This window comes from Salvelinus fontinalis, chromosome 1, assembly GCF_029448725.1.
Source record: "Salvelinus fontinalis isolate EN_2023a chromosome 1, ASM2944872v1, whole genome shotgun sequence".
NCBI lineage: Eukaryota > Metazoa > Chordata > Actinopteri > Salmoniformes > Salmonidae > Salvelinus > Salvelinus fontinalis.
The window spans coordinates 86,320,219-86,464,397 of record NC_074665.1 but is presented as its reverse complement, the minus strand read 5'-3'; positions in this window follow the sequence as shown (position 1 = coordinate 86,464,397).

Sequence of the window (144,179 nt, the reverse complement as noted above, 5' to 3'; positions counted from 1 at the left end):
TCTCTACCTTTGTCCCCACCTTCATAAGCTTCACCCTCTACCTCTGTCCCCACCTTCTTAAGTTTCATCCTCTACCTCTGTCCCCACCTTCTTAAGATTCATTCTCTACCTCTGTCCCCACCTTCATAAGTTTCATCCTCTCTACCTCTGTCCCCACCTTCATAAGTTTCATCCTCTACCTCTGTCCCCACCTTCATAACTTTCATCCTCTCTACCCCTGTCCCCACCTTCATAAGTTTCATCCTCTACCTCTGTCCCCACCTTCATAAGTTTCATCCTCTACCTCTGTCCCCACCTTCATAAGTTTCATCCTCTCCACCTCTGTCCCCACCTTCATAAGTTTCATCCTCTACCTCTGTCCCCACCTTCATAAGTTTCATCCTCTCTACCTCTGTCCCCACCTTCATAAGTTTCATCCTCTACCTCTGTCCCCACCTTCATAACTTTCATCCTCTCTACCCCTGTCCCCACCTTCATAAGTTTCATCCTCTACCTCTGTCCCCACCTTCATAAGTTTCATCCTCTACCTCTGTCCCCACCTTCATAAGTTTCATCCTCTCCACCTCTGTCCCCACCTTCATAAGTTTCATCCTCTACCTCTGTCCCCACCTTCATAAGTTTCATCCTCTCTACCTCTGTCCCCACCTTCATAAGTTTCATCCTCTACCTCTGTCCCCACCTTCATAAGTTTCATCCTCTACCTCTGTCCCCACCTTCATAAGTTTCATCCTCTCTATCTCTGTCCCCACCTTCATAAGTTTCATCCTCTACCTCTGTCCCCACCTTCATAAGTTTCATCCTCTCTACCTCTGTCCCCACCTTTATAAGTTTCATCCTCTACCCCTGTCCCCACCTTCATAAGTTTCATCCTCTACCTCTGTCCCCACCTTCATAAGTTTCATCCTCTCTGCCTCTGTCCCCACCTTCATAAGTTTCATCCTCTACCTCTGTCCCCACCTTCATAAGCTTCATCCTCTACCTCTATCCCCACCTTCATATGTTTCATCCTCTACCTCTGTCCCCACCTTCATAAGTTTCATCCTCTACCTCTGTCCCAACCTTCATATGTTTCATCCTCTACCTCTGTCCCCACCTTCATAAGTTTCATCCTCTACCTCTGTCCCCACCTTCATAAGTTTCATCCTCTACCTCTGTCCCCACCTTCATAAGTTTCATCCTCTACCTCTGTCCCCACCTTCAAAAGCTTCATCCTCTACCTCTGTCCCCACCTTCATAAGTTTCATCCTCTACCTCTGTCCCCACCTTCATAAGTTTCATCCTCTACCTCTGTCCCCACCTTCATAAGTTTCATCCTCTACCTCTGTCCCCACCTTCATAAATTTCATCCTCTACCTCTGTCCCCACCTTCTTAAGTTTCATCCTCTACCTCTGTCCCCACCTTCTTAAGTTTCATCCTCTAACTCTGTCCCCACCTTCTTAAGTTTCACCCTCTACCTCTGTCCCCACCTTCATACGTTTCATCCTCTACCTCTGTCCCCACCTTCAAAAGCTTCATCCTCTACCTCTGTCCCCACCTTCATAAGTTTCATCCTCTACCTCAGTCCCCACCTTCATAAGTTTCATCCTCTACCTCTGTCCCCACCTTCTTAAGTTTCATCCTCTACCTCTGTCCCCACCTTCTTAAGTTTCATCCTCTACCTCTGTCCCCACCTCATAAGCTTCATCCTCTACCTCTGTCCCCACCTTCTTAAGTTTCATCCTCTAACTCTGTCCCCACCTTCTTAAGTTTCATCCTCTACCTCTGTCCCCACCTTCATTAGCTTCACCCTCTACCTCTGTCCCCACCTTCTTAAGTTTCAACCTCTACCTCTGTCCCCACCTTCTTAAGATTCATTCTCTACCTTTGTCCCCACCTTCATAAGCTTCACCCTCTACCTCTGTCCCCACCTTCTTAAGTTTCATCCTCTACCTCTGTCCCCACTTTCTTAAGATTCATTCTCTACCTCTGTCCCCACCTTCATAAGTTTCATCCTCTACCTCTGTCCCCACCTTCATAACTTTCATCCTCTCTACCCCTGTCCCCACCTTCATAAGTTTCATCCTCTACCTCTGTCCCCACCTTCATAAGTTTCATCCTCTACCTCTGTCCCCACCTTCATAAGTTTCATCCTCTCCACCTCTGTCCCCACCTTCATAAGTTTCATCCTCTACCTCTGTCCCCACCTTCATAAGTTTCATCCTCTCTACCTCTGTCCCCACCTTCATAAGTTTCATCCTCTACCTCTGTCCCCACCTTCATAAGTTTCATCCTCTCTATCTCTGTCCCCACCTTCATAAGTTTCATCCTCTCTATCTCTGTCCCCACCTTCATAAGTTTCATCCTCTCTACCTCTGTCCCCACCTTCATAAGTTTCATCCTCTCTACCTCTGTCCCCACCTTCATAAGTTTCATCCTCTCTACCTCTGTCCCACCTTCATAAGTTTCATCCTCTCCACCTCTGTCCCCACCTTCATAAGTTTCATCCTCTACCTCTGTCCCCACCTTCATAAGTTTCATCCTCTCTACCTCTGTCCCCACCTTCATAAGTTTCATCCTCTACCTCTGTCCCCACCTTCATAAGTTTCATCCTCTACCTCTGTCCCCACCTTCATAAGTTTCATCCTCTCTATCTCTGTCCCCACCTTCATAAGTTTCATCCTCTACCTCTGTCCCCACCTTCATAAGTTTCATCCTCTCTACCTCTGTCCCCACCTTTATAAGTTTCATCCTCTACCCCTGTCCCCACCTTCATAAGTTTCATCCTCTACCTCTGTCCCCACCTTCATAAGTTTCATCCTCTCTACCTCAGTCCCCACCTTCATAAGTTTCATCCTCTACCTCTGTCCCCACCTTCTTAAGTTTCATCCTCTACCTCTGTCCCCACCTTCTTAAGTTTCATTCTCTACCTCTGTCCCCACCTCATAAGCTTCATCCTCTACCTCTGTCCCCACCTTCTTAATTTTCATCCTCTAACTCTGTCCCCACCTTCTTAAGTTTCATCCTCTACCTCTGTCCCCACCTTCATTAGCTTCACCCTCTACCTCTGTCCCCACCTTCTTAAGTTTCAACCTCTACCTCTGTCCCCACCTTCTTAAGATTCATTCTCTACCTTTGTCCCCACCTTCATAAGCTTCACCCTCTACCTCTGTACCCACCTTCTTAAGTTCCATCCTCTACCTCTGTCCCCACCTTCTTAAGATTCATTCTCTACCTCTGTCCCCACCTTCATAAGTTTCATCCTCTCTACCTCTGTCCCCACCTTCATAAGTTTCATCCTCTACCTCTGTCCCCACCTTCATAACTTTCATCCTCTCTACCCCTGTCCCCACCTTCATAAGTTTCATCCTCTACCTCTGTCCCCACCTTCATAAGTTTCATCCTCTACCTCTGTCCCCACCTTCATAAGTTTCATCCTCTCCACCTCTGTCCCCACCTTCATAAGTTTCATCCTCTACCTCTGTCCCCACCTTCATAAGTTTCATCCTCTCTACCTCTGTCCCCACCTTCATAAGTTTCATCCTCTACCTCTGTCCCCACCTTCATAAGTTTCATCCTCTACCTCTTTCCCCACCTTCATAAGTTTCATCCTCTCTATCTCTGTCCCCACCTTCATAAGTTTCATCCTCTCTACCTCTGTCCCCACCTTCATAAGTTTCATCCTCTCTACCTCTGTCCCCACCTTCATAAGTTTCATCCTCTCTACCTCTGTCCCCACCTTCATAAGTTTCATCCTCTCCACCTCTGTCCCCACCTTCATAAGTTTCATCCTCTACCTCTGTCCCCACCTTCATAAGTTTCATCCTCTCTACCTCTGTCCCCACCTTCATAAGTTTCATCCTCTACCTCTGTCCCCACCTTCATAAGTTTCATCCTCTACCTCTGTCCCCACCTTCATAAGTTTCATCCTCTCTATCTCTGTCCCCACCTTCATAAGTTTCATCCTCTACCTCTGTCCCCACCTTCATAAGTTTCATCCTCTCTACCTCTGTCCCCACCTTTATAAGTTTCATCCTCTACCCCTGTCCCCACCTTCATAAGTTTCATCCTCTACCTCTGTCCCCACCTTCATAAGTTTCATCCTCTCTACCTCAGTCCCCACCTTCATAAGTTTCATCCTCTACCTCTGTCCCCACCTTCTTAAGTTTCATTCTCTACCTCTGTCCCCACCTCATAAGCTTCATCCTCTACCTCTGTCCCCACCTTCTTAATTTTCATCCTCTAACTCTGTCCCCACCTTCTTAAGTTTCATCCTCTACCTCTGTCCCCACCTTCATTAGCTTCACCCTCTACCTCTGTCCCCACCTTCTTAAGTTTCAACCTCTACCTCTGTCCCCACCTTCTTAAGATTCATTCTCTACCTTTGTCCCCACCTTCATAAGCTTCACCCTCTACCTCTGTACCCACCTTCTTAAGTTCCATCCTCTACCTCTGTCCCCACCTTCTTAAGATTCATTCTCTACCTCTGTCCCCACCTTCATAAGTTTCATCCTCTCTACCTCTGTCCCCACCTTCATAAGTTTCATCCTCTACCTCTGTCCCCACCTTCATAACTTTCATCCTCTCTACCCCTGTCCCCACCTTCATAAGTTTCATCCTCTACCTCTGTCCCCACCTTCATAAGTTTCATCCTCTACCTCTGTCCCCACCTTCATAAGTTTCATCCTCTCCACCTCTGTCCCCACCTTCATAAGTTTCATCCTCTACCTCTGTCCCCACCTTCATAAGTTTCATCCTCTCTACCTCTGTCCCCACCTTCATAAGTTTCATCCTCTACCTCTGTCCCCACCTTCATAAGTTTCATCCTCTACCTCTTTCCCCACCTTCATAAGTTTCATCCTCTCTATCTCTGTCCCCACCTTCATAAGTTTCATCCTCTCTACCTCTGTCCCCACCTTCATAAGTTTCATCCTCTCTACCTCTGTCCCCACCTTCATAAGTTTCATCCTCTCTACCTCTGTCCCCACCTTCATAAGTTTCATCCTCTCCACCTCTGTCCCCACCTTCATAAGTTTCATCCTCTACCTCTGTCCCCACCTTCATAAGTTTCATCCTCTCTACCTCTGTCCCCACCTTCATAAGTTTCATCCTCTACCTCTGTCCCCACCTTCATAAGTTTCATCCTCTACCTCTGTCCCCACCTTCATAAGTTTCATTCTCTCTATCTCTGTCCCCACCTTCATAAGTTTCATCCTCTACCTCTGTCCCCACCTTCATAAGTTTCATCCTCTCTACCTCTGTCCCCACCTTTATAAGTTTCATCCTCTACCCCTGTCCCCACCTTCATAAGTTTCATCCTCTACCTCTGTCCCCACCTTCATAAGTTTCATCCTCTCTACCTCTGTCCCCACCTTCATAAGTTTCATCCTCTACCTCTGTCCCCACCTTCATAAGTTTCATCCTCTACCTCTGTCCCCACCTTCATAAGTTTCGTCCTCTCTACCTCTGTCCCCACCTTCATAAGTTTCATCCTCTACCTCTGTCCCCACCTTCATAAGTTTCATCCTCTCTACTTCTGTCCCCACCTTCATAAGTTTCATCCTCTACCTCTGTCCCCACCTTCATACGTTTCATCCTCTACCTCTGTCCCCACCTTCATAAGTTTCATCCTCTACCTCTGTCCCCACCTTCATACGTTTCATCCTCTACCTCTGTCCCCACCTTCATACGTTACATCCTCTACCTCTGTCCCCACCTTCATAAGTTTCATCCTCTCTACCTCTGTCCCCACCTTCATAAGTTTCATCCTCTCTACCTCTGTCCCCACCTTCATAAGTTTCATCCTCTCTACCTCTGTCCCCACCTTCATAAGTTTCATCCTCTCTACCTCTGTCCCCACCTTCATAAGTTTCATCCTCTACCTCTGTCCCCACCTTCATAACTTTCATCCTCTCTACCCCTGTCCCCACCTTCATAAGTTTCATCCTCTACCTCTGTCCCCACCTTCATAAGTTTCATCCTCTACCTCTGTCCCCACCTTCATAAGTTTCATCCTCTCCACCTCTGTCCCCACCTTCATAAGTTTCATCCTCTACCTCTGTCCCCACCTTCATAAGTTTCATCCTCTCTACCTCTGTCCCCACCTTCATAAGTTTCATCCTCTACCTCTGTCCCCACCTTCATAAGTTTCATCCTCTACCTCTGTCCCCACCTTCATAAGTTTCATCCTCTCTATCTCTGTCCCCAACTTCATAAGTTTCATCCTCTACCTCTGTCCCCACCTTCATAAGTTTCATCCTCTCTACCTCTGTCCCCACCTTTATAAGTTTCATCCTCTACCCCTGTCCCCACCTTCATAAGTTTCATCCTCTACCTCTGTCCCCACCTTCATAAGTTTCATCCTCTCTACCTCTGTCCCCACCTTCATAAGTTTCATCCTCTACCTCTGTCCCCACCTTCATAAGTTTCATCCTCTACCTCTGTCCCCACCTTCATAAGTTTCATCCTCTCCACCTCTGTCCCCACCTTCATAAGTTTCATCCTCTACCTCTGTCCCCACCTTCATAAGTTTCATCCTCTCTACCTCTGTCCCCACCTTCATAAGTTTCATCCTCTACCTCTGTCCCCACCTTCATAAGTTTCATCCTCTACCTCTGTCCCCACCTTCATAAGTTTCATCCTCTCTATCTCTGTCCCCACCTTCATAAGTTTCATCCTCTCTACCTCTGTCCCCACCTTCAAAAGCTTCATCCTCTACCTCTGTCCCCACCTTCATAAGTTTCATCCTCTCTACCTCTGTCCCCACCTTCATAAGTTTCATCCTCTACCTCTGTCCCCACCTTCATAAGTTTCATCCTCTACCTCTGTCCCCACCTTCATAAGTTTCATCCTCTCTATCTCTGTCCCCACCTTCATAAGTTTCATCCTCTACCTCTGTCCCCACCTTCATAAGTTTCATCCTCTCTACCTCTGTCCCCACCTTTATAAGTTTCATCCTCTACCCCTGTCCCCACCTTCATAAGTTTCATCCTCTACCTCTGTCCCCACCTTCATAAGTTTCATCCTCTCTACCTCTGTCCCCACCTTCATAAGTTTCATCCTCTACCTCTGTCCCCACCTTCATAAGTTTCATCCTCTACCTCTGTCCCCACCTTCATAAGTTTCATCCTCTCCACCTCTGTCCCCACCTTCATAAGTTTCATCCTCTACCTCTGTCCCCACCTTCATAAGTTTCATCCTCTCTACCTCTGTCCCCACCTTCATAAGTTTCATCCTCTACCTCTGTCCCCACCTTCATAAGTTTCATCCTCTACCTCTGTCCCCACCTTCATAAGTTTCATCCTCTCTATCTCTGTCCCCACCTTCATAAGTTTCATCCTCTCTACCTCTGTCCCCACCTTCATAAGTTTCATCCTCTCTACCTCTGTCCCCACCTTCATAAGTTTCATCCTCTCTACCTCTGTCCCCACCTTCATAAGTTTCATCCTCTCCACCTCTGTCCCCACCTTCATAAGTTTCATCCTCTACCTCTGTCCCCACCTTCATAAGTTTCATCCTCTCTACCTCTGTCCCCACCTTCATAAGTTTCATCCTCTACCTCTGTCTCCACCTTCATAAGTTTCATCCTCTACCTCTGTCCCCACCTTCATAAGTTTCATCCTCTCTATCTCTGTCCCCACCTTCATAAGTTTCATCCTCTACCTCTGTCCCCACCTTCATAAGTTTCATCCTCTCTACCTCTGTCCCCACCTTTATAAGTTTCATCCTCTACCCCTGTCCCCACCTTCATAAGTTTCATCCTCTACCTCTGTCCCCACCTTCATAAGTTTCATCCTCTCTACCTCAGTCCCCACCTTCATAAGTTTCATCCTCTACCTCTGTCCCCACCTTCTTAAGTTTCATCCTCTACCTCTGTCCCCACCTTCTTAAGTTTCATCCTCTACCTCTGTCCCCACCTTCTTAAGTTTCATTCTCTACCTCTGTCCCCACCTCATAAGCTTCATCCTCTACCTCTGTCCCCACCTTCTTAAGTTTCATCCTCTAACTCTGTCCCCACCTTCTTAAGTTTCATCCTCTACCTCTGTCCCCACCTTCATTAGCTTCACCCTCTACCTCTGTCCCCACCTTCTTAAGTTTCAACCTCTACCTCTGTCCCCACCTTCTTAAGATTCATTCTCTACCTTTGTCCCCACCTTCATAAGCTTCACCCTCTACCTCTGTACCCACCTTCTTAAGTTTCATCCTCTACCTCTGTCCCCACCTTCTTAAGATTCATTCTCTACCTCTGTCCCCACCTTCATAAGTTTCATCCTCTCTACCTCTGTCCCCACCTTCATAAGTTTCATCCTCTACCTCTGTCCCCACCTTCATAACTTTCATCCTCTCTACCCCTGTCCCCACCTTCATAAGTTTCATCCTCTACCTCTGTCCCCACCTTCATAAGTTTCATCCTCTACCTCTGTCCCCACCTTCATAAGTTTCATCCTCTCCACCTCTGTCCCCACCTTCATAAGTTTCATCCTCTACCTCTGTCCCCACCTTCATAAGTTTCATCCTCTCTACCTCTGTCCCCACCTTCATAAGTTTCATCCTCTACCTCTGTCCCCACCTTCATAAGTTTCATCCTCTACCTCTTTCCCCACCTTCATAAGTTTCATCCTCTCTATCTCTGTCCCCACCTTCATAAGTTTCATCCTCTCTACCTCTGTCCCCACCTTCATAAGTTTCATTCTCTCTACCTCTGTCCCCACCTTCATAAGTTTCATCCTCTCTACCTCTGTCCCCACCTTCATAAGTTTCATCCTCTCCACCTCTGTCCCCACCTTCATAAGTTTCATCCTCTACCTCTGTCCCCACCTTCATAAGTTTCATCCTCTCTACCTCTGTCCCCACCTTCATAAGTTTCATCCTCTACCTCTGTCCCCACCTTCATAAGTTTCATCCTCTCTACCTCTGTCCCCACCTTCATAAGTTTCATCCTCTACCTCTGTCCCCACCTTCATAAGTTTCATCCTCTACCTCTGTCCCCACCTTCATAAGTTTCATCCTCTCTATCTCTGTCCCCACCTTCATAAGTTTCATCCTCTACCTCTGTCCCCACCTTCATAAGTTTCATCCTCTACCTCTGTCCCCACCTTCTTAAGTTTCATTCTCTACCTCTGTCCCCACCTCATAAGCTTCATCCTCTACCTCTGTCCCCACCTTCTTAAGTTTCATCCTCTAACTCTGTCCCCACCTTCTTAAGTTTCATCCTCTACCTCTGTCCCCACCTTCATTAGCTTCACCCTCTACCTCTGTCCCCACCTTCTTAAGTTTCAACCTCTACCTCTGTCCCCACCTTCTTAAGATTCATTCTCTACCTTTGTCCCCACCTTCATAAGCTTCACCCTCTACCTCTGTACCCACCTTCTTAAGTTTCATCCTCTACCTCTGTCCCCACCTTCTTAAGATTCATTCTCTACCTCTGTCCCCACCTTCATAAGTTTCATCCTCTCTACCTCTGTCCCCACCTTCATAAGTTTCATCCTCTACCTCTGTCCCCACCTTCATAACTTTCATCCTCTCTACCCCTGTCCCCACCTTCATAAGTTTCATCCTCTACCTCTGTCCCCACCTTCATAAGTTTCATCCTCTACCTCTGTCCCCACCTTCATAAGTTTCATCCTCTCCACCTCTGTCCCCACCTTCATAAGTTTCATCCTCTACCTCTGTCCCCACCTTCATAAGTTTCATCCTCTCTACCTCTGTCCCCACCTTCATAAGTTTCATCCTCTACCTCTGTCCCCACCTTCATAAGTTTCATCCTCTACCTCTTTCCCCACCTTCATAAGTTTCATCCTCTCTATCTCTGTCCCCACCTTCATAAGTTTCATCCTCTCTACCTCTGTCCCCACCTTCATAAGTTTCATCCTCTACCTCTGTCCCCACCTTCATAAGTTTCATCCTCTCTATCTCTGTCCCCACCTTCATAAGTTTCATCCTCTACCTCTGTCCCCACCTTCATAAGTTTCATCCTCTACCTCTGTCCCCACCTTTATAAGTTTCATCCTCTACCCCTGTCCCCACCTTCATAAGTTTCATCCTCTACCTCTGTCCCCACCTTCATAAGTTTCATCCTCTCTACCTCAGTCCCCACCTTCATAAGTTTCATCCTCTCTACCTCAGTCCCCACCTTCATAAGTTTCATCCTCTACCTCTGTCCCCACCTTCTTAAGTTTCATCCTCTACCTCTGTCCCCACCTTCTTAAGTTTCATTCTCTACCTCTGTCCCCACCTCATAAGCTTCATCCTCTACCTCTGTCCCCACCTTCTTAAGTTTCATCCTCTAACTCTGTCCCCACCTTCTTAAGTTTCATCCTCTACCTCTGTCCCCACCTTCATTAGCTTCACCCTCTACCTCTGTCCCCACCTTCTTAAGTTTCAACCTCTACCTCTGTCCCCACCTTCTTAAGATTCATTCTCTACCTTTGTCCCCACCTTCATAAGCTTCACCCTCTACCTCTGTACCCACCTTCTTAAGTTTCATCCTCTACCTCTGTCCCCACCTTCTTAAGATTCATTCTCTACCTCTGTCCCCACCTTCATAAGTTTCATCCTCTCTACCTCTGTCCCCACCTTCATAAGTTTCATCCTCTACCTCTGTCCCCACCTTCATAACTTTCATCCTCTCTACCCCTGTCCCCACCTTCATAAGTTTCATCCTCTACCTCTGTCCCCACCTTCATAAGTTTCATCCTCTACCTCTGTCCCCACCTTCATAAGTTTCATCCTCTCCACCTCTGTCCCCACCTTCATAAGTTTCATCCTCTACCTCTGTCCCCACCTTCATAAGTTTCATCCTCTCTACCTCTGTCCCCACCTTCATAAGTTTCATCCTCTACCTCTGTCCCCACCTTCATAAGTTTCATCCTCTACCTCTTTCCCCACCTTCATAAGTTTCATCCTCTCTATCTCTGTCCCCACCTTCATAAGTTTCATCCTCTCTACCTCTGTCCCCACCTTCATAAGTTTCATCCTCTCTACCTCTGTCCCCACCTTCATAAGTTTCATCCTCTCTACCTCTGTCCCCACCTTCATAAGTTTCATCCTCTCCACCTCTGTCCCCACCTTCATAAGTTTCATCCTCTCTACCTCTGTCCCCACCTTCATAAGTTTCATCCTCTACCTCTGTCCCCACCTTCATAAGTTTCATCCTCTCTACCTCTGTCCCCACCTTCATAAGTTTCATCCTCTACCTCTGTCCCCACCTTCATAAGTTTCATCCTCTACCTCTGTCCCCACCTTCATAAGTTTCATCCTCTCTATCTCTGTCCCCACCTTCATAAGTTTCATCCTCTACCTCTGTCCCCACCTTCTTAAGTTTCATCCTCTACCTCTGTCCCCACCTTCTTAAGTTTCATTCTCTACCTCTGTCCCCACCTCATAAGCTTCATCCTCTACCTCTGTCCCCACCTTCTTAAGTTTCATCCTCTAATTCTGTCCCCACCTTCTTAAGTTTCATCCTCTACCTCTGTCCCCACCTTCATTAGCTTCACCCTCTACCTCTGTCCCCACCTTCTTAAGTTTCAACCTCTACCTCTGTCCCCACCTTCTTAAGATTCATTCTCTACCTTTGTCCCCACCTTCATAAGCTTCACCCTCTACCTCTGTACCCACCTTCTTAAGTTTCATCCTCTACCTCTGTCCCCACCTTCTTAAGATTCATTCTCTACCTCTGTCCCCACCTTCATAAGTTTCATCCTCTCTACCTCTGTCCCCACCTTCATAAGTTTCATCCTCTACCTCTGTCCCCACCTTCATAACTTTCATCCTCTCTACCCCTGTCCCCACCTTCATAAGTTTCATCCTCTACCTCTGTCCCCACCTTCATAAGTTTCATCCTCTACCTCTGTCCCCACCTTCATAAGTTTCATCCTCTCCACCTCTGTCCCCACCTTCATAAGTTTCATCCTCTACCTCTGTCCCCACCTTCATAAGTTTCATCCTCTCTACCTCTGTCCCCACCTTCATAAGTTTCATCCTCTACCTCTGTCCCCACCTTCATAAGTTTCATCCTCTACCTCTTTCCCCACCTTCATAAGTTTCATCCTCTCTATCTCTGTCCCCACCTTCATAAGTTTCATCCTCTCTACCTCTGTCCCCACCTTCATAAGTTTCATCCTCTCTACCTCTGTCCCCACCTTCATAAGTTTCATCCTCTCTACCTCTGTCCCCACCTTCATAAGTTTCATCCTCTCCACCTCTGTCCCCACCTTCATAAGTTTCATCCTCTACCTCTGTCCCCACCTTCATAAGTTTCATCCTCTCTACCTCTGTCCCCACCTTCATAAGTTTCATCCTCTACCTCTGTCCCCACCTTCATAAGTTTCATCCTCTACCTCTGTCCCCACCTTCATAAGTTTCATCCTCTCTATCTCTGTCCCCACCTTCATAAGTTTCATCCTCTACCTCTGTCCCCACCTTCATAAGTTTCATCCTCTCTACCTCTGTCCCCACCTTTATAAGTTTCATCCTCTACCCCTGTCCCCACCTTCATAAGTTTCATCCTCTACCTCTGTCCCCACCTTCATAAGTTTCATCCTCTCTACCTCTGTCCCCACCTTCATAAGTTTCATCCTCTACCTCTGTCCCCACCTTCATAAGTTTCATCCTCTCCACCTCTGTCCCCACCTTCATAAGTTTCATCCTCTACCTCTGTCCCCACCTTCATAAGTTTCATCCTCTCTACCTCTGTCCCCACCTTCATAAGTTTCATCCTCTACCTCTGTCCCCACCTTCATAAGTTTCATCCTCTACCTCTTTCCCCACCTTCATAAGTTTCATCCTCTCTATCTCTGTCCCCACCTTCATAAGTTTCATCCTCTCTACCTCTGTCCCCACCTTCATAAGTTTCATCCTCTCTACCTCTGTCCCCACCTTCATAAGTTTCATCCTCTCTACCTCTGTCCCCACCTTCATAAGTTTCATCCTCTCCACCTCTGTCCCCACCTTCATAAGTTTCATCCTCTCTACCTCTGTCCCCACCTTCATAAGTTTCATCCTCTACCTCTGTCCCCACCTTCATAAGTTTCATCCTCTCTACCTCTGTCCCCACCTTCATAAGTTTCATCCTCTACCTCTGTCCCCACCTTCATAAGTTTCATCCTCTACCTCTGTCCCCACCTTCATAAGTTTCATCCTCTCTATCTCTGTCCCCACCTTCATAAGTTTCATCCTCTACCTCTGTCCCCACCTTCTTAAGTTTCATCCTCTACCTCTGTCCCCACCTTCTTAAGTTTCATTCTCTACCTCTGTCCCCACCTCATAAGCTTCATCCTCTACCTCTGTCCCCACCTTCTTAAGTTTCATCCTCTAATTCTGTCCCCACCTTCTTAAGTTTCATCCTCTACCTCTGTCCCCACCTTCATTAGCTTCACCCTCTACCTCTGTCCCCACCTTCTTAAGTTTCAACAACTACCTCTGTCCCCACCTTCTTAAGATTCATTCTCTACCTTTGTCCCCACCTTCATAAGCTTCACCCTCTACCTCTGTACCCACCTTCTTAAGTTTCATCCTCTACCTCTGTCCCCACCTTCTTAAGATTCATTCTCTACCTCTGTCCCCACCTTCATAAGTTTCATCCTCTCTACCTCTGTCCCCACCTTCATAAGTTTCATCCTCTACCTCTGTCCCCACCTTCATAACTTTCATCCTCTCTACCCCTGTCCCCACCTTCATAAGTTTCATCCTCTACCTCTGTCCCCACCTTCATAAGTTTCATCCTCTACCTCTGTCCCCACCTTCATAAGTTTCATCCTCTCCACCTCTGTCCCCACCTTCATAAGTTTCATCCTCTACCTCTGTCCCCACCTTCATAAGTTTCATCCTCTCTACCTCTGTCCCCACCTTCATAAGTTTCATCCTCTACCTCTGTCCCCACCTTCATAAGTTTCATCCTCTACCTCTTTCCCCACCTTCATAAGTTTCATCCTCTCTATCTCTGTCCCCACCTTCATAAGTTTCATCCTCTCTACCTCTGTCCCCACCTTCATAAGTTTCATCCTCTCTACCTCTGTCCCCACCTTCATAAGTTTCATCCTCTCTACCTCTGTCCCCACCTTCATAAGTTTCATCCTCTCCACCTCTGTCCCCACCTTCATAAGTTTCATCCTCTACCTCTGTCCCCACCTTCATAAGTTTCATCCTCTCTACCTCTGTCCCCACCTTCATAAGTTTCATCCTCTACCTCTGTCCCCACCTTCATAAGTTTCATCCTCTACCTCTGTCCCCACCTTCATAAGTTTCATCCTCTCTACTTCTGTCCCCACCTTCATAAGTTTCATCCTCTACCTCTGTCCCCACCTTCATACGTTTCATCCTCTACCTCTGTCCCCACCTTCATAAGTTTCATCCTCTACCTCTGTCCCCACATTCATACGTTTCATCCTCTACCTCTGTCCCCACCTTCATACGTTTCATCCTCTACCTCTGTCCCCACCTTCATAAGTTTCATCCTCTCTACCTCTGTCCCCACCTTCATAAGTTTCATCCTCTCTACCTCTGTCCCCACCTTCATAAGTTTCATCCTCTCTACCTCTGTCCCCACCTTCATAAGTTTCATCCTCTCTACCTCTGTCCCCACCTTCATAAGTTTCATCCTCTACCTCTGTCCCCACCTTCATAACTTTCATCCTCTCTACCCCTGTCCCCACCTTCATAAGTTTCATCCTCTACCTCTGTCCCCACCTTCATAAGTTTCATCCTCTACCTCTGTCCCCACCTTCATAAGTTTCATCCTCTCCACCTCTGTCCCCACCTTCATAAGTTTCATCCTCTACCTCTGTCCCCACCTTCATAAGTTTCATCCTCTCTACCTCTGTCCCCACCTTCATAAGTTTCATCCTCTACCTCTGTCCCCACCTTCATAAGTTTCATCCTCTACCTCTGTCCCCACCTTCATAAGTTTCATCCTCTACCTCTGTCCCCACCTTCATAAGTTTCATCCTCTCTATCTCTGTCCCCACCTTCATAAGTTTCATCCTCTACCTCTGTCCCCACCTTCATAAGTTTCATCCTCTCTACCTCTGTCCCCACCTTTATAAGTTTCATCCTCTACCCCTGTCCCCACCTTCATAAGTTTCATCTTCTACCTCTGTCCCCACCTTCATAAGTTTCATCCTCTCTACCTCTGTCCCCACCTTCATAAGTTTCATCCTCTACCTCTGTCCCCACCTTCATAAGTTTCATCCTCTACCTCTGTCCCCACCTTCATAAGTTTCATCCTCTCTATCTCTGTCCCCACCTTCATAAGTTTCATCCTCTCTACCTCTGTCCCCACCTTCATAAGTTTCATCCTCTCTACCTCTGTCCCCACCTTTATAAGTTTCATCCTCTACCTCTGTCCCCACCTTCATAAGTTTCATCCTCTACCTCTGTCCCCGCCTTCATAACTTTCATCCTCTCTACCCCTGTCCCCACCTTCATAAGTTTCATCCTCTACCTCTGTCCCCACCTTCATAACTTTCATCCTCTCTACCCCTGTCCCCACCTTCATAAGTTTCATCCTCTACCTCTGTCCCCACCTTCATAAGTTTCATCCTCTACCTCAGTCCCCACCTTCATAAGTTTCATCCTCTACACCTCTGTCCCCACCTTCATAAGTTTCATCCTCTACCTCTGTCCCCACCTTCATAAGTTTCATCCTCTACCTCTGTCCCCACCTTCATAAGTTTCGTCCTCTCTACCTCTGTCCCCACCTTCATAAGTTTCATCCTCTACCTCTGTCCCCACCTTCATAAGTTTCATCCTCTCTACTTCTGTCCCCACCTTCATAAGTTTCATCCTCTACCTCTGTCCCCACCTTCATACGTTTCATGCTCTACCTCTGTCCCCACCTTCATAAGTTTCATCCTCTACCTCTGTCCCCACCTTCATACGTTTCATCCTCTACCTCTGTCCCCACCTTCATACGTTTCATCCTCTACCTCTGTCCCCACCTTCATAAGTTTCATCCTCTCTACCTCTGTCCCACCTTCATAAGTTTCATCCTCTCTACCTCTATCCCCACCTTCATAAGTTTCATCCTCTCTACCTCTGTCCCCACCTTCATAAGTTTCATCCTCTCTACCTCTGTCCCCACCTTCATAAGTTTCATCCTCTACCTCTGTCCCCACCTTCATAAGTTTCATCCTCTCTACCTCTGTCCCCACCTTCATAAGTTTCATCCTCTCTACCTCTGTCCCCACCTTCATAAGTTTCATCCTCTACCTCTGTCCCCACCTTCATAAGTTTCATCCTCTACCTCTGTCCCCACCTTCATACGTTTCATCCTCTACCTCTGTCCCCACCTTCATACGTTTCATCCTCTACCTCTGTCCCCACCTTCATAAGTTTCATCCTCACTACCTCTGTCCCCACCTTCATAAGTTTCATCCTCTCTACCTCTGTCCCCACCTTCATAAGTTTCATCCTCTCTACCTCTGTCCCCACCTTCATAAGTTTCATCCTCTCTACCTCTGTCCCCACCTTCATAAGTTTCATCCTCTCTACCTCCATATCAATGTCCACACGCTCCGCCGCCTCTTTCTTCTTCTTTTCAAACTCCTCCCTCTCTATCTCCTTCTCCCTGTCTTTCACTCTTTAATCTTCTCCTCCATTTCCTTCAACGCTTCTTTCATTTTCTTCATCTCCATTTTTGCCTTTTCTTCCACATGATTTTCTTTCTCTCATCTTTCTATTTAATCATCTCTCCTATTGTCATATTCTTCAGTCTCTCATCCACATCCAGTTTAAACCTTTCCACTATCTTATTCTTCTTCTACATGTCTTTCTTCCTTTCCAACTTTATTCAATATTTCCAGCTTCTTACTCTTATTCTCTAGTTTCCCTTTCTGTCAATGCACGTACTTCTTCTCCTTCATCACCCTCTGCTTCTCCTTCACCACATATCTCTGCTTGGTCACCACCGTCTCCTTCCTCTTTGCCTGACGACCTCCGTCTCCACCCTCTCTTCCTCCTCTCTCCTGTTATTCAGAGCCTCATTTGTGTACTACACTCTCTTCAACAGCTCCTCCCTCCTTCTGGATCTTCTACAGCAGTTTACAGAGAACCTTCACAGTGTCTTCCTTCATCTCCATACTCTCTATCGCTCTCTCTCTCCATTTCCCTCCCCCAGCCCTCTAGCTCCATCCGAGGAGCGGACTGGGAAAGCAAATGTGAAATAGAGTATGAAATTAAGGTTCAACTGTAGGGGTTAGTGGTAACTTTGAAGGTATATGGGGGCGGGGGGAGTGATGTGATGAGCTGATCTGGGGAATCCCGGGTCTGGGAGAAGAATATCTAGCAAAATGTGATCTGCTTAATCAGAGTGCTGCTGGCAGGAATATCTCCGGTGACATATTTCATTGTGCCTTGGAGCACTGAACCCCTAGACTGTTCCAGGAGCGCTGCTCTGGGGCTGACTCGCTCAGTATATGTTTAGCTGGGTTAGGTACTGGGAAAACAATAGTCATGGGTGTGAATAATACTCCTGGGTGTCTTTCAGGCCTATAGGTCACTGAGAGTTTTGCACTTTGTTCTGTTCCAAGTGTTTAGCAGAAATTACTGAGAAATGTAATTAATTTGCGCAACAATCTGAATTGTTGGGTATGTTGTCATGACAACCACATTTTGATGCTCCAGAATGATGGTGTCAGATGTCCAGTACTGTCATATTGGTGCCTAGGTTTATTGTGCTGACCTAGTGCCGATGTGACTGACTTGACTGGAGTGGACTGAATAGAATCATTTTACTAAGAAGTTCCCTCACAGGAAAAATTAATTCTACTTAGTCCAGTGTAATCTGGTTTAGTCGAGGCTAGTCTAGTCCAGTCTAGCCAGTTAAAATGAATCCCCATTCATCTTAACATGATTTACAGTAAAACAGACAAAGTCAGATTAAATGAGAAATGTCAACATTCAACATATGGGAAGTTGTATAACACAAATTACAGCTACATTGTTTATACAAATTGCCCAACAAAATACACACCAATTTGGCTACTTAATTATAAATTATTTATCAGGGCAAACTCATAGCATACTGTAGGATGTTGTCCGTTGTCTTCTGTCTGGTTTTGCAGGTCGTGAAGGTTTTTTAAAATTAAAATTAAATGAATAAATGAAATGTCTAGCAGTCGCCCCTCTCGCTTAGCACCTCCCTTCCCCAGGCCCGTAAGTATCTACACTTCTGGCTGCCATTCAGGCCAATAGGTTGATGATAGATTTGCTTGTGCTCTGCTCCCAGTGTTCAGCATATTTTACAATTTTTTGAAACAATACATTTTCTTCATTTCACTTCACCAATTTGGACTATTTTGTGTATGAACATTACAAAAAATCGAAATAAATATCCATTTAAATTACAGTTTGCAATGCAACAAAATAGAAAAAATGCCAAGGGGGGTGAATACGTTGCAAGGCACTGTAGCTAACTAACTATCTAATATGAAGTTAGCAAGCTGGAGATATTTATTTCACCAGTATTTTAAGTTAGCTAACTTGCGAACAATACGTTAGCAGCCCATTTGAGTTAGCCTGCTAATAATACATAGTTTTTGATCACTTTCAAAATGCTGTATATTTACTTACTTGAATGGGCTCCCGAGTGGCGTAGTGGTCTAAGGCACTGAATCTTTAGTGCAAGAAGCGTCACTACAGTCCCTGGTTGGAATCAAGGCTGTATCACATCTGGCCGTGATTGGGAGTCTCATATAGCGGTGCACATTTGACCAAGCTTCGTCCGGGTTTGGCCAGGGTAGGCCGTCAATGTAAGTAATAATTTGTTCTTAACTGACTTAAAATAAAGGTAAAGTAAATGGTGTCTCCAACTGCCTCCATTTTCTGGGTCCTTAGAAAAATGAAACAATGGCATTCTTCCTGGAAGGTTTCGGTGGTAGCAAAACACAGCCAGCCATGTGAACGATTGGAGGACTTTCAACATGATGCCTGGTGCGGTTGCTAGGTCATTTGTGACACAACTGCAAGGCCTCTAAACAGTAGGATATTTGTGGTCTAAGCCTACTGAGCTCTTAAAGTATACTACCCCATGTGGACTGCCATTTCATTCAAGTATACACCCTCATCAAATATGCTAATAAATAATTGTTTCTCTTCAGTTTGTGTCTACATGAATTGAATTCTCAGTTGATCAAAGACATGCTTGTCTGCTATTACACATCTGTTCAGTAGGTGTATGTCTCTCTCTTCAGAATGACAAGAGAGAGTTGTTGTACAGTGCAAAACAACCTAAATAAAAACCATCACTCCCTCTCTCTCATGCAGCATGATCATACCCTCCCGTTCTCTCTCCCTCCCTCTCTCTCTCCCTCCTCTCTCTAATGCAGATTGATCACACTCTCCCTCCCTCCCTCTCTCCCTCCTCTCTCTAATGCAGATTGATCACACTCTCCCTCCCTCCCACGCTCCATCCCTCCCTCCAAACCCTTGTATCTCATCCTGATTCTGTCAACACTGAGCTTCCCAGAAACAGCCAGTTGACAACCTGCCACTCCACACCTCCCCCTCTCCCCACAACCCCCCCCCCCCCCCCCGTGACCTGCCCTGGAGAGACAGAGGGCCTTACTATTAAAGAGCATTTCTCACATTCCTGCCCTGTTATCTTAAATCTGTTGGTTACCTTTTCTGTTTGTCTGTCTGGGGGCCGGACCCGAATGAGCATGCACTCTTCACAGCTTTTCTGAGTGAAGTTGTCAGGGCCGTGCAGAACAGGATTCCACGTCTTGGCTCCGAACCAGCGCCCGCCACTCTCACCCCACTCTCACCTGCACAAGTAGTCATTAGGGCTGACCCCCCTCCCAATTTCCCCACGCGCCCAACTGTTCTTCTCCGTCAACACTCCTAATCCAGCAGCCTAAAAGCACTTCACCACTCTAAGCCGACCTGCTTTCACAACCTCAAGTGCATGTCATGCCAAATGAAAGTTCTAAGGACAGATGCTGCTGTAATATGAGAGACCTCTTGTTTCTTCTTGTTGGTTAGTGTCAGGGGATTAAAAAAACTGGATGAGAACAGCATGTACAGTCAGGTTATTAACAGCAGCTTACCTGCATGTAGGTATACACACATAGACACACATGCAAGCAGACACACACACACACACACACACCCCAATCTATTAGTCTAGAGCAGGTAGACATCATGTCCCTCCATCCATCAGCCACCTGACAAACTGACTGACTGCTGCTTGAGGAGGTAACCTGTGAAGGGCACACTCTGACTGACTGCTGCTGGAGGAGGTAACCTGTGAAGGGCACAATCTGACTGACTGCTGCTGGAGGAGGTAACCTGTGAAGGGCACACTCTGACTGACTGCTGCTGGAAGAGGTAACCTGTGAAGGGCACACTCTGACTGACTGCTGCTGGAGGAGGTAACCTGTGAAGGGCACACTCTGACTAGCTGCTGTTGGAGGAGGTAACCTGTGAAGGGCACACTGACTGACTGCTGCTGGAGGAGGTAACCTGGGAAGGGGACACTCTGACTGACTGCTGCTGGAGGAGGTAACCTGTGAAGGGCATACTCTGACTGACTGCTGCTGGAGGAGGTAACCTGTGAAGGGTACACTCTGACTGACTGCTGCTGTAGGAGGTAACCTGTGAAGGGCACACTCTGACTAGCTGCTGTTGGAGGAGGTAACCTGTGAAGGGCACACACTGACTAGCTGCTGTTGGAGGAGGTAACCTGTGAAGGGCACACTCTGACTGACTGCTGCTGGAGGAGGTAATCTGAGAAGGACACACTGGATGAACACACACACACAAACACCCTTATCAACGCAATTCAAGAAATAGAGTTATTGTAAGAAAAAATTTGCTAAATAAACTAAAGTAAAAATGTTTTAAAAGTAACACAATAAGATGACATTAAAATAACGAGGTTATGTACAGCGGGTAACGGTACCGAGTCAATGTGCGGGGATACAGGTTAGTCAAGGTCATTTGTACATTTAGGTCGGGGTAAAGGCTACGACTAACCGGTATTATTTATTCATTTCACATTCAGTAAAGGCTACGACAAACCGGTATTATTTATTCATTTCACATTCAGTAAAGGCTACGACTAACCGGAAATATTAATTAATTTCACATTCAGTAAAGGCTACGACTAAAGATAATTATTTATTAATTTCACATTCAGTAAAGGCTACGACTAAAGATAATTATTTATTCATTTCACATTCAGTAAAGGCTACGACTAAAGATAATTATTTATTCATTTCACATTCAGTAAAGGCTTCGACTAACCTGTATTATTTATTCATTTCACATTCAGTAAAGGCTACAACTAACCGGTATTATTTATTCATTTCACATTCAGTAAAGGCTACAACTAACCGGTATTATTTATTAACATCACATTCAGTAAAGGCTACAACTAACCGGTATTATTTATTGATTTCACATTCAGTAAAGGCTACGACTAACCGGTATTATTTATTCATTTCACATTCAGTAAAGGCTACAACTAACCGGTATTATTTATTCATTTCACATTCAGTAAAGGCTACGACTAACCGGTATTATTTATTCATTTCACATTCAGTAAAGGCTACAACTAACCTGCATTATTTATTCATTTAACATTCAGTAAAGGCTACGACTAACCGGTATTATTTATTCATTTCAAATTCAGTAAAGACTACAACTAACCTGTATTATTTATTCATTTCACATTCAGTAAAGGCTACGACTAACCGGAAATATTAATTCATTTCACATTCAGTAAAGGCTACAACTAACCGGTATTATTTATTCATTTCACATTCAGTAAAGGCTACGACTAACCTGTATTATTTATTCATTTCACATTCAGTAAAGGCTACGACTAACCGGAAATATTAATTCATTTCACATTCAGTAAAGGCTACGACTAACCGGTATTATTTATTCATTTCACATTCAGTAAAGGCTACAATTAACCGGTATTATTTATTCATTTCACATTCAGTAAAGGCTACGACTAAAGATAATTATTTATTCATTTCACATTCAGTAAAGGCTACAACTAACCGGTATTATTTATTCATTTCACATTCAGTAAAGGCTACAACTAACCGGTATTATTTATTCATTTCACATTCAGTAAAGGCTACAACTAACCGGTATTATTTATTCATTTCACATTCAGTAAAGGCTACAACTAACCTGTATTATTTCTTAATTTCACATTCAGTAAAGTCTACAACTAAAGATAATTATTTAATAATTTCACATTCAGTAAAGGCTACAACTAACCGGTATTATTTATTAATTTCACATTCAGTAAAGGCTACAAATAACCGGTATTATTTATTCATTTCACACTCAGTAAAGGCTACGACTAACCTGTATTATTTATTAATTTCACATTCAGTAAAGTCTACGACTAAAGATAATTATTTATTCATTTCACATTCAGTAAAGGTGTCACGATCGTGTTGACATGAACGAGAGGACCAAGGCGCAACATGATTTGGATACATCTTCTTTTTAATAACGACGAAGATGAACACGACACACTATTACAACAATAACGAAAAAACAACAAACGATCGTGAAAACTTCAAACGTAAGTGCACACACAAACTACTTACGTTGAACTATACATATACACAAACAATGACCCACAAACAGCTAAAGCCTATGGCAGCCTTAAATATGGCTCCCAATTAGAGACAACCGAAATCAGCTGTCTCTAATTGAGAACCCATTCCGGCCACCATAGACTTTCCTAGAACTACACCCAACATAGACACAGCTAGACACATACACTCAACACCAAACCATAAACTACACCAAACACCCCCTCTACCATATAATACCCCAAAAAACACACATACCCCATGTCACACCCTGACCTAACTAAAATAATAAATAAAACAAATAATACTAAGGCCAGGGTGTGACAAAAGGCTACAACTAAAGATACTTATTTATTCATTTCACATTCAGTAAAGGCTGCGACTAACCGGTATTATTTATTAATTTCACATTCAGTAAAGGCTACGACTAACCTGTATTATTTATTCATTTCACATTCAGTAAAGGCTGCGACTAACCTGTATTATATATTCATTTCACATTCAGTAAAGGCTACGACTAACCTGTATTATTTATTCACTTCAAATTCAGTAAAGGCTGCAACTAACCTGTATTATTTATTCATTTCACATTCAGTAAAGGCTACAACTAAAGATAATTATTTATTCATATCACATTCAGTAAAGGCTACGACTAACCTGTATTATTTATTCATTTCACATTCAGTGAAGGCTACAACTAACCGGTATTATTTATTCATATCACATTCAGTAAAGGCTACGCCTAACCTGTATTATTTATTAACATCACATTCAGTAAAGGCTACGACTAACCAGAAATATTTATTCATTTCACATTCAGTAAAGGCTACAACTAACCGGTATTATTTATTCATTTCACATTCAGTAAAGGCTACAACTAACTGGTATTATTTATTCATTTCACATTCAGTAAAGGCTACGCCTAACCTGTATTATTTATTAACATCACATTCAGTAAAGGCTACGACTAACCAGAATAATTTATTCATTTCACATTCAGTAAAGGCTACAACTAACCGGTATTATTTATTAATTTCACATTCAGTAAAGGCTACAAATAACCGGTATTATTTATTCATTTCACATTCAGTAAAGGCTACGACTAACCTGTATTATTTATTAATTTCACATTCAGTAAAGTCTACGACTAAAGATAATTATTTATTCATTTCACATTCAGTAAAGGCTACGACTAACCTGTATTATTTATTAACATCACATTCAGTAAAGGCTACGACTAACCTGTATTATTTATTCATTTCACATTCAGTAAAGGCTACAGCTAACCGGTATTATTTATTAATTTCACATTCAGTAAAGGCTACAACTAACCTGTATTATTTATTAACATCACATTCAGTAAAGGCTACAACTAACCTGTATTATTTATTCATTTCACATTCAGTAAAGGCTACGACTAACCGGTATTATTTATTCATTTCACATTCAGTAAAGGCTACAACTAACCTGTATTATTTATTCATTTAACATTCAGTAAAGGCTACAGCTAACCGGTATTATTTATTAACATCACATTCAGTAAAGGCTACAACTAACCGATATTATTTATTAATTTCACATTCAGTAAAGGCTACAACTAACCGGTATTATTTATTAATTTCACATTCATTAAAGGCTACAACTAACCAGTATTATTTATTAATTTCACATTCAGGAAAGGCTACAACTAACCGGTATTATTTATTAACATCACATTCAGTAAAGGCTACAACTAACCGGTATTATTTATTGATTTCACATTCAGTAAAGGCTACGACTAACCGGTATTATTTATTCATTTCACATTCAGTAAAGGCTACAACTAACCTGCATTATTTATTCATTTCACATTCAGTAAAGGCTACAACTAACCGGTATTATTTATTCATTTCACATTCTGTAAAGGCTACGACTAACCGGTATTATTTATTCATTTCACATTCAGTAAAGGCTACAACTAACCTGTATTATTTATTCATTTAACATTCAGTAAAGGCTACGACTAACCGGTATTATTTATTCATTTCACATTCAGTAAAGACTACAACTAACCTGTATTATTTATTCATTTCACATTCAGTAAAGGCTACGACTAACCGGAAATATTAATTCATTTCACATTCAGTAAAGGCTACAACTAACCGGTATTATTTAATCATTTCACATTCAGTAAAGGCTACAACTAACCGGTATTATTTATTCATTTCACATTCAGTAAAGGCTACGACTAACCTGTATTATTTATTCATTTCACATTCAGTAAAGGCTACGACTAACCGGAAATATTAATTCATTTCACATTCAGTAAAGGCTACGACTAACCGGTATTATTTATTCATTTCACATTCAGTAAAGGCTACAATTAACCGGTATTATTTATTCATTTCACATTCAGTAAAGGCTACGACTAAAGATAATTATTTATTCATTTCACATTCAGTAAAGGCTACAACTAACCGGTATTATTTATTCATTTCACATTCAGTAAAGGCTACAACTAACCGGTATTATTTATTCATTTCACATTCAGTAAAGGCTACGACTAACCTGTATTATTTATTCATTTCACATTCAGTAAAGGCTACGACTAACCGGAAATATTTATTCATTTCACATTCAGTAAAGGCTACAACTAACCTGTATTATTTATTCATTTCACATTCAGTAAAGGCTACGACTAACCTGTATTATTTATTCATTTCACATTCAGTAAAGGCTACAACTAAAGATAATTATTTATTCATATCACATTCAGTAAAGGCTACAATTAACCGGTATTATTTATTCATTTCACATTCAGTAAAGGCTACGACTAAAGATAATTATTTATTCATTTCACATTCAGTAAAGGCTACAACTAACCGGTATTATTTATTAACATCACATTCAGTAAAGGCTACAACTAACCTGTATTATTTATTCATTTCACATTCAGTAAAGGCTACAACTAACCGGTATGATTTATTCATTTCACATTCAGTAAAGGCTACAACTAACCGGTATTATTTATTCATTTCACATTCAGTAAAGGCTACGACTAACCTGTATTATTTATTAACATCACATTCAGTAAAGGCTACGACTAACCAGAATTATTTATTCATTTCACATTCAGTAAAGGCTACAACTAACCTGTATTATTTCTTAATTTCACATTCAGTAAAGTCTACAACTAAAGATAATTATTTATTCATTTCACATTCAGTAAAGGCTACGACTAACCTGTATTATTTATTAATTTCACATTCAGTAAAGTCTACGACTAAAGATAATTATTTATTCATTTCACATTCAGTAAAGGCTACGACTTACCTGTATTATTTATTAACATCACATTCAGTAAAGGCTACAACTAACCTGTATTATTTATTAATTTCACATTCAGTAAAGGCTACAGCTAACCGGTATTATTTATTCATTTCACATTCAGTAAAGGCTACAACTAACCTGTATTATTAATTCATGTCACATTCAGTAAAGGCTACGACTAACCGGTATTATTTATTCATTTCACATTCAGTAAAGGCTACAATTAACCGGTATTATTTATTCATTTCACATTCAGTAAAGGCTACAGCTAACCGGTATTATTTATTAATTTCACATTCAGCAAAGGCTACAACTAACCTGTATTATTTATTAACATCACATTCAGTAAAGGCTACAACTAACCTGTATTATTTATTCATTTCACATTCAGTAAAGGCTACGACTAACCGGTATTATTTATTCATTTCACATTCAGTAAAGGCTACAACTAACCGGTATTATTTATTCATTTAACATTCAGTAAAGGCTACAACTAACCGGTATTATTTATTAACATCACATTCAGTAAAGGCTACAACTAACCGGTATTATTTATTAATTTCACATTCAGTAAAGGCTACAACTAACCGGTATTATTTATTAATTTCACATTCAGTAAAGGCTACAAATAACCGGTATTATTTATTCATTTCACATTCAGTAAAGGCTACAACTAAAGATAATTATTTATTCATATCACATTCAGTAAAGGCTACAATTAACCGGTATTATTTATTCATTTCACATTCAGTAAAGGCTACGACTAAAGATAATTATTTATTCATTTCACATTCAGTAAAGGCTACAACTAACCGGTATTATTTATTAACATCACATTCAGTAAAGGCTACAACTAACCTGTATTATTTATTCATTTCACATTCAGTAAAGGCTACAACTAACCGGTATGATTTATTCATTTCACATTCAGTAAAGGCTACAACTAACCGGTATTATTTATTCATTTCACATTCAGTAAAGGCTACGACTAACCTGTATTATTTATTAACATCACATTCAGTAAAGGCTACGACTAACCAGAATTATTTATTCATTTCACATTCAGTAAAGGCTACAACTAACCTGTATTATTTCTTAATTTCACATTCAGTAAAGTCTACAACTAAAGATAATTATTTATTCATTTCACATTCAGTAAAGGCTACGACTAACCTGTATTATTTATTAATTTCACATTCAGTAAAGTCTACGACTAAAGATAATTATTTATTCATTTCACATTCAGTAAAGGCTACGACTTACCTGTATTATTTATTAACATCACATTCAGTAAAGGCTACGACTAACCTGTATTATTTATTAATTTCACATTCAGTAAAGGCTACAGCTAACCGGTATTATTTATTCATTTCACATTCAGTAAAGGCTACAACTAACCTGTATTATTAATTCATGTCACATTCAGTAAAGGCTACGACTAACCGGTATTATTTATTCATTTCACATTCAGTAAAGGCTACAATTAACCGGTATTATTTATTCATTTCACATTCAGTAAAGGCTACAGCTAACCGGTATTATTTATTAATTTCACATTCAGTAAAGGCTACAACTAACCTGTATTATTTATTAACATCACATTCAGTAAAGGCCACAACTAACCTGTATTATTTATTCATTTCACATTCAGTAAAGGCTACGACTAACCGGTATTATTTATTCATTTCACATTCAGTAAAGGCTACAACTAACCGGTATTATTTATTCATTTAACATTCAGTAAAGGCTACAACTAACCGGTATTATTTATTAACATCACATTCAGTAAAGGCTACAACTAACCGGTATTATTTATTAATTTCACATTCAGTAAAGGCTACAACTAACCGGTATTATTTATTAATTTCACATTCAGTAAAGGCTACAAATAACCGGTATTATTTATTCATTTCACATTCAGTAAAGGCTACGACTAACCTGTATTATTTATTAATTTCACATTCAGTAAAGTCTACGACTAAAGATAATTATTTATTCATTTCACATTCAGTAAAGGCTACGACTAACCTGTATTATTTATTAACATCACATTCAGTAAAGGCTACGACTAACCTGTATTATTTATTCATTTCACATTCAGTAAAGGCTACAGCTAACCGGTATTATTTATTCATTTCACATTCAGTAAAGGCTACAACTAACCTGTATTATTTATTCATTTCACATTCAGTAAAGGCTACGACTAACCGGTATTATTTATTCATTTCACATTCAGTAAAGGCTACAACTAACCTGTATTATTTATTCATTTAACATTCAGTAAAGGCTACAGCTAACCGGTATTATTTATTAACATCACATTCAGTAAAGGCTACAACTAACCGATATTATTTATTAATTTCACATTCAGTAAAGGCTACAACTAACCGGTATTATTTATTAATTTCACATTCATTAAAGGCTACAACTAACCGGTATTATTTATTAATTTCACATTCAGGAAAGGCTACAACTAACCGGTATTATTTATTAACATCACATTCAGTAAAGGCTACAACTAACCGGTATTATTTATTGATTTCACATTCAGTAAAGGCTACGACTAACCGGTATTATTTATTCATTTCACATTCAGTAAAGGCTACAACTAACCTGCATTATTTATTCATTTCACATTCAGTAAAGGCTACAACTAACCGGTATTAGTTATTCATTTCACATTCTGTAAAGGCTACGACTAACCGGTATTATTTATTCATTTCACATTCAGTAAAGGCTACAACTAACCTGTATTATTTATTCATTTAACATTCAGTAAAGGCTACGACTAACCGGTATTATTTATTCATTTCACATTCAGTAAAGACTACAACTAACCTGTATTATTTATTCATTTCACATTCAGTAAAGGCTACGACTAACCGGAAATATTAATTCATTTCACATTCAGTAAAGGCTACAACTAACCGGTATTATTTAATCATTTCACATTCAGTAAAGGCTACAACTAACCGGTATTATTTATTCATTTCACATTCAGTAAAGGCTACGACTAACCTGTATTATTTATTCATTTCACATTCAGTAAAGGCTACGACTAACCGGAAATATTAATTCATTTCACATTCAGTAAAGGCTACGACTAACCGGTATTATTTATTCAATTCACATTCAGTAAAGGCTACAATTAACCGGTATTATTTATTCATTTCACATTCAGTAAAGGCTACGACTAAAGATAATTATTTATTCATTTCACATTCAGTAAAGGCTACAACTAACCGGTATTATTTATTCATTTCACATTCAGTAAAGGCTACAACTAACCGGTATTATTTATTCATTTCACATTCAGTAAAGGCTACGACTAACCTGTATTATTTATTCATTTCACATTCAGTAAAGGCTACGACTAACCGGAAATATTAATTCATGTCACATTCAGTAAAGGCTACGACTAACCGGTATTATTTATTCATTTCACATTCAGTAAAGGCTACAATTAACCGGTATTATTTATTCATTTCACATTCAGTAAAGGCTACGACTAAAGATAATTATTTATTCATTTCACATTCAGTAAAGGCTACAACTAACCGGTATTATTTATTCATTTCACATTCAGTAAAGGCTACAACTAACCGGTATTATTTATTCATTTCACATTCAGTAAAGGCTACGACTAACCTGTAATATTTTATAACATCACATTCAGTAAAGGCTACAACTAAACCTGTATTATTTATTGATTTCACATTCAGTAAAGGCTACAACTAACCGGTATTATTTATTCATTTCACATTCAGTAAAGTCTACAACTAACCTGTATTATTTATTAACATCACATTCAGTAAAGGCTACAACTAACCTGTATTATTTATTCATTTCACATTCAGTAAAGGCTACAACTAACCGGTATTATTTATTCATTTCACATTCAGTAAAGGCTACAACTAACCTGTATTATTTCTTAATTTCACATTCAGTAAAGTCTACAACTAAAGATAATTATTTATTAATTTCACATTCAGTAAAGGCTACAACTAACCGGTATTATTTATTAATTTCACATTCAGTAAAGGCTACAAATAACCGGTATAATTTATTCATTTCACACTCAGTAAAGGCTACGACTAACCTGTATTATTTATTAATTTCACATTCAGTAAAGTCTACGACTAAAGATAATTATTTATTCATTTCACATTCAGTAAAGGCTACAACTAAAGATACTTATTTATTCATTTCACATTCAGTAAAGGCTGCGACTAACCTGTATTATATATTCATTTCACATTCAGTAAAGGCTACGACTAACCTGTATTATTTATTCATTTCACATTCAGTAAAGGCTACGACTAACCTGTATTATTTATTCATTTCACATTCAGTAAAGGCTACAACTAAAGATAATTATTTATTCATATCACATTCAGTAAAGGCTACAATTAACCGGTATTATTTATTCATTTCACATTCAGTAAAGGCTACGACTAAAGATAATTATTTATTCATTTCACATTCAGTAAAGGCTACAACTAACCGGTATTATTTATTAACATCACATTCAGTAAAGGCTACAACTAACCTGTATTATTTATTCATTTCACATTCAGTAAAGGCTACAACTAACCGGTATGATTTATTCATTTCACATTCAGTAAAGGCTACAACTAACCGGTATTATTTATTCATTTCACATTCAGTAAAGGCTACGACTAATCTGTATTATTTATTAACATCACATTCAGTAAAGGCTACGACTAACCAGAATTATTTATTCATTTCACATTCAGTAAAGGTGTCACAATGGCGTGTATAAGTGGCAGAGGAAGTCAGGCGCAGGAGAGTCAAAATAGAGTGTAGCATGGAGTACTTTAATAAAAGTTCCAGTAATAAGCTCCATAACACTCACTAAAAAATATAATACAAAATCTGGGTATGAAGACCCATCGCACACTTATACACAAAACACACAACACTTGACAACGAACAATCTCTGACAAACACATGAAGGGAAACAGAGGGTTAAATACACAACAGGTAATGAATGGGATTGACAACAGGTGTGTGGGAAGACAAGACAAAACCAATGGAAAATGAAAAATGGATCGATGATGACTAGAAGACCGGTGAAGTCGACCGCCGAACACCGCCCGGACAAGGAGAGGCAACGACTTCGGCAGAAGTCGTGACATTACCCCCCCCCTGACGCGCGGCTCCAGCAGCGCGTCGACACCGGCCTCGGGGACGACCCGGAGGGCGAGGTGCAGGGCGATCCGGATGGAGGCGGTGGAATTCTTTTAACATAGAAGGATCTAAAACGTCCTCCACCGGAACCCAGCATCTCTCCTCCGGCCCGTACCCCTCCCAGTCCACGAGGTACTGAAGGCCCCTCGCCCGACGTCTCGAATCCAAAATGGATCTAATAGCGTACGCCGGGGCCCCCTCGATGTCTAGAGGAGGCGGAGGAACTTCACGCACTTCAGCCTCCTGGAGCGGGCCAGCCACCACCGGCCTGAGGAGAGACACATGGAACGAGGGGTTAATACGGTAATTAATGGGCAGTTGTAATCTATAACATACCTCGTTCACTCTCCTCAGGACTTTAAACGGCCCCACAAACCGCGGACACAGCTTCCGGCAGAGCAGGCGGAGGGGCAGGTTTCGGGTCGAGAGCCAGACCCTGTCCCCTGGTACAAACACCGGGGCCTCACTGCGGCGACGGTCTGCGCCAATTTTCTGGCGCCTTATGGCACGCTGAAGGTGGACGTGGGCTGCCTCCCAAGTTTCCTCAGCGTGCCGAAACCAATTGTCCACCGCAGGAGCTTCGGTCTGACTCTGATGCCAAGGAGCCAGAACCGGCCGATACCCTAATACACATTGAAAAGGGGTAAGGTTAGTAGAGGAGTGACGTAGCGAGTTCTGGGCTATCTCTGCCCAGGGCACGAACTTCGCCCACTCCCCTGGCCGGTCCTGGCAATAGGACCGCAGAAACCTGCCCACATCCTGGTTAACTCTCTCCACCTGCCCATTACTCTCGGGGTGAAAACCTGAGGTAAGACTAACCGAGATCCCCAGACGTTCCATGAACGCCTTCCAGACCCTTGACGTGAACTGGGGACCCCGATCAGACACTATATCCTCAGGCACCCCATAATGCCGGAAAACATGTGTAAACAGAGCCTCCGCAGTTTGTAAGGCCGTAGGGAGACCGGGCAAAGGGAGAAGACGACAGGACTTAGAAAACCGATCCACAACGACCAGGATCGTGGTGTAACCCTGTGAAGGTGGAAGATCAGTCACAAAATCCACTGACAGGTGCGACCACGGCCGTTGAGGAACGGGTAAAGGTAAAAGCTTACCTCTAGGCAGGTGTCTAGGAGCCTTGCACTGGGCGCACACCGAACAGGAGGAAACATAAATCCTCACGTCCTTAGCTAAAGTGGGCCACCAGTACCTCCCATCAAGACAGCGCATCGTCCGACCTATCCCAGGATGACCAGAGGAGGGTGATGTGTGAGCCCAATAGATCAAATCGGTCGCGGACAGCAGACGGAACGTACAGACGACCAGCTGGACACTCAGGAGGAGAGGGCTCTGCACGTGACGCCCGCTCAATGTCCGCGTCCAGCTCCCACACTACTGGCGCCACCAAACACGACTCTGGGAGTATGGGAGTGGGATCCATGGGTCGCTCCTCTGTGTCATACAGCCGAGACAATGCGTCTGCCTTGACGTTCTGGGAGCCTGGTCTGTAAGTAAGCGTAAACACAAAACGAGTGAAAAACATGGCCCACCTTGCCTGGCGAGGATTTAGTCTCTTCGCCTGCCGGATGTACTCCAGATTGCGGTGGTCAGTCCAGATGAGAAAAGGGTGATTAGCCCCCTCAAGCCAATGCCTCCACACCTTCAAGGCTTTTACGACAGCTAACAGCTCTCGGTCCCCCACATCATAGTTACGCTCCGCCGGGCTGAGCTTCTTCGAAAAGAAAGCACAGGGGCGAAGCTTCGGTGGCACACCCGAACGCTGAGAGAGCACTGCTCCTATCCCAGCTTCGGATGCGTCCACCTCTACTATGAATGGCAAAGAGGGATCCGGATGAGCCAACACAGGCGCCGAGGTAAACAGAGCCTTCAGTTTACCAAAAGCCCTATTCGCCTCGGCCGACCACTGCAAGCGCACCGGTCCCCCCTTTAGGAGTGAGGTAATGGGAGCTGCAACCTGACCAAAACCCCGGATAAATCTCCGGTAGTAATTGGCAAACCCTAAAAAACGCTGCACCTCCTTTACCGTGGTTGGAGTCGGCCAATTACGCACGGCTGTAATGCGGTCGCTCTCCATTTCCACTCCTGAAGTGGAAATCTGATGCCCTAGGAAGGAGATGGATTGTTGGAAGAACAAGCATTTCTCAGCCTTGACATATAAATCATGCTCCAACAGGCGACCAAGCACCCTGCGCACCAAGGACACATGCTCAGCGCGTGTAGCAGAGTATATCAAAATATCATCGATATACACCACTACACCCTGCCCGTTCAGGTCCCTGAAGATCTCATCTACAAACGATTGGAAGACTGATGGAGCATTCATCAACCCATATGGCATGACCAGGTACTCATAATGACCTGAGGTGGTGCTAAATGCCGTCTTCCACTCATCACCCCTCCTAATACGCACCAGATTGTACGCACTCCTGAGATCCAATTTTGTGAAGAAGCGGGCCCCGCGCATTGACTCCATTACTGTATTAATCAAAGGTAGCGGGTAACTATATTTTACCGTGATTTTATTAAGGTCTCGATAATCAATGCACGGGCGTAAACCGCCATCCTTCTTCTTCACAAAAAAGAAACTCGAAGAGGCGGGTGAAATGGATGGCTGAATGAACCCCTGACGCAGGGATTCAGAGATATAATTATCCATAGCCACTGTCTCCGCTTGCGACAGAGGATACACGTGACTCCTGGGATATGCAGCGTCTACCAGGAGATCTATCGCACAATCCCCCTGTCGATGGGGTGGTAATTGAGTCGCCTTCTTTTTACAGAAGGCGAGTGCCAAATCGGCATATTCTGGGGGAATGCGCACGGTGGAAACCTGGTCTGGACTTTCCACCGTAGTAGCACCAACGGAAACCCCTACACACCTACCTGAGCACTCTCGCGACCACCCCGTGAGAGCCCTCTGTGGCCAAGAAACAGTGGGGTTATGAGTAGTTAACCAGGGTAGGCCTAACACCACAGAATACGCAGGGGAATCAATAAGGAAAAGACTAATCTTCTCCTTGTGACCCTCCTGCGTTATCATAGACAAAGGTGCGGTGACCTCCCTGATAAACCCTGACCCTATTGGTCGACTATCTAAGGCATGAATAGGGAAAGGCATATCCACAGAAACAATAGGAATCCCTAAACTATAAGCTAAATTTTTATTAATGAAATTCCCAGCCGCGCCTGAATCTACTAGCGCCTTATACTGGGAATGCAGGGAAAAATCCGGAAAGGTGACAGAGACAAACATAAGTGCAGCAGAGGGCTCTGGATGAGTATGGTGCCTACTCACCTGGGGTGATGCCAGAGTGCCCTGCCTGCCTTCTCTATTCCCAGAGGAACCAACCCGGCACCGATCAGCAGTGTGATCTCTGCGATCATAGATGGTGCTCGAGCGGGTACCCCCTCCAGTCTCCCTGCGCACCATCCCTCCCAATTCCATAGGTTCGGGAGAGAGAGTGCGAGAGGATGGAACAACCAGACCCCGATCTAGACGTCCCCGAGTAGCCAGCATGTTGTCCAGCCTGATGGACATATCCACCAGTTGGTCGAAGTTGAGGGTGGTGTCTCTACAGGCCAGCTCCCGACGGACGTCCTCGCGTAGACTACAACGGTAGTGGTCGATCAGGGCCCTGTCGCTCCATCCAGCGCCGGCAGCCAAAGTCCTAAATTCCAACGCGAACTCCTGAGCACTCCTCTTCCCCTGCCTCAGATGATAGAGGAGCTCAGCTGCTGCTCTGCCTTCGGATGGGTGGTCGAATACCTTCCGGAAATGGCAGATGAGCTCCTCAAAATGGTCCAACGCCTTATCCTCTCCACACACAGCGTTGGCCCACTCCAGGGCTTTCCCGGTAAGGCAGGAGATGAGGGCGAAGCTTTTCTCACGGTCTGTTGGTACTGGAGAGACCGTGGCCAGATACAAGTTCAGTTTTAGGAGAAAACCCTGGCAGCTGGTAGTATCTCCATTGTATCCCGTGGATAGGGACAACTGGATCCTGTTCTGTTCCGGCGGGGAAAAAACGTTCGAAGGAATTCCAGGGGGTGGTGGAGGTACTGGACACGCTCCCTGTCTCTCCCAGCGGTCCATACTCTGGACAATGCGATCCATGACAGCGCACAGACTGTCAATCTCCGCCGCGTGTTCCAGGACGCGTTCCCCAACCTCCATTAGTGAAGTGCCTCCTCCTGCTGACTTCATTTTTATGGTCAGAGATTCTGTCACAATGGCGTGTATAAGTGGCAGAGGAAGTCAGGCGCAGGAGAGTCAAAATAGAGTGTAGCATGGAGTACTTTAATAAAAGTTCCAGTAATAAGCTCCATAACACTCACTAAAAAATATAATACAAAATCTGGGTATGAAGACCCATCGCACACTTATACACAAAACACACAACACTTGACAACGAACAATCTCTGACAAACACATGAAGGGAAACAGAGGGTTAAATACACAACAGGTAATGAATGGGATTGACAACAGGTGTGTGGGAAGACAAGACAAAACCAATGGAAAATGAAAAATGGATCGATGATGACTAGAAGACCGGTGAAGTCGACCGCCGAACACCGCCCGGACAAGGAGAGGCAACGACTTCGGCAGAAGTCGTGACAAAAGGCTACAACTAATCTGTATTATTTCTTAATTTCACATTCAGTAAAGTCTACAACTAAAGATAATTATTTATTCATTTCACATTCAGTAAAGGCTACGACTAACCTGTATTATTTATTAATTTCACATTCAGTAAAGTCTACGACTAAAGATAATTATTTATTCATTTCACATTCAGTAAAGGCTACGACTTACCTGTATTATTTATTAACATCACATTCAGTAAAGGCTATGACTAACCTGTATTATTTATTCATTTCACAATCAGTAAAGGCTACAGCTAACCGGTATTATTTATTCATTTCACATTCAGTAAAGGCTACAACTAACCTGTATTATTAATTCATGTCACATTCAGTAAAGGCTACGACTAACCGGTATTATTTATTCATTTCACATTCAGTAAAGGCTACAATTAACCGGTATTATTTATTCATTTCACATTCAGTAAAGGCTACGACTAAAGATAATTATTTATTCATTTCACATTCAGTAAAGGCTACAACTAACCGGTATTATTTATTCATTTCACATTCAGTAAAGGCTACAACTAACCGGTATTATTTATTCATTTCACATTCAGTAAAGGCTACGACTAACCTGTAATATTTTATAACATCACATTCAGTAAAGGCTACAACTAAACCTGTATTATTTATTGATTTCACATTCAGTAAAGGCTACGACTAACCAGAATTATTTATTCATTTCACATTCAGTAAAGGCTACAACTAACCTGTATTATTTCTTAATTTCACATTCAGTAAAGTCTACAACTAAAGATAATTATTTATTCATTTCACATTCAGTAAAGGCTACGACTAACCTGTATTATTTATTAATTTCACATTCAGTAAAGTCTACGACTAAAGATAATTATTTATTCATTTCACATTCAGTAAAGGCTACGACTTACCTGTATTATTTATTAACATCACATTCAGTAAAGGCTACGACTAACCTGTATTATTTATTCATTTCACATTCAGTAAAGGCTACAGCTAACCGGTATTATTTATTCATTTCACATTCAGTAAAGGCTACAACTAACCTGTATTATTAATTCATGTCACATTCAGTAAAGGCTACGACTAACCGGTATTATTTATTCATTTCACATTCAGTAAAGGCTACAATTAACCGGTATTATTTATTCATTTCACATTCAGTAAAGGCTACGACTAAAGATAATTATTTATTCATTTCACATTCAGTAAAGGCTACAACTAACCGGTATTATTTATTCATTTCACATTCAGTAAAGGCTACAACTAACCGGTATTATTTATTCATTTCACATTCAGTAAAGGCTACGACTAACCTGTAATATTTTATAACATCACATTCAGTAAAGGCTACAACTAAACCTGTATTATTTATTGATTTCACATTCAGTAAAGGCTACAACTAACCGGTATTATTTATTCATTTCACATTCAGTAAAGTCTACAACTAACCTGTATTATTTATTAACATCACATTCAGTAAAGGCTACAACTAACCTGTATTATTTATTCATTTCACATTCAGTAAAGGCTACAACTAACCGGTATTATTTATTCATTTCACATTCAGTAAAGGCTACAACTAACCTGTATTATTTCTTAATTTCACATTCAGTAAAGTCTACAACTAAAGATAATTATTTATTAATTTCACATTCAGTAAAGGCTACAACTAACCGGTATTATTTATTAATTTCACATTCAGTAAAGGCTACAAATAACCGGTATTATTTATTCATTTCACACTCAGTAAAGGCTACGACTAACCTGTATTATTTATTAATTTCACATTCAGTAAAGTCTACGACTAAAGATAATTATTTATTCATTTCACATTCAGTAAAGGCTACAACTAAAGATACTTATTTATTCATTTCACATTCAGTAAAGGCTGCGACTAACCTGTATTATATATTCATTTCACATTCAGTAAAGGCTACGACTAACCTGTATTATTTATTCATTTCACATTCAGTAAAGGCTACGACTAACCTGTATTATTTATTCATTTCACATTCAGTAAAGGCTACAACTAAAGATAATTATTTATTCATATCACATTCAGTAAAGGCTACAATTAACCGGTATTATTTATTCATTTCACATTCAGTAAAGGCTACGACTAAAGATAATTATTTATTCATTTCACATTCAGTAAAGGCTACAACTAACCGGTATTATTTATTAACATCACATTCAGTAAAGGCTACAACTAACCTGTATTATTTATTCATTTCACATTCAGTAAAGGCTACAACTAACCGGTATTATTTATTCATTTCACATTCAGTAAAGGCTACGACTAACCTGTATTATTTATTAACATCACATTCAGTAAAGGCAACGACTAACCAGAATAATTTATTCATTTCACATTCAGTAAAGGCTACAACTAACCGGTATTATTTATTAATTTCACATTCAGTAAAGGCTACAAATAACCGGTATTATTTATTCATTTCACATTCAGTAAAGGCTACGACTAACCTGTATTATTTATTAATTTCACATTCAGTAAAGTCTACGACTAAAGATAATTATTTATTAATTTCACATTCAGTAAAGGCTACGACTAACCTGTATTATTTATTAACATCACATTCAGTAAAGGCTACGACTAACCTGTATTATTTATTCATTTCACATTCAGTAAAGGCTACAGCTAACCGGTATTATTTATTAATTTCACATTCAGTAAAGGCTACAACTAACCTGTATTATTTATTCATTTCACATTCAGTAAAGGCTACGACTAACCGGTATTATTTATTCATTTCACATTCAGTAAAGGCTACAACTAACCTGTATTATTTATTCATTTAACATTCAGTAAAGGCTACAGCTAACCGGTATTATTTAGTAACATCACATTCAGTAAAGGCTACAACTAACCGGTATTATTTATTAATTTCACATTCAGTAAAGGCTACAACTAACCGGTATTATTTATTAATTTCACATTCAGTAAAGGCTACAAATAACCGGTATTATTTATTCATTTCACATTCAGTAAAGGCTACGACTAACCTGTATTATTTATTAATTTCACATTCAGTAAAGTCTACGCTAAAGATAATTATTTATTCATTTCACATTCAGTAAAGGCTACGACTAACCTGTATTATTTATTCATTTAACATTCAGTAAAGGCTACAGCTAACCGGTATTATTTATTCATTTCACATTCAGTAAAGGCTACAACTAACCTGTATTATTTATTAATTTCACATTCAGTAAAGGCTACGACTAACCGGTATTATTTATTCATTTCACATTCAGTAAAGGCTACAACTAACCTGTATTATTTATTCATTTAACATTCAGTAAAGGCTACAGCTAACCGGTATTATTTATTAACATCACATTCAGTAAAGGCTACAACTAACCGATATTATTTATTAATTTCACATTCAGTAAAGGCTACAACTAACCGGTATTATTTATTAATTTCACATTCATTAAAGGCTACAACTAACCGGTATTATTTATTAATTTCACATTCAGGAAAGGCTACAACTAACCGGTATTATTTATTAACATCACATTCAGTAAAGGCTACAACTAACCGGTATTATTTATTGATTTCACATTCAGTAAAGGCTACGACTAACCGGTATTATTTATTCATTTCACATTCAGTAAAGGCTACAACTAACCTGCATTATTTATTCATTTCACATTCAGTAAAGGCTACAACTAACCGGTATTATTTATTCATTTCACATTCTGTAAAGGCTACGACTAACCGGTATTATTTATTCATTTCACATTCAGTAAAGGCTACAACTAACCTGTATTATTTATTCATTTAACATTCAGTAAAGGCTACGACTAACCGGTATTATTTATTCATTTCACATTCAGTAAAGACTACAACTAACCTGTATTATTTATTCATTTCACATTCAGTAAAGGCTACGACTAACCGGAAATATTAATTCATTTCACATTCAGTAAAGGCTACAACTAACCGGTATTATTTAATCATTTCACATTCAGTAAAGGCTACAACTAACCGGTATTATTTATTCATTTCACATTCAGTAAAGGCTACGACTAACCTGTATTATTTATTCATTTCACATTCAGTAAAGGCAACGACTAACCGGAAATATTCATTCATTTCACATTCAGTAAAGGCTACGACTAACCGGTATTATTTATTCATTTCACATTCAGTAAAGGCTACAATTAACCGGTATTATTTATTCATTTCACATTCAGTAAAGGCTACGACTAAAGATAATTATTTATTCATTTCACATTCAGTAAAGGCTACAACTAACCGGTATTATTTATTCATTTCACATTCAGTAAAGGCTACAACTAACCGGTATTATTTATTCATTTCACGTTCAGTAAAGGCTACGACTAACCTGTATTATTTATTCATTTCACATTCAGTAAAGGCTACGACTAACCGGAAATATTAATTCATGTCACATTCAGTAAAGGCTACGACTAACCGGTATTATTTATTCATTTCACATTCAGTAAAGGCTACAATTAACCGGTATTATTTATTCATTTCACATTCAGTAAAGGCTACGACTAAAGATAATTATTTATTCATTTCACATTCAGTAAAGGCTACAACTAACCGGTATTATTTATTCATTTCACATTCAGTAAAGGCTACAACTAACCGGTATTATTTATTCATTTCACATTCAGTAAAGGCTACGACTAACCTGTAATATTTTATAACATCACATTCAGTAAAGGCTACAACTAAACCTGTATTATTTATTGATTTCACATTCAGTAAAGGCTACAACTAACCGGTATTATTTATTCATTTCACATTCAGTAAAGTCTACAACTAACCTGTATTATTTATTAACATCACATTCAGTAAAGGCTACAACTAACCTGTATTATTTATTCATTTCACATTCAGTAAAGGCTACAACTAACCGGTATTATTTATTCATTTCACATTCAGGAAAGGCTACAACTAAACTGTATTATTTCTTAATTTCACATTCAGTAAAGGCTACAACTAACCGGTATTATTTATTCATTTCACATTCAGTAAAGTCTACAACTAACCTGTATTTTTTATTAACATCACATTCAGTAAAGGCTACAACTAACCTGTATTATTTATTCATTTCACATTCAGTAAAGGCTACAACTAACCGGTATTATTTATTCATTTCACATTCAGGAAAGGCTACAACTAAACTGTATTATTTCTTAATTTCACATTCAGTAAAGGCTACAAATAACCGGTATTATTTATTCATTTCACACTCAGTAAAGGCTACGACTAACCTGTATTATTTATTAATTTCACATTCAGTAAAGTCTACGACTAAAGATAATTATTTATTCATTTCACATTCAGTAAAGGCTACAACTAAAGATACTTATTTATTCATTTCACATTCAGTAAAGGCTGCGACTAACCTGTATTATATATTCATTTCACATTCAGTAAAGGCTACGACTAACCTGTATTATTTATTCATTTCACATTCAGTAAAGGCTACGACTAACCTGTATTATTTATTCATTTCACATTCAGTAAAGGCTACAACTAAAGATAATTATTTATTCATATCACATTCAGTAAAGGCTACAATTAACCGGTATTATTTATTCATTTCACATTCAGTAAAGGCTACGACTAAAGATAATTATTTATTCATTTCACATTCAGTAAAGGCTACAACTAACCGGTATTATTTATTAACATCACATTCAGTAAAGGCTACAACTAACCTGTATTATTTATTCATTTCACATTCAGTAAAGGCTACAACTAACCGGTATGATTTATTCATTTCACATTCAGTAAAGGCTACAACTAACCGGTATTATTTATTCATTTCACATTCAGTAAAGGCTACGACTAACCTGTATTATTTATTAACATCACATTCAGTAAAGGCTACGACTAACCAGAATTATTTATTAATTTCACATTCAGTAAAGGCTACAACTAACCTGTATTATTTCTTAATTTCACATTCAGTAAAGTCTACAACTAAAGATAATTATTTATTCATTTCACATTCAGTAAAGGCTACGACTAACCTGTATTATTTATTAATTTCACATTCAGTAAAGTCTACGACTAAAGATAATTATTTATTCATTTCACATTCAGTAAAGGCTACGACTTACCTGTATTATTTATTAACATCACATTCAGTAAAGGCTACAACTAACCTGTATTATTAATTCATGTCACATTCAGTAAAGGCTACGACTAACCGGTATTATTTATTCATTTCACATTCAGTAAAGGCTACAATTAACCAGTATTATTTATTCATTTCACATTCAGTAAAGGCTACGACTAAAGATAATTATTTATTCATTTCACATTCAGTAAAGGCTACAACTAACCGGTATTATTTATTCATTTCACATTCAGTAAAGGCTACAACTAACCGGTATTATTTATTCATTTCACATTCAGTAAAGGCTACGACTAACCTGTAATATTTTATAACATCACATTCAGTAAAGGCTACAACTAAACCTGTATTATTTATTGATTTCACATTCAGTAAAGGCTACAACTAACCGGTATTATTTATTCATTTCACATTCAGTAAAGTCTACAACTAACCTGTATTATTTATTAACATCACATTCAGTAAAGGCTACAACTAACCTGTATTATTTATTCATTTCACATTCAGTAAAGGCTACAACTAACCGGTATTATTTATTCATTTCACATTCAGTAAAGGCTACAACTAACCTGTATTATTTCTTAATTTCACATTCAGTAAAGGCTACAAATAACCGGTATTATTTATTCATTTCACACTCAGTAAAGGCTACGACTAACCTGTATTATTTATTAATTTCACATTCAGTAAAGTCTACGACTAAAGATAATTATTTATTCATTTCACATTCAGTAAAGGCTACAACTAAAGATACTTATTTATTCATTTCACATTCAGTAAAGGCTGCGACTAACCTGTATTATATATTCATTTCACATTCAGTAAAGGCTACGACTAACCTGTATTATTTATTCATTTCACATTCAGTAAAGGCTACGACTAACCTGTATTATTTATTCATTTCACATTCAGTAAAGGCTACAACTATAGATAATTATTTATTCATATCACATTCAGTAAAGGCTACAATTAACCGGTATTATTTATTCATTACACATTCAGTAAAGGCTACGACTAAAGATAATTATTTATTCATTTCACATTCAGTAAAGGCTACAACTAACCGGTATTATTTATTAACATCACATTCAGTAAAGGCTACAACTAACCTGTATTATTTATTCATTTCACATTCAGTAAAGGCTACAACTAACCGGTATTTTTTATTCATTTCACATTCAGTAAAGGCTACGACTAACCTGTATTATTTATTAACATCACATTCAGTAAAGGCAACGACTAACCAGAATAATTTATTCATTTCACATTCAGTAAAGGCTACAACTAACCGGTATTATTTATTAATTTCACATTCAGTAAAGGCTACAAATAACCGGTATTATTTATTCATTTCACATTCAGTAAAGGCTACGACTAACCTGTATTATTTATTAATTTCACATTCAGTAAAGTCTACGACTAAAGATAATTATTTATTAATTTCACATTCAGTAAAGGCTACGACTAACCTGTATTATTTATTAACATCACATTCAGTAAAGGCTACGACTAACCTGTATTATTTATTCATTTCACATTCAGTAAAGGCTACAGCTAACCGGTATTATTTATTAATTTCACATTCAGTAAAGGCTACGACTAACCTGTATTATTTATTAACATCACATTCAGTAAAGGCTACAACTAACCTGTATTATTTATTCATTTCACATTCAGTAAAGGCTACGACTAACCGGTATTATTTATTCATTTCACATTCATTAAAGGCTACAACTAACCGGTATTATTTATTCATTTAACATTCAGTAAAGGCTACAACTAACCGGTATTATTTATTAACATCACATTCAGTAAAGGCTACAACTAACCGGTATTATTTATTAATTTCACATTCAGTAAAGGCTACAACTAACCGGTATTATTTATTAATTTCACATTCAGTAAAGGCTACAAATAACCGGTATTATTTATTCATTTCACATTCAGTAAAGGCTACGACTAACCTGTATTATTTATTAATTTCACATTCAGTAAAGTCTACGACTAAAGATAATTATTTATTCATTTCACATTCAGTAAAGGCTACGACTAACCTGTATTATTTATTAACATCACATTCAGTAAAGGCTACGACTAACCTGTATTATTTATTCATTTCACATTCAGTAAAGGCTACAGCTAACCGGTATTATTTATTCATTTCACATTCAGTAAAGGCTACAACTAACCTGTATTATTTATTCATTTCACATTCAGTAAAGGCTACGACTAACCGGTATTATTTATTCATTTCACATTCAGTAAAGGCTACAACTAACCTGTATTATTTATTCATTTAACATTCAGTAAAGGCTACAGCTAACCGGTATTATTTATTAACATCACATTCAGTAAAGGCTACAACTAACCGGTATTATTTATTAATTTCACATTCAGTAAAGGCTACAACTAACCGGTATTATTTATTAATTTCACATTCATTAAAGGCTACAACTAACCGGTATTATTTATTAATTTCACATTCAGGAAAGGCTACAACTAACCGGTATTATTTATTAACATCACATTCAGTAAAGGCTACAACTAACCGGTATAATTTATTGATTTCACATTCAGTAAAGGCTACGACTAACCGGTATTATTTATTCATTTCACATTCAGTAAAGGCTACAACTAACCTGCATTATTTATTCATTTCACATTCAGTAAAGGCTACAACTAACCGGTATTATTTATTCATTTCACATTCTGTAAAGGCTACGACTAACCGGTATTATTTATTCATTTCACATTCAGTAAAGGCTACAACTAACCTGTATTATTTATTCATTTAACATTCAGTAAAGGCTACGACTAACCGGTATTATTTATTCATTTCACATTCAGTAAAGACTACAACTAACCTGTATTATTTATTCATTTCACATTCAGTAAAGGCTACGACTAACCGGAAATATTAATTCATTTCACATTCAGTAAAGGCTACAACTAACCGGTATTATTTAATCATTTCACATTCAGTAAAGGCTACAACTAACCGGTATTATTTATTCATTTCACATTCAGTAAAGGCTACGACTAACCGGTATTATTTATTCATTTCACATTCAGTAAAGGCTACGACTAACCGGTATTATTTATTCATTTCACATTCAGTAAAGGCTACGACTAACCGGTATTATTTATTCATTTCACATTCAGTAAAGGCTACAATTAACCGGTATTATTTATTCATTTCACATTCAGTAAAGGCTACGACTAAAGATAATTATTTATTCATTTCACATTCAGTAAAGGCTACAACTAACCGGTATTATTTATTCATTTCACATTCAGTAAAGGCTACAACTAACCGGTATTATTTATTCATTTCACATTCAGTAAAGGATACGACTAACCTGTATTATTTATTCATTTCACATTCAGTAAAGGCTACGACTAACCGGAAATATTAATTCATGTCACATTCAGTAAAGGCTACGACTAACCGGTATTATTTATTCATTTCACATTCAGTAAAGGCTACAATTAACCGGTATTATTTATTCATTTCACATTCAGTAAAGGCTACGACTAAAGATAATTATTTATTCATTTCACATTCAGTAAAGGCTACAACTAACCGGTATTATTTATTCATTTCACATTCAGTAAAGGCTACAACTAACCGGTATTATTTATTCATTTCACATTCAGTAAAGGCTACGACTAACCTGTAATATTTTATAACATCACATTCAGTAAAGGCTACAACTAAACCTGTATTATTTATTGATTTCACATTCAGTAAAGGCTACAACTAACCGGTATTATTTATTCATTTCACATTCAGTAAAGTCTACAACTAACCTGGATTATTTATTAACATCACATTCAGTAAAGGCTACAACTAACCTGTATTATTTATTCATTTCACATTCAGTAAAGGCTACAACTAACCGGTATTATTTATTCATTTCACATTCAGTAAAGGCTACAACTAACCTGTATTATTTCTTAATTTCACATTCAGTAAAGTCTACAACTAAAGATAATTATTTATTAATTTCACATTCAGTAAAGGCTACAACTAACCGGTATTATTTATTAATTTCACATTCAGTAAAGGCTACAAATAACCGGAATTATTTATTCATTTCACACTCAGTAAAGGCTACGACTAACCTGTATTATTTATTAATTTCACATTCAGTAAAGGCTACAACTAAAGATACTTATTTATTCATTTCACATTCAGTAAAGGCTGCGACTAACCTGTATTATATCTTAATTTCACATTCAGTAAAGGCTACGACTAACCTGTATTATTTATTCATTTCACATTCAGTAAAGGCTACGACTAACCTGTATTATTTATTCATTTCACATTCAGTAAAGGCTACAACTAAAGATAATTATTTATTCATATCACATTCAGTAAAGGCTACATTTAACCGGTATTATTTATTCATTTCACATTCAGTAAAGGCTACGACTAAAGATAATTAGTTATTCATTTCACATTCAGTAAAGGCTACAACTAACCGGTATTATTTATTAACATCACATTCAGTAAAGGCTACAACTAACCTGTATTATTTATTCATTTCACATTCAGTAAAGGCTACAACTAACCGGTATGATTTATTCATTTCACATTCAGTAAAGGCTACAACTAACCGGTATTATTTATTCATTTCACATTCAGTAAAGGCTACGACTAACCTGTATTATTTATTAACATCACATTCAGTAAAGGCTACGACTAACCAGAATTATTTATTCATTTCACATTCAGTAAAGGCTACAACTAACCTGTATTATTTCTTAATTTCACATTCAGTAAAGTCTACAACTAAAGATAATTATTTATTCATTTCACATTCAGTAAAGGCTACGACTAACCTGTATTATTTATTAATTTCACATTCAGTAAAGTCTACGACTAAAGATAATTATTTATTCATTTCACATTCAGTAAAGGCTACGACTTACCTGTATTATTTATTAACATCACATTCAGTAAAGGCTACGACTAACCTGTATTATTTATTCATTTCACATTCAGTAAAGGCTACAGCTAACCGGTATTATTTATTCATTTCACATTCAGTAAAGGGTACAACTAACCTGTATTATTAATTCATGTCACATTCAGTAAAGGCTACGACTAACCTGTATTATTTATTCATTTCACATTCAGTAAAGGCTACAATTAACCGGTATTATTTATTCATTTCACATTCAGTAAAGGCTACGACTAAAGATAATTATTTATTCATTTCACATTCAATAAAGGCTACAACTAACCGGTATTATTTATTCATTTCACATTCAGTAAAGGCTACAACTAACCGGTATTATTTATTCATTTCACATTCAGTAAAGGCTACGACTAACCTGTAATGTTTTATAACATCACATTCAGTAAAGGCTACAACTAAACCTGTATTATTTATTGATTTCACATTCAATAAAGGCTACAACTAACCGGTATTATTTATTCATTTCACATTCAGTAAAGTCTACAACTAACCTGTATTATTTATTAACATCACATTCAGTAAAGGCTACAACTAACCTGTATTATTTATTCATTTCACATTCAGTAAAGGCTACAACTAACCGGTATTATTTATTCATTTCACATTCAGTAAAGGCTACAACTAACCTGTATTATTTCTTAATTTCACATTCAGTAAAGTCTACAACTAAAGATAATTATTTATTAATTTCACATTCAGTAAAGGCTACAACTAACCGGTATTATTTATTAATTTCACATTCAGTAAAGGCTACAAATAACCGGTATTATTTATTCATTTTACACTCAGTAAAGGCTACGACTAACCTGTATTATTTATTAATTTCACATTCAGTAAAGTCTACGACTAAAGATAATTATTTATTCATTTCACATTCAGTAAAGGCTACAACTAAAGATACTTATTTATTCATTTCACATTCAGTAAAGGCTGCGACTAACCTGTATTATATATTCATTTCACATTCAGTAAAGGCTACGACTAACCTGTATTATTTATTCATTTCACATTCAGTAAAGGCTACGACTAACCTGTATTATTTATTCATTTCACATTCAGTAAAGGCTACAACTAAAGATAATTATTTATTCATATCACATTCAGTAAAGGCTACAATTAACCGGTATTATTTATTCATTTCACATTCAGTAAAGGCTACGACTAAAGATAATTATTTATTCATTTCACATTCAGTAAAGGCTACAACTAACCGGTATTATTTATTAACATCACATTCAGTAAAGGCTACAAATAACCGGTATTATTTATTCATTTCACACTCAGTAAAGGCTACGACTAACCTGTATTATTTATTAATTTCACATTCAGTAAAGTCTACGACTAAAGATAATTATTTATTCATTTCACATTCAGTAAAGGCTACAACTAAAGATACTTATTTATTCATTTCACATTCAGTAAAGGCTGCGACTAACCTGTATTATATATTCATTTCACATTCAGTAAAGGCTACGACTAACCTGTATTATTTATTCATTTCACATTCAGTAAAGGCTACGACTAACCTGTATTATTTATTCATTTCACATTCAGTAAAGGCTACAACTAAAGATAATTATTTATTCATATCACATTCAGTAAAGGCTACAATTAACCGGTATTATTTATTCATTTCACATTCAGTAAAGGCTACGACTAAAGATAATTATTTATTCATTTCACATTCAGTAAAGGCTACAACTAACCGGTATTATTTATTAACATCACATTCAGTAAAGGCTACAACTAACCTGTATTATTTATTCATTTCACATTCAGTAAAGGCTACAACTAACCGGTATGATTTATTCATTTCACATTCAGTAAAGGCTACAACTAACCGGTATTATTTATTCATTTCACATTCAGTAAAGGCTACGACTAACCTGTATTATTTATTAACATCACATTCAGTAAAGGCTACGACTAACCAGAATTATTTATTCATTTCACATTCAGTAAAGGCTACATCTAACCTGTATTATTTCTTAATTTCACATTCAGTAAAGTCTACAACTAAAGATAATTATTTATTCATTTCACATTCAGTAAAGGCTACGACTAACCTGTATTATTTATTAATTTCACATTCAGTAAAGTCTACGACTAAAGATAATTATTTATTCATTTCACATTCAGTAAAGGCTACGACTTACCTGTATTATTTATTAACATCACATTCAGTAAAGGCTACGACTAACCTGTATTATTTATTCATTTCACATTCAGTAAAGGCTACAGCTAACCGGTATTATTTATTCATTTCACATTCAGTAAAGGCTACAACTAACCTGTATTATTTATTCATTTCACATTCAGTAAAGGCTACGACTAACCGGTATTATTTATTCATTTCAAATTCAGTAAAGGCTACAACTAACGTGTATTATTTATTCATTTAACATTCAGTAAAGGCTACAACTAACCGGTATTATTTATTAACATCACATTCAGTAAAGGCTACAACTAACCGGTATTATTTATTAATTTCACATTCAGTAAAGGCTACAACTAACCGGTATTATTTATTAATTTCACATTCAGTAAAGAATACAAATAACCGGTATTATTTATTCATTTCACATTCAGCAAAGGCTACGACTAACCTGTATTATTTATTAATTTCACATTCAGTAAAGTCTACGACTAAAGATAATTATTTATTCATTTCACATTCAGTAAAGGCTACGACTAACCTGTATTATTTATTAACATCACATTCAGTAAAGGCTACGACTAACCTGTATTATTTATTCATTTCACATTCAGTAAAGGCTACAACTAACCGGTATTATTTATTCATTTCACATTCAGTAAAGGCTACGACTAACCTGTAATATTTTATAACATCACATTCAGTAAAGGCTACAACTAAACCTGTATTATTTATTGATTTCACATTCAGTAAAGGCTACGACTAACCAGAATTATTTATTCATTTCACATTCAGTAAAGGCTACAACTAACCTGTATTATTTATTGATTTCACATTCAGTAAAGGCTACGACTAACCAGAATTATTTATTCATTTCACATTCAGTAAAGGCTACAACTAACCTGTATTATTTCTTAATTTCACATTCAGTAAAGTCTACAACTAAAGATAATTATTTATTCATTTCAGATTCAGTAAAGGCTACGACTAACCTGTATTATTTATTAATTTCACATTCAGTAAAGTCTACGACTAAAGATAATTATTTATTCATTTCACATTCAGTAAAGGCTACGACTTACCTGTATTATTTATTAACATCACATTCAGTAAAGGCTACGACTAACCTGTATTATTTATTCATTTCACATTCAGTAAAGGCTACAGCTAACCGGTATTATTTATTCATTTCACATTCAGTAAAGGCTACAACTAACCTGTATTATTAATTCATGTCACATTCAGTAAAGGCTACGACTAACCGGTATTATTTATTCATTTCACATTCAGTAAAGGCTACAATTAACCGGTATTATTTATTCATTTCACATTCAGTAAAGGCTACGACAAAAGATGATTATTTATTCATTTCACATTCAGTAAAGGCTACAACTAACCGGTATTATTTATTCATTTCACATTCAGTAAAGGCTACAACTAACCGGTATTATTTATTCATTTCACATTCAGTAAAGGCTACGACTAACCTGTAATATTTTATAACATCACATTCAAAGGCTACAACTAAACCTGTATTATTTATTGATTTCACATTCAGTAAAGGCTACAACTAACCGGTATTATTTATTCATTTCACATTCAGTAAAGTCTACAACTAACCTGTATTATTTATTAACATCACATTCAGTAAAGGCTACAACTAACCTGTATTATTTATTCATTTCACATTCAGTAAAGGCTACAACTAACCGGTATTATTTATTCATTTCACATTCAGTAAAGGCTACAACTAACCTGTATTATTTCTTAATTTCACATTCAGTAAAGTCTACAACTAAAGATAATTATTTATTAATTTCACATTCAGTAAAGGCTACAACTAACCGGTATTATTTATTAATTTCACATTCAGTAAAGGCTACAAATAACCGGTATTATTTATTCATTTCACACTCAGTAAAGGCTACGACTAACCTGTATTATTTATTAATTTCACATTCAGTAAAGTCTACGACTAAAGATAATTATTTATTCATTTCACATTCAGTAAAGGCTACAACTAAAGATACTTATTTATTCATTTCACATTCAGTAAAGGCTGCGACTAACCTGTATTATATATTCATTTCACATTCAGTAAAGGCTACGACTAACCTGTATTATTTATTCATTTCACATTCAGTAAAGGCTACGACTAACCTGTATTATTTATTCATTTCACATTCAGTAAAGGCTACAACTAAAGATAATTATTTATTCATATCACATTCAGTAAAGGCTACAATTAACCGGTATTATTTATTCATTTCACATTCAGTAAAGGCTACGACTAAAGATAATTATTTATTCATTTCACATTCAGTAAAGGCTACAATTAACCGGTATTATTTATTAACATCACATTCAGTAAAGGCTACAACTAACCTGTATTATTTATTCATTTCACATTCAGTAAAGGCTACAACTAACCGGTATTATTTATTCATTTCACATTCAGTAAAGGCTACGACTAACCTGTATTATTTATTAACATCACATTCAGTAAAGGCAACGACTAACCAGAATAATTTATTCATTTCACATTCAGTAAAGGCTACAACTAACCGGTATTATTTATTAATTTCACATTCAGTAAAGGCTACAAATAACCGGTATTATTTATTCATTTCACATTCAGTAAAGGCTACGACTAACCTGTATTATTTATTAATTTCACATTCAGTAAAGTCTACGACTAAAGATAATTATTTATTAATTTCACATTCAGTAAAGGCTACGACTAACCTGTATTATTTATTAACATCACATTCAGTAAAGGCTACGACTAACCTGTATTATTTATTCATTTCACATTCAGTAAAGGCTACAGCTAACCGGTATTATTTATTAATTTCACATTCAGTAAAGGCTACAACTAACCTGTATTATTTATTCATTTCACATTCAGTAAAGGCTACGACTAACCGGTATTATTTATTCATTTCACATTCAGTAAAGGCTACAACTAACCTGTATTATTTATTCATTTAACATTCAGTAAAGGCTACAGCTAACCGGTATTATTTATTAACATCACATTCAGTAAAGGCTACAACTAACCGGTATTATTTATTAATTTCACATTCAGTAAAGGCTACAAATAACCGGTATTATTTATTCATTTCACATTCAGTAAAGGCTACGACTAACCTGTATTATTTATTAATTTCACATTCAGTAAAGTCTACGCTAAAGATAATTATTTATTCATTTCACATTCAGTAAAGGCTACGACTAACCTGTATTATTTATTCATTTAACATTCAGTAAAGGCTACAGCTAACCGGTATTATTTATTCATTTCACATTCAGTAAAGGCTACAACTAACCTGTATTATTTATTCATTTCACATTCAGTAAAGGCTACAGCTAACCGGTATTATTTATTAACATCACATTCAGTAAAGGCTACAACTAACCGATATTATTTATTAATTTCACATTCAGTAAAGGCTACAACTAACCGGTATTATTTATTAATTTCACATTCATTAAAGGCTACAACTAACCGGTATTATTTATTAATTTCACATTCAGGAAAGGCTACAACTAACCGGTATTATTTATTAACATCACATTCAGTAAAGGCTACAACTAACCGGTATTATTTATTGATTTCACATTCAGTAAAGGCTACGACTAACCGGTATTATTTATTCATTTCACATTCAGTAAAGGCTACAACTAACCTGCATTATTTATTCATTTCACATTCAGTAAAGGCTACAACTAACCGGTATTATTTATTCATTTCACATTCTGTAAAGGCTACGACTAACCGGTATTATTTATTCATTTCACATTCAGTAAAGGCTACAACTAACCTGTATTATTTATTCATTTAACATTCAGTAAAGGCTACGACTAACCGGTATTATTTATTAATTTCACATTCAGTAAAGACTACAACTAACCTGTATTATTTATTCATTTCACATTCAGTAAAGGCTACGACTAACCGGAAATATTAATTCATTTCACATTCAGTAAAGGCTACAACTAACCGGTATTATTTAATCATTTCACATTCAGTAAAGGCTACAACTAACCGGTATTATTTATTCATTTCACATTCAGTAAAGGCTACGACTAACCTGTATTATTTATTCATTTCACATTCAGTAAAGGCTACGACTAACCGGAAATATTAATTCATTTCACATTCAGTAAAGGCTACGACTAACCGGTATTATTTATTCATTTCACATTCAGTAAAGGCTACAATTAACCGGTATTATTTATTCATTTCACATTCAGTAAAGGCTACGACTAAAGATAATTATTTATTCATTTCACATTCAGTAAAGGCTACAACTAACCGGTATTATTTATTCATTTCACATTCAGTAAAGGCTACAACTAACCGGTATTATTTATTCATGTCACATTCAGTAAATGCTACGACTAACCTGTATTATTTATTCATTTCACATTCAGTAAAGGCTACAATTAACCGGTATTATTTATTCATTTCACATTCAGTAAAGGCTACGACTAAAGATAATTATTTATTCATTTCACATTCAGTAAAGGCTACAACTAACCGGTATTATTTATTCATTTCACATTCAGTAAAGGCTACAACTAACCGGTATTATTTATTAATTTCACATTCAGTAAAGGCTACAAATAACCGGTATTATTTATTCATTTCACACTCAGTAAAGGCTACGACTAACCTGTATTATTTATTAATTTCACATTCAGTAAAGTCTACGACTAAAGATAATTATTTATTCATTTCACATTCAGTAAAGGCTACAACTAAAGATACTTATTTATTCATTTCACATTCAGTAAAGGCTGCGACTAACCTGTATTATATATTCATTTCACATTCAGTAAAGGCTACGACTAACCTGTATTATTTATTCATTTCACATTCAGTAAAGGCTACGACTAACCTGTATTATTTATTCATTTAACATTCAGTAAAGGCTACAACTAAAGATAATTATTTATTCATATCACATTCAGTAAAGGCTACAATTAACCGGTATTATTTATTCATTTCACATTCAGTAAAGGCTACGACTAAAGATAATTATTTATTCATTTCACATTCAGTAAAGGCTACAACTAACCGGTATTATTTATTAACATCACTTTCAGTAAAGGCTACAACTAACCTGTATTATTTATTCATTTCACATTCAGTAAAGGCTACAACTAACCGGTATGATTTATTCATTTCACATTCAGTAAAGGCTACAACTAACCGGTATTATTTATTCATTTCACATTCAGTAAAGGCTACGACTAACCTGTATTATTTATTAACATCACATTCAGTAAAGGCTACGACTAACCAGAATTATTTATTCATTTCACATTCAGTAAAGGCTACAACTAACCTGTATTATTTCTTAATTTCACATTCAGTAAAGTCTACAACTAAAGATAATTATTTATTCATTTCACATTCAGTAAAGGCTACGACTAACCTGTATTATTTATTAATTTCACATTCAGTAAAGTCTACGACTAAAGATAATTATTTATTCATTTCACATTCAGTAAAGGCTACGACTTACCTGTATTATTTATTAACATCACATTCAGTAAAGGCTACAACTAACCTGTATTATTAATTCATGTCACATTCAGTAAAGGCTACGACTAACCGGTATTATTTATTCATTTCACATTCAGTAAAGGCTACAATTAACCAGTATTATTTATTCATTTCACATTCAGTAAAGGCTACGACTAAAGATAATTATTTATTCATTTCACATTCAGTAAAGGCTACAACTAACCGGTATTATTTATTCATTTCACATTCAGTAAAGGCTACAACTAACCGGTATTATTTATTCATTTCACATTCAGTAAAGGCTACGACTAACCTGTAATATTTTATAACATCACATTCAGTAAAGGCTACAACTAAACCTGTATTATTTATTGATTTCACATTCAGTAAAGGCTACAACTAACCGGTATTATTTATTCATTTCACATTCAGTAAAGTCTACAACTAACCTGTATTATTTATTAACATCACATTCAGTAAAGGCTACAACTAACCTGTATTATTTATTCATTTCACATTCAGTAAAGGCTACAACTAACCGGTATTATTTATTCATTTCACATTCAGTAAAGGCTACAACTAACCTGTATTATTTCTTAATTTCACATTCAGTAAAGGCTACAAATAACCGGTATTATTTATTCATTTCACACTCAGTAAAGGCTACGACTAACCTGTATTATTTATTAATTTCACATTCAGTAAAGTCTAAGACTAAAGATAATTATTTATTCATTTCACATTCAGTAAAGGCTACAACTAAAGATACTTATTTATTCATTTCACATTCAGTAAAGGCTGCGACTAACCTGTATTATATATTCATTTCACATTCAGTAAAGGCTACGACTAACCTGTATTATTTATTCATTTCACATTCAGTAAAGGCTACGACTAACCTGTATTATTTATTCATTTCACATTCAGTAAAGGCTACAACTATAGATAATTATTTATTCATATCACATTCAGTAAAGGCTACAATCAACCGGTATTATGTATTCATTTCACATTCAGTAAAGGCTACGACTAAAGATAATTATTTATTCATTTCACATTCAGTAAAGGCTACAACTAACCGGTATTATTTATTAACATCACATTCAGTAAAGGCTACAACTAACCTGTATTATTTATTCATTTCACATTCAGTAAAGGCTACAACTAACCGGTATTTTTTATTCATTTCACATTCAGTAAAGGCTACGACTAACCTGTATTATTTATTAACATCACATTCAGTAAAGGCAACGACTAACCAGAATAATTTATTCATTTCACATTCAGTAAAGGCTACAACTAACCGGTATTATTTATTAATTTCACATTCAGTAAAGGCTACAACTAACCGGTATTATTTATTAACATCACATTCAGTAAAGGCTACAACTAACCTGTATTATTTATTCATTTCACATTCAGTAAAGGCTACAACTAACCGGTATGATTTATTCATTTCACATTCAGTAAAGGCTACAACTAACCGGTATTATTTATTCATTTCACATTCAGTAAAGGCTACGACTAACCTGTATTATTTATTAACATCACATTCAGTAAAGGCTACGACTAACCAGAATTATTTATTCATTTCACATTCAGTAAAGGCTACAACTAACCTGTATTATTTCTTAATTTCACATTCAGTAAAGTCTACAACTAAAGATAATTATTTATTCATTTCACATTCAGTAAAGGCTACGACTAACCTGTATTATTTATTAATTTCACATTCAGTAAAGTCTACGACTAAAGATAATTATTTATTCATTTCACATTCAGTAAAGGCTACGACTTACCTGTATTATTTATTAACATCACATTCAGTAAAGGCTACGACTAACCTGTATTATTTATTCATTTCACATTCAGTAAAGGCTACAGCTAACCGGTATTATTTATTCATTTCACATTCAGTAAAGGCTACAACTAACCTGTATTATTAATTCATGTCACATTCAGTAAAGGCTACGACTAACCGGTATTATTTATTCATTTCACATTCAGTAAAGGCTACAATTAACCGGTATTATTTATTCATTTCACATTCAGTAAAGGCTACGACTAAAGATAATTATTTATTCATTTCACATTCAATAAAGGCTACAACTAACCGGTATTATTTATTCATTTCACATTCAGTAAAGGCTACAACTAACCGGTATTATTTATTCATTTCACATTCAGTAAAGGCTACGACTAACCTGTAATGTTTTATAACATCACATTCAGTAAAGGCTACAACTAAACCTGTATTATTTATTGATTTCACATTCAATAAAGGCTACAACTAACCGGTATTATTTATTCATTTCACATTCAGTAAAGTCTACAACTAACCTGTATTATTTATTAACATCACATTCAGTAAAGGCTACAACTAACCTGTATTATTTATTCATTTCACATTCAGTAAAGGCTACAACTAACCGGTATTATTTATTCATTTCACATTCAGTAAAGTCTACGACTAAAGATAATTATTTATTCATTTCACATTCAGTAAAGGCTACAACTAAAGATACTTATTTATTCATTTCACATTCAGTAAAGGCTGCGACTAACCTGTATTATATATTCATTTCACATTCAGTAAAGGCTACGACTAACCTGTATTATTTATTCATTTCACATTCAGTAAAGGCTACGACTAACCTGTATTATTTATTCATTTAACATTCAGTAAAGGCTACAACTAAAGATAATTATTTATTCATATCACATTCAGTAAAGGCTACAATTAACCGGTATTATTTATTCATTTCACATTCAGTAAAGGCTACGACTAAAGATAATTATTTATTCATTTCACATTCAGTAAAGGCTACAACTAACCGGTATTATTTATTAACATCACTTTCAGTAAAGGCTACAACTAACCTGTATTATTTATTCATTTCACATTCAGTAAAGGCTACAACTAACCGGTATGATTTATTCATTTCACATTCAGTAAAGGCTACAACTAACCGGTATTATTTATTCATTTCACATTCAGTAAAGGCTACGACTAACCTGTATTATTTATTAACATCACATTCAGTAAAGGCTACGACTAACCAGAATTATTTATTCATTTCACATTCAGTAAAGGCTACAACTAACCTGTATTATTTCTTAATTTCACATTCAGTAAAGTCTACAACTAAAGATAATTATTTATTCATTTCACATTCAGTAAAGGCTACGACTAACCTGTATTATTTATTAATTTCACATTCAGTAAAGTCTACGACTAAAGATAATTATTTATTCATTTCACATTCAGTAAAGGCTACGACTTACCTGTATTATTTATTAACATCACATTCAGTAAAGGCTACAACTAACCTGTATTATTAATTCATGTCACATTCAGTAAAGGCTACGACTAACCGGTATTATTTATTCATTTCACATTCAGTAAAGGCTACAATTAACCAGTATTATTTATTCATTTCACATTCAGTAAAGGCTACGACTAAAGATAATTATTTATTCATTTCACATTCAGTAAAGGCTACAACTAACCGGTATTATTTATTCATTTCACATTCAGTAAAGGCTACAACTAACCGGTATTATTTATTCATTTCACATTCAGTAAAGGCTACGACTAACCTGTAATATTTTATAACATCACATTCAGTAAAGGCTACAACTAAACCTGTATTATTTATTGATTTCACATTCAGTAAAGGCTACAACTAACCGGTATTATTTATTCATTTCACATTCAGTAAAGTCTACAACTAACCTGTATTATTTATTAACATCACATTCAGTAAAGGCTACAACTAACCTGTATTATTTATTCATTTCACATTCAGTAAAGGCTACAACTAACCGGTATTATTTATTCATTTCACATTCAGTAAAGGCTACAACTAACCTGTATTATTTCTTAATTTCACATTCAGTAAAGGCTACAAATAACCGGTATTATTTATTCATTTCACACTCAGTAAAGGCTACGACTAACCTGTATTATTTATTAATTTCACATTCAGTAAAGTCTAAGACTAAAGATAATTATTTATTCATTTCACATTCAGTAAAGGCTACAACTAAAGATACTTATTTATTCATTTCACATTCAGTAAAGGCTGCGACTAACCTGTATTATATATTCATTTCACATTCAGTAAAGGCTACGACTAACCTGTATTATTTATTCATTTCACATTCAGTAAAGGCTACGACTAACCTGTATTATTTATTCATTTCACATTCAGTAAAGGCTACAACTATAGATAATTATTTATTCATATCACATTCAGTAAAGGCTACAATCAACCGGTATTATGTATTCATTTCACATTCAGTAAAGGCTACGACTAAAGATAATTATTTATTCATTTCACATTCAGTAAAGGCTACAACTAACCGGTATTATTTATTAACATCACATTCAGTAAAGGCTACAACTAACCTGTATTATTTATTCATTTCACATTCAGTAAAGGCTACAACTAACCGGTATTTTTTATTCATTTCACATTCAGTAAAGGCTACGACTAACCTGTATTATTTATTAACATCACATTCAGTAAAGGCAACGACTAACCAGAATAATTTATTCATTTCACATTCAGTAAAGGCTACAACTAACCGGTATTATTTATTAATTTCACATTCAGTAAAGGCTACAACTAACCGGTATTATTTATTAACATCACATTCAGTAAAGGCTACAACTAACCTGTATTATTTATTCATTTCACATTCAGTAAAGGCTACAACTAACCGGTATGATTTATTCATTTCACATTCAGTAAAGGCTACAACTAACCGGTATTATTTATTCATTTCACATTCAGTAAAGGCTACGACTAACCTGTATTATTTATTAACATCACATTCAGTAAAGGCTACGACTAACCAGAATTATTTATTCATTTCACATTCAGTAAAGGCTACAACTAACCTGTATTATTTCTTAATTTCACATTCAGTAAAGTCTACAACTAAAGATAATTATTTATTCATTTCACATTCAGTAAAGGCTACGACTAACCTGTATTATTTATTAATTTCACATTCAGTAAAGTCTACGACTAAAGATAATTATTTATTCATTTCACATTCAGTAAAGGCTACGACTTACCTGTATTATTTATTAACATCACATTCAGTAAAGGCTACGACTAACCTGTATTATTTATTCATTTCACATTCAGTAAAGGCTACAGCTAACCGGTATTATTTATTCATTTCACATTCAGTAAAGGCTACAACTAACCTGTATTATTAATTCATGTCACATTCAGTAAAGGCTACGACTAACCGGTATTATTTATTCATTTCACATTCAGTAAAGGCTACAATTAACCGGTATTATTTATTCATTTCACATTCAGTAAAGGCTACGACTAAAGATAATTATTTATTCATTTCACATTCAATAAAGGCTACAACTAACCGGTATTATTTATTCATTTCACATTCAGTAAAGGCTACAACTAACCGGTATTATTTATTCATTTCACATTCAGTAAAGGCTACGACTAACCTGTAATGTTTTATAACATCACATTCAGTAAAGGCTACAACTAAACCTGTATTATTTATTGATTTCACATTCAATAAAGGCTACAACTAACCGGTATTATTTATTCATTTCACATTCAGTAAAGTCTACAACTAACCTGTATTATTTATTAACATCACATTCAGTAAAGGCTACAACTAACCTGTATTATTTATTCATTTCACATTCAGTAAAGGCTACAACTAACCGGTATTATTTATTCATTTCACATTCAGTAAAGGCTACAACTAACCTGTATTATTTCTTAATTTCACATTCAGTAAAGTCTACAACTAAAGATAATTATTTATTAATTTCACATTCAGTAAAGGCTACAACTAACCTGTATTATTTATTAATTTCACATTCAGTAAAGGCTACAAATAACCGGTATTATTTATTCATTTCACACTCAGTAAAGGCTACGACTAACCTGTATTATTTATTAATTTCACATTCAGTAAAGTCTACGACTAAAGATAATTATTTATTCATTTCACATTCAGTAAAGGCTACAACTAAAGATACTTATTTATTCATTTCACATTCAGTAAAGGCTGCGACTAACCTGTATTATATATTCATTTCACATTCAGTAAAGGCTACGACTAACCTGTATTATTTATTCATTTCACATTCAGTAAAGGCTACGACTAACCTGTATTATTTATTCATTTCACATTCAGTAAAGGCTACAACTAAAGATAATTATTTATTCATATCACATTCAGTAAAGGCTACAATTAACCGGTATTATTTATTCATTTCACATTCAGTAAAGGCTACGGCTAAAGATAATTATTTATTCATTTCACATTCAGTAAAGGCTACAACTAACCGGTATTATTTATTAACATCACATTCAGTAAAGGCTACAACTAACCTGTATTATTTATTCATTTCACATTCAATAAAGGCTACAACTAACCGGTATGATTTATTCATTTCACATTCAGTAAAGGCTACAACTAACCGGTATTATTTATTCATTTCACATTCAGTAAAGGCTACGACTAACCTGTATTATTTATTAACATCACATTCAGTAAAGGCTACGACTAACCGGTATTATTTATTCATTTCACATTCAGTAAAGGCTACAACTAACCTGTATTATTAATTCATGTCACATTCAGTAAAGGCTACGACTAACCGGTATTATTTATTCATTTCACATTCAGTAAAGGCTACAATTAACCGGTATTATTTATTCATTTCACATTCAGTAAAGGCTACGACTAAAGATAATTATTTATTCATTTCACATTCAATAAAGGCTACAACTAACCGGTATTATTTATTCATTTCACATTCAGTAAAGGCTACAACTAACCGGTATTATTTATTCATTTCACATTCAGTAAAGGCTACGACTAACCTGTAATGTTTTATAACATCACATTCAGTAAAGGCTACAACTAAACCTGTATTATTTATTGATTTCACATTCAATAAAGGCTACAACTAACCGGTATTATTTATTCATTTCACATTCAGTAAAGTCTACAACTAACCTGTATTATTTATTAACATCACATTCAGTAAAGGCTACAACTAACCTGTATTATTTATTCATTTCACATTCAGTAAAGGCTACAACTAACCGGTATTATTTATTCATTTCACATTCAGTAAAGGCTACAACTAACCTGTATTATTTCTTAATTTCACATTCAGTAAAGTCTACAACTAAAGATAATTATTTATTAATTTCACATTCAGTAAAGGCTACAACTAACCTGTATTATTTATTAATTTCACATTCAGTAAAGGCTACAAATAACCGGTATTATTTATTCATTTCACACTCAGTAAAGGCTACGACTAACCTGTATTATTTATTAATTTCACATTCAGTAAAGTCTACGACTAAAGATAATTATTTATTCATTTCACATTCAGTAAAGGCTACAACTAAAGATACTTATTTATTCATTTCACATTCAGTAAAGGCTGCGACTAACCTGTATTATATATTCATTTCACATTCAGTAAAGGCTACGACTAACCTGTATTATTTATTCATTTCACATTCAGTAAAGGCTACGACTAACCTGTATTATTTATTCATTTCACATTCAGTAAAGGCTACAACTAAAGATAATTATTTATTCATATCACATTCAGTAAAGGCTACAATTAACCGGTATTATTTATTCATTTCACATTCAGTAAAGGCTACGGCTAAAGATAATTATTTATTCATTTCACATTCAGTAAAGGCTACAACTAACCGGTATTATTTATTAACATCACATTCAGTAAAGGCTACAACTAACCTGTATTATTTATTCATTTCACATTCAATAAAGGCTACAACTAACCGGTATGATTTATTCATTTCACATTCAGTAAAGGCTACAACTAACCGGTATTATTTATTCATTTCACATTCAGTAAAGGCTACGACTAACCTGTATTATTTATTAACATCACATTCAGTAAAGGCTACGACTAACCAGAATTATTTATTCATTTCACATTCAGTAAAGGCTACAACTAACCTGTATTATTTCTTAATTTCACATTCAGTAAAGTCTACAACTAAAGATAATTATTTATTCATTTCACATTCAGTAAAGGCTACGACTAACCTGTATTATTTATTAATTTCACATTCAGTAAAGTCTACGACTAAAGATAATTATTTATTCATTTCACATTCAGTAAAGGCTACGACTTACCTGTATTATTTATTAACATCACATTCAGTAAAGGCTACGACTAACCTGTATTATTTATTCATTTCACATTCAGTAAAGGCTACAGCTAACCGGTATTATTTATTCATTTCACATTCAGTAAAGGCTACAACTAACCTGTATTATTTATTCATTTCACATTCAGTAAAGGCTACGACTAACCGGTATTATTTATTCATTTCAAATTCAGTAAAGGCTACAACTAACCTGTATTATTTATTCATTTAACATTCAGTAAAGGCTACAACTAACCGGTATTATTTATTAACATCACATTCAGTAAAGGCTACAACTAACCGGTATTATTTATTAATTTCACATTCAGTAAAGGCTACAACTAACCGGTATTATTTATTAATTTCACATTCAGTAAAGGCTACAAATAACCGGTATTATTTATTCATTTCACATTCAGTAAAGGCTACGACTAACCTGTATTATTTATTAATTTCACATTCAGTAAAGTCTACGACTAAAGATAATTATTTATTCATTTCACATTCAGTAAAGGCTACGACTAACCTGTATTATTTATTAACATCACATTCAGTAAAGGCTACGACTAACCTGTATTATTTATTCATTTCACATTCAGTAAAGGCTACAGCTAACCGGTATTATTTATTCATTTCACATTCAGTAAAGGCTACAACTAACCTGTATTATTTATTCATTTCACATTCAGTAAAGGCTACAACTAACCTGTATTATTTATTCATTTAACATTCAGTAAAGGCTACAACTAACCGGTATTATTTATTAACATCACATTCAGTAAAGGCTACAACTAACCGGTATTATTTATTAATTTCACATTCAGGAAAGGCTACAACTAACCGGTATTATTTATTAACATCACATTCAGTAAAGGCTACAACTAACCGGTATTATTTATTGATTTCACATTCAGTAAAGGCTACGACTAACCGGTATTATTTATTCATTTCACATTCAGTAAAGGCTACAACTAACCGGTATTATTTAATCATTTCACATTCAGTAAAGGCTACAACTAACCGGTATTATTTATTCATTTCACATTCAGTAAAGGCTACGACTAACCTGTATTATTTATTCATTTCACATTCAGTAAAGGCTACGACTAACCGGAAATATTAATTCATTTCACATTCAGTAAAGGCTACAACTAACCGGTATTATTTATTCATTTCACATTCAGTAAAGGCTACAATTAACCGGTATTATTTATTCATTTCACATTCAGTAAAGGCTACGACTAAAGATAATTATTTATTCATTTCACATTCAGTAAAGGCTACAACTAACCGGTATTATTTATTCATTTCACATTCAGTAAAGGCTACAACTAACCGGTATTATTTATTCATTTCACATTCAGTAAAGGCTACGACTAACCTGTATTATTTATTAACATCACATTCAGTAAAGGCTACAACTAACCTGTATTATTTATTCATTTCACATTCAGTAAAGGCTACAATTAACCGGTATTATTTATTCATTTCACATTCAGTAAAGGCTACGACTAAAGATAATTATTTATTCATTTCACATTCAGTAAAGGCTACAACTAACCGGTATTATTTATTCATTTCACATTCAGTAAAGGCTACAACTAACCGGTATTATTTATTCATTTCACATTCAGTAAAGGCTACGACTAACCTGTATTATTTATTAACATCACATTCAGTAAAGGCTACAACTAACCTGTATTATTTATTGATTTCACATTCAGTAAAGGCTACAACTAACCGGTATTATTTATTAATTTCACATTCAGTAAAGGCTACAAATAACCGGTATTATTTATTCATTTCACACTCAGTAAAGGCTACGACTAACCTGTATTATTTATTAATTTCAAATTCAGTAAAGTCTACGACTAAAGATACTTATTTATTCATTTCACATTCAGTAAAGGCTGCGACTAACCGGTATTATTTATTAATTTCACATTCAGTAAAGGCTACGACTAACCTGTATTATTTATTCATTTCACATTCAGTAAAGGCTGCGACTAACCTGTATTATATATTCATTTCACATTCAGTAAAGGCTACGACTAACCTGTATTATTTATTCATTTCACATTCAGTAAAGGCTGCGACTAACCTGTATTATATATTCATTTCACATTCAGTAAAGGCTACGACTAACCTGTATTATTTATTCATTTCACATTCAGTAAAGGCTACAACTAACCGGTATTATTTATTCATTTCACATTCAGTAAAGGCTACAACTAACCGGTATTATTTATTCATTTCACATTCAGTAAAGGCTACGACTAACCTGTATTATTTATTAACATCACATTCAGTAAAGGCTACAACTAACCGGTATTATTTATTCATTTCACATTCAGTAAAGGCTAAGACTAACCGGTATTATTTATTCATTTCACATTCAGTAAAGGCTACGACTAACCTGTATTATTTATTGATTTCACATTCAGTAAAGGCTACAACTAACCGGTATTATTTATTCATTTCACATTCAGTAAAGGCTACGACTAACCTGTATTATTTATTCATTTCACATTCAGTAAAGGCTGCGACTAACAGGTATTATTCATTCATTCATATCAAATAAAATAAAATAAAATGTTATTGGTCACATTCACATATGTTGAAGTATATACATATGAAATGAGTAAACATTATTAACGTGATCAGTGATTCCACGTCTATGTATATAGGTCAGCAGCCTCTAATGTGCAGGGTTGAGTGACCAGGTAGTAGTCGGCTAGTGAGGGCTTTTTTAACAGTCTGATGGCCTTGAGATAGAAGCTGTTTTTCAGTCTCTCGGTCCCAGCTTTGATGCACTTGTACTGACCTCGCCTTATAGATGATAGCAGGGTGAACAGGCCATAGCTCAGGTGGTTCTGGTCCTTGATCATCTTTTTGGTCTCCCTGTGACATTGGGTGCTGTAGATGTCCGGGAGGGCAGGCAGTTTGCCCCCGGTGATGAATTTGGGCAGACCGCACCACCCTCTGGACCGCCCCGCGGTTGCGGGCGGTGCAGTTGCCGTACCAGACGGCGATACAGCCCAACAGGATGCTCACAATTGTGTATCTGTAAAAGTTTGTGAGGGTCTTAGGGGCCAAGCCAAATTAATTCAGACTCCTGAGGGCTCCCGAGTGGCGCAGCGGTCTAAGGCATTGCATCTCAGTGCAAGAGCTGTCACTACAGTCCCTGATTTGAATCCAGGCTGTATCACATCTGGCCGTGGTTGGGAGTCCCATAGGGCAGCACACAATTGGCCCAGCGCTGTCTGGGTTTGGCCGGTGTAGAACGTCATTGTAAATAAGAAATTGTTCTTAACTGACTTGCCTAGTTAAATAAATAAAACATGAAAAAAAGGTTGAAGAGGTGCTGATGTGCCTTCTTCACCACACTGTCTGTGTCGGTGGACCATTTCAGATTGTCAGTGATGTGTACACAGAGGAACTCGAAGCTTTCCATCTTCTCCACTAAAGTCCCGTCAATTTAGATAGGGTCGTGCTCCCTCTGTTTTTCCCTGAAATCCACAATCAGCTCCTTCGTTTTGTTGACGTTGAGGGAGAGGTTACATTTCCTGGCACCACTCCGCCAGGGCCTTCACCTCCTCCCTGTAGGCTGTCTCGTCATGGTTGTTAATCAGGCCTACTATCGTTGTGTCGTCTGCAAAGTTGATGATTGAGTTGGAGGTGTGTGTGGCCATGCAGTCATGGCAGTCATGGTGAACAGGGAGGGGGCTGAGTACGCACCCTTGTGGGGCCCCAGTGTTGAGGATCAGTGAGGAGGACGTGTTGTTTCCTACCTTCACCACCTGGGGGTAGCCAGTCAGCAAGTCGAGGACCCCGTGGCACAGGGTGGGGTTCAGACCCAGGGCCCCGAGCTTGATGATGAGCTTGGAGGGTACTATTTGTGTTTGCATTTATTATCAATCCCCATTAGCTGCTGCCAAAGCAGCAGCTACTTTTCCTGGGCTCCAGACAAATTATTAAGGCAGTTTATAAAATTTTAAAAACACTACAATATATTCACAGATTTCACAACACACTGTGTGCCCTCAGGTCCCTACTCCACCACTACCACATATCTATAGTACTAAATCCATGTTTATGTATAGTGCGTATCTTATGTGTGTGTGTGTGTGTGTGTGCCAATGTTTGTGTTGCTTCACAGTCCCTGCTGTTTCATAAGGTGTATTTTTCTGTTTTTTAAATGTAATTTTATTGCTTGCATCAGTTACCTGATGTGGAATAGAGTTCCATGTAGTCATGGCTCTATGTACTACTGTGTGCCTCCCATAGTCTGTTCTGGACTTGGGGACTGTGAAAAGACCTCTTATGGCATGTCTTGTGGGGTATGCATGGGTGTCCGAGCTGTGTGCCAGGAGTTTAGACAGACAGCTCGGTGCATTCAACATGTCAAAACCTCTCATAAATACAAGTAGTGATGAAGTCAATCTCTCCTCCACTTTGAGCCAGGAGAGATTGACATTCATATTATTAATATTAGCTCTGTGTACATCCAAGGGCCAGCTGTGCTGCCCTGTTCTGAGCCAATTGCAATTTTCCTAAGTCCTGACCACAAAACTGAACAGTAGTCCAGGTGCGACAAAACTAGGGCCTGTAGGACCTGCCTTGTTGATAGTGTTGTTAAGAAGGCAGAGCATCGCTTTATTATAGACAGACTTCTCCCCATCTTAGCTACTACTGCATCAATATGTTTTGACCATGACAGTTTACAATCTAGTGTTACTCCAAGCAGTTTAGTCATCTCAACTTGCTACATTTCCACATTATTTATTGCAAGATTTAGTTGAGGTTTAGGTTTTAGTGAGTGTTTTGTTCCAAATACAATGCTTTTAGTTTTAGAAATATGTAGTGTTAACTTATTTCTTGCCACCCACTCTGAAACGACCTGCAGCTCTTTGATGAGTGTTGCAGTCATTTCAGTCGCTGTGGTAGCTGACATGTATAGTGTTGAGTCATCCGCATACATAGAAACTCTAACTTTACTCAAATTCAGTGGCATGTCGTTAGTACATTTTTTTAAATGGTTTTGACGGCTGAGCTATAGTCAAAGAATAGCATTCTTACATAGGTATTCTACTTGTCTAGGTGAGATAGGGCAGTGTGCAGAGCAATAGCGATTGCATCATCTGTGTATCTATTGGGGTGGTAAGCAAATTGAAGTGGGTCTAAGGTGTAAGGTAAGGTAGAGGTGATATGATCCTTAACTAGTCTCTCAAAGCACTTCATGATGACAGAAGTGAGTACTACGGGCGATAGTCATTTAGATCAGTTACCATAGCTTTCTTGGGTACAGGAACAATGGTGGACATCTTGAAGCATGTGGGGACAGCAGACTGGGATATGGGGAGATTGAATATGTCTGTAAACACTCCAGCCAGTAGTTCTGCGCATGCTCTGAGGACACGGCTAGGGATGTTGTCTGGGCAGCCTCGCGAGGGTTGGGCCGGCAGCGTATCATGTTCAGTAAAGGCTACGACTAACTAGTATTATTTATTCATATCACATTCAGTAAAGGCTACGACTATCTAGTATTATTTATTCATATCACATTTAGTAAAGGCTGCAACTAACCGGCATTATTTATTCATATCATGTTCAGTAAAGGCTATGACTAATCGACAGGTTTTGTCTGTTGCATTACAATGTGCTTCTTTGGCTCCCGCTGTACCTTTCACTCTTCCTGTTGTCGCTGCGGTTTCCTGTCGTTCCCAGTACATTTACATTTACATTACATTTAAGTCATTTAGCAGACGCTCTTATCCAGAGCGACTTACAAATTGGTGCATTCACCTTATGACATCCAGTGGAACAGCCACTTTACAATAGTGCATCTAAATCTTTTAAGGGGGGGGGGGGGGTCAGAAGGATTGCTTTATCCTATCCTAGGTATTCCTTAAAGAGGTGGGGTTTCAGGTGTCTCCGGAAGGTGGTGATTGACTCCGCTGTCCTGGCGTCGTGAGGGAGTTTGTTCCACCATTGGGGTGCCAGAGCAGCGAACAGTTTTGACTGGGCTGAGCGGGAACTGTACTTCCTCAGTGGTAGGGAGGCGAGCAGGCCAGAGGTGGATGAACGCAGTGCCCTTGTTTGGGTGTAGGGCCTGATCAGAGCCTGAAGGTACTGAGGTGCCGTTCCCCTCACAGCTCCGTAGGCAAGCACCATGGTCTTGTAGCGGATGCGAGCTTCAACTGGAAGCCAGTGGAGAGAGCGGAGGAGCGGGGTGACGTGAGAGAACTTGGGAAGGTTGAACACCAGACGGGCTGCGGCGTTCTGGATGAGTTGTAGGGGTTTAATGGCACAGGCAGGGAGCCCAGCCAACAGCGAGTTGCAGTAATCCAGACGGGAGATGACAAGTGCCTGGATTAGGACCTGCGCCGCTTCCTGTGTGAGGCAGGGTCGTACTCTGCGGATGTTGTAGAGCATGAACCTACAGGAACGGGCCACCGCCTTGATGTTAGTTGAGAACGACAGGGTGTTGTCCAGGATCACGCCAAGGTTCTTAGCGCTCTGGGAGGAGGACACAATGGAGTTGTCAACCGTGATGGCGAGATCATGGAACGGTCAGTCCTTCCCCGGGAGGAAGAGCAGCTCCGTCTTGCCGAGGTTCAGCTTGAGGTGGTGATCCGTCATCCACACTGATATGTCTGCCAGACATGCAGAGATGCGATTCGCCACCTGGTCATCAGAAGGGGGAAAGGAGAAGATTAATTGTGTGTCGTCTGCATAGCAATGATAGAAGAGACCATGTGAGGTTATGACAGAGCCAAGTGACTTGGTGTATAGCGAGAATAGGAGAGGGCCTAGAACAGAGCCCTGGGGGACACCAGTGGTGAGAGCGCGTGGTGAGGAGACAGATTCTCGCCACGCCACCTGGTAGGAGCGACCTGTCAGGTAGGACGCAATCCAAGCGTGGGCCGCGCCGGAGATGCCCAACTCGGAGAGGGTGGAGGGGAGGATCTGATGGTTCACAGTATCGAAGGCAGCCGATAGGTCTAGAAGGATGAGAGCAGAGGAGAGAGAGTTAGCTTTAGCAGTGCGGAGAGCCTCCATGATACAGAGAAGAGCAGTCTCAGTTGAATGACTAGTCTTGAAACCTGACTGATTTGGATCAAGAAGGTCATTCTGAGAGAGATAGCAGGAGAGCTGGCCAAGGACGGCACGTTCAAGAGTTTTGGAGAGAAAAGAAAGAAGGGATACTGGTCTGTAGTTGTTGACATCGGAGGGATCGAGTGTAGGTTTTTTCAGAAGGGGTGCAACTCTCGCTCTCTTGAAGACGGAAGGGACGTAGCCAGCGGTCAAGGATGAGTTGATGAGCGAGGTGAGGTAAGGGAGAAGGTCTCCGGAAATGGTCTGGAGAAGAGAGGAGGGGATAGGGTCAAGCGGGCAGGTTGTTGGGCGGCCGGCCGTCACGAGACGCGAGATTTCATCTGGAGAGAGAGGGGAGAAAGAGGTCAGAGCACAGGGTAGGGCAGTGTGAGCAGAACCAGCGGTGTCATTTGACTTAGCAAACGAGGATCGGATGTCGTCGACCTTCTTTTCGAAATGGTTGACGAAGTCATCTGCAGAGAGGGAGGAGGGGGGGAGGGGGAGGAGGATTCAGGAGGGAGGAGAACGTGGCAAAGAGCTTCCTAGGGTTAGAGGCAGATGCTTGGAATTTAGAGTGGTAGAAAGTGGCTTTAGCAGCAGAGACAGAAGAGGAAAATGTAGAGAGGAGGGAGTGAAAGGATGCCAGGTCCGCAGGGAGGCGAGTTTTCCTTCATTTCCGCTCGGCTGCCCGGAGCCCTGTTCTGTGAGCTCGCAATGAGTCGTCGAGCCACGGAGCGGGAGGGGAGGACCGAGCCGGCCTGGAGGATAGGGGACATAGAGAGTCAAAGGATGCAGAAAGGGAGGAGAGGAGGGTTGAGGAGGCAGAATCAGGAGATAGGTTGGAGAAGGTTTGAGCAGAAGGAAGAGATGATAGGATGGAAGAGGAGATAGTAGCGGGGGAGAGAGAGCGAAGGTTGGGACGGCGCGATACCATCCGAGTAGGGGCAGTGTGGGAAGTGTTGGATGAGAGCGAGAGGGAAAAGGATACAAGGTAGTGGTCGGAGACTTGGAGGGGAGTTGCAATGAGGTTAGTGGAAGAACAGCATCAGTATTTAGTCTTGTCATTCTCAGATTGAGTGTGTAATCCAGCAGTAACCCAGGTGTCCTGTCATTCTCAGATTGAGTGTGTAACCCAGCAGTAACCCAGGTGTCCTGTCATTCTCAGATTGAGTGTGTAATCCAGCAGTAACCCAGGTGTCCTGTCATTCTCAGATTGAGTGTGTAACCCAGCAGTAACCCAGGTGTCCTGTCATTCTCAGATTGAGTGTGTAACCCAGCAGTAACCCAGGTGTCCTGTCATTCTCAGATTGAGTGTGTAACCCAGCAGTAACCCAGGTGTCCTGTCATTCTCAGATTGAGTGTGTAATCCAGCAGTAACCCAGGTGTCCTGTCATTCTCAGATTGAGTGTGTAACCCAGCAGTAACCTAGGTGTCCTGTCATTCTCAGATTGAGTGTGTAACCCAGCAGTAACCTAGGTGTCCTGTCATTCTCAGATTGAGTGTGTAACCCAGCAGTAACCTAGGTGTCCCGTTCTGTTTTAGGTGTGTAGCCACAGTCATGAGAAGGCTGCTATCCGAGACATAGAAAACACTCACCGGAGTGTCAACGAGAGTTCATCCTAGCTGAAGAGAAAGTCTGCCAGACTAGTCATGCCTGAACATACTTCAACAGGAAGCCTCTCCAATATTGTCTGACAGCCAGGATGCTTTTATATGTGCTACAGCAGTGCCTGATAGAGTAGAGAAAGAGAGTGCGAAAAAGAGATTGAAAGAGAGAGAGGTCTGCCAACAAACACACCCAACAGGACCTATTGGCTGAACAAATACTGTTTTTCCTTGACGTTATATACTTTGTCTCTGAAAGATGTCCAATAGCTCTATCAAACAAGGAATACCATATCTACACTCACAAAAACACAGTGTGATCAGTATAACATAGAGGCTTAGTGAAATGCCACAAAGCAGGACTACATTTATTTTCAGATGTCGCCCCCCATCAACACACTGGAAGCCATCATATGGTGTTTCATTCGGCAAGTGTAGCCCAGTTCTACCATCTTCGTGGCCAATTTTGTGTAAAACACATCTCATTGACTTAGAAATCCCTAGGATTAGAAATTCCCCTTTAAGCACCTTGCTAAGAGGACAATTAATTTTTGGGGAAAGAGCCAGGAATCTAAACTAAAGCTTGGATCCAACCCAATTGTACTCTGTTGACAATCCAGCTTTTAAAGGCGATGTTCCCGTGTTCGCGGAGATCGAATTCACCATAAACACTTAATCTGTCAGCTCAAATGGAAATGACCTTTAAATGTCAAGCACGCTAGAACGTGGAATCAGATTGAATCCCAGCCTACAGCCACATAGAGTGAGCGGGTCAATGTGTGATGGCCTGCAAGTGGTTTACAGATGTCATCTTCTGCTGGCTAGCTATGCTGCAACTACATCCTAACAACACAACATTAGACAACTCTTTTAGAAAGGAACCCATGGCACATTATTCCAGTTAAATGGAGCTCACATTGAAAGAGTCAAGACCTATTGTAACAGCACCATGTGATGGATCATAAGGCTTATCCACTGCCACCTCCTCTCTGTCCCTCATTGCAGTCCTGTTCCCCTGGTGGGGTTTCAATATGTCCATTCCGACCCTGCAAGTCTTCCTAATACTGAAAGCCAAACCAGTCTGGGGTTCTGGGTCTGGGCTATGTTGCAGGACCTGGCCAGTCAAGGACCCTATTCCTCAGATGCCATTCAGGTGCCATTCAGACCTAGGCCTGGAGCAGGAAGGTGCTAAATTAGAGGGGCTTACTGCGAGCCTGGGGAGCGGGTTGAAGTGCGGGGGCCGCTAATGCCTCCCTCTCCTGGAGAAGAGGAATATCAGGCCAGGGCCCGGTAGTGGAGGGGAGTTGGCCCGTGCCAGGCCAAGGTTGGGTAGTGGAGGGGAGGTTGCCCGTGCCAAACCAGGGCAGGGTACTGGAGGGGAGGTGGCCCTGGCTAGGCAGGCTGGAACCAGGCTGTGGCCTCAGCATGTAGTCCATTAGAAGATTAACTCAGCACTTAATTTATTAAACACTGAACACATCTCTCATCTGGTAACACACACACATGCACGCGTACACACACACTTAATTGTCATTCTTGAGTAAATTTAAAGTTATGGACCTTAATAGAAAATGACTCAAGTAAAAGTGAAAGTCACTCAGTAAAATACTACTTGAGTAAAAGTCTAAAAGCATCTGGTTTTAAGTGTACTTAAGTACAGTGGTGGGGAAAAGTATTAAATTGTCATAGTTGAGTAAAAGTTAAAAGTTAAAGAAAATGCTATACATCAAATTCATTATATTAAACAAACCAGACACTATTTTTTTTCAGACAGCCACGGGTACACTACAAAACTCAGATATCATTTACATGATTTGTGTTTAGTGAGTCTGCCAGATCAGAAGCAGTAGGGATGACAAGGCGTTAAATTGATAGGTGTGTGCATTGGACCATATTGCTGTCCTGCCTGAATATTCAAAATGTAACTAGCACTATTGGGTGTCAGGGAAAATGTATGGAGTAAAAAGTACATATTTTCTTTAGGGATGTAGTGAAGTGAAAGTAAAAGTATCAAATATATAAATAGTAAAGTACAGCTACCCCAAAAAACGACTTAAGTAGTACTTACTTAGTTAACACCACTGCACGCAACGCACACGCACACGCACACACACACACACACACACACACACACACACACACACACACACACACACACACACACACACACACACACACACACACACACACACACACACACACACACACACACACACACACACACACACACACACACACACACACACACACATTTCCTAAACATTTTATTCTTCATGAGCACCAGGGCTCTGTATGAGCTTTCATCTATCGACCTCTCATCACGCCACCCATACCTATTCTCAATGGATCACAACCAACAAGTTACACCATAAAATGCATGCAGTAAACTGAGGTATTATATTGTAGATGTGTCATTCATAGGACTAACATTCATCATGGCTACTGTATAGTGAGGAAAAACAGTTTAGTTCTCCTGAAATGGACCCCACACCCCAACAGGCTAATCCAACTTCCCCCTGGCTGGTCTGTATGATCAGGGATGTCTGCTCTTTCTCTTCCTCCCTTCTCACGACAATGGAGGGGTGAGGAGAGGGAAGAGTGGAGCTCTGCTTGTGAAAATAAACATGTTAAATAAACACTCTGCGTGTCCGTATCGAGTTACAGTGGTGTAATGACGAGGAGAGGCGAGATGGGAACTGCCTGTGGTAACGTGACCAGGATACTAGTACCAGGGGAGGTACTGCTCTAAAACACATACACCCAGGGAGGGCTTCAAGCAGCTGGGAAGGGAGATTGTCCACTCACATCTCCATAGGACTGGACTTTGCAGTCGTGCTTCATGCCAAGTGGATATACAGTGGGGTCCGGAATTATTGGATCCCTTGATAAAGAAGAGCAAAAAATGATAAATAATACATAAATAATACAAATACTGAAAGAAAAAAATATAAATATATTATTTTATACCAATACAATTGCTCAAAGAAGAATATTTTTCTTAACAAGTACAAAAAAATCTCTACTGAATTATTGGATCTCCTGTTTCAACGCTCCAGGGCCTCCCCTTGTACGGATAACGACAATGAACTTTTTTTCTCTGGGAAATTCTATTAGTATAAAATAATATACTTAAAAAGAAATGTAGCTTACAATATAGCTCAGTATTTGTAGCATCTCTTTTATAATCGTTTTTGACAATCTTTATCAAGGGATCCAATAATTCCAGACCCCACTGTCTTGATATGGAGAGGGCAAGGATTCTGGTTAAAAGTGTCAAGTATCACTGTGAATTTATGAGTATCTTATCACTGAAGGGACAGACATGTTGTGGTCATGGCCTGGTGTTATTTGGATACAGAGACAAACACACAATTGTATAAATGCATCGCCCCCCGTGCCAGCACACACAGATCTGTGTAACCAGATCTGGCTCTGAGCTCCAGTAGCAAGTCCCAATGGGTGAGCCACAGACATGAGCGGGAAAAATGACACTGCCAATGCTCTTTTGGGAAACCCCCACTCATCCGTACAAACACACACACACATAATCATATAATAGATATCATGCTACCAGCGCAATAGCTATCATATCCCGCCCAAGTTGTTAAAAACATAGTAATAGTCTGGACAATCCTCTCTCTTCAGTCTTTAGTAATATGAATGGTTACAATGAAGACTCAATGACGGGCTTTATTATCTATGCATTTTTCTCTAATACATAATGCTACTAACTCATTTTATGGAGTGCAACTTTACTGTACATTTCTGACCGTGTGTTTCGGAAGGTTCTTGCTTGTGTACTAGTAAGTGGTATTAATGTTCTGGTGAAGTTGATGTGAAATGAGGTGAGGAGCATGATGGAAGGATGTACAGTACCAGATATCAGCTATCTCTCCTTTCTCTCTCTCCCTTTTTCTCTCCTTACCTGAGATGGCCTGGGAACAGCAGCCTTGCAGTACCTGTGAGTGACAGCTCATCTCTCGGGGAAACCACCCCGCCTTCAGGTGAGGTGTAGGCATCTCAGATTCACCCCACCTTTCCTTTACCCTCCCCCTCTCCTCCTCCCTCCGGGCTTGCTCATCCACCTGCTGCACTGCCCCTCTCCCCCCACTCTGTGGAACAATGGCAGGCAGGGCTGCAGCTACCCCCTGGGGCAGTGAGATGTACACCCTCTGTCCCTTGAACTGTGCCTGGGAAGGAAACGCTCCTTTAACACTAACCTCCCACCTGAGGGCAACACTGACACTCACAGCCACCTTAAAGGCCATGTTGCAAGTTCAATTGGCCAATATACATAGAATGTACACCCCTTGTAGATGGTAAAACAAAAACAAAAATAATAATAATAATCAGAAAAAATTAGCTGGCTGCTAAAGAAAACAATGTGTGAAGCACGTGCACTAGTAAGCCACGCCCACTCAAGTTCATGAAGCAGCCTGGGATTTTGTCTGGGAGATTGGTTCTGGTGAAGACTGGACCTGACTGGGACAACATCTGGTGAAGACTGGAGCTAACTGGGGAAACATCTGGTGAAGACTGGAGCTGACTGGGGAAACATCTGGTGAAGACTGGAGCTAACTGGGGAAACATCTGGTGAAGACTGGAGCTGACTGGGGAAACATCTGGTGAAGACTGGAGCTGACTGGGGAAACATCTGGTGAAGACTGGAGCTGACTGGGGAAACATCTGGTGAAGACTGGAGCTAACTGGGGAAACATCTGGTGAAGACTGGAGCTGACTGGGGAAACATCTGGTGAAGACTGGAGCTAACTGGGACAACATCTGGTGAAGACTGGAGCTGACTGGGGAAACATCTGGTGAAGACTGGAGCTAACTGGGGAAACATCTGGTGAAGACTGGAGCTGACTGGGGAAACATCTGGTGAAGACTGGAGCAAACTGGGACAACATCTGGTGAAGACTGGAGCTGACTGGGGAAACATCTGGTGAAGACTGGAGCTAACTGGGGAAACATCTGGTGAAGACTGGAGCTGACTGGGGAAACATCTGGTGAAGACTGGAGCTGACTGGGGAAACATCTGGTGAAGACTGGAGCTGACTGGGGAAACATCTGGTGAAGACTGGAGCTGACTGGGGAAACATCTGGTGAAGACTGGAGCTAACTGGGGAAACATCTGGTGAAGACTGGAGCTGACTGGGGAAACATCTGGTGAAGACTGGAGCTAACTGGGACAACATCTGGTGAAGACTGGAGCTGACTGGGGAAACATCTGGTGAAGACTGGAGCTAACTGGGGAAACATCTGGTGAAGACTGGAGCTAACTGGGGAAACATCTGGTGAAGACTGGAGCTGACTGGGACAACATCTGGTGAAGACTGGAGCTAACTGGGGAAACATCTGGTGAAGACTGGAGCTGACTGGGGAAACATCTGGTGAAGACTGGAGCTAACTGGGACAACATCTGGTGAAGACTGGAGCTGACTGGGGAAACATCTGGTGAAGACTGGAGCTAACTGGGGAAACATCTGGTGAAGACTGGAGCTAACTGGGGAAACATCTGGTGAAGACTGGAGCTAACTGGGGAAACATCTGGTGAAGACTGGAGCTAACTGGGACAACATCTGGTGAAGACTGGAGCTAACTGGGGAAACATCTGGTGAAGACTGGAGCTAACTGGGACAACATCTGGTGAAGACTGGAGCTAACTGGGACAACATCTGGTGAAGACTGGAGCTAACTGGGGAAACATCTGGTGAAGACTGGAGCTAACTGGGGAAACATCTGGTGAAGACTGGAGCTAACTGGGGAAACATCTGGTGAAGACTGGAGCTAACTGGGGAAACATCTGGTGAAGCCTGGAGCTAACTGGGGAAACATCTGGTGAAGCCTGGAGCTAACTGGGACAACATCTGGTGAAGACTGGAGCTGACTGGGACAACATCTGGTGAAGACTGGAGCTAACTGAGGCAACATCTGGTGAAGACTGGACCTGACTGGGACAACATCTGGTGAAGACTGGAGCTAACTGGGGAAACATCTGGTGAAGACTGGAGCTAACTGGGGAAACATCTGGTGAAGACTGGAGCTGACTGGGACAACATCTGGTGAAGACTGGAACTGACTGGGACAACATCTGGTGAAGACTGGACCTGACTGGGACAACATCTGGTGAAGACTGGAGCTAACTGGGGAAACATCTGGTGAAGAATGGAGCTAACTGGGGAAACACCTGGTGAAGACTGGAGCTAACTGGGGAAACATCTGGTGAAGACTGGAGCTAACTGGGACAACATCTGGTGAAGACTGGAGCTAACTGGGACAACATCTGGTGAAGACTGGAGCTAACTGGGGAAACATCTGGTGAAGACTGGAGTTAACTGGGGAAACATCTGGTGAAGACTGGAGCTAACTGGGACACCATCTGGTGAAGACTGGAGCAAACTGGGGAAACATCTGGTGAAGACTGGAGCTGACTGGGACAACATATGGTGAAGACTGGAGCTAACTGGGACAACATCTGGTGTAAACTGGAGCTAACTGGGGAAACATCTGGTGAAGACTGGAGCTAACTGGGGAAACATCTGGTGAAGACTGGAGCTAACTGGGGAAACATCTGGTGAAGACTTGAGCTAACTGGGGAAACATCTGGTGAAGACTGGACCTGACTGGGACAACATCTGGTGAAGACTGGAGCTAACTGGGGAAACATCTGGTGAAGAATGGAGCTAACTGGCGAAACATCTGGTGAAGACTGGAGCTAACTGGGGAAACATCTGGTGAAGACTGGAGCTAACTGGGGAAACATCTGGTGAAGACTGGAGCTAACTGGGGAAACATCTGGTGAAGACTGGAGCTAACTGGGACAACATCTGGTGAAGACTGGAGCTAACTGGGACAACATCTGGTGAAGACTGGAGCTGACTGGGACAACATCTGGTGAAGACTGGAGCTAACTGGGACAACATCTGGTGAAGACTGGAACTGACTGGGACAACATCTGGTGAAGACTGGAACTAACTGGGACAACATCTGGTGAAGACTGGAATGACTGGGACAACATCTGGTGAAGACTGGAGCTAACTGGGGAAACATCTGGTGAAGACTGGAGCTAACTGGGGAAACATCTGGTGAAGACTGGAGCTGACTGGGACAACATCTGGTGAAGACTGGAGCTAACTGGGGAAACATCTGGTGAAGACTGGAGCTAACTGGGGAAACATCTGGTGAAGACTGGAGCTAACTGGGACAAGATCTGGTGAAGCCTGGAGCTAACTGGGGAAACATCTGGTGAAGACTGCAGCTGACTGGGACAACATCTGGTGAAGACTGGAGCTAACTGGGGAAACATCTGGTGAAGACTGGAGCTAACTGTGGAAACATCTGGTGAAGACTGGAGTTAACTGGGACAACATCTGGTGAAGACTGGACCTGACTGGGACAACATCTGGTGAAGACTGGAGCTAACTGGGGAAACATCTGGTGAAGACTGGAGCTGACTGGGGAAACATCTGGTGAAGACTGGAGCTAACTGGGACAACATCTGGTGAAGACTGGAGCTGACTGGGGAAACATCTGGTGAAGACTGGAGCTAACTGGGGAAACATCTGGTGAAGAATGGAGCTAACTGGGGAAACATCTGGTGAAGACTGGAGCTAACTGGGGAAACATCTGGTGAAGACTGGAGCTAACTGGGACAACATCTGGTGAAGACTGGAGCTAACTGGGACAACATCTGGTGAAGACTGGAGCTAACTGGGGAAACATCTGGTGAAGACTGGAGTTAACTGGGGAAACATCTGGTGAAGACTGGAGCTAACTGGGACACCATCTGGTGAAGACTGGAGCAAACTGGGGAAACATCTGGTGAAGACTGGAGCTGACTGGGACAACATATGGTGAAGACTGGAGCTAACTGGGACAACATCTGGTGTAAACTGGAGCTAACTGGGGAAACATCTGGTGAAGACTGGAGCTAACTGGGGAAACATCTGGTGAAGACTGGAGCTAACTGGGGAAACATCTGGTGAAGACTTGAGCTAACTGGGGAAACATCTGGTGAAGACTGGACCTGACTGGGACAACATCTGGTGAAGACTGGAGCTAACTGGGGAAACATCTGGTGAAGAATGGAGCTAACTGGGGAAACATCTGGTGAAGACTGGAGCTAACTGGGGAAACATCTGGTGAAGACTGGAGCTAACTGGGGAAACATCTGGTGAAGACTGGAGCTAACTGGGGAAACATCTGGTGAAGACTGGAGCTAACTGGGACAACATCTGGTGAAGACTGGAGCTAACTGGGACAACATCTGGTGAAGACTGGAGCTGACTGGGACAACATCTGGTGAAGACTGGAGCTAACTGGGACAACATCTGGTGAAGACTGGAACTAACTGGGACAACATCTGGTGAAGACTGGAATGACTGGGACAACATCTGGTTAAGACTGGAGCTAACTGGGGAAACATCTGGTGAAGACTGGAGCTAACTGGGGAAACATCTGGTGAAGACTGGAGCTGACTGGGACAACATCTGGTGAAGACTGGAGCTAACTGGGGAAACATCTGGTGAAGACTGGAGCTAACTGGGGAAACATCTGGTGAAGACTGGAGCTAACTGGGACAACATCTGGTGAAGCCTGGAGCTAACTGGGGAAACATCTGGTGAAGACTGCAGCTGACTGGGACAACATCTGGTGAAGACTGGAGCTAACTGGGGAAACATCTGGTGAAGACTGGAGCTAACTGTGGAAACATCTGGTGAAGACTGGAGTTAACTGGGACAACATCTGGTGAAGACTGGACCTGACTGGGACAACATCTGGTGAAGACTGGAGCTAACTGGGGAAACATCTGGTGAAGACTGGAGCTGACTGGGGAAACATCTGGTGAAGACTGGAGCTAACTGGGACAACATCTGGTGAAGACTGGAGCTGACTGGGGAAACATCTGGTGAAGACTGGAGCTAACTGGGGAAACATCTGGTGAAGACTGGAGCTAACTGGGACAACATCTGGTGAAGACTGGACGTGACTGGGACAACATCTGGTGAAGACTGGAGCTAACTGGGGAAACATCTGGTGAAGATTGGACCTGACTGGGACAATATCTGGTGAAGACTGGAGCTGACTGGGGAAACATCTGGTGAAGACTGGAGCTGACTGGGACAATATCTGGCGAAGACTGGAGCTAACTGGGGAAACATCTGGTGAAGACTGGACCTAACTGGGGAAACATCTGGTGAAGACTGGACCTGACTGGGACAACATCTGGTGAAGACTGGAGCTGACTGGGGAAACATCTGGTGAAGACTGTAGCTAACTGGGGAAACATCTGGTGAAGACTGGAGCTGACTGGGGAAACATCTGGTGAAGACTGGTCCTGACTGGGACAACATCTGGTGAAGACTGTAGCTAACTGGGGAAACATCTGGTGAAGACTGGAGCTAACTGGGGAAACATCTGGTGAAGACTGGAGCTGACTGGGGAAACATCTGGTGAAGACTGGAGCTGACTGGGACAACATCTGGTGAAGACTGGAGCTGACTGGGGAAACATCTGGTGAAGACTGGAGCTAACTGGGACAACATCTGGTGAAGACGAGCTGCCTGGGACAACATCTGGTGAAGACTGGAGCTAACTGGGGAAACATCTGGTGAAGACTGGAGCTAACTGGGGAAACATCTGGTGAAGACTGGAGCTGACTGGGACAACATCTGGTGAAGACTGGAACTGACTGGGACAACATCTGGTGAAGACTGGAGCTAACTGGGGAAACATCTGGTGAAGACTGGAGCTAACTGGGGAAACATCTGGTGAAGACTGGAGCTAACTGGGACAACATCTGGTGAAAACTGGAACACACTGGGACAACATCTGGTGAAGACTGGAGCTAACTGGGACAACATCTGGTGAAGACTGGAGCTGACTGGGGAAACATCTGGTGAAGACTGGAGCTGACTGGGACAACATCTGGTGAAGACTGGAGCTGACTGGGGAAACATCTGGTGAAGACTGGAGCTAACTGGGGAAACATCTGGTGAAGACTGGAGCTGACTGGGGAAACATCTGGTGAAGACTGGAGCTGACTGGGACAACATCTGGTGAAGACTGGAGCTGACTGGGGAAACATCTGGTGAAGACTGGAGCTAACTGGGGAAACATCTGGTGAAGACTGGAGCTGACTGGGGAAACATCTGGTGAAGACTGGAGCTGACTGGGACAACATCTGGTGAAGACTGGAGCTGACTGGGACAACATCTGGTGAAGACTGGAGCTAACTGGGGAAACATCTGGTGAAGACTGGAGCTAACTGGGACAACATCTGGTGTAGACTGGAGCTAACTGGGGAAACATCTGGTGAAGACTGGAGCTGACTGGGACAACATCTGGTGAAGACTGGAGCTGACTGGGGAAACATCTGGTGAAGACTGGAGCTAACTGGGACAACATCTGGTGAAGACTGGAGCTAACTGGGGAAACATCTGGTGAAGACTGGAGCTAACTGGGACAACATCTGGTGAAGACTGGAGCTGACTGGGGAAACATCTGGTGAAGACTGGAGCTAACTGGGGAAACATCTGGTGAAGACTATAGCTGACGGACAACATCTGGTGAAGACTGGAGCTGACTGGGACAACATCTGGTGAAGACTGGAGCTGACTGGGGAAACATCTGGTGAAGACTGGAGCTGACTGGGACAAAATCTGGTGAAGACTGGAGCTGACTGGGACAACATCTGGTGAAGACTGGAGCTAACTGGGGAAACATCTGGTGAAGACTATAGCTGACGTACAACATCTGGTGAAGACTGGAGCTGACTGGGACAACGTCTGGTGAAGACTGGAGCTGACTGGGGAAACATCTGGTGAAGACTGGAGCTAACTGGGGAAACATCTGGTGAAGACTGGAGCTGACTGGGGAAACATCTGGTGAAGACTGGAGCTGACTGGGGAAACATCTGGTGAAGACTGGAACTGACTGGGACAACATCTGGTAAGGACTATAGCTAACTGGGACAACATCTGGTAAGGACTATAGCTGACCTGGACAACATCTGGTAAGGACTATAGCTAACTGTGACAACATCTGGTGAAGACTGGACCTGACTGGGACAACATCTGGTAAGGACTATAGCTAACTGGGACAACATCTGGTAAGGACTATAGCTAACTGGGACAACATCTGGTAAGGACTATAGCTAACTGGGACAACATCTGGTAAGGACTATAGCTAACTGGGACAACATCTGTTGAAGACTGGACCTGACTGGGACAACATCTGGTGAAGACTGGAGCTAACTGGGGAAACATCTGGTGAAGACTGGAACTGACTGGGACAACATCTGGTGAAGACTGGAACTGACTGGGACAACATCTGGTGAAGACTGGAACTAACTGGGACAACATCTGGTGAAGACTGGAACTAACTGGGACAACATCTGGTGAAGACTGGAGCTAACTGGGACAACATCTGGTGAAGACTGGAACTGACTGGGACAACATCTGGTGAAGACTGGAGCTAACTGGGACAACATCTGGTAAAGACTGGAGCTGACTGGGGAAACATCTGGTGAAGACTTGAACTGACTGGGGAAACATCTGGTAAAGACTGGAGCTAACTGGGACAACATCTGGGGAAGACTTGAACTGACTGGGGAAACATCTGGTGAAGACTGGAGCTAACTGGGGACAACATCATGCCTCCTTGCAGCATGCCTAAGGCACGTTCTCGCAGATGAGCGGGGACCCTGGGCATCTTTCTTTTGCTGTTTTTCAGAGTCAGTAGAAAGGCCTCCTTAGTGTCCTACGTTTTCATAATTGTGACCTTAATTGCCTACCATCTGTAAGCTGTTAGTGTCTTAACGACCATTCCACAGGTGCATGTTCATTAATTGTTTATGGTTCATTGAACAAGCATTGGAAACAGTGTTTAAAAACTTTACAATGAAGATCTGTTTACGAATTATCTTTGAAAGACAGGGTCCTGAAAAAGGGACTTTTTTTTCTTCTGAGTTTATTATGAATATACTATTCAACTTAGAGCACACAATCCATCATGATTCGACTAGGCCAAGTCTGAGCTTACTCTTAATCACTCTGTCATAATTTGTCGCTGCAGCTTTTTTCCCCTGGCAGGCAGCTGTAATTATGTGGTAAATAATTACATTTCCTCATTCCAGAACGCACAGCCACAGTTCCTCTAGCTTCTCTGGCCAGAGGCATCGTGACAACAGGCCGCAGGATCACCTCTATAGCAAAGCAGGTGGAACAGTCAGAGCTTAGTTTATACACTTAGAAACGTGTCAGGATCACAGCCTTTATATTTACATATTCTTATTCATTCCTTTACACTTGTGTGTAAAAGTTAGTTGTTGTGAAATTGTTAGATCACGTGTTAGATATTACTGCATTATCGGAACTAGAAGAACAAGCATTTCGCCACACTCGCTTTAACATCTGCTAACCATGTGTATGTGACCAATAAAATTTGATTTGATTTTTAACTCCACAGGTGTGTGACAGCTACCACTTTTTAGCTATGTTATTTACCTAATCAGCAGAGGAAGCTGGGTGGTCATGATGAACATCAGATGTAATCTAGTGACAGCAGATAGAGATATTATATCAGGTATTTACTGAATCTCATGGGATTCACTTTGTTCTGTGTGTCACTCTCATTCCAGACTGCACTCTCACGCCAGACTATGACGTTTGACTGGAAGACAGAGGTTGTTTATGCTAGGCTAGGCAAATGGTGCGTAAACATGAGAACAGACACAGTCATTGGCAACAGTGTGGCGAGTTACAATAATGGATAATGCAGACCTGTTTCTGAGCCTCAGGGTTAATATACACTCCAACTGTTGTGTAATATAGCATATCTGTAAGAGGTGATGATGAAACAGAGAGGGTGAAATAATGTGCTGCACCTTTTAACTGTACGTCAGTGGGGATGCGTTGGAGCTGGCGCCCGGTTAAGACAAGAAAAGCCTCAGCACATCTCAGAGAGGGTTTTATTGAGCTTCGAGCCTCAAGCAGGGCAAGAGAGATAATTGGCCAATGGATATTTCAGACGCTCCGCTCTGATGGTTTTCAGGTTTCAGGGCCCCGGCTGAGCAGAAGTAGATGCTTCTGGGATAGATTTATACGGAGCTCTGGCCTAAATTGCACGTCAGGGTCGACTCTCTCTAATATTAAAATTCATTCCTTTTGGACTCAGCACAGATTCTGGCAAGCGTTAGCTGTCTGGAGTTCTCCAAGTAGTTTTCCATAAACCTTCCACAGCACAGGGGCTTAGGAGCTATGATGGTTATAACTTTCTCCCTCCATCACACTCTCCTTCATAAATGCCAGCGGTGCGAGAAAAACTATTTCCTTCGTTTCCTCAGATATGTTTTTGTAAAATCCAATCATTTGATGTCACACTAAAGTGAGCAGTGGCCAAGTTCCAATTATTTAGCAGCATAGAATATTTTAGAGGACTCAAGCATTTTAGCACAGTTCTGATCAACTTAGCTTCAACACAATCTGGAAAAACAGACAGAGCCTGTAGGGCCACAGTCATAATAAACATACCAGCCTAGTTGACCAAATTCCTACAGCTCCTCTGCACAACAAGTGCCAAGCTCTAAGTCTGGGTCTGATGTGTCCCTGGACAGCCCAATACCCCATTAACACAGGCACTGACTTCACTCTCAGAACTCTGTGAGCCAAAGACAACATGATACCCTTCCCTCCCTTCTCCACCCCTGACTGTCTGTAGCCTCTACCTGTCACGTTCCTGACCTATTTCTGTTAGTTTGTTGTATGTGTTAGTTGGTCAGGACGTGAGTTTGGGTGGGCATTCTATGTTTTCTGTTTCTATGTTGGTTTATGGGTTGCCTGGTATGGCTCTTAATTAGAGGCAGGTGTTTGGCGTTCCTCTAATTAAGAGTCATATTTAGGTAGGTTGTCTCACAGTGTTCGTTGTGGGTGGTTGTCTCCTGTGTCAGTGTTTGTTGCACCATATGGGACTGTTTCGGTTTGTTTGTTCATCGTCATTTTATGTGTAGGCTATTTTCCCTGTTCCTTACTCCGTTTGTTGTTTTGTTAGTTTGTTAGTCAAGTTCGTGTTTTTTCCGTATTGTTTAATAAATCATGTCTTCAAACTCCGCTGCATTTTGGTTCAATCCCTGCTCCTCCTCTTCTGATGAAGAGGAGGAGGAAGACCGTTACAGAACCACCCACCGATCCAGAACCAAGCGGCGTGAATTCGAGCAGTGGCCTGCTACACAGGAATCATGGACTTGGGAGGAAGTATTGGAGGGTAAAGGACACTGGGCTCACATTGGGGAATATCGCCGCGCTCGTGAGGAGATGGAGGCAGCGAGAGCCCAAGAGCGGTGGTATGAGGAGGCAGCAAGGAGACGTGGCTGGAAGCCCGAGAGGAGACCCCAAAAATTTATTGGGGGGGGATAAGAGGTAGTGGGCCAAGAGGTAGTGGGCCGAGGGCAGGTAGGAGACCTGCGCCCACTTCCCAGGCTTACCGTGGAGAGCGGGAGTATGGGCAGACGCCGTGTTACGCAGTAGAGCGTACGGTGTCTCCTGTACGAGTGCATAGCCCAGTGCGGGTTATTCCACCTCCCTGCACTGGTAGGGCTAGATTAGGCATTGAGCCAGGTGTCATGAGGCCGGCTCAACGCGTCTGGTCTCCAGTGCGTCTCCTCGGGCCGGCTTACATGGCACCAGCCTTACGCATGGTGTCCCCGGTTCGCCTACATAGCCCGGTGCGGGTTATTCCACCTCCCCGCACTGGTCGGGCGACGGGGAGCATTCAACCAGGTAAGGTTGGGCAGGCTCGGTGCTCAAGGGAGCCAGTACACCCGCACGGTCCGGTATTGCCGGCACTACCTCCCCGCCCCAGCCCAGTACCACCAGTGCCTACACTACGCACCAGGCTTCCAGTGCGTTTTCAGAGCCCTGTTCCTCCTCCACGCACTCTCCCTATGGTGCGTGTCTCCAGCCCAGTACCACCAGTGCCTACACCACGCACCAGGCTTCCAGTGCGTTTCCAGAGCCCTGTTCCTCCTCCACGCACTCTCTCTATGGTGCGTGTCTCCAGCCAAGTGCCTCCAGTTCCGGCACCGCGCACTAAGCCACCTGTGCGTCTCCTAAGTCCTGTGCACACTGTTGTTTCTCCCCGCACTCGTCCTGAGGTGCGTGCCCTCAGTCCGGTACCACGCACCAGGCATATAGTGCGCTTCGAGAGGTCAGTGTGCCCTGTCCCTGCTCCCCGCACTAGGCTTGAAGTGCGTGTCCTCAGTCAGGTGCCTCCAGTTCCGGCACCACGCACCAAGCCTACAGTGCGTCTCAGCCGGCCAGAGTCTGCCGTCTGCCCAACGGCGCATGAACTGCCTGTCTGCCATGAGCCTGCAAAGCTGCCCGTCTGCCATGAGCCTACAGAGCCTTCCGCCAGACAGGAGCAGTCTGAGCCATCCGTCTCTGCAGCGCCATCTGAGCCATCCGTCTCCCCAGCGCCGTCTGAGCCATCCGTCTCCCCAGCGCCGTCTGAGCCATCCGTCTGTCCCGAGCCATTAGAGCCGCCCGTCTGTCCTGAGCCGTCAGAGCCGATAGTCAGTCAGGAGCCGCTAGAGCCAGTCGTCAGTCAGGATCTGCCAGAGCCGCCAACTAGACAGGATCTGCCAGAGCCGCCAACCAGACAGGATCTGCCAGAGCCGCCAACCAGACAGGATCTGCCAGAGCCGCCAACCAGACAGGATCTGCCAGAGCCGTCAGTGAGCCATGAGCGTCCAGAGCCGTCAGCCAGCCATGAGCGTCCAGAGCCGTCAGCCAGCCATGAGCGTCCAGAGCCGTCAGCCAGTCATGAGCGTCCAGAGCCGTCAGCCAGCCATGAGCGTCCAGAGCCGTCAGCCAGCCATGAGCGTCCAGAGCCGTCAGCCAGCCATGAGCGTCCAGAGCCGTCAGCCAGTCATGAGCTGTCCCTTAGCCCAGAGCGGCTATTTATTCAGAACTGCCCCTCAGTCCAGAGCTGTCTCTCTGTCCGGAGCTGCCTTTCAGTCCGGAGTTGCCCCTCTATCCTGAGCTACCTCTCTATCCTGAGTTACCTTACTATCCTGAGCTATCCCTCTGTCCTGAGCTATCCCTCTGTCCTGAGCTATCCCTCTGTCCCGGTGCTGCCCCTGGTGTCGATGTTACCAAAAGGATTTAGTGGGAGTAAGATGAGGGTGGTCATTCATAGGGGGAAATGGAAGCTGGGATTGACTATGGTGGGGTGGGGACCTCGCCCGGAGCCTGAGCCACCACCGTGGTCAGATGCCCACCCAGACCCCCCCCCTAGACTTTGTGCTGGTGCGCCCGGAGTTCGCACCTTATGGGGGGGGTTATGTCACATTCCTGACCTATTTCTGTTAGTTTGTTGTATGTGTTAGTTGGTCAGGACGTGAGTTTGGGTGGGCATTCTATGTTTTCTGTTTCTATGTTGGTTTATGGGTTGCCTGGTATGGCTCTTAATTAGAGGCAGGTGTTTGGCGTTCCTCTAATTAAGAGTCATATTTAGGTAGGTTGTCTCACAGTGTTCGTTGTGGGTGGTTGTCTCCTGTGTCAGTGTTTGTTGCACCATACGGGACTGTTTCGGTTTGTTTGTTCATCGTCATTTATGTGTAGGCTTTTTTCCCTGTTCGTGCGTTCTCGTGAGTTATGTGAGTCCGTCGTCCAGATCTGTCTACACCGTTTGTTGTTTTGTTAGTTTATTAGTCAAGTTCGTGTTTTCGTGTTTTTCTTTAATAAATCATGTCTTCACAATCCGCTGCATCTTGGTTCCATCACTACTCCTCCTTTTCGGTTGAAGAGGAGGAGGACCACCGTTACACTACCATAACACAGAACCAGGGGTCTGCTCCATCACAGAGAGAAGGACCCCACAGAGCTACCCAGCAGCCAGCCCTAGGCTTTCACTAAGACCATCACAGAACAATTAACAGCTCCACCTTAATCAAACCCCTGTTTGCATTGGAAAATGCTGGTAAAAATGTGAGCTTCAGTTACTTGCTTTGGCCAAAACCTGATTGGAAGTTATGGATAAAATGTTGCATTAACTTAGGATAGGCAAAACCTGGCAAAAAGCAGTGTCATTGGGTTCCTCTGATGTCTACCCAGCTAACAATTCTAGGAAAAGAGAACGTTTTCTGTAAGTTACCCGTAATGTTTGTGTCAGTTTTCCCATTAGGCAAACATTCTATATATGTTTTCTTAAGACTTTTTAAAGCATTGTTGGTTAAGGGCTTGTAAGTGAGCATTTCACTGTAAGGTCTACCTGTTGTATTCGGCGCATGTGACAATTACGATTTGATTTGATTAAAAACACATCTGAGAACCTTTTTAACATGTTTTGGTGTAAGGAGAACATTCCCTTAAGAGACAAAAGGAAAATGGGGTGCCCCTCTCTGACTACTTTTGAAAACTGACTACACCTGACTACTTTTGAAAAAACTCGCTCATTTTTCAAAATAAAAGCCTGAAACTATGTTTAAAGCCTGGACACAGCCTGAGGGAGCCATTGGAAAAGGAATCTGGTTGATACCCCTTTAAATGGAGGTTAGACGGGCCAGGGAACACATTATTTTTTTTTTTTATATCACGTCTGGGTTACATTTTCTCAGGTTTTCGCTTGCAGAATAAGTATTGTTATACTCACAGACAATATTTTGACAGTTTTGGAAACTTTGGAGTGTTTCCTATCCTAATCTTTAAATTATATGCATATTATACGATCTGGGCCGGAGAAAATGTCCGTTTACGTTGGGCACGTTATTTGAAAAAAAAGATATAATCTGACCCCTAGCACTAAGAAGTTAAGTACAGAAATATATCATTTACATAAGTATTCACACCCCTGGGTCAATACATGTTACAATCACAGTTGGCAGAGATTACACCTGTGAGTCTTTCTGGGTATGTTTCTAAGAGCTTTGCACACGTGGGATTGTACAATATTTGCACATTATTCATATAAAAATTCTTCAAGCTCTGTCAAGTTGGTGGTGATCATTGCTTGACAGCCATTTTAAATGACTGCCATAGATTTTCAAGTCGATTTAAGTCAAAACTGTAACTAGGCCACCCAGGAACATTCAATATCGTCTTGGTAAGCATCTCATTGTGTTTTAAGTTATTCTCCTGCTGAAAGGTGAATTTGTCTCCCAGTGTCCGTTTTAAAGCAGACTCTACCAGGTTTTCCTCTAGGAATTTGCCTGTGCTTAGCCCCAGTCCGTTTATATGTATCCCCCCCAAAAACTCCACAGTCCATGAAGATGACAAGCATATCCATAACATGATACAGTCACCACCATGCTTGAAAATATGAAGGATGGTGCTTAGTGATGTATTGTGTTGGATTTTCCTCAAATAACACTTTGTATTCAGGACATTGAGTTCATTTCTCAGCATTTTTTAAATAGTATTACTTTAAATAGTATTACTTTAGTGCGTTATTGCAACTGTTTTTGCATATTTAAATTCTGTACATGCTTCTTGATTTTCACTCTGTCATTTAGGTCAGTATTGTGGAGTAAGTACAATGTTGTTGATCCATAGTCAGTTTTCTCCTATCATAGCCATTCAACTCTGTAACGGTTTTAATGTCACCATTGGCCTCATTGTGAAATCCCTGACCTCTTTCCTTCCTCTATGGAAACTGAGTTAGGAAGGATGGATGTGTCTTTGTAGTGACTGGGTGTCTTGATACGCCATCCAATGTGTAATTCATAACTTCACCATGATTGAAGGGATACTCAATGTCTGTTTTTTTCATCTACCAATAGGTGCCCTTCTTTACAAGGCATTGGAAAACTTCCCTGGTCTTTGTGTTTGAAAAACAGCTCGACTGAGAGACCTTAGCTTACAGCTAATTGTATTTATGCTTTGGGTACAGAGATTACGTAGTCATTAACAGATCATGTTAATTAAACAATATTATTGCACACAAAGTGAGTCCATGCAACTGATTTTGTGACTTGTCAAGAAAATGTTTACTCCTGAACTTATTTAATGTTGCCCAAAAAAAGGGGTTGAATACTGATTCACTCAAGACATTTCAGCTTTTCATTTTTAGTTAATGAAAAAACATATTTCCACTTTCACATTAAGCGGTATTGTGTATAGGCCAGTGACATAAAATCTACATTTATAAAATATTTAATTTGTGTTCTAACAGAACAAAATGTGGAAATATTCAAGGGGTGTGAATACTTTCTGAAGGCACTGTATCTAGAAAGTGGTTGCCATGTTCTCAAAATATACACTATTAATGTTCTAGACACATTTCACAGGACATTGCAAGAACATTCATGTGTCCAGTTTTCTGAGGGTTAGGAGAATATTCCATCAACGACCCACCAAACATGGTTGCAATGTTCTCAGAATGTAATACATTAATATTCTAGGCAAGTTTCATGGGAACACTGTAAGAACATTTTTGTATATCAGTTGACAGTTGCCTGATGGTCCCAAAGAAACATTCTCCCCCAAAAAATGTTTATTACACATCACGCCTTGTTACTGTTGCCAAGCAATCAATCAAGTTTATTTTATATAGCCCTTCGTACATCAGCTAATATCTCGAAGTGCTGTACAGAGACCCAGCCTAAAACCCCAAACAGCTAGAATGCAGGTGTAGAAGCACGGTGGCTAGGAAAAACTCCCTAGAAAGGCCAAAACCTAGGAAGAAACCTAGAGAGGAACCAGGCTATGAGGGGTGGCCAGTCCTCTTCTGGCTGTGCCGGGTGGAGATTATAACAGAACTATGCCAAGATGTTCAAAAATGTCCATAAGTGACAAGCATGGTCAAATAATAATCATGAATAATTTTCAGTTGGCTTTTCATAGCCGATCATTAAGAGTTGAAAAACAACAGGTCTGGGACAGGTGGCGGTTCCATAACCGCAGGCAGAACAGCTGAAACCGGAACAGCAGCAAGGCCAGGCGGACTGGGGACAGCAAGGAGCCACCACGCCCGGCAGTCCCGACGTATGGTCCCAGGGCTCAGGTCCTCCGAGAGAAAGAAAGAGAGAAGGAGAAATTTTGAGAGAGCCAAGATTTTCAAACTGTTCATAAATGACAAGCATGGTCAAATAATAATCAGGAATACATCTGTTGGCTTTTCATAGCGATCATTAAGAGTTGAAAACAGCAGGTCTGGGACAGGTAGGGGTTCCGTAACCGCAGGCAGAACAGTTGAAACTGGAATAGCAACAAGGCCAGGCGGACTGGGGGCAGCAGGGAGTCGTCATGCCCGGTAGTCCTGACGTATGGTCCTAGGGCTCAGGTTCTCAGAGAGAGAGAAAGAAAGAGAGAACGAGAGAATTAGAGAAAGCATACTTAAATTCACACAGGACACTGGATAAGACAGGAGAAGTACTCCAGGTATAACCAACTGACCCTAGCCCCCCGACACAAACTACTGCAGCATAAATACTGGAGGCTGAGACAGGAGCGGTCAGGAGACACTGTGGCCCCATCCGAAGATACCCCCGGACAGGGCCAAATAGGAAGGATATAACCCCACCCACTTTGCCAAAGCACAGCCCCCGCACCACTGGAGGGATATCTTCAACCACCAACTTATAATCCTGAGACAAGGCCGAGTATAGCCAACAAAGATCTCCACCACAGCATAAACCAAGGGGGGGCGCCAACCCAGACAGGAAGATCACGTCAGTAACTCAACCCACTCAAGTGACGCACCCCTCCCAGGGACGGCATGAAAGAGCACCAGTAAGCCAGTGACTCAGCCCCTGTAATAGGGTTAGAGGCAGAGAATTCCAGTGGAGAGAGGGGAACCGGCCAGGCAGAGACAGCAAGGGCGGTTCGTTGCTCCAGAGCCTTTCCGTTCACCTTCACACTCCTGGGCCAGACTACACTCAATCATATGACCTACTGAAGAGATAAGTCTTCAGTAAAGACTTAAAGGTTGAGACCGAGTCTACGTCTCTCACATGGGTAGGCAGACTGTTCCATAAAAATGGAGATCTATAAGAGAAAGCCCTGCCTCCCGCTGTTTGCTTAGAAATTCTAGGGACAATTAGGAGGCCTGCGTCTTGTGACCGTAGCGTACGTATTGGTATGTATGGCAGGACCAACTCGGAAAGATAGGTAGGAGCAAGCCCATGTAACGCTTTATAGGTTAACAGTAAAACCTTGAAATCAGCTCTTGCCTTAACAGGAAGCCAGTGTAGGGAAGCTAGCACTGGAGTAATATGATCAAATTTCTTGGTTCTAGTCAGGATTCTAGCAGCCGTATTTAGCACTAACTGAAGTTTATTTAGTGCTTTATCCGGGTAGCCGGAAAGTAGACCATTGCAGTAGTCTAACCTAGAAGTAACAAATGCATGGATTAATTTTTCTGCATCATTTTTGGACAGAACATTTCTGATTTTTGCAATGTTACGTAGATGGAAAAAAGCTGTCCTTGAAACAGTCTTGATATGTTCGTCAAAAGAGAGATCAGGGTCAAGAGTAACGCCGAGGTCCTTCACAGTTTTATTTGAGACAACTTTACAACCATCAAGATGAATTGTCAGATTTAACAGAAGATCTCTTTGTTTCTTGGGACCTAGAACAAGCATCTCTGTTTTGTCCGAGTTTAAAAGTAGAAAGTTTTCAGCCATCCACTTCCTTATGTCTGAAACACAGGCTTCTAGCGAGGTCAATTTTGGGGCTTCACCATGTTTCATTGAAATGTACAGCTGTGTGTCATCCGCATAGCAGTGAAAGTTAACATGATGTTTTCGAATAACATCCCCAAGAGGTAAAATATATAGTGAAAACAATAGTGGTCCTAAAACGGAACCTTGAGGAACACCGAAATGCACAGTTGATTTGTCAGAGGACAAACCATTCACATAGACAAACTGATATATTTCCGACAGGTAAGATCTAAACCAGGCCAGAACTGGTCCGTGTAGACCAATTTGGGTTTCCAGTCTCTCCAAAAGAATGTGGTGATCGATGGTGTCAAAGGCAGCACTAAGGTCTAGTAGCACGAGGACAGATGCAGAGCCTCGGTCTGACGCCATTAAAAGGTCATTTACCACCTTCACAAGTGCAGTCTCAGTGCTATGATGGGGTCTAAAACCAGACTGAAGCATTTCGTATACATTGTTTGTCTTCAGAAAGGCAGTGAGTTGCTGCGCAACAGCTTTTTCTACAATTTTTGAGAGGAATGGAAGATTCGACATAAGCCGATAGTTTTTTATATTTTCCGGGTCAAGGTTTGGCTTTTTCAAGAGAGGCTTTATCACTGCCACTTTTAGTGAGTTTGGTACACATCCGGTGGATAGAGAGCTGTTTATTATGTTCAACATAGGAGGGCCAAGCACAGGAAGCAGCTCTTTCAGCAGTTTAGTAGGAATAGGATCCAGTATGCAGCTTGAAGGTTTAGAGGCCATGATTATTTTCATCATTGTGTCAAGAGATATAGTACTAAAACACTTAAGTGTCTCTCCCGATCCCAGGCCCTGGCAGAGCTGTGCAGATCCAGGACAGCTAAGCCCTGGAGGAATACGCAGATTCAAAGAGGAGTCCGTAATTTGCTTTCTAATGGTCATGATCTTTTCCTCAAAGAAGTTCATGAATTTATTACTGCTGAAGTGAAAGCCATCCTCTCTTGGGGAATGCTGCTTTTTAGTTAGCTTTGCAACAGTATCAAAAATAAATTTTGGATTGTTCTTATTTTCCTCGATTAACCTCTCTGGGATAGATGGGACGCTTGCGTCCCAACAGCCATGTCAAAATGTAGAGCGCCAAATTCAAAAAAATTATATAAAATTAAACTTGATTAAATCACACATATAAGATATCAAATTAAAGCTACACTCGTTGTGAATCCAGCCAACATGTCAGATTTCAAAAAGGCTTTTCGGCGAAAGCATAAGATGCTATTATCTGATGATAGCCCAATGTAAACAAGAGAGTGTAGCCTATTTCAACCATGCTAGCGCTACTCAAAACGCTAATATAAAATATAAAACATGCATTACCTTTGACGGGATTCTTTTGTTGGCACTCCAATATGTCCCATAAACATCACAAATGGTACTTTTGTTCGATTAATTCCATCCATATATATCCAAATTGTCCATTTATTTGGCGCCGTTGTACCAGGAAAAACAGCGTTCAATTTGAACAAAATCATGACACAATATCTAAAAAAAATTACCTCTAAACTTTACCAAAACATTTCAAAGTACTTTTGTAATACAGCTTAAGGTATTTGTAAACGTTAATAATCGATCAAATTGAAGACAGGTCAATCTGTTTTCAATACAGATTCACGGAACATTTCATGTCTTGCCCAAATCTCAAACATAAACAAACGACGTCCCTCCACTTCCGGGTCAATATCTTTTTCACCTCACTAAGAAAAAACCTTAACCATTTTCCATACAATGGCGACATCCAGTGGAAGCAGTAGAAACTGCGCATTTACTGATTAGAATTCTGGTTTGCCCAAAACAATCCATTGAACATAGAGGAACTTAACAATAAAAAAGTTAGTCCTCAGGGTTTTGACTGCTATATAAGTTCTGTTATACTTACAGATATGATTCAAACAGTTTTAGAAACTTCAGAGTGTTTTCTATCCAAATCTACTAATTATATGCATATCTTATATTCTGGGGATGAGTAGCACGAAGTTGAAATTGCGCACGCTATTTTTCCCTAAGTGAAAACTCTGCACCCTATCATCAAGAAGTTAAGTTGGAAAAGTAGGATGATCGAGCAGCAGTGAGGGCTCTTCGGTACTGCACGGTACTGTCTTTCCAAGCTAGTCGGAAGACTTCCAGTTTGGTGTGGCGCCATTTCCGTTCCAATTTCCTGGAAGCTTGCTTCAAAGCTCGGGTATTTTCTGTATACCAGGGAGCTAGTTTCTTATGACAAATGTTTTTCGTTTTTAGGGGTGCAACTGCATCTAGGGTATTGCGCAAGGTTAAATTGAGTTCCTCAGTTAAGTGGTTAACTGATTTTTGTCCTCCGACGTCCTTGGGTAGGCAGAAGGAGTCTGGAAGGGCATCAAACGTAATAAAATGGTGGTCCGATAGTCCAGGATTATGTGGGAAAACATTAAGATCTACAACATTTATTCCATGGGACAAAACTAGGTCCAGAGTATGACTGTGGCAGTGAGTAGGTCCAGAGACATGTTGGACAAAACCCACTGAGTCGATGATGGCTCCGAAAGACTTTTGGAGTGGGTCTGTGGACTTCTCCATATGAACATTAAAATCACCCAAAATTAGAATATGATCTGCTATGACTACAAGGTCTGATAGGAATTCAGGGAACTCAGAGAGGAACGCTGTATATGGCCCAGGAGGCCTGTAAACAGTAGCTATAAAAAGTAATTGAGTAGGCTGCATAGATTTCATGACTAGAAGCTCAAAAGACGAAAACGTCATTTTTTTTTTTGTAAATTGAAATTTGCTATCATAAATGTTAGCAACACCTCCGCCTTTGCGGGATGCACGGGGGATATGGTCACTAGTGTAACCAGGAGGTGAGGCCTCATTTAACACAGTAAATTCATCAGGCTTAAGCCATGTTTCAGTCAGGCCAATCACATCAAGATTATGATCAGTGATTAGTTCATTGACTATGACTGCCTTTGAAGTGAGGGATCTAGCATTAAGTAACCTTATTTTGAGATGTGAGGTATCATGATCTCTTTCAATAATGGCAGGAATGGAGGAGGTCTTTATCCTAATAAGATTGCTAAGGCCATCAAGGTTCTGATTAGTGAACCACAGATCCATTCACAGCTCTTTTTGTCTGTTGGCAAGGCTTCATTGTATAGCTAGATGACTTCTGATATCTCCAGGAGAGATAAGTATATTTTGTTTGTCTTTCTCTGTTGTGGTCTAGTACTGTGTTTTTGCTAGCTAAGGCCATGGGACATTGTCTTCCCAGGAGCCTACTTGGTGTGCTACTTGAACTGCTGACCGCTCATCATTCACAGATAGTTGTTGACACCCCAACCAGGATCAAGGGGCAGGGCAATTTGGGACTTGTTTTGGTAATCAGTGGCTGTATTGGAGCTGGAGTAGTTTCAACTCTCCTAGACAATTAGCAATTAGTGTTAGTTCTTCAGTCTCCCTTGATTTCTCACCGGCAGCTGTAAGCGGCTTCACCCCTTATAATTTAGTGTACCCTGCACACACCACCGATGTGGAATTCCGGGTCTCTGGCAGCGTTTTGAACTACAGATCTACGGTCAAGAACGGCAAGTTCATCTGTCTATGCTGCCCTTCAGTCCCTTGACTTTTTGGCCCTGTGGATCACCACAGAGAACACTGCTACTCCAGCTGCTCTTTCTTCATCTGACTGTTTTCTCTCATAGCCCGGGAGTGTCTGGTCGTTGCAGTGGTGGCACAGGTCTACTCATTTCTCCTAAGTGGAGATTTTCTCTTTTCAACCTCTCTCACCTGTCCATCTCCTCATTTGACTTCCATGCTGTCACTGTCACTTGTCCACTCAAGCTTAAAATGATTGTCATCTATCGCCCACCAGGTGCCCTTGAAGAGTTCCTCAATAAGTTTGACACCTTGATAAGCTCATTTCATGACGATGGCTCTTCATACCTGGTGACTTCAACCTCCCGACGTCTGCCTTTTATTAATTTCTTTCCAACTCTCTTTCCCCTCCTTGCCTCTTTTTACCTCACCCTTTCCCAATACCCTCCAACTCACAAGGCAAGCAATATGCTTGCCCTCATCTTTAATAGAGGCTGCTTGCCTACTAATCTCACTGCAACCCCCCTCCAGGTCTCTGATAACTACTTTGTGTCCATTTCTGTATCCCTTTTCTCCAACCCTAACCACTCAGCCCCATTGCAATGTTTGCTCTCTCTCCCACTACTCTCTCCTCTTTAGTCCTATCATCTCTCCCTTCTGCTAAATCCTTTTCCCTCCTGTCTCCCGATTCTGCCTCTTCGACCCTACTCTCCTCCCTTTCTGCATCCTATAACTTGCAATTCCCCCTTTCCAATGCCCCCTTTCCTCCTTCCCCTCCTGCTCTGTGGCTGACTGACTCATTGCGAGCTTACAGAACAGGGCTGTGGGCAGCTGACCAACAATGGAAGAAAACAAAACTTCCGGGGGACATATCATCCTTTCACTCCCTCCTCTCTACCTTCTCTTCCTCTGTATCTGCTGCTAAAGCCCCTTGCTATCACTCAAAATGTCAAGCTTCGCCATTAACCCTAGGAAATTCTTTTCCACATTCCCCTCCTTCCATAATCTTTCACACCCTACCCCACCCTCGCTGCAGATGACTTTGTCAACCACTTCGGGAAAAAAGGTTGAGGACATCTGCTACTCATTCACTCAGTCCACTGGTCTCACTCACTCACACAGAGCTACCCTACGCCTTATCCTCATTCTCCCCTCTCTTTCCAGATTACATCCTTCGACTAGTGAGGTCTGGCCACCCGAGAACCTGTCTGCTTTACCCCATCCCCTCCTCCAAACCATCTCTGGAGACCTTCTACCATTCCTCACTTCCCTCATCCCTGACCACTGACTGGGTCCCCTCTGACTTCAAAATGGCCCGAGTTGTCGGCCCACCACCTCAAGCTCAACCTTGACAAGACAGAGCTGCTCTTCCTCCCGGGGAAGGCCTGCCCGCTCAAAGACCTCTCCATCACAGTTAACAACTCCAGTGTCACCCTGAACAACACACTGTCTTTCTCTGCAAACATCAAAGCAGTGACCAGCTCCTGCAGGTTCATGCTCTACAACATTCGTAGAGTACGACCCTACCTGGCACAGGAAGCAGCTCAGGTCCAAATCCAGGCACTTGTCCTCTCCTATCTGGACTACTGCAACTTGCTGTTGGCTGGTCTCCCCGCTTGTGCCATCAAATCCCTGCAATTTATCCAGAATGCTGCAGCCCACACGGTTTTCAACCTTCCAAAGTTCTCTCATGTCCCCCTGTTTCAGTCAAAGCTCACATCCACTACAATACCATGGTGCTTACCTATGGAACAGCAAGAGGAGCTGCCCCTCCTTACCTTCAGGCTAAGCTCAAACCCTATACCCCAACCCGAGTACTTCGCTCTGCCACCTCAGGTCCCTTGGCCCCACCACCTCTACGGGAGGGCAGCTCCCGCTCAGCCCAGTCCAAGTTCTTCTCTGTTCTGGCACCCCAATGGTGGAAGCAGCTTCCCCCTGAAGCTAGGCAGAGTACCTGCCCATCTTCCAAAAACATCAGAAACCCTACCTCTTCAAACAGTATCTTAAATAATCCTCCTCCTCACCTCAACCGCCCCCCCCCCCCCCACCCAAAATTGAATTTTATAAATAAATACCCCCCCCCTTCTATCTCTGACTCTGACTAAAATGTAAAATGTTAGAAATAATTAGTGCTTTTAACATAGTGTTTTCCACTAACATATTTGTACATGTTCATCAATGGGGATGTAAACTCACAACCTCTTTGTTCCTGGCATTCAGATCTTGCTGCTACGCCACCATGTCTGTCAGTTGTCCATTAATTTGAATATTCTCTCTAAATTTATAAAATGTTCTTATTTAATCAGTTTAAGGGCTTTCTGTATAGTTTTCTAATATTGGTGGGGCATATTAACATGTTCAATTATACTCCTGAATCACTATGATCAATACAATTTCTCTTGTACTTTTAAATATTTTTTAACAGAGCTAAGATTAAGTAGGCTTGCTAAAACAGTGACAGTTCATTTGATGTTATACAGGGCAGTAAGGTGGTTTCCATATAGTAGGCTTGCTGAAACAGTAGACAGTTCATTTGATGTTATACAGGGCAGTGAAGTGGTTTCCATATAGTAGGCTTGCTGAAACAGTAGACAGTTCATTTTATGTTATACAGGGCAGTAAGGTGGTTTCCATATAGTAGGCTTGCTGAAACAGTAGACAGTTCATTTGATGTTATACAGGGCAGTTAGGTGGTTTCCATATAGTAGGCTTGCTGAAACAGTGACAGTTCATACACAAACAGGTGAGACAGAAGCACACGCAGACCTCTTACGAGTCAGATTCCTGATCCAAAGCTGTGTCTCCATTGCATCCAAAGAATTTTAACAGGCGTTTTCATTTATGAAGATGTTCCGACCCACTTTGAATCACTATATATATCTTCATTAGGCTTACTTATCTATGTTCCACCACAATAAAACCTCAACCCGGGGCACATTTTTGTGTTGCAGTTTGATTTCCTCTCCAGCCAGGATGAGAGTTCAGCTGGGATCTGAAGCACAACCTGCTGGATCTATAGAGCATAAGACCAACCAACCAACAAACCCACCAACCTGGGGGAAACACAGGAAATTCCAGATTCCTGAACCCAAAGCCGACAAAAGGCTGTGTTGTATTCCGACCTGCTCCCAGATCTGATTACAGTAGCAGACCATAAAGGAGAGTGAGACACAAACGGATAACCCCATTCTCCCCCTCCCTCCCTCTCCTCCCCTGTATCACATTTCCCTACCCATACACAGCCGCACTCTGCCAGATTTCCCTCGTTTTAATTAATTCGCTCACCTATTTATTTTAAGGTATTACGTTTCATCCCTGTCCTTGGGCCTTCTCCCCGTTGAGGGCCCATGGAGGGCAGTAGTTGTTAGGTAAGATGGGGCTGAAGGAGGTAAAGGGGGTGTGCTGGTGCCTGTGTGGTTGGGACGTGGTGCTGTGCAGACATGGAATAACATCAGATTGGCAGTGGTGGTGCTGAGAGAGGGCGTTGAGGATTGGGTGGATGTGGGAGGATCTTTGATTAGAGTGCTGCTGTACTGCTGCGTAATTCCACCGCTGGCCGCTCAGCTCTCATTCTGCTCTACATCTCCCTAGCCTAAACCACTCTCCATCTCTACTCTACTACACATCTCTTCTACATCTCTCTACTCTACTACATCTCCCTAGCCTAAACCACTCTCCATCTCTACTCTACTACACATCTCTTCTACATCTCTCTACTCTACTACATCTCCCTAGCCTAAACCACTCTCCATCTCTACTCTACTACACATCTCTTCTACATCTCTCTACTCTACTACATCTCCCACTACATCTTTATACATATCTCTACATCTCTCCACTCTACTACATCTCCCTAGCCTAAACCACTCTCCATCTCTACTCTACTACATCTCCCACTACATCTTTATACATATCTCTACATCTCTCTACTCTACTACATCTCCCTAGCCTAAACCACTCTCCATCTCTACTCTACTACACATCTCTTCTACATCTCTCTACTCTACTACATCTCCCACTACATCTTTATACATATCTCTACATCTCTCCACTCTACATTTACCTCCATCTCTCTGCTCTCCATCTCTGTGCTCTCCATCTCCACATCTCTCTATTCTCCATCTCTCTGCTCTCCATCTCCACATCTCTCTATTCTCCATCTTACTCTGCTCTAAATCTATCTGTACATCTCTCTCTACATCTCTCTCTCTACTCTACTACATCTCACTAATCTACTACATCTCTCTACTCTACTACATCTCTCTACTCTACTACATCTCTCTATTACATCTTGCACTACATCTTTATACATATCTCTACATCTCTATCTCTATGCTCCACAACATTGTTCTACATCTCTCCACTCTACATCTATCTCCATCTATCCCTCTCTCTGCATCTCTACATTTCTCTATTCTCCATCTCTCCACATCTCTCTACTATACATCTCTCAACTATACATCTCTCTACTACATATTTCTTCTACATCACTCTACTCTACTATATGTCTCTACTCTACTACATTTCCCACTACATCTGTCTACATATCTCTACGTCTCTCTCTACTCTACATCTCTCTACTTTACATATCTCTACTCTACATATCTCTACTATATGTCTCTTTATCTCTCTACATCTCTCTACTCTACAACATCGTTCTACTTATCTCCACTCTATATCTATCTCCATCTATCCATCTCTCTTTTCTACATCTCTGCTCTACATCTCTCTATTCTCCATCTCTCCACTCTACATCTTACCCAACTCTACATCTCTCTACTATACATCTCTCTACTACATATTTATTCTACATCACTCTACAACTCTCTACTCTACATATCGATATTATATGTCTCTCCATCTCTACTCTCATCTCTACTCTCCATCTGTCTGCTCTACATCTCTCTACTCTACATCTCTCCATGCTACATCTGTCTATGCTACATCTCCCTAGCCTAAACCACTCTCCTTCTCTACTCTACTACATCTCCCACATATCTCTACATCTCTCTCTACTCTACTACATCTCTCTACATCTCTCTACTCTACATATCTCTATTATATATATATCTTCATCTCTATACTATCTCTCTACTCTCCATCTCTATACTCTACATCTTACTCTACATCTCCCTACATATATCTACCCTGCATCACTCTACATCACCCAAACCCAACATCTCTCTATTTTTAAATCTCTCCACTCTACAGTTATCTCCATCTCTCCATCTCTTTACTCTACATCTCTCTCTAATCTACTACATATCTCTACTCTACTACATCTCCCACTACATATCTCTACATCTCTCTACTCTACAACATCGTTCTACATCTCTCCACTCTACATCTATCTCCATCTATCCATCTCTCTACATCTCCCACTCTATATCTCTACGTCTCTCTACTCTACAACATCGTTCTATATCTCTCCACTCTACATCTATCTCCATCTATCCATCTCTCTACATCTCCCACTCTATATCTCTACGTCTCTCTACTCTACAACATCGTTCTATATCTCTCCACTCTACATCTATCTCCATCTATCCATCTCTCTACATCTCCCACTCTATATCTCTACGTCTCTCTACTCTACAACATCGTTCTATATCTCTCCACTCTACATCTATCCATCTCTCTGTTCTACAACTCGACTCTACATCACTCTCCATCTATCTATTCACCATCTCTCCACTCTACATCACTCTCCATCTATCTATTCACCATCTCTCCACTCTACATCTCTCTACTCTACTACATATTCATACTGTACTACATATCCAAGATGGCGTAGCGGTGCAGACGTGGTTTGTCATCCTCTCATTTACTTATTGTATTTTTTCGTATATATTTCAATTCATTTTTAATCTCTTTTCCATTTTTAAATTAATATACCTTCCGGTAACCTGCCTCACCCAATGTGACATGGATCCGCTATTGTTTAGACCTTTTAGCCAGAACCTCTGTCAGAAGCTAGCCATCAGAAGCTAACCAGCTAGTTAGCTACTAACTATTTAGTCATTGTTAGCCACTGCTAGCGGCCTTTACCTTCTGCACAGACACCAGCTGTTTTTTTAGCCAGGATAATAATTGCCAGCCTGCCAGTATCGGACTCTTTTCTCCACTACAACGCCGGATTCCTGTCGTAAACCCTGGACCATTATTCCTGATCATCACAGCTAGCTAGCTGCCACCGAGTGACCCAGCCCTGAAGCTAGCCCTGAGCCAGGCGCACCTCCTGGCCTACTCTGTGGTCACTCGGCTACTCAACCGATGCCTCCCGGACTCTACCCCCAACATAGCTAGAATCCACTACTCAACCAGATCCTTGCCTTAAGCTCTGGACCTTTGCATTGGATCATCGCTGCTAGCTAGCTGCTTCCGAGTGGCTATAGTGGCTAACGTCCCTGCCCGAAGCTAGCAACAGTTAGCCGCCAGCCAGGCGCATCTTCTGGCTAGCAAACAAAATTACTACAACTGCAATACCTCTTTCGCCATCTAGCCCAGAACCTTTGTCGACACAGCTCCACGCCGTACCACCACGACTGGTCCGCCGACGTAACTCCATCCGCTGTGCTTTCAACCGGCCTTTGCCGGACGTCGGAGCAGACGCTTCTACTTACCCTGGCCTTTAAACGCTGTGTCGCCCGCGTGCTAGCGCAGTAACGGCTGCCCCGCGGCTTCCCTGTTCCATCTATTGCTGTTCACTGGACCCTATGATCACTTGTCTACATAGCTGATGCCTGCTGGACTGTTCATTTATCACGGTACTCCATTTTGTTATTTTCTTTGTTTTTCTGTTGGCCCCAGCCTCGAACTCAGGCCCTGTGTGTAGTTAACCACTACTGTGAAGTTGGCTCCACAGTATATATTATAATTCAGAAATGTTCACAAGTTGTTCACTGTTTTCACAAGAGACATACTGACACACATTTTCTGCCCATTCATCGCCATTTACCTCTTGTTGTCTTAGGTGATTAGCTATTGCTTTATGCCTCGCTTTATGTCGCTCTCTCATGTCAATATGCCTTGTACACTGTTGTTTAGGATAGTTATCATTGTTTTAGTTTACTGTGGAGCCCCTAGTCCCACTCAACATGCCTCAGAAACCTCCTTTGTCCCATCTCCCACACATTCGGGGACCTCACCAAGAATAACTATCCCATCCAGAGATGCAACCTCTCTTATCATCACTCGGTGCCTGGGCTTACCTCCACTGTACCTGCACCCCACCATACCCCTGTCTGTAAATTATGCCCTGAATCTATTCTACCACACCCAAAAATCTCCGCCTTTTATTCTCTGTCCCCAACGCACTAGACGACCAGTTTTGATAGCCTTTAACCGTACCCTCATCCTACCCCTCCTCTATTCTTTGGGAGATGTGGAGGTTAAACCAGGCCCTGCGTGTCCCCAGGCACTCTCAATTGTTGACTTCTGTAACCGAAAAAGCCTTGGTTTTATGCATGTTAACATCAGAAGACTGCTCCCTAAGTTTGTTTTACTCACTGCCTTAGCACACTCCGCCAACCCTGATGTCCTTGCCATGTCTGAATCCTGGTTTAGGAAGGCCACCAAAAATTCGGAGATTTCCATACCAATTACAACATTTTCCAGCAAGATAGAACTGCCAAAGGGGGAGGAGTTACAATCTACTCCAGAGACAGCTTGCAAAGTTCTGTCATACTTTCCAGGTCTATGCCCAAACAGTTTGAGCTTCTAATCTTAAAAATTCATCTCTCCAGGAATAAATCTCTCACTGTTGCCACCTGTTATAGACCCCCCTCAGCTCCCAGCTGTGCCCTGGAAACCATATGTGAATTGATTGCCCCCATCTATCTTCAGAGTTCGTTCTGTTAGGTGACCTAAACTGGGACATGCTTAACGCCCTGGCAGTCCTACAATCTAAGCTAGATGCCCTCAATTTCACACAAAATATCAAGGAACCCACCAGGTACAACGCTAAATCCGTAAACATGGGCACCCTCATAGATATTATCCTGACCAACTTGCCCTCCAAATACACCTCTGCTGTTTTCAATCAGGATCTCAGCGATCACTGCCTCATTGCCTGCACCCGATATGGGATCGCGGTCAAACGACCACCCCTCGCTTTTTCAACCCCCCATAGAACAATTGTGGGTTGAAAAAGCGTGTCCGAGCAAGGAGGCCAACAAACCTAACTCAGTTACATCAGCTCTGTCAGGAGGAATGGGCCAAAATTCACCCAACTTATTGTGGGAAGCTTGTGGAAGGCTCACCAGAACATTTGACCCAAGTTAAACAATTTAATTGCAATGCAACCAAATACTAATTAAGTGTATGTAAACTTCTGACCCACTGGGAATGTGATGAAAGAAATAAAAGCTGAAATAAATCATTCTCTCTACTATTATTCTGACAATTCACATTCTTAAAATAAAGTGCTGATCCTAAAACGGAATTTCTACTAGGATTAAACGTAAGGAATTGTGAAAAACTGAGTTTAAATGTATTTGGCTCAGGTTTATGTAAACCTCCGACTTCAGCTGTATCTCAACCTCTCCATCTCTCTGATCTACTATCCATCTCACTGATCTACTCTACATCTCACTGCTCTATCGCTCTCTACTCTCCATCTCACTGCTCTATCGCTCTCTACATCTCACTGCTCTATCGCTCTCTACATCTCCCTGATCTACTCTACATCTCTCTGCTCTATCGCTCTCTACTCTCCATCTCTCTGATCTACTCTACATCTCACTGCTCTATCGCTCTCTACTCTCCATCTCACTGCTCTATCGCTCTCTACATCTCACTGCTCTATCGCTCTCTACATCTCCCTGATCTACTCTACATCTCTCTGCTCTATCGCTCTCTACTCTACATCTCTCTGATCTACTCTACATCTCACTGCTCTATCGCTCTCTACTCTCCATCTCTGTGATCTACTCTCCATCTCACTGCTCTATCGCTCTATACTCTACATCTCTGTGATCTACTCTACATCTCACTGCTCTATCGCTCTCTACTCTCCATCTCTGTGATCTACTCTCCATCTCACTGCTCTATCGCTCTCTACTCTACATCTCTCTGATCTACTCTACATCTCACTGCTCTATCGCTCTCTTCTCTATCGCTCTCTACTCTACATCTCACTGCTCTATCGCTCTCTACTCTCCATCTCTCTGCTCTATCGCTCTCTCCATCTCTCTGATCTACTCTACATCTCACTGCTCTATCGCTCTCTACCTCTCCATCTCTCTGATCTACATCTCACTGCTCTATCGCTCTCTACCTCTCCATCTCTCTGATCTACATCTCACTGCTCTATCGCTCTCTACCTCTCCATCTCTCTGATCTACTCTACATCTCACTGCTCTATTGCTCTCTACATCTCTCTGATCTACTCTCCATCTCTCTGCTCTATCGCTCTCTACCTCTCCATCTCTCTGCTCTACATCTCACTGCTCTATCGCTCTCTACTCTACATCTCTCTGATCTACTCTACATCTCACTGCTCTATCGCTCTCTACTCTCCATCTCACTGCTCTTTCGCTCTCCACTCTCCATCTCACTGCTCTATTGCTCTCCACTCTACATCTCTCTGATCTACTCTCCATCTCACTGCTCTATTGCTCTCTACTCAACATCTCTCTGATCTACATCTCACTGCTCTATCGCTCTCCACTCTACACCTCTCTGCTCTATCGCTCTCTACTCTCCATCTCTCTGATCTACTCTACATCTCACTGCTCTATCGCTCTCTACTCTCCATCTCTCTGATCTACTCTACATCTCACTGCTCTATCGCTCTCTACTCTCCATCTCTCTGATCTACTCTACATCTCACTGCTCTATCGCTCTCTACATCTCTCTGCTCTATCGCTCTCTACTCAACATCTCTCTGATCTACATCTCTCTGCTCTATCGCTCTCTACTCTCCATCTCTCTGCTCTATCGCTCTCTCCATCTCTCTGAGCTACTCTCCATCTCTCTGCTCTATCGCTCTCTACCTCTCCATCTCTCTGATCTACCTCTACATCTCACTGCTCTATCGCTCTCTACCTCTCCATCTCTCTGCTCTATCGCTCTCTACTCTACATCTCTCTGATCTACTCTCCATCTCTCTGCTCTATCGCTCTCTACCTCTCCATCTCTCTGATCTACTCTACATCTCACTGCTCTATCGCTCTCTACCTCTCCATCTCACTGCTCTATCGCTCTCTACTCTACATCTCTCTGATCTACTCTCCATCTCTCTGCTCTATCGCTCTCTACCTCTCCATCTCTCTGATCTACTCTACATCTCACTGCTCTATCGCTCTCTACCTCTCCATCTCACTGCTCTATCGCTCTCTACCTCTCCATCTCTCTGCTCTATCGCTCTCTACTCTACATCTCTCTGATCTACTCTCCATCTCTCTGCTCTATTGCTCTCTCCATCTCTCTGAGCTACTCTCCATCTCTCTGCTCTATCGCTCTGTACCTCTGCATCTCTCTGATCTACTCTACATCTCACTGCTCTATCGCTCTCTACCTCTCCATCTCACTGCTCTATCGCTCTCTACTCTACATCTCTCTGATCTACTCTCCATCTCTCTGCTCTATTGCTCTCTCCATCTCTCTGATCTACTCTCCATCTCTCTGCTCTATTGCTCTCTCCATCTCTCTGAGCTACTCTCCATCTCTCTGCTCTATCGCTCTGTACCTCTGCATCTCTCTGATCCACTCTCCATCTCACTGCTCTATCGCTCTCTACTCTCCATCTCTCTGCTCTATCGCTCTCTCCATCTCTCTGAGTTACTCTCCATCTCTCTGCTCTATCGCTCTGTACCTCTGCATCTCTCTGATCCACTCTACATGTCACTGCTCTATCGCTCTCTACCTCTCCACTCTACATCTCTCCATGTCCATATTTCTCCTTTCTACATCCTTCTACTCTACATCTCTAAAACTATCTCTACATCTCTGCATCTCACTGCTGTACATCTTACTGTACATCTATATCTACGCTCCATCTCTCTCCCTACATATATCTAGCCTACATCACACTACATCTCCCCAAACCTACATCACTCTACATCTCTCTACTACAACTTTCTACTCTACTACATATCTTTCAACATCTCTCAACTCCACTACGTCTCTACTCCACACCATCATCCACTACATATTTCTACATCTCTCTACTCTACATTTATCTCCATCATACTGCTCTCCATCGCTACATCTCTCTACTCTAATTCTCTCTCTACTCTATCTCTCTACTCCACTACATCTCCCATTACATAGCTCTACTCTACATCTCTCTACTCTATAACATTGTTGAACATCTCTCCACTCTACATCATCTCCATCTATCCATCTCCCTGCTTAACATCTCTACTCTACGTCTCTACATCTCCCTCCATCTCTCTACTCTACGTCTCCCTCCATCTCTCTACTCTACGTCTCCCTCCATCTCTCTACTCCACGTCTCCCTCCATCTCTCTACTCTACGTCTCCCTCCATCTCTCTACTCTACACTAAATCTCTCCTTTCTACATTTATCCACATCTCTCTACTCTACACTAAATCTCTCCTTTCTACATTTATCCACATCTCTCTACTCTTCGTCTCTACGTCTCCCTCCATCTCTCTACTCTACACTAAATCTCTCCTTTCTACATTTATCCACATCTCTCTACTCTACGTCTCTCCATCTCTCTACTCTACACTAAATCTCTCCTTTCTACATTTATCCACATCTCTCTACTCTTCGTCTCTACGTCTCCCTCCATCTCTCTACTCTACCTTAAATCTCTCCGTTCTACATTTATCCACATCTCTCTACTCTTCGTCTCTACATCTACCTCCATCTCTCTACTCTACACTAAATCTCTCCTTTCCACATTTATCCACATCTCGCTACGTCTCCACATCTCCCTCCATCTCTCTACTCTACATCTCCCTCCATCTCTCTACTCTACATTAAATCTCTCCGTTCTACATTTATCCACATCTCTCTACTCTACATCTCCCTCCATCTCTCTACTCTACACTAAATCTCTCCGTTCTACATTTATCCACATCTCTCTACTCTACATCTCCCTCCATCTCTCTACTCTACACTAAATCTCTCCGTTCTACATTTATCCACATCTCTCTACTCTACAACATCGTTCAACATTAAATCAAATCAAATGTATTTATATAGCCTTTCTTAAATCAGCTGATATCTCAAAGTGCTGTACAGAAACCCAGCCTAAAACCACAAACTGCAAGCAATGCAGGTGTAGAAGCACGGTGGCAAGAAAAAACTCACTAGAAAGGCCAAAACCTAGGAAGAAACAGAGAGGAACCAGGCTATGAGGGGTGGTCATTCCTCTTCTGGCTGTGCCGGGTGGAGATTATAACAGAACTTGGCCAAGATGTTCAAATGTTCATAAATTACCAGCATGGTCAAATAATAGTAATCATAGTGAACAGGTCAGGGTTCCATAGCCGCAGGCAGAACAGTTGAAACTGGAGCAGCAGCACGGCCAGGTGGACTGGGGACAGCAAGGAGTCATCATGCCAGATAGTCCTCCGAGAGAGAGGAAGATAGAAAGAAAGAGAGAAAGATTGAATTAGAGAGAGCATACTTAAATTCACACAGGACACCGGATAAGACAGGAAAAGTACTCCAGATATAACAGACTGACCCTAGCCCACCGACACATGAACTACTGCAGCATAAATACTGGAGGCTGAGACAGGTGGGGTCAGGAGATACTGTGGCCCCATCCAATGATACCCCCGGACAGATCCAAACAGGCAGGATATAACCCCACCCACTTTGCCAAAGCACAGCCCCCACACCACTAGAGGGATGTCTTCAGCCACCAACCCATTACTCCAGCCTACATCTATCTCCACCTTACCATCTCTTTGCTTTCCATCTCTCCATCTCTACATCTTTCTACACTACATCTCTCTACTATACATCTCTTCATCTCTACATCTTTCTACACTACATCTCTCTACTATACATCTCTCCATCTCTACATCTTTCTACACGACATCTCTCTACTATACATCTCTTCATCTCTACATCTTTCTACTCTACATCTCTGCATCTCTACTTCACATCTCTCTATGCTACATTTCTCGATGGGACATCTCCCTACTCTACATCTCCCGACATCTCCCTAACCCTCCGTCTCTTTACATCTCTCTACATCTTTCTACTACGTCTTTCTACATATCTCTCCGTCTCGCCATCTCTCTGCTCTCCATCTCTCTGCTTTCCATCTCTCTGCTCTCCATCTCTCTGCTCTCCATCACTCTAAATATCTCTATTCTGCACCTCTCCGTCTCTCTGCTCTCCGTCTCTCTGCTCTCCATCTCTCTGCTCTCCATCTCTCTGCTCTCCATCTCTCTGCTCTCCATCTCTCTGCTCTCCATCTCTCTGCTCTCCATCTCTCTGCTCTCCATCTCTCTGCTCTCCATCACTCTAAATATCTCTATTCTGCACCTCTCCGTCTCTCTGCTCTCCGTCTCTCTGCTCTCTGTCTCTCTGCTCTCCGTCTCTCTGCTCTCTGTCTCTCTGCTCTCCATCTCTCTGCTCTCCATCTCTCTGCTCTCCATCTCTCTGCTCTCCATCTCTCTGCTCTCCATCTCTCTGCTCTCCATCTCTCTGCTCTCAATCTCTCGACTCTACATCACTCTAAATATCTCTATTCTGCACCTCTCCATTTCTCTACTCTACATCACTCTTCACTTTACATCTCCCTACCCTAAATCTCTCTACTACCTCTCTATATCTCTAATACTATAATACTCTTCACTCTACATCTCTATACTCTACATCTCTTTCCACTATATATTTCTACATCTCTACACGTCTTTCTACTACCTATTTCTACTCTACATCTCTCCACTACATCTCTCCACTCCACATATCTCTACTCTACATCTCTCCACTCTACATCTCTCCACATCTATCCCTCTCTCTATACTACATCTCTCTCTCTTCTCTACATCTCTCTCTACTCTACATCTCTCTCTCTTCTCTACATCTCTCTCTTCTCTACATCTCTCTCTACTCTACATCTCTCTCTCTTCTCTACATCTCTCTCTACTCTACATCTCTCTCTACTCTACATCTCTATTTACTCTACATCTCTCTCTATACTACATCTCTCTCTCTTCTCTACATCTCTCTCTCTTCTCTACATCTCTCTTTACTCTACATCTCTCTCTATACTACATCTCTCTCTCTTCTCTACATCTCTCTTTACTCTACATCTCTCTCTATACTACATCTCTCTCTCTTCTCTACATCTCTCTTTACTCTACATCTCTCTCTATACTACATCTCTCTCTCTTCTCTACATCTCTCTCTTCTCTACATCTCTCTCTACTCTACATCTCTCTCTACTCTACATCTCTCTCTACTCTACAGTGGCTTGCGAAAGTATTCACCCCCTTAGCATTTTTCCTATTTTGTTGCCTTACATCCTGGAATTAAAATGGATTTTGGGGGGTTTGTATCATTTGATTTACACAACATACATACCACTTTAAAGATACAAAATATATGCATCTTTCTACTCTACACATCTCTCTACTCTACATGTCTACACATCTCTCTACTCTACATCTCTCTACGCTACATGTCTGTACATCTCTCTTCTCTACATGTCTGTACATCTCTCTACTCTACATGTCTGTACATCTCTCTACTCTACATGTCTCTACATCTCTCTACTCTACATGTCTCTACATCTCTCTACATGTCTGTACATCTCTCTACTCTACATCTCTCTACATCTCTCTACTCTACATGTCTGTATATCTCTCTACTCTACATGTCTGTACATCTCTCTACTCTACATGTCTGTACATCTCTCTACTCTACATCTCTGTACCACTCTCTAATCTACATGTCTGTACATCTCTCTACTCTACATGTCTATACATCTCTCTACTCTACATGTCTACACATCTCTCTACTCTACATATCTCTCTACTCTACATCTCTGTACTACTCTCTACATGTCTACACATCTCTCTACTCTACATATCTCTCTACTCTACATCTCTGTACTACTCTCTACATGTCTGTACATCTCTCTACTCTACATGTCTACACATCTCTCTACTCGACATCTCTCTACATCTCTCTACATGTCTCTACATCTCTCTACTCTACATGTCTGTACATCTCTCTACTCTACATGTCTGTACATCTCTCTATTCTACATGTCTGTACATCTCTCTACTCTACATGTCTATACATCTCTCTACTCTACATCTCTCTACATCTCTTTACTCTACATGTCTGTACATCTCTCTACTCTACATGTCTGTACATCTCTCTACTCTACATGTCTGTACATCTCTCTACTCTACATGTCTGTACATCTCTCTACTCTACATCTCTCTACTCTACATGTCTGTACATCTCTATACTCTACATGTCTGTACATCTCTCTATTCTACATCTCTCTACTCTACATGTCTACACATCTCTCTCTACTCTACATGTCTATACATCTCTCTACTCTACATCTCTCTACTCTACAACTCTCTACTCTACATGTCTGTACATCTCTCTACTCTACATGTCTGTACATCTCTCTACTCTACATCTCTCTACTCTACATGTCTCTACTCTACATGTCTCTACATCTCTCTACTCTAAATGTCTGTACATCTCTCTACTCTACATGTCTATACATCTCTCTAATCTACATCTCTCTACTCTACATGTCTCTACTCTACATGTCTCTACATCTCTCTACTCTACATCTCTCTACTCTACATCTCTCTACTCTACATGTCTCTACTCTACATCTCTCTACATCTCTCTACATCTCTCTACTCTACATGTCTACACATCTCTCTACTCTACATGTCTGTACATCTCTCTACTCTACATGTCTCTACATGTCTCTACATGTCTCTACATCTCTCTACTCTACATGTCTGTACATCTCTCTACTCTACATGTCTACACATCTCTCTACTCTACATGTCTACAAATCTCTCTACTCTACATGTCTCTACATCTCTCTACTCTACATGTCTCTACATCTCTCTACGCTATATGTCTGTACATCTCTCTTCTCTACATGTCTGTACATCTCTCTACTCTACATGTCTGTACATCTCTCTGCTCTACATGTCTGTACATCTCTCTACTCTACATGTCTGTACATCTCTCTACTCTACATGTCTATACATCTCTCTACTCTACATGTCTGTGCATCTCTCTACTCTACATGTCTGTACATCTCTCTACTCTACATGTCTGTACATCTCTCTACTCTACATGTCTACACATCTCTCTACGCTACATCAATTTTCTTTTATCAATTTTAATTTATTTTATATATATAGCCCTTCGTACATCAGATAATATCTCGAAGTGCTGTACAGAAACCCAGCCTAAAACCCCAAACAGCTAGAATGCAGGTGTAGAAGCACGGTGGCTAGGAAAAACTCCCTAGAAAGGCCAAAACCTAGGAAGAAACCTAGAGAGGAACCAGGCTATGAGGGGTGGCCAGTCCTCTTCTGGCTGTGCCGGGTGGAGATTATAACAGAACTATGCCAAGATGTTCAAAAATGTTCATAAGTGACAAGCATGGTCAAATAATAATCATGAATAATTTTCAGTTGGCTTTTCATAGCTGATCATTAAAACCTGTTGGGGATGGGGGCGCTGTTTAGACTATTTATGCTAATGTGGCTAATTTTTTAAACGGCTTCCCACAAAATCCTTGATCGTACAATATGCATATTATTATTATTATTGGATAGAAAACAGTCTATAGTTTCTATAGGAGTTGAAGTTTTGTCTCTAAGTGGAACAGAGCCCATTCTACAGCAATTTCCCTGACATGGAGTCAGATTTGAGAAATGTTGGCCACTCTTCTGAAGTCATTTAAAAGGGCACTGTCGTTGCTATGACTATACGGACACTTCTTACGTCTTCCCCTGGATGCCTTTACGTGATGACGATTCCAACGGGGTCGATTGCGCGTTCACAGGCCCTACAAATCAAAAAACCCTGAAGCTAGTCATTCTTTGGGAGCTGCGTCATGAGCCTAGAGGACCCCGGCGCGCACCTGTTCCAAGCGTTAGTTTAGCCTGTTATATTTCTCCGGTCATCTTTTCACTCGTTATAGGAGTTAAAAACATCATAAGGTAGTTAATTTAAAGCGTTTTATAGCAATTTATATCCGTTTAGTGCGATTTTGGGACATTTATTTTTGCAACGATGTGAAAAGTTGGGCACGCTTTTCAGTTCATCCCGAACGCAGTTGACATTTCCACATGGCAAGAGGACAGCTTTCCACCAAAAGACGATTTCTCCCAAGAAAGGATCCTTTGCCCAAGATACTGATGGAAGAACAGCTCAAGGTAGGACATTTTTATTATGATAAATCGTGTTTCTGTCGAAACATTTTAGTGGCTTAGGACGCCATGTTTTTTGACGTAGCTTCGCTTGGCGCAAACTGTATTGAAAAGTAAGGATAAATTAAAAAATGTAATAACGCAATTGTATTAAGAATTAAATTGTCTATCAATCCCTGTCCACCCTATATTTTTTAGTCACGTTTATGAGTATTTATGTATAAGAGTAGATCACTGTCTAAGTGGCGCAAGGACATTTTCTGACCAGCCTGTCTACATTTCACATTGTCTAACCATGATTTTGGTGGCTAAATATAAACATTTTCGATCAAACTGTATATGCATGTTGTAATGTGATGTTACAGGAGTGTCATCGGAAGAATTCTGAGAAGGTTAGTGAAAAAATTAATATCTTTTGGCGATGTTGACTTTTATCGCTCACTTTGGCTAGAATCAATGCTGGGCTGCTAATTGCTATGTGCTAAGCTAATATAACGATTTATTGTGTTTTCGCTGTAAGACACTTAGAAAATCTGAAATATTGTCTGTATTCACAGGATCTGTGTCTTTCGATTCGTGTATGCTGTGTATTTTTACGAAATGTTTGATGATTAGTAGTTAGGTAAACACGTTGCTCATTGTAATTATTCTAGTCCATTTGTGATGGTGGGTGCAATTGTAAACTATGCCATCTACCTGAAATATGCACTTTTTTCTAACAAAACCTATCCCATACCATAAATATGTTATCAGACTGTCATCTAATGAGTTTTTTTGTTGGTTAGGGGCTATAAATATCTTAGTTTAGCCGAATTGGTGATGGCTACTGGTGTTGGTGGACAAATAAAAGATGGTGGATTATGCTAATGTGTTTTTAGGTAATAGATGTACATCTTTACATATTGTGTCTTCCCTGTAAAACATTTTAAAAATCGGAAATGTTGACTGGATTCACAAGATCTGTGTCTTTCATTAGCTGTATTGGACTTTAATGTGTGAAAGTTAAATATTTTAAAAAAATATTTTTTTTGAATTTCGCGGCACTGGTTTTTCAGTGGGGGGGGGGGGGGGGGTGCCGCTAGCGCCACGCTGATCCTAGACAGGTTAAGAGTTGAAAAACAACAGGTCTGGGACAGGTGGCGGTTCCATAACCGCAGGCAGAACAGCTGAAACTGGAATAGCAGCAAGGCCAGGCGGACTGGGGACAGCAAGGAGTCACCACGGGCGGCAGTCCCGACGCATGGTCCTAGGGCCCAGGTCCTCCGAGAGAAAGAAAGAGAGAAGGAGAAAATTAGAGAGAGCCAAGATTTTCAAAATGTTCATAAATGACAAGCATGGTCAAATAATAATCAGGAATAAATCTCAGTTGGCTTTTCATAGCCGATCATAAAGAGTTGAAAACAGCAGGTCTGGGACAGGTAGGGGTTCCATAACCGCAGGCAGAAGAGTTGAAACTGGAATAGCAGCAAGGCCAGGCGGACTGGGGGCAGCAAGGAGTCACCACGGCCGGTAGTCCCGACGTATGGTCCTAGGGCTCAGGTCCTCCGAGAGAAAGAGAGAAGGAGAAAATTAGAGAGAGCCAAGATTTTCAAAATGTTCATAAATGACAAGCATGGTCAAATAATAATCAGGAATAAATCTCAGTTGGCTTTTCATAGCCTATCATTAAGAGTTGAAAACAGCAGGTCTGGGACAGGTAGGGGTTTCGTAACCGCAGGCAGAAACAGTTGAAACTGGAATAGCAGCAAGGCCGGAGTAGAGAGATGTACAGATGTACATCTCTGTACCACTCTACTCTACATCTCTGTACCACTCTCTACTCTACATGTCTACACATCTCTCTACTCTACATCTCTGTACCACTCTCTACTCTACATGTCTGTACATCTCTCTACTCTACATCTCTCTACTCTATAAGTCTGTACATCTCTCTACTCTACATCTCTCTACTCTATAAGTCTGTACATCTCTCTTCTCTACATGTCTGTACTTCTCTCTTCTCTACATGTCTGTACATCTCTCTACGCTACATGTCTGTACATCTCTCTACTCTACATGTCTGTACATCTCTCTACTCTACATGTCTGTACATCTCTCTACTCTACATGTCTGTACATCTCTCTACTCTACATGTCTGTACATCTCTCTACTCTACATGTCTGTACATCTCTCTAATCTGATAATTCGTTACTGTATATCCAGCTCCCTGTCAATAGAGTCTCTCGTGCCCTGCTTTATAACCCAAGTCATTGGTAACAGTGCCTCCACTCCTGATGACAACAGAAACAACTAGGGCAATGGTGACCGGCTGGAGGACTGCTACAGTACATGAATCAGCAGGCTACTGAATCAGTGACCATAGCTTTCATTGATGCTCTCTATTTCTGGAACGACCTTCAGTCCTGAAACGATCCCAGCTGTGCACAATGATGTATCTATGGCTGGGCCAGATAGCATCTGTGTTAAGTCTAACCACTAATGGTCAACCTGGCTGCTGTGGCTAAATCCTAGCTGGGCTAATAACATTGCTACATTAGCCACAGCATTAATGTCTAGCTAGAATTGTGGCTAAACAAACAGTTGCTCTGGCTGACTGCGCCCGGTGGTCTGTGAAGGTGTTAGCAGCTGTGCTAATAGTTGTGCTGGTGTCAGGCCTAATGGAGGGCTAGGCTAATCGGGCCAGTGATTGTGGGGAAGTGATGACAGGCAAAGCTGTTCCTGTTCCTGAACAGTTTGGACATCAGGAAAAATAGATCATCATTAGCTGTCTGGGAGGCACGGGGTCCAGGGGAACTCCAGCTAAACAGACTGTCCTCTTCCCTCCCACAGAGTACAACCACACGGGCGGTGACCACCACCGCTGCTGCTGCCGCCACCACCATCACCAACACATCACCACTGCTGCAGCCACCATCACATCACCACCGCTGCTGCCGCCACCACCACCTCCTCCTCCACCACCACCTCCTCCACAATCACCGCATCCACCACCTCCACCACCTCAATTATCACCTCCACCGCCTCCGCCACCACTTCCTCCTCCACAATCACCGCATCCACCACCTCCACCACCTCAATTATCACCTCCACCGCCTCCGCCACCACCACCTCCTCCACAATCACCGCATCCACCACCTCCACCACCTCAATTATCACCTCCACCGCCTCCGCCACCACTTCCTCCTCCACCACCACCTCCTCCACAATCACCGCCTCCATAGCAGCCACCACCATCGCCTCCACCTCCTCCACCACCTCCACCACCTCAATTATCACCTCCACCGCCTCCGCCACCATCTCCTCCTCCAACACCACCATCGCCTCCATCACTTCCACCTCCATCACCACCACAACCATCACCTCCATCACTTCCACCTCCATCACCACCATCACCATCATCTCCATCACATCCATCTACTCCATCACTTCCACCTCCATCACCATTACCTTCATCACTTCCACCACCATCACTTCCACCACCATCACCTCCACCACCACCACTTCCACACCATCACCTCCACCACCATCACCTCCACCACCACCTCCACCACCACCACAATCATCGCCTCCACAACAATCATCACCTCCACCATCATCTCCACCTCCATCACCATTACCTTCATCAATTCCACCACCATCACTTCCATCACCTCCACCACCATCACCTCCACCACCATCACCTCCACCATCACCTCCACCATCACCTCCACCACCACCACAATCATCGCCTCCACAACAATCATCACCTCCACCACCATCACCTCCACCACCATCACCTCCACCATCACCTCCACCACCACCACAATCATCGCCTCCACAACAATCATCACCTCCACCATCACCTCCAACACCATCAGCTCCACCATCACCTCCACCACCACCACAATCATCGCCTCCACAACAATCATCACCTCCACCATCACCTCCACCGCAATCATCGCCTCCACCACCATCACCATCAGCTCCACCACCACCACATCCACCTCCACCATCACATCCACCACCTCCATTGACTGAGCTGATTATTACCTGCATGAGAATTAATCATTGAGGTAACAGAGATTTTGGGGAGATTCATTGAGGCAAAATAAGGTTTACGGAGATTCATAACAAAGTGATCTGATGCAGCCTGTGTGTGTCACAGGAGGTTGGTGGCACCTTAATTGAGGAGGATGGACTCGTGATAATGGCTGGAGCAGAATAAGTGGAACGGTATCAAATACAGTGCATTCGGAAAGTATTCAGACCTCTTGACTTTTTCCACATTTTGTTACATTACAGCCTTATTCTAAAATATATATGTTTTTTATACTCAGCAATATACATACACCGTAATGACAAAGCAAAACAAGTTTTTAGAAATGTTTGCAAATGTATTCATAATAAAAAACAGAAATACCTTATTTACATAAGTAGTTAGACCCTTTGCTATGAGACTGGAAATTGAGCTCAGGTGCATCCTGTTTCCATTGATCATCCTTGTGTCACGTTCCTGACCTATTTATGTTAGTTTGTTATGTGTGTTAGTTGGTCAGGACGTGAGTTTGGGTGGGCATTCTATGTTTTCTGTTTCTGTGTTGGTTTTGGGTTGCCTGGCATGGCTCTTAATTAGAGGCAGGTGTTTGGCGTTCCTCTAATTAAGAGTCATATTTAGGTAGGCGTTGTCACAGTGTTCGTTGTGGGTGATTGTCTTCCGTGTCTGTGTAATTGTTTGCACCATACGGGACTGTTACGGTTTGTGTAGTCTAATTGTCCTATTCGTGCGTTCTTCTTGTTTTATGTAAGTTCGTTGTATAGGTCTGTCTACACCGTTTTGTTGTTTTTGTTAGTTTATCAAGTTCGTGTCTATGTTAAACGTTTGTAGCCTGTGTGTGCACATCGTTTATTTAGCTTCACGATCGTTTTCTTGTTTTGTTAAATAAATATGTGTTCAAACTTCGCTGCGCCTTGGTTCCCTCAATACTCCTCCTCTTCTGAAGATGAAGAGGAGGAGGACCGCCGTTACAGAATCACCCACCAAATCTCCAGAACCAAGCAGCGGAGTAAATGGAGTAAGGGACAGGAAAAGAAGGAGGAATGGACTTGGGACGATATATTGGACGGGAAAGGTTGCTACACATGGGAGGAGATCTTGGCTGGTAGGGATCGCCTCCCATGGGAACAGCTGGAGGCACTGAGGAGAGCAGAGGCTACCGGAGAGAGAAGCCCAAAAAGCCCGTGAGTAACACCCAAAAATTTCTTGGGGGGGGCTAAGAGGTAGTGGGCCAAGGGCAGGTAGGAGACCTGCGCCCACTTCCCAGGCTTACCGTGGAGAGCGGGAGTACGGGCAGGCGCCGTGTTACGCAGTAGAGCGCACGGTGTCTCCTGTACGAGTGCATAGCTCAGTGCGGGTTATTCCACCTCCCCGCACTGGTAGGGCTAGATTGGGTATTGAGCCAGGTGTCATGAGGCCGGCTCAACGCGTCTGGTCTCCAGTGCGTCTCCTCGGGCCGGCATACATGGCACCTGCCTTACGCATGGTTTTTCTGGTTCGCCTACATAGGCCGGTGCGGGTTATTCCACCTCCCCGCACTGGTTGGGCGACAGGGAGCATTCAACCAGGTAAGGTTGGGCAGGCTCAATGCTCAAGAGTGCCAGTACGCCTCCACGGTCCGGTATTTCCTGCGCCACCTCCCCGCCCCAGCCTAGTACCTACAGTGCCTACACTACGCACTAGGCTACCAGTGTGTCTCCTGAGCCCAGTTCCTCCTCCACGCACTCTCCCTGTAGTGCGTGTATCCAGTTCGGTGCCTCCAGTTCCGGCACCACGCACTAAGCCTCCTGTGCGTCTCCAGAGCCCTGTACACACTGTATCTTCTCCCCCTACTAATCCTGATGTGCTTGTCCTCAGCCCGGTGTCACCAGTGCCGGTACCACGCATCAGGTATAGAGTGGGCTTTGAGAGTACAGTGTGCCCTGTCCCTGCTCCCCGCACTAGTATGAAGGTGCGTGTCCTTAGCCCGGTGCCTCCAGTTCCGGCACCACGCACTAAGCCTCCAGTGCGTCTCCAGAGCCCTGTACATGCTGTATCTTCTCCCCCTACTAATCCTGATGTGCTTGTCCTCAGCCTGGTGTCACCAGTGCCGGTACCTCGCACCAGGTATAGAGTGGGCTTTGAGAGTACAGTGTGCCCTGTCCCTGCTCCCCGCACTAGTATGAAGGTGCGTGTCCTTAGTACGGTGCCTCCAGTTCCGGCACCACGCACCAGGTCTACAGTGCGCCTTATCCGGCCAGAGCCATCCGTCTCACCAGCGCCATCTGAGCCATCCGTCTCACCAGCGCCATCTGAGCCATCCGTCTCCCCAGCGCCATCTGAGCCATCCGTCTCCCCAGCGCCGTCTGAGCCATCCGTCTGCCATGAGCCTGCAAAGCCACCCGTCTGCCATGAGCCTGCAAAGCCGCCCGTCTGCCATGAGCCTACAGAGCCGTCCGCCAGACAGGAGCCGCTAGAGCCGCCCACCAGACAGGAGCCGCTAGAGCCGCCCATCAGACAGGATCTGCCAGAGCCGCCAACTAGACAGGATCTGCCAGAGCCGCCAACCAGACAGGATCTGCCAGAGCCGCCAGCGAGCCATGAGCAGCCAGAGCCGTCAGAGAGCCATGAGCGTCGAGAGCCGTCAGCCAGCCATGAGCGTCGAGAGCCGTCAGCCAGCCATGAGCGTCGAGAGCCGTCAGCCAGCCATGAGCGTCGAGAGCCGTCAGCCTGCCATGAGCGTCGAGAGCCGTCAGCCTGCCATGAGCGTCGAGAGCCGTCAGCCTGCCATGAGCGTCGAGAGCCGTCAGCCTGCCATGAGCGTCGAGAGCCGTCAGCCTGCCATGAGCGTCGAGAGCCGTCAGCCAGCCATGAGCGTCGAGAGCCGTCAGCCAGCCATGAGCGTCGAGAGCCGTCAGCCAGCCATGAGCGTCGAGAGCCGTCAGCCTGCCATGAGCGTCCAGATTCGTCAGTCAGCCATGAGCTGCCCTTCAGCCAGAAATGGCTATATACCCAGAACTGCCCCTCAGTCCAGAGCTGTCTCTCTGTCCGGAGCTGCCTTTCAGTCCGGAGTTGCCCCTCTATTATGATCTCCCTCTCTTTCTTGATCTACCTCTTTATTCTTATCTATCCCTCTGTCTTGATTTATTCCTCTGTCCCGGTGCTGTCCCTGTCATGGATGTTACAAAGAGGGTTTTGTGGGATATGGGTGGACATGTTTAGGGGTAGATGGAGGTTGGGATTGACTATGGTGGGGTGGGGACCTCGCCCGGAGCCTGAGCCACCACCGTGGTTAGATGCCCACCCAGACCCTCCCCTAGACTTTGTGCTGGTGCGCCCGGAGTTCGCACCTTATGGGGGGGATTATGTCACGTTCCTGACCTATTTATGTTAGTTTGTTATGTGTGTTAGTTGGTCAGGACGTGAGTTTGGGTGGGCATTCTATGTTTTCTGTTTCTGTGTTGGTTTTGGGTTGCCTGGTATGGCTCTTAATTAGAGGCAGGTGTTTGGCGTTCCTCTAATTAAGAGTCATATTTAGGTAGGCGTTGTCACAGTGTTCGTTGTGGGTGATTGTCTTCCGTGTCTGTGTAATTGTTTGCACCATACGGGACTGTTACGGTTTGTGTAGTCTAATTGTCCTATTCGTGCGTTCTTCTTGTTTTATGTAAGTTCGTCGTATAGGTCTGTCTACACCGTTTTGTTGTTTTTGTTAGTTTATCAAGTTCGTGTCTATGTTAAACGTTTGTAGCCTGTGTGTGCACATCGTTTATTTAGCTTCACGATCGTTTTCTTGTTTTGTTAAACAAATATGTGTTCAAACTTCGCTGCGCCTTGGTTCCCTCAATACTCCTCCTCTTCCGAAGATGAAGAGGAGGAGGACCGCCGTTACACCTTGAGATGTTTCTACAACTTGAATTGAGTTTACCTGTGGTAAATTAAATTGATTGGACATGATTTGGAAATACACACACCTGTCTCCGCACACCTGTCTCCGCACACTCCGAAGCAATTGCCATAGAGCTCCGAGACAGGATTGTGTCGAGGCACAGATCTCGGGAAGGGTACCAAAAAATGTCTGCAGCGTTGAATAACACAGTGCCCTCCATCATTCTTAAATGGAAGAAGTTTGGAACCACCAAGACTCTTCCTAGAGCTGGCCACCCGGAAAAACTGAGCAATTGGGGGAGAAAGGTCTTGGTCAGGGAGGAGACCAGGCACCCGATGGTCACTCTGACAGAGCTCTACAGTTCAACTGTGGAGATAGTTGTCCTTCTGGAAGGTTCTCCCATCTCTGCAGCACTCCACAAATCAGGCCTTTATGGTAGAGTGGCTAGACCACTCCTCAGTAAAAAGGCACATGTCAAATGCTCAAACTCTAAGCACCACTGGTTGGAGTTTGCCAAAAGTCACCTAAAGACTCTCAGACCATGAAAACAAGATTCTATGGTCTGATGAAACCAAGATTGAACTCTTCGGCCTGAATCCCAAGTGTCACGTCTGGAAGAAAACTGGCACCATCCCTACGGTGAAGCATGGTGCTGGCAGCATCATGCCGTGGATATGTTTTTCAGCGGCAGGGACTGAGAGACTAGTCAGGATCGAGGGAAAGATGAATGGAGCAAAATACAGAGATCCTTGATGAGCGCTCAGGACCTACTCCAGAGCGCTCAGGACCTCAGACTGGGGAGAAGGTTCACCTTCTAACAGGAAAACAACCCTTAGCATAAAGTCAAGACAACGCAGGATTGGCTGCGGTACAAGTCTCTGAATGTCCTTGAGTGGCCCAGCAGGAGCCCGGACTTGAACACGATCGAACATCTCTGGAGAGACCTGAAAATAGGTGCATAGTGACGCTCCCCATCCAACCTGACAGAGCTTAGGAGGATCTGCAGAGAAAAATGGGAGAAAGTCCCTAAATACAGGTGTGCCAAGCTTGCAGCATCATACCCAAGAAGGCTCAAGGCTGTAATCACTGCCAAAGGCGCTTCAGCAAAGTACTGAGTAAAGGGTCTGAATACTTATGTAAATGTGATATTTCAGTTTTTTTTAAATATACATTTGCACACATTTCTAGAAACCTGTTTTTCCTTTGTGATTATGGGGTTTGTATGTAGATTGATGAGAGAAAACATATGTATAACTCAATTTTAGAATAAGGCTGTAATGTCACAAAATGTGGAAAATGTCAAGGGGTACTTTCTGAAGGCACTATACATCCCCTCAGCAGCCTCTTGTGTGCGTGCGTGCGTGCGTGCATACGTGCGTAGTGTGCATGGACATCACACACCAAAAATCTGAAGGGGCACAAATGTTGAATTTTTCAAACATCTGAAACAGATTTTTCCTGCACTCTAGAGCCATAATCATTGTGCTTAATTGTATGTGTTTATTTTTCTGCGTATCTCTTGAGCTGTCTCTATCCTTCTGACTGGAGGTTCTTTTTTTAAAGAAACTAAATATGCTTCTCTGCATCTCTGCTAAAATCTGGGTAAAAGGAATGAGTCTTATTCAGTACATTTAGTTACTGATTGCTTTTCTGAAGTCTACGAACCTTGCCAGCAGGCATGCCAGCTAAGATAATTAGATAAGCGAGCTACTATAACTTCATTGACACCCTGAAATGGCTTCTTGGTAGCTACAGTAGTTATGAGGTTGGGAGATTGGGAATCTGTATTTGCTGAAGTCAACTTCATAAAATTGCTAAGTGGCTAGCAGTACAGTATGACAGTGGCTAGCAGTACAGTATGACAGTGGCTAGCAGTACAGTATGACAGTGGCTAGCAGTACAGTATGACAGTGGCTAGCAGTACAGTATGACAGTGGCTAGCAGTACAGTATGACAGTGGCTAGCAGTACAGTATGACAGTGGCTAGCAGTACAGTATGACAGTGGCTAGCAGTACAGTATTACAGTGGCTAGCAGTACAGTATGACAGTGGCTAGCAGTACAGTATTACAGTGGCTGGCAGTACAGTATGACAGTGGCTAGCAGTACAGTATGACAGTGGCTGGCAGTACAGTATGACAGTGGCTAGCAGTACAGTATGACAGTGGCTAGCAGTACAGTATGACAGTGGCTAGCAGTACAGTATGACAGTGGCTAGCAGTACAGTATGACAGTGGCTAGCAGTACAGTATGACAGTGGCTAGCAGTACAGTATGACAGTGGCTAGCAGTACAGTATGACAGTGGCTAGCAGTACAGTATGACAGTGGCTAGCAGTACAGTATGACAGTGGCTAGCAGTACAGTATGACAGTGGCTAGCAGTACAGTATGACAGTGGCTAGCAGTACAGTATGACAGTGGCTAGCAGTACAGTATGACAGTGGCTAGCAGTACAGTATTACAGTGGCTGGCAGTACAGTATTACAGTGGCTAGCAGTACAGTATTACAGTGGCTGGCAGTACAGTATGACAGTGGCTGGCAGTACAGTATTACAGTGGCTAGCAGTACAGTATGACAGTGGCTGGCAGTACAGTATTACAGTGGCTGGCAGTACAGTATGACAGTGGCTAGCAGTACAGTATTACAGTGGCTAGCAGTACAGTATGACAGTGGCTAGCAGTACAGTATGACAGTGGCTGGCAGTACAGTATGACAGTGGCTAGCAGTACAGTATGACAGTGGCTAGCAGTACAGTATTACAGTGGCTAGCAGTACAGTATGACAGTGGCTAGCAGTACAGTATGACAGTGGCTAGCAGTACAGTATTACAGTGGCTAGCAGTACAGTATGACAGTGGCTGGCAGTACAGTATTACAGTGGCTGGCAGTACAGTATGACAGTGGCTAGCAGTACAGTATGACAGTGGCTAGCAGTACAGTATGACAGTGGCTAGCAGTACAGTATGACAGTGGCTAGCAGTACAGTATTACAGTGGCTAGCAGTACAGTATTACAGTGGCTGGCAGTACAGTATGACAGTGGCTAGCAGTACAGTATGACAGTGGCTGGCAGTACAGTATTACAGTGGCTGGCAGTACAGTATTAGTGAAAAAGCTAACAAATATATATATATATATATATATTTATATAAATGTATATATATTTATATATATGTATTTATAAATATATATATATATACAGTGGGGCAAAAAAGTATTTAGTCAGCCACCAATTGTGCAAGTTCTCCCATTTAAAAAGATGAGAGAGAGAGCTGTAATTTTCATCATAGGTACACTTCAACTATGACAGACAAAATGAGAAAAAAAAATCCAGAAAATCACATTGTAGGATTTTTTATGAATTTATTTGCAAATTATGGTGGAAAATAAGTATTTTCCAGAGCTTGCACCGCGGGACTTAGAGGTACCCAGCGTCACGGCTTCATTACTCCAGACCAACACAAGGGGAACTTAGAGGTACCCAGCATCACGGCTTCATTGCTCCAGACCAACACAAGGGGAAGTTAGAGCACTCATTATGTATTTAGGTCCCAAAGTTTTTATGTGACCAATCATATCGAGTGGTTCCAATGACGAATTTTGACACGAGCCACCCTTGCCTTGTGGCATTCTTCAACAAAGATGGCTGGCAAAACATTACGATCAAACCAGATGTAAGTTGTTATAACGTCATAAAAACATTTACAGACTTACATAACTACAAAGAGGAGATTCTCCTGAATAAAATGGTGCCTGTGTACCAGTTTTGCTTACGTCCCTCTCCTGGCCCCTACCTGGGCTCAAACCAGGGACCCTCTGCACACATAGACAACAGCCACCCTCAAAGCATCATTACCCATCGCTCCACAAAAGCCACGGCCCTTGCAGAGCAAGGGAAGCAACTACTTCAAGGTCTCAGAGCGAGTGACGTCATCGATTGAAACGCTATCAGCGTGCACCCCGCTAACTAGCTAGTCATTTCACACCGGTTACAAAAAATCTAAATATACACATGCGAGATATTTGGCGAAATAGACAGATATGCCTATATTTCCCCCATAGGAAATAATGGGAAGACCGAAGAGTTCCAATATTATTTTTGTTGTTTACATTTTAACTATAAAACAACGTGAGCAGGTCTCATTGGCAAAAATAGCGAAGCTGGCATTGTGACATTGAACAATAAGCTGGGAATAGGATGTTCGGAAGGCAAGTTGGTGCTCAATAGAACTAATAGGAGCTGGCAGGGTGAAAAATGCACTAAAATAAGGCGATTAATTCAAAACGACGGCAAGCTTGACTGCCGTTGCAAGGCCAGAACGCTAAAATCAACCCTACTACTTGGCCCAAACGTCCAGCGTGCGCTCCGAGAGCAAAACGGTCTGAATTTACAAACTGACCATTTTTCTCTGAATGGAAACACCATAATATTAATTAAATTAATTAAGCCAAATTTCTTAAAATCAATCCCGTATACTGTGTTATTACAAAAAATGTTTAAAATTCTCTGGTAATGCCAATACGGAATACTTCTGAAAGATGCCCTCTGGTGGTCAGACTAGCAATAACTTGCAGTAACAGAAGAACTGGCTGAGAATGAAATGACGTGCCACAGAATGCTGCAGCAGCACTCAGGGTGTGCCGCAGTAGGATGCAACTTTTAGAGGAGGAGCCACTGCTATGGGTGTACTTCAACATCAAACAGTGACCTGGGTTCTGGGATCCTGCAACACTGGCTAGCCATACCGCGCCGCAGAAGAATGTTTCACATTGTATTATGCTGATTTACCCCTAAACCCCTTCCTTCTTCTAGCCAGCGTTGGTCCCAGCTCTAACGGTGATCCCTGTGGGATGAACAGGAGATATGAATAGGAATAAGTGTGTGACAGCTGGCTGGCCTCATGTGAGGGGCTCCTGGATAAAAGCCTCCCCTATACTGAGGCCCAACCTAACCAAACACTGTTCTTTTGTCTCAGCTGTCAATCACCGTCAGCCACCAACGGCTGCCACAACATGGGGGGACAGGAAGGGGCCTGGCGTGTCCCAAAACATATATTGCTATGCAGTACTAGTTGTGTGTGTGTGTGTTGTGTTGGTGGTAGGGGAATGCAAGTTGGGAATCTGCAATTCTAAAACACAATTAAACACATGTACACAAAGCATTCTGAGAGCCGTACACCTTAAAGGCAACAATGTTCCCCTTCTCCCTTCCCTCTGTCTCTCTCCCCCCATTCCCTTCTTGTCTTTGTGGGGCCTGGGCTGCTGTGAAAATATTTACCCAGGGAGGGTTCACTGCTGGAGGGGCTGCTCCCCCCCACCACCCCACATAATCAGTCTAAATACATTATCCACTTATTGGAGATGAGCAGCGATGCTGGAGGGGATGTGCAGTCTGTGTAACATAGTTACGGTTATGGCCACCAGTATGACAGGGTAATGAATTTCTGCTCTGAGCGCCCGGGGAGGAGGAATGACTGCCCAAAGGAAGGATCGCTAATCAGACACCCGGAGAGGAGGAATGACTGCCCAAAGGAAGGATCGCTAATCAGACACCCGGAGAGGAGGAATGACTGCCCAAAGGAAGGGTCGCTAATCAGACACCCGGAGAGGAGGAATGACTGCCCAAAGGAAGGGTCGCTAATCAGACACCTGTAGAGGAGGAATGACTGCCCAAAGGAAGGGTCGCTAATCAGACACCCGTAGAGGAGGAATGACTGCCCAAAGGAAGGGTCGCTAATCAGACACCCGGAGAGGAGGAATGACTGCCCAAAGGAAGGGTCGCTAATCAGACACCCGGAGAGGAGGAATGACTGCCCAAAGGAAGGGCCGCTAATCAGACACCCGGAGAGGAGGAATGACTGCCCAACGCAAGGGTCGCTAATCAGACACCCGGAGAGGAGGAATGACTGCCCAAAGGAAGGGCCGCTAATCAGACACCTGGAGAGGAGGAATGACTGCCCAAAGGAAGGGCCGCTAATCAGACACTTGTGTTCCACTGTTAATATTCCCCTTGTTTGGGGATGCAGGCTTTTATAAGCTCTGGTGATGAGGTGCGGACTAAATGCAAACAGCCAACCTGTCACCTGTCTCCAGGCACCGCCATTGAGTGTATTAGAAAGAACAGTATCTCAATCAAATGTATTTATAAAGACCTTTTAACATCAGCTGATGTCACAAAGTGCTATACAGAAACTCAGCCTAAAACCCCAAACATCAAGCAATGCAGATGTAGAAGCACGGTGGCTATGAAAAACTCCCTAGGAAACCCTTTATGTGAACAGTATCTGAACACTATCTGCTGTTGATATACAGGGGGTTAGCAGTTGGTATATGGGGGTTAGCAGTAGCTATATAGGGGGTTAGCAGTAGCTATACAGGGGGTTAACAGTAGCTATACAGGGGGGTTAGCAGTAGGTATACAGGGGGTTTGCAGTAGGTATACAGGGGGTTAGAAGTAGGTATACAGGGGGTTAGATGTAAGTATATAGGGGGTTAGATGTGGGTATACAGGGGGTTAGCAGTTGGTATATGGGGGTTAGCAGTAGCTATACAGGGGGTTAGCAGTAGCTATACAGGGGGTTAACAGTAGCTATACAGGGGGTTATCAGTAGGTATACAGGGGGTTATCTGTCGGTATACAGGGGGTTTGCAGTAGGTATACAGGGGGTTAGATGTAGGTATACAGGGGGTTATCTGTCGGTATACAGGGGGTTAGCAGCAGCTATACAGGGGGTTAGATGTAGGTATACAGGGGGTTATCTATCGGTATACAGGGGGTTAGCTATCGGTATACAGGGGGTTATCTGTCGGTATACAGGGGGTTATCTGTCGGTATACAGGGGGTTAGCTATCGGTATACAGGGGGTTAGCTGTAGGTATACAGGGGGTTATCTGTCGGTATACAGGGGGTTAGCTATCTGTATACAGGGGGTTAGCTGTAGGTATACAGGGGGTTATCTGTCGGTATACAGGGGGTTAGCTGTAGGTATACAGGGGGTTATCTGTCGGTATACAGGGGGTTAGCTATCGGTATACAGGGGCGTAGCTGTAGGTATACAGGGGGTTAGCTGTAGGTATACAGGGGGTTAGCTGTAGCTATATGGGGTTAGCATTATGTGTACAGTGGGTTAGCTGTAGGTATACAGGGGGTTAGCAGATATGAAGAAGCTGTATGTATATGTGGGTTAGCATTAGGTGTACAGAGGGTTAGCTGTAGGTATACAGGTGATAGGTATACAGGGAGTTAGCAGTAGGTATTCAGGGAGTTAGCTGTAGGTATACAGGTGGTAGGTATACAGGGGGTTAGCAGTAGGTATACAGGGGGTTAGCTGTATGAACTAAGGGTATGAACTAGGGAATGAACTAGAGAATGAATTAGGGAATAAACTAGGGTATGAACTAGGGTATGAAATAGGGAAACCAGATTTGGAGCAGACGAACAATGCTGTGCTATACCAGTCTATGATTGCCTTGCCCACACTATTACCAAAAGGCAACAACGTAATTCTCTAAACTTTGTGAAAATAACATATTGTGGAGACATGTTCCATGGCACTAAGTCCATACATCCTATGAGTAACCGCCCAAGCCTCAACACAGCTGGCTGATTTGTTTAATGTTAATGTTGTCAAAATTAATTTCAGAATTTAGCTAATGAAGCACTACGTCATCACAGGGAGAGACTGGGGAGATGACTGGAGTCCAACAGTGATGGAAGGAGGTGCAGCGTATCATCTTATGTCATCACATCATAAAGTGACATCACACCAGAACATGGCCAAGCACTCACACAAGCTCTCTCACACGAGGACACAACATGATTAACGAATTCATGGCCAACTTGGAGAGCCCTTTTTCTTTGGCACACCATGGATGATCTTTCCATTGGCCACTGCAGGCTTCTTAGAGCTCATCTACTTCTTCAATCACACAAGTGTCATGAAGATACAGAGAGCACAGTGGCAGTGAGCCGACCTCTATGGGACAGAGACGAGAGAGATGGATGACTGGTCATAGAACTCAGTCAGAAACACAGCAAAGAGACAGAGTGGAGACAGGATCCCTCCCCTCACTATTAGTCATTTGATTCCTCCATGGTTGAGGCTGGCTGCAGCCTGGCTTCTATAGTAACACTAACCACTTGTATTGGGGGCTCCAACCGTTTGTCTGATAGGCATAGCCGACAATAGCTGTCTCTCGTATCTGCGTGGTCACGTTCAAAGGGGAGAGGGAGCTGTAGTCCTGAAGAGAGGGTTGTAATGGCGTGGCTCTCTCTGGCCAAACAGCAGGACAGGGCTCTGTGAGGAGAGACCATGGACAGCTGTGTGTGTGCCTAGGAACCCTTGTGAGAGGGAAAGGATTTAACACACTATCAGATCCTATTCCTCTCACACACATGCCACAGATCAACCAGGCAAACACACACACACACTGAGGGAGAACATGAAAAACACCACTAAAAAGTTAAACGATATATAACCCTGATTGGGAGACTACATGAAAAATGACAAAGCCACTAACGGGCTAAACAATAACACTGAAGTAGAAACTAAAGAGACAAGGCAATGGAACCGATCTGCATGTACAGTCTTTGATCACCAGAAAGCACTGCCACAGTCGGTTAGTCTTGATGAAGCATCTCCGCAACACAACGCCAGTGTTAGATGCACTATGTACATGTGCAGGGGGAGGACCAGTAATCTGGTATTCTCAGGAGACCTACAGGCCTTTTTACAGTATTTTTCTATGTGTGCCACATAAACACAAACAGATTGGATAATGCAGAGGGGACTATGGGATTAATTTTGAAGTGTCTGATTAGTGTGGCACAGTAGCTCTGTCCTGGGGTAATTGTGTCTGGGCTCATCTCTCTGTGGCCCTCTGGCTTATTGCAGTCTGGCAGAGACCCTCCATCTACCCCCGCCCCTGCCCTAAGAGACTGTCAATCAACTCACTGGCAGGACCGTCTGGGTAACATGACACAATAATGGTATCCAGCAAGTGGGAATGACTTCAATTTGTCACAATAGTGGGTTTGAACAACAATTTACTTTGGCTTGACTTTGATCACTTTGGCTGATCGTTTTCATGTAATAACACATACAAATAAAAATAAAAAGTGTTAATGTGTTATTAATTCAAACTGAGTCACACAAAGAAATGGTCCAACATAGTGAAGAGTAAATAAAGATAACGTGAGAAATAACTGAATACTGTATAATGAATACTACATGGTCAACAGTCAGCCTTCTGTCATAGAGATGCTCCAGGAGTGGCTCCACAGAAGGGTCAACAGTCAGTCTCTTAGGTCATAGGAGTACACAGAAGGGTCAACAGTCATTCTCTTAGGTCATAGGAGTGCACAGAAGGGTCAACAGTCAGTCTCTTAGATCATAGGAGTACACAGAAGGGTCAACAGTCAGTCTCTTTGGTCATAGGAGTACACAGAAGGTTCAACAGTCAGTCTCTTTGGTCATAGGAGTACACAGAAGGGTCAACAGTCAGTCTCTTAGATCATAGGAGTACACAGAAGGGTCAACAGTCATTCTCTTTGGTCATAGGAGTGCAGAGAAGGGTCAACAGTCAGTCTCTTTGGTCATAGGAGTACACAGAAGGGTCAACAGTCAGTCTCTTAGATCATAGGAGTACACAGAAGGGTCAACAGTCAGTCTCTTTGGTCATAGGAGTGCACAGAAGGGTCAACAGTCAGTCTGTTATGTCACAGAAGGGTCAACAGTCAGTCTGTTATGTCACAGAAGGGTCAACAGTCAGTCTGTTATGTCACAGAAGGGTCAACAGTCAGTCTCTTAGGTCATAGAAGTACACAGAAGGGTCAACAGTCAGTCTCTTAGATCATAGGAGTACACAGAAAGGCTTGAACAGTGTGGCATTTTCCACTCGGACAGTCAGAACCACCCCCTCTCTCAGGTCACTCATAGACACAATTTCACAATTGAAGTGCGCCTGCTCAACGTCTGGGGAAAAGGGAGGTGGAGGTAGAGAGAAGGAGTGGAAGGAGGGAAGGAGGGAGGTGGAGGTAGAGAGAAGGAGTGGAAGGAGGGAAGGAGGGAGGTGGAGGTAGAGAGAAGGAGTGGAAGGAGGGAAGGAGGGAGGTGGAGGTAGAGAGAAGGAGTGGAAGGAGGGAAGGAGGGAGGTGGAGGTAGAGAGAAGGAGTGGAAGGAGGGAAGGAGGGAGGTGGAGGTAGAGAGAAGGAGTGGAAGGAGGGAAGGAGGGAGGTGGAGGTAGAGAGAAGGAGTGGAAGGAGGGAAGGAGGGAGGTGGAGGTAGAGAGAAGGAGTGGAAGGAGGGAAGGAGGGAGGTGGAGGTAGAGAGAAGGAGTGGAAGGAGGGAAGGAGGGAGGTGGAGGTAGAGAGAAGGAGTGGAAGGAGGGAAGGAGGGAGGTGGAGGTAGAGAGAAGGAGTGGAAGGAGGGAAGGAGGGAGGTGGAGGTAGAGAGAAGGAGTGGAAGGAGGGAAGGAGGGAGGTGGAGGTAGAGAGAAGGAGTGGAAGGAGGGAGGTGGAGGTAGAGAGAAGGAGTGGAAGGAGGGAAGGAGGGAGGTGGAGGTAGAGAGAAGGAGTGGAAGGAGGGAAGGAGGGAGGTGGAGGTAGAGAGAAGGAGTGGAAGGAGGGAAGGAGGGAGGTGGAGGTAGAGAGAAGGAGTGGAAGGAGGGAAGGAGGGAGGTGGAGGTAGAGAGAAGGAGTGGAAGGAGGGAAGGAGGGAGGTGGAGGTAGAGAGAAGGAGTGGAAGGAGGGAAGGAGGGAGGTGGAGGTAGAGAGAAGGAGTGGAAGGAGGGAAGGAGGGAGGTGGAGGTAGAGAGAAGGAGTGGAAGGAGGGAAGGAGGGAGGTGGAGGTAGAGAGAAGGAGTGGAAGGAGGGAGGTGGAGGTAGAGAGAAGGAGTGGAAGGAGGGAAGGAGGGAGGTGGAGGTAGAGAGAAGGAGTGGAAGGAGGGAAGGAGGGAGGTGGAGGTAGAGAGAAGGAGTGGAAGGAGGGAGGTGGAGGTAGAGAGAAGGATTGGAAGGAGGGAAGGAGGGAGGTGGAGGTAGAGAGAAGGAGTGGAAGGAGGGAAGGAGGGAGGTGGAGGTAGAGAGAAGGAGTGGAAGGAGGGAAGGAGGGAGGTGGAGGTAGAGAGAAGGAGTGGAAGGAGGGAAGGAGGGAGGTGGAGGTAGAGAGAAGGAGTGGAAGGAGGGAAGGAGGGAGGTGGAGGTAGAGAGAAGGAGTGGAAGGAGGGAAGGAGGGAGGTGGAGGTAGAGAGAAGGAGTGGAAGGAGGGAGGTGGAGGTAGAGAGAAGGAGTGGAAGGAGGGAAGGAGGGAGGTGGAGGTAGAGAGAAGGAGTGGAAGGAGGGAAGGAGGGAGGTGGAGGTAGAGAGAAGGAGTGGAAGGAGGGAAGGAGGGAGGTGGAGGTAGAGAGAAGGAGTGGAAGGAGGGAAGGAGGGAGGTGGAGGTAGAGAGAAGGAGTGGAAGGAGGGAAGGAGGGAGGTGGAGGTAGAGAGAAGGAGTGGAAGGAGGGAAGGAGGGAGGTGGAGGTAGAGAGAAGGAGTGGAAGGAGGGAGGTGGAGGTAGAGAGAAGGAGTGGAAGGAGGGAAGGAGGGAGGTGGAGGTAGAGAGAAGGAGTGGAAGGAGGGAAGGAGGGAGGTGGAGGTAGAGAGAAGGAGTGGAAGGAGGGAAGGAGGGAGGTGGAGGTAGAGAGAAGGAGTGGAAGGAGGGAAGGAGGGAGGTGGAGGTAGAGAGAAGGAGTGGAAGGAGGGAAGGAGGGAGGTGGAGGTAGAGAGAAGGAGTGGAAGGAGGGAAGGAGGGAGGTGGAGGTAGAGAGAAGGAGTGGAAGGAGGGAAGGAGGGAGGTGGAGGTAGAGAGAAGGAGTGGAAGGAGGGAAGGAGGGAGGTGGAGGTAGAGAGAAGGAGTGGAAGGAGGGAAGGAGGGAGGTGGAGGTAGAGAGAAGGAGTGGAAGGAGGGAAGGAGGGAGGTGGAGGTAGAGAGAAGGAGTGGAAGGAGGGAAGGAGGGAGGTGGAGGTAGAGAGAAGGAGTGGAAGGAGGGAAGGAGGGAGGTGGAGGTAGAGAGAAGGAGTGGAAGGAGGGAAGGAGGGAGGTGGAGGTAGAGAGAAGGAGTGGAAGGAGGGAAGGAGGGAGGTGGAGGTAGAGAGAAGGAGTGGAAGGAGGGAGGTGGAGGTAGAGAGAAGGAGTGGAAGGAGGGAAGGAGGGAGGTGGAGGTAGAGAGAAGGAGTGGAAGGAGGGAAGGAGGGAGGTGGAGGTAGAGAGAAGGAGTGGAAGGAGGGAGGTGGAGGTAGAGAGAAGGAGTGGAAGGAGGGAAGGAGGGAGGTGGAGGTAGAGAGAAGGAGTGGAAGGAGGGAAGGAGGGAGGTGGAGGTAGAGAGAAGGAGTGGAAGGAGGGAAGGAGGGAGGTGGAGGTAGAGAGAAGGAGTGGAAGGAGGGAAGGAGGGAGGTGGAGGTAGAGAGAAGGAGTGGAAGGAGGGAGGTGGAGGTAGAGAGAAGGAGTGGAAGGAGGGAAGGAGGGAGGTGGAGGTAGAGAGAAGGAGTGGAAGGAGGGAAGGAGGGAGGTGGAGGTAGAGAGAAGGAGTGGAAGGAGGGAAGGAGGGAGGTGGAGGTAGAGAGAAGGAGTGGAAGGAGGGAAGGAGGGAGGTGGAGGTAGAGAGAAGGAGTGGAAGGAGGGAGGTGGAGGTAGAGAGAAGGAGTGGAAGGAGGGAAGGAGGGAGGTGGAGGTAGAGAGAAGGAGTGGAAGGAGGGAAGGAGGGAGGTGGAGGTAGAGAGAAGGAGTGGAAGGAGGGAAGGAGGGAGGTGGAGGTAGAGAGAAGGAGTGGAAGGAGGGAAGGAGGGAGGTGGAGGTAGAGAGAAGGAGTGGAAGGAGGGAAGGAGGGAGGTGGAGGTAGAGAGAAGGAGTGGAAGGAGGGAAGGAGGGAGGTGGAGGTAGAGAGAAGGAGTGGAAGGAGGGAAGGAGGGAGGTGGAGGTAGAGAGAAGGAGTGGAAGGAGGGAAGGAGGGAGGTGGAGGTAGAGAGAAGGAGTGGAAGGAGGGAAGGAGGGAGGTGGAGGTAGAGAGAAGGAGTGGAAGGAGGGAAGGAGGGAGGTGGAGGTAGAGAGAAGGAGTGGAAGGAGGGAAGGAGGGAGGTGGAGGTAGAGAGAAGGAGTGGAAGGAGGGAAGGAGGGAGGTGGAGGTAGAGAGAAGGAGTGGAAGGAGGGAAGGAGGGAGGTGGAGGTAGAGAGAAGGAGTGGAAGGAGGGAAGGAGGGAGGTGGAGGTAGAGAGAAGGAGTGGAAGGAGGGAAGGAGGGAGGTGGAGGTAGAGAGAAGGAGTGGAAGGAGGGAAGGAGGGAGGTGGAGGTAGAGAGAAGGAGTGGAAGGAGGGAAGGAGGGAGGTGGAGGTAGAGAGAAGGAGTGGAAGGAGGGAAGGAGGGAGGTGGAGGTAGAGAGAAGGAGTGGAAGGAGGGAAGGAGGGAGGTGGAGGTAGAGAGAAGGAGTGGAAGGAGGGAAGGAGGGAGGTGGAGGTAGAGAGAAGGAGTGGAAGGAGGGAAGGAGGGAGGTGGAGGTAGAGAGAAGGAGTGGAAGGAGGGAAGGAGGGAGGTGGAGGTAGAGAGAAGGAGTGGAAGGAGGGAAGGAGGGAGGTGGAGGTAGAGAGAAGGAGTGGAAGGAGGGAAGGAGGGAGGTGGAGGTAGAGAGAAGGAGTGGAAGGAGGGAAGGAGGGAGGTGGAGGTAGAGAGAAGGAGTGGAAGGAGGGAAGGAGGGAGGTGGAGGTAGAGAGAAGGAGTGGAAGGAGGGAAGGAGGGAGGTGGAGGTAGAGAGAAGGAGTGGAAGGAGGGAAGGAGGGAGGTGGAGGTAGAGAGAAGGAGTGGAAGGAGGGAAGGAGGGAGGTGGAGGTAGAGAGAAGGAGTGGAAGGAGGGAAGGAGGGAGGTGGAGGTAGAGAGAAGGAGTGGAAGGAGGGAAGGAGGGAGGTGGAGGTAGAGAGAAGGAGTGGAAGGAGGGAAGGAGGGAGGTGGAGGTAGAGAGAAGGAGTGGAAGGAGGGAAGGAGGGAGGTGGAGGTAGAGAGAAGGAGTGGAAGGAGGGAAGGAGGGAGGTGGAGGTAGAGAGAAGGAGTGGGAAGGAGGGAGGTGGAGGTAGAGAGAAGGAGTGGAAGGAGGGAAGGAGGGAGGTGGAGGTAGAGAGAAGGAGTGGAAGGAGGGAAGGAGGGAGGTGGAGGTAGAGAGAAGGAGTGGAAGGAGGGAGGTGGAGGTAGAGAGAAGGAGTGGAAGGAGGGAAGGAGGGAGGTGGAGGTAGAGAGAAGGAGTGGAAGGAGGGAAGGAGGGAGGTGGAGGTAGAGAGAAGGAGTGGAAGGAGGGAAGGAGGGAGGTGGAGGTAGAGAGAAGGAGTGGAAGGAGGGAAGGAGGGAGGTGGAGGTAGAGAGAAGGAGTGGAAGGAGGGAGGTGGAGGTAGAGAGAAGGAGTGGAAGGAGGGAAGGAGGGAGGTGGAGGTAGAGAGAAGGAGTGGAAGGAGGGAAGGAGGGAGGTGGAGGTAGAGAGAAGGAGTGGAAGGAGGGAAGGAGGGAGGTGGAGGTAGAGAGAAGGAGTGGAAGGAGGGAAGGAGGGAGGTGGAGGTAGAGAGAAGGAGTGGAAGGAGGGAGGTGGAGGTAGAGAGAAGGAGTGGAAGGAGGGAAGGAGGGAGGTGGAGGTAGAGAGAAGGAGTGGAAGGAGGGAAGGAGGGAGGTGGAGGTAGAGAGAAGGAGTGGAAGGAGGGAAGGAGGGAGGTGGAGGTAGAGAGAAGGAGGGAAGGAGGGAGGTGGAGGTAGAGAGAAGGAGTGGAAGGAGGGAGGTGGAGGTAGAGAGAAGGAGTGGAAGGAGGGAAGGAGGGAGGTGGAGGTAGAGAGAAGGAGTGGAAGGAGGGAAGGAGGGAGGTGGAGGTAGAGAGAAGGAGTGGAAGGAGGGAAGGAGGGAGGTGGAGGTAGAGAGAAGGAGTGGAAGGAGGGAAGGAGGGAGGTGGAGGTAGAGAGAAGGAGTGGAAGGAGGGAAGGAGGGAGGTGGAGGTAGAGAGAAGGAGTGGAAGGAGGGAAGGAGGGAGGTGGAGGTAGAGAGAAGGAGTGGAAGGAGGGAAGGAGGGAGGTGGAGGTAGAGAGAAGGAGTGGAAGGAGGGAAGGAGGGAGGTGGAGGTAGAGAGAAGGAGTGGAAGGAGGGAAGGAGGGAGGTGGAGGTAGAGAGAAGGAGTGGAAGGAGGGAAGGAGGGAGGTGGAGGTAGAGAGAAGGAGTGGAAGGAGGGAAGGAGGGAGGTGGAGGTAGAGAGAAGGAGTGGAAGGAGGGAAGGAGGGAGGTAGAGGTAGAGAGAAGGAGTGGAAGGAGGGAAGGAGGGAGGTGGAGGTAGAGAGAAGGAGTGGAAGGAGGGAAGGAGGGAGGTGGAGGTAGAGAGAAGGAGTGGAAGGAGGGAAGGAGGGAGGTGGAGGTAGAGAGAAGGAGTGGAAGGAGGGAAGGAGGGAGGTGGAGGTAGAGAGAAGGAGTGGAAGGAGGGAGGTGGAGGTAGAGAGAAGGAGTGGAAGGAGGGAAGGAGGGAGGTGGAGGTAGAGAGAAGGAGTGGAAGGAGGGAAGGAGGGAGGTGGAGGTAGAGAGAAGGAGTGGAAGGAGGGAAGGAGGGAGGTGGAGGTAGAGAGAAGGAGTGGAAGGAGGGAAGGAGGGAGGTGGAGGTAGAGAGAAGGAGTGGAAGGAGGGAGGTGGAGGTAGAGAGAAGGAGTGGAAGGAGGGAAGGAGGGAGGTGGAGGTAGAGAGAAGGAGTGGAAGGAGGGAAGGAGGGAGGTGGAGGTAGAGAGAAGGAGTGGAAGGAGGGAAGGAGGGAGGTGGAGGTAGAGAGAAGGAGTGGAAGGAGGGAAGGAGGGAGGTGGAGGTAGAGAGAAGGAGTGGAAGGAGGGAAGGAGGGAGGTGGAGGTAGAGAGAAGGAGGGAAGGAGGGAGGTGGAGGTAGAGAGAAGGAGTGGAAGGAGGGAAGGAGGGAGGTGGAGGTAGAGAGAAGGAGTGGAAGGAGGGAAGGAGGGAGGTGGAGGTAGAGAGAAGGAGTGGAAGGAGGGAAGGAGGGAGGTGGAGGTAGAGAGAAGGAGTGGAAGGAGGGAAGGAGGGAGGTGGAGGTAGAGAGAAGGAGTGGAAGGAGGGAAGGAGGGAGGTGGAGGTAGAGAGAAGGAGTGGAAGGAGGGAAGGAGGGAGGTGGAGGTAGAGAGAAGGAGTGGAAGGAGGGAAGGAGGGAGGTGGAGGTAGAGAGAAGGAGTGGAAGGAGGGAAGGAGGGAGGTGGAGGTAGAGAGAAGGAGTGGAAGGAGGGAAGGAGGGAGGTGGAGGTAGAGAGAAGGAGTGGAAGGAGGGAAGGAGGGAGGTGGAGGTAGAGAGAAGGAGTGGAAGGAGGGAAGGAGGGAGGTGGAGGTAGAGAGAAGGAGTGGAAGGAGGGAAGGAGGGAGGTGGAGGTAGAGAGAAGGAGTGGAAGGAGGGAGGTGGAGGTAGAGAGAAGGAGTGGAAGGAGGGAAGGAGGGAGGTGGAGGTAGAGAGAAGGAGTGGAAGGAGGGAAGGAGGGAGGTGGAGGTAGAGAGAAGGAGTGGAAGGAGGGAGGTGGAGGTAGAGAGAAGGAGTGGAAGGAGGGAAGGAGGGAGGTGGAGGTAGAGAGAAGGAGTGGAAGGAGGGAAGGAGGGAGGTGGAGGTAGAGAGAAGGAGTGGAAGGAGGGAAGGAGGGAGGTGGAGGTAGAGAGAAGGAGTGGAAGGAGGGAGGTGGAGGTAGAGAGAAGGAGTGGAAGGAGGGAAGGAGGGAGGTGGAGGTAGAGAGAAGGAGTGGAAGGAGGGAAGGAGGGAGGTGGAGGTAGAGAGAAGGAGTGGAAGGAGGGAAGGAGGGAGGTGGAGGTAGAGAGAAGGAGTGGAAGGAGGGAGGTGGAGGTAGAGAGAAGGAGTGGAAGGAGTGGAAGGAGGGAGGTGGAGGTAGAGAGAAGGAGTGGAAGGAGGGAAGGAGGGAGGTGGAGGTAGAGAGAAGGAGTGGAAGGAGGGAAGGAGGGAGGTGGAGGTAGAGAGAAGGAGTGGAAGGAGGGAAGGAGGGAGGTGGAGGTAGAGAGAAGGAGTGGAAGGAGGGAAGGAGGGAGGTGGAGGTAGAGAGAAGGAGTGGAAGGAGGGAAGGAGGGAGGTGGAGGTAGAGAGAAGGAGTGGAAGGAGGGAGGTGGAGGTAGAGAGAAGGAGTGGAAGGAGGGAAGGAGGGAGGTGGAGGTAGAGAGAAGGAGTGGAAGGAGGGAAGGAGGGAGGTGGAGGTAGAGAGAAGGAGTGGAAGGAGGGAAGGAGGGAGGTGGAGGTAGAGAGAAGGAGTGGAAGGAGGGAAGGAGGGAGGTGGAGGTAGAGAGAAGGAGTGGAAGGAGGGAAGGAGGGAGGTGGAGGTAGAGAGAAGGAGTGGAAGGAGGGAAGGAGGGAGGGTAAACAGTTGAATGAATTTGTATTATTTTTTAAAACATTTATTTAATTAGGCAAGTCAGTTAAGAACAAATTCTTATTTAAGACGACTACCTAACAAAAGGCAAAAGGCCTCCTGCGGAAACGGGGATCAAAAATGTAAATAGATGAAATAAAAATAAAGGACAAAACACACATCACGACAAGAGAGACAACACTACATAAAGAGAGACCTAAGGCAGCAATATGTCATGACAGCAACACATGACAACACCACATGGTAGCAACACAACATGACAACACGTTAGCAACAATTGGCAGCACCACAACATGGTAGCAGCACAAAACAGGGTACAAACTTTATTGGGCACAGACAACAGCACAAAGGGCAAGAAGGTAGAGACAACAATACATCACGCAAAGCAGCCACAACTGTCAGTAAGAGTATCCATGATTGATTCTTTGAATGAAGAGATTGAGATATAACTGTCCAATTTGAGTCTTTGTTGCAGCTCGTTCAAGTCACTAGCTGCAGCGAACTGAAAAGACGAGTGACCCAGGGATGTGTGTGCTTTGGGGACCTTTAACAGAATGTGACTGGGAGAACGGGTGTTGTATTTGGAGGATATGGGTTGCGGTAGATATTTCAGATGGGGGGAATTTTATAAATATAGTTTCATAAAAAAGCATCAACCAGTGGGTCTTGCAACGGGTATACAGAGATGATCAGTTTACAGAGGAGTACAGAGTGCAGTGATGTGTCCTATAAGGAGCATTGGTGGCAAATCTGATGGCCGAATGGTAAAGTACATATAGCCGCTTAAGAGCACCCTTACCAGCCGATCTATAAATTACATCTCCATAATCTAGCCTGGGTAGGATGGTCAATTGACTCAAGGTTAGTTTGGCAGCTGGGATGAAAGAGGAGCAATGACGATAGAGGTGTAACAGCAGATTTCCTCCTCCTCATCTGAAGAGGAGGTGTAGGGATCGGACCAAGACGCAGAGTGGAAAGTGTCCATAATTTATTACAAAATTAACTGAACACTACAATGAAACAAATTAACAAATAGAATCCAACCGAAAGACAGTCCCGTGTGGCACGAACACTGACACGAAATACAAACACCCACAAAAACACACGTGAAACCCCGGCTGCCTAAGTATGATTCTCAATCAGCGACAACGATTGACAGCTGCCTCTGATTGAGAATCATACCAGGCCGAACGCACAAAACCCCAACATAGAAAACAACACATAGACAACCCACCCAACTCACGCCCTGACCATACTAAATAAATACAAAACAAGAGAAAACAGGTCAGGAACGTGACAAGAGGAAACCAAGTCTGCAGCTTTGATATGTGCTGAGAGAAGGACAGTGTACCGTCTAGCCATACTCCCAAGTACTTGTATGAGGTGACTACCTCAAGCGGTAAACCCTCAGTGGTAGTAATAACACCTGTGAGGAGAGGAGCATTCTTCTTGCCAAACCACATTACCTTTGGTTTGGAGGTGTTCAGAACAAGGTTAAGGGCAGAGAAATCTTGTTGGACACTAAGAAAGCTTTGTTGTAGAGCGTTTAAAACATATTCCTGGGAGCGGTCAGCTGAGTATAAGACTGTACCATCTGTATATAAATGGATGAGAGAGCTTCCTTCTGCTTGAGCTATGTTGTTGATGTAAATTGAGAAGAGCGTGGGGCCTAGGATCAAGCCTTGGGATACTCCCTTGTTGACAGGCAGTGGCTGAGACAGCAGATGTTCTGACTGTATACACTGCACTCTTTGAGTGAGGTAGTTAGCAAACCAGGCCAAAGAACCCTCAGAGACACCACTAGCACTTAGCCAGCCCACAAGAATGGAATGGTCTACCGTATCAAAAGCTTTGGCCAAGGCAATAAAAATAGCAGCACAACATTGCTTAGAATCAAGGGCAATGGTGACATCATTGAGGACCTTTAAGGTTGCAGTGACACATGCAGTGAACCAGTCAGTTGATTACTGAAGTTTTGATAAACAACCCTCTGGATCTAAAGGGTCGTGTTCTGGATCTAAAGGGTTGTGTTCTGGATCTAAAGGGTTGTGTTCTGGATCTAAAGAGGTTGTGTTCTGGATCTAAAAAGCTTGTGTTCTGGATCTAAAGGGTTGTGTTCTGGATCTAAAGAGGTCGTGTTCTGGATCTAAAGGGTCGTGTTCTGGATCTAAAGGGTTGTGTTCTGGATCTAAAGGGTTGTGTTCTGGATCTAAAGAGGTTGTGTTCTGGATCTAAAGAGCTTGTGTTCTGGATCTAAAGGGTTGTGTTCTGGATCTAAAGAGGTCATGTTCTGGATCTAAAGGGTCGTGTTCTGGATCTAAAGGGTTGTGCTCTGGATCTAAAGGGTTGTGTTCTGGATCTAAAGGGTTGTGTTCTGGATCTAAAGAGGTTGTGTTCTGGATCTAAAGGGTTGTGTTCTGGATCTAAAGAGGTTGTGTTCTGGATCTAAAGAGGTTGTGTTCTGGATCTAAAGAGGTCGTGTTCTGGATCTAAAGGGTTGTGTTCTGGATCTAAAGGGTTGTGTTCTGGATCTAAAGGGTTGTGTTCTGGATCTAAAGAGGTTGTGTTCTGGATCTAAAGAGGTCGTGTTCTGGATCTAAAGGGTTGTGTTCTGGATCTAAAGGGTTGTGTTCTGGATCTAAAGAGGTTGTGTTCTGGATCTAAAGAGGTCGTGTTCTGGATCTAAAGAGGTTGTGTTCTGGATCTAAAGGGTTGTGTTCTGGATCTAAAGGGTTGTGTTCTGGATCTAAAGAGGTTGTGTTCTGGATCTAAAGCGTTGTGTTCTGGATCTAAAGAGGTTGTGTTCTGGATCTAAAGAGGTTGTGTTCTGGATCTAAAGAGGTTGTGTTCTGGATCTAAAGGGTTGTGTTCTGGATCTAAAGGGTTGTGTTCTGGATCTAAAGAGGTTGTGTTCTGGATCTAAAGAGGTTGTGTTCTGGATCTAAAGAGGTCGTGTTCTGGATCTAAAGAGGTCGTGTTCTGGATCTAAAGGGTTGTGTTCTGGATCTAAAGAGGTTGTGTTCTGGATCTAAAGTGGTCGTGTTCTGTTTTGATAAACAGGGCAAAATAGATACAGGACTATAAGGATCAGCTTGATCTCCCCCTTTAAATAAAGGATGAACTGTGGCTGCCTTCCAAGCAATGGGAACCTCCCCAGAGAGGAGAGACCGGTTAAAAAGGTCAGAGACAGGGGCAGCAACATTAAAGAAGGGTCTAAACCATCTGACCCAGATGTTTTTTTGGGGTCAAGTTTAAGGAGCTCCTTTAGCACCTTGGACTCAGTGACCGCCTGCAGAGATAAACTTTGGAGTGGGATGGGAAAAGAGGGAGGAGAATCGGGGCTAGTCATATTAGAAGGGGTGGGAGATGAGTAAATGTTGGACAGGCAAGGAGGCATGGCTGAGTCAAATAGGAATCCTGAAGTGGTTCTTCACTTCACACCTCCGTGATAATTGAAGTTGAATCTGGTCTCTCTCAGTTCCAGGTTGGATGGTGTCCTCAGGGTTCTGCTGTTTGTTTGCCAGAGCACCCTCTGTATAGCTTGGGAAAAGGAATCCTTGGTAGTAGTAATCCTCCCAGGTCATTTCATCTAAAATTAGGTTGTAGGTTTGGAGTTTTGAGCTGGAGTGAAGGTTTTGCTGTGGAGAGTAGCATCCTGTATATGTCCCTGCTGAAAATCCAAGTTTATCTAACTACCAAATCTATCATTCTGTAAAAAACGTTGAAAAATGTGAGAGCTCACATGCAGCTGTGTCTCTCTCCTACCATGCACTAAAGAATGAAGACCAGATATCATCCCTCACATGCAGAACACCAAATATATTTTTCTATATACTTCCACATTACTTGAAGTCTTTACTTGTATAAAAAATTTGGGGGGAGATTTCTCTCTTTTTATGGAGAATTAACATAAACACAGGCTCACAGTCCAGGAAACAGTCATGTACAAGTATGCTCCTCTAGTACTCAAAACACATGCTATCTGTGGACACAGCTGAGTATTCACCAAGACACATCACAGCACAACCTGAGCACCTCAACCTGCTGCTGACCCCATGACCTCCAGGCGCTGACTCCAAGCTCCCTACTCACTACCTTACACACACACACTACAATTCCCTCTCTCATTTAAATAAGATTGACAGCATCCCATGACTCTGATCTGAACTCACTGCACCCGTGCCGCTACCAGCAAGCCCTTTAGATCCAGAACACGACCTCTTTAGATCCAGAAAACGACCTCGTTAGATTCAGAACACGACCTCTTTAGATCCAGAACACGACCTCTTTAGATCCAGAACACGACCTCTTTAGATCCAGAACACGACCTCTTTAGATCCAGAACACAACCTCTTTAGATCCAGAACACAACCTCTTTAGACCCAGAACACGACCCCTTTAGATCCAGAACACGACCTCTTTAGATCCAGAACACGACCTCTTTAGACCCAGAACACGACCTCTTTAGATCAGGAACACGACCTCTTTAGATCCAGGACACGACCTCTTTAGATCAGGAACACGACCTCTTTAGATCCAGAACACGACCTCTATAGATCAAGAAAATGACCTCTATAGATCCAAAACACAACCCTTTAGATCCAGAACACGACCCATTTGATCCAGAACACGACCCTTTCGATCCAGAACACAACCCTTTAGATCCAGAACACGACCCTTTTGATCCAGAACACGACCTCTTTAGATCCAGAACACGAACCTTTCGATCCAGAACACGACCTCTTTAGATCCAGAACACGACCCTTTCGATCCAGAACACAACCCTTTAGATCCAGAACACGACCCTTTCGATCCAGAACAAGACTCTTTCGATCCAGAACA